A 121,896-nucleotide genomic window follows, 5' to 3' on the forward strand; every position below is an offset into this window, starting at 1 on the left:
TTGGCATCAGTAATGTGACAGTCGCACACAAAAGTGCATTGTGTGCAAGGAAAGAAGTGCTGGAGAAAAGAAAAGAGCAAAAAGGAAACAAAGGTCACACTATTGTCACATGCTGTTCTTCAACTGCACACAAGCCAGTCTGGACGTAGGATGGTTCGAGGGTCAAATTAGCTGACGGGGTAATTTTGTCAGGACGACATGCAGAGCTGCTGATTATCCCTGAGCTGGCATCATTTTTGTTTATCAAAAAATGTTAATTCCCTGTTTTTACGAGTAGGAAAAGATTAAAAGTTAATAGGAGAGACTAAATAAACACAATGCAATTGCATGAGGCTGTAGAAGATGGTAATTAATTTGTGGCCACCCCTGAGCTAATTAGCTAATATAAAGCAGGAAAAAAGAAGTTAATGAGGCTTAATGTAACTGATACACTGAAAAAAGTTCAGACTAATGAATTTATGAATGCGTGAGGGAATCAACTTTATGCTCGCTCCGACTTTCACGTTGCGAGGCACCTCCTGGAGATCACTTAGTTGTTGCAACTTGATCACCTTTGATGTGCCATGAAAGAGTTTAGCGCTATAAAAAATTTCATAGCTCTGTTTGAGTCTGTGTGTGAAAGCAGAATCAGAAGTACCTCCTCCATGCCGAGCGAGAGATGGTGGACCATAGGAGGGCCCATACCGGCCCAGCGCTTAGTTTGTTTTGTGAATCCTCAGGGTGTAGCTGGTCTGAGGATACAGGGAGGTCTGGGGAGGTCAGTTTGGCTGTGGAAAAAGAGAATCAGGAAATAATAATCTTCAGCTAGCTTCCTGTGGGGCTCATGGTGAAGATGGTCTAGAGCAGGGGTCTTCAACGTTTTTTAAGCCAATGCCCCTTAACTGAGAGAGATGGATCACGGACCCCCTATTAAATTGATTGTATAAAATGAAGTTGCATATTAAACTGGGCCTACAATAACGTGTGGGCTGCCTTAAGCCTTTACACATACCTTTTTATTGTATTAAATACTAACCTCTTAAAATAATAATTGTTAGCATGTTTTTATAAATCGGGGTAATCTTAAACATTGAATTGAAAGCTGTGTCTGTGGATTGCTATCTTAGTGGCTACCTTACCCATAGGCCAGCAAGCCAGTAAGTCAGCCTTTTTCACAGATAGGCTGATATATATTTGGTAACAATATGTTGAATTCATTGTAAGTTGTAAACTTTATAATATGGTGGCCCTCCTGCAATAACTCTGAGGACACCATAAGGGTCCCGGACCCCCTGTTGGAGATATCTGGTCTAGAGGGCTATGTCACAATGTCAGCTGCTACATGCCAATCTCAGCATACACCAGCATCCAAACTACACCTTTCATATCCTCCAGCGGGTCCTGATTGATTGGGATGTCACTTCTTAGCATGTTCATACCTCTAATATCTGTCTCGCTCTATTCACCTCTGATGTTCATTTTAAGAAACCGCTTATTATTTCACTTATTACTGTGCCGACCGCGGATGACATTACTTACACTCAATAGGGTCACAATGGCATTTAGTGTTGACACTATGGACTAAGGTTCATGGGTAATTTGAATGAAATTATAGGGCCGTGATGAATCCTGCTGGTGAGTGGGAGCCAGAGCGGTGAGGTAATCAGGTAATTGCTACTTTCATAAATGTAATTTATCACGAAGGCAAAGGCCAACAGTGGTGGCTGACTAGCTATCGCACGCTTACCGTCTCTTCAGACTGACCTGCAAAGCCTTCACGTGGTGACATATCTTCATGAGCTGTGGGGAAACATAATGGGTGATAAGGCAGAAATACCCCCCCCCCCATCAAAGCAATGCTGTCATATTACATAAATCAGCACTCTAAATGGACATCTTCCCACACAGTTTGCTTTCTCGTTCATGCTTTACAGTGGGTAATTTGTCAAATCACACTTTGATAGAGTGGCACAGATGCTATTAACATTCATATACAGGATTTACAAGTGTCAAAGACTATATTGCAGTGTCACAAATGGGAATCGGATGGATGAGCTGGCGTATCATGTAATCTGTATAAGACATAGTCAGCACTGGCAGGGGGAATATTGTACTTTTTAGTTGATGTTACTCAAACAGACTTGTGGCATCAGTGAAAATGTAGCAAAAGTGTCAGACATGTTGACATTTCATAGTAGGAAAAGCACAGGTGTATTCAAAACCACTAGTGATGGCTGCATTCCACTTAGGAGAGACCCTGGTATTGTGCATGCTGACTCACTGAGATAGCTTACTGGGACACTTCCATTGTTAAGGTTATCAATTTCAGCTGTGCTTTTCCTACTATGACAAGTCAAAAATGTCTGCTGTGAAAGAGGTCCATAGTCCATAGTTTGTCTTTTCTGTGTCACAGATCTCCCCACACTGTTTGTAACCTGGATCTCAACATCAGCTCACTAGCTCACCTGCCTACTGCTCCTTTTTTTTCTGCATGCCCCTCCTGTTCTACAGTTCTGGACTAAACTTCACCTTTGTAAATAAAACACTCACCTTTAATCATATGTCGGTTGTTATCTGACAAAAAGATCACATCATTTTGTGAAGTGAGCATGAACAGAGATTATGGACCTTTTTCACAGCAGACATTTTTTGACTTGTCATAGTAGGAAAAGCACAGCTGAAATTGATAACCTTAACCATGGCTCAATTCCATCAAGTGTCCCAGTAAGTTATTTCAGTGAGTCAGCATGCACAATACCAGGGCCTCTCCTAAATGGAATGCAGCCATAATTAATGGTTTTGAATACACCTGTGCTTTTCCTACTATGACATGTCAACATGTCTGCGGTGAAAAAGGTCTATACTGCCTGTTATTTATATCACAGTACTATAAATCTAGTGTTGTTATTAGTGGATTTCCTGAGCCGCACAAATTGTGGTTTTATAGCAACTGGGCACAGTCTTACAGTAACTGGACACAGTAACTTCCTGGAGTCTCAGCAGTAATTACGGTCAGAAGCCAAGCTAGCTGTTTACCCATTACCAATCTTTTTGCTAAGCTAAGGATTTCTGATTGGCTGCTAGCTGTAGATTCACGTGTAGCACACAGACATGAGAGTAGCATCAATCTTCTCATATAACTGTCGGCAGGAAAGTGAATACATGTGTTATCGTAAATGTCAAACTAATGCTTTACCAGTTTGGCAAGGGTTAAGGTTTTGGTTTTAAAGTTTTCATTACATGATGTGTATGTAATAAAAGCATTCTTTGAATGAATTTGAAGTAAAAAAACGTATACATGTGACTGGACATGACGTACATGTATACCCTACCATCCAGCATGCTAGTTCAATGTCACACTAATACATGTTTCTAGTCTGTCCTATTTCAGTTAATACATCATAGTGATAAATCATGTATTATTATATTGTATATTGTATTTAATCAGGTTCTTTTTATTTTTTATTTTTTTGCTAACGCAAAACCAGTACAGTGCATCCATTTCAAATGATGACATTTGGGATTCAGCTGGTATCCTCATATTATTTATTCTATTGGAGAACTGCAATGGTAATCTCAAGCAGAGTGCTCTTGGATGAACAAACATCGCCGTCGACTTAGTTCGGCTCAGATCTATATGAAACGCTGATATCCAACCTGTTGAGAGGCATGTCGAAAGCTCACTCCCAACAATTTGTCCCTTAATACGAAACTCTACAGACACATTCAAGGCTGATTCACACATAGCCAGACTGACAAGCAGGTACGCGTCATCAAGACAAAAAAGGAGGAAAAAAACCAAAGCGAATTGAAGCTGTGTGTGTTGGTGTAATGACCCTTGCTTTATCCTCTGTAATAGCCTTTGGTGGACGGTCATGGTGAACACAGGAGGGAGATGACAAAGGCTTTGTTTATGGGTCAAATACTCATTTCATAAAAGCCTCCCACACAAAACTGAAACATGATAGGTCAAACACAGGTCTAAATGCCTTTTCCAGTTTTCCTATTTTCCCATTTCAACATATCCATCTGGTGTCCGTGCTCTCTCGCCTCTGTAATGGAAAACTATTGCAGAAGCATTTCTCCGTCAGCCGGGGGTCAAGAGGTCATCGCTGATGTCACTCTCAAAGTAACCAGTGGCAAATAGGTCCTGACATGTGCTCTCCAATGAGAGAATGAGACTGGACAGCTCCTCTGGCTTTCCGACTGATAAGCCATAGAACAGAGTATGTGAGGCTTGGAGGACACTGCTCGTGCCTTTTTGAGAGACTAATACCAGCTGCTGCATTAAGGCACAAATAACAACCGCGTGATCTGAGGGAGAGGTGTGTTTTTTTTTCTTTTTCTTCCCCCTCCCACAATGCAGTTTGACAAATTCAGAATGTGGCTGTTAGCAGTGGTGGAATGTAACTAAGTACATTTACTCAAATACTGTACTTGTACTTGTCTTTTCTGTTCATGCCATTTTCTACTTCTACTCCATTACATCTCAAAGAGAAATATTTATATTTACTTCACTACATTAATCTGACAGCTTTAGTTACTTTATAAATTAAGATTTTTGCATTTTTGTGGTTTATAAAATACAATATTTTTATTATATATTTATATATATATATATATATATATATATTTTTTTTTTTTCATGTAGCTCTTAGTCTCGGCCCTCCTTCGCTACCAGATGGGTCTGACCCATGAGTTAGCTGGGGGGGGTCAGAGGGAGCACTGCCCCCCTGGTGGCTGAAACGGGTAATTGCATTGTTTAAAAAAAACAAGTGGAATAATTACATCTGGCATTACCAGATATTTTATAAATATCTTAAATAACACAAAACAACTAAATGGTGGTAGGTAATACATCTGATTTCATACAATGCTTTAGTAAAAAAAATATTTCCTGGCTGACGATGGGAGCAGCAGGACACAAAAAACGATCGTTCACCTGTTTGGAGCTGGCTGGTGAATGTGACGTGCGTTAGCCTTGCTGGATACACCGTATCATTTACCTTTTTGTGGATCTACTGATCGCTGTGGATTACATGTTTTTTAGTGTCATTGGATTACGGCAAAATACGGATTTTTTTTCTCAACGTGTCTTAACGTTTTATGGTGAGTTTGGAGAGGCATCTCAACAGACTGTAGGTCCAACACTGATTGTTCCCTGTTACATTTTAGTTGAAGTTAAGTATCGGGGCATTCCGCCACCGTCTGTCTATTGAGTTCCAAGACAGCTGTGCCGCGATTGGATTTCATAAGGGCGAATTTGTTAAATTGTTACAACGTAATTTAAAATCTGCTTTAAAAATAAACATATATGTTTTGGATAATGTTTTGGATAATGTTCAGCTTCGGCAGCTTTACCTATATAGCTAAAATATACAATGACTGAGGAAGCCTAGTGACGAGTCCATAGCAACCAGTTTGTGTGTTGAATTAATTACCCAGTGTGCTTTGCTGAATGGTCTCAATGTTTTATTGTTTCATTTCAGGTGAATACTAGTTAATTAGAGGAGTAACTTAATATTTGAAGTAAAGCAGGAAGTGTGCATTTAGTTTCCATGCTTATTGTGTTTCCACAAAATTAGTCAGTAAATCTACTGAAATGGCCACCACACCATAACAGAGGAGTGGGATGTGTAAGATGAGAAGACAGAGGTTAAATCATGTAAGTCATGGCTGTAAAAAATAAAGCCCATCTGCACATCTTTGCCAAGTGCTAACCAGTACAAAAGGCATCCATAAATTCATGGGGATAGTCGTTCCTCTTTTCATAATAATGATGGAGGGTCATAGAAATATTTTTACTGGCGAAGGGAGTGTCAAGTCTAATTTTACTAAAGATCCTAAAACTCCTCCGGTGGCACTTTATGTAAATAACGAACAGTCCCTTAGAGAAAGGATCTGAATACTCCTTACATCACAGGCTGTAAGACCTTTGTCTGTATTTTGTTGTACTCATTTTATCAGTCAACTTTGGCGTACATTTAAACGCCTGTTATCATCACGAAAGATGTCATTTCACCTCTCAGATTTGACTACATGCAAGTGACGCTCTTTCACTTCCCTCCTTCCATCCCCTTCCCATCTTTGAGCACAGCAAATTCCTCTTGTTCACTGTCAGATGCATGTCGTGTAGCGTGTGATTTGCAATGTACATCCCGGCCTAGTACAGATTTCTACGCCTGTTTGTTCTATACAGGCGTGCGGTGCGTCGCCATGCAGCGTGATCGCTCACTCTCTGCCCTGGCTCCCCATCTTCAATCTCATCTTTTGTCCTGTCAGTGCAGGATATACTCTGGCGAATGACATAAATTACAGAAAGGAAACAATGGCAAGGGTCAAAATATAAACCCTAATATATACCTGATATTTTAATGAGGGTTTTGGTTTCTTTATTGCATCACTGGTCTCCTTTCCTATCTCTATCTCATCGCTCCTCTGTCAGATTCTCCACTCCACCAGTCAGAGAAAGGATGACTGAATGAGCAGGAGACTGGCATTTTCTGATAGAGTTACACCTCACAAATGGAGTCAATCAAGGGCCGGCTGAAGAAAAAAAAAGAAATCATTTTCTGACAGATGTGTCAGCAAGATTGTCAGGCTTCCATGACAACAAATCCATAGCACTAAAAAGAAGAAGAAAAAAAAAGAGTTGGGGGTAGGGAGGAGGAAAAGAAGAAAAAGAGCGGGGAGTTAAGGAGTAACCGAGAACCCTGACAAAGTGTAAAACAGGAATCCTCGGAGTGGGATTCCCAGTCAATCAGAGCACTTACCTTTCAGCTGTCCATAACGCTATTTCATAGCAATTATTACCCCCACTGAGCAGGTGACAGGCTTGTGTGCCGATGGCAGCACCACGCAAACTCCCGGTAATCCTGAAATGACGGATTGGGAGGGAAGCCTTGCAGTGATTTGTGACAAAGTAACTGAACATAGACTTCTGTACTTAGAAACGTGAGAGCAGTTTGTCTTCATGCTTATGGTAACACTCTCCACTTTGATTTGATGCATGGGTTTTAGTCCGCCTCACCAATATACTCTCTCGGCTTACGGGGTGGGGTTGGGGGGGTGGGGGTGGTCCGCGGGTGTCCGCATCACCATTCAAGTTCTAAATTGAAAAATTGATGTAGGGTGTCCGTTTGGTGTTTACCGTGTATTAATCAATAAAAGGGATTTTTTTGTTTGTTTATGGGAAATGTCTTTTTTTTATGTCATCATAATTGTGTTACTTTGTGGCTTGTTTTAATTCTTTCTTTTTGTTTTGTTGCACTTTTATTCGAATGCAACACCGTTCCCCTGCATTTTTTCTGCAGAGCTGAAGCAGGCATAGTCACAGACAGACCATAAAGATGGTCGCTTTGTTTGACTGTTACCCATAAAACCCCCCCAAATCCCTCTTGCTTGTAATTTTTTTTCTTCTTTTTCTGACAAGCCCTTAAGTCTTAAAGCTTCCCGCCTGTTATATTTCCTCCACATCAATATGTCACCTAGTTCCGCTACAGCAGGATGTCAACTTAATGCAACTCTGGGGTTAAGAAAACACCATCTTTGCCTGCTGACTGATAGCCTGTCACCGCTCACACAAAAAAGTTTAGAAATTTGATCCACCTGTCATCTCGCCTGTGATTATGAATCTCTTCCTCCAGCACCTCCAAGGCCCATTCAGACGCAGTCTAGCTTGGCCCCGCTCAGCGTTGGTTACATGGATGAGAGAGCAAACTTCAAATCACTCCGAGTGAGTTAAAGAGAAAGAATCCAGCTCATCTTAGCGTAAACAATTGGGCCCAGTGGCGAGCCCACCAAAATAGACACCACTGTGGGGAGAGTTTTTTTTTAAGAAAATCTCGTAATCTGATTTTACTTATAGGAGTCATACAGCTCAAATTGAAGCGTCTGGATGATTCTTAAAACAATCTCTACATGTCCTTACAATAAAACCATGAGGACACTTTTAACAAATCTTGACATCTTTCTTGCCTCCTCCTACCTTTGTGTTATTTTATTTTTTCATCATCCCCAGAAGACGAGAGCAAACACAAAAAGAGAATATGTGTTTCTTTATCTCTAACCTCACGGTGAACTGCAGATGACCTTCTGAGTCAACTGCATTAGCTTTGAGGTGGTCAGACTAAAGAGTGTGTGCGTGTGTGTGTGTGTGTGTGTGCGAGAAGAGAGAGGCAAAGAAAAGGGGATTTTTCATGTTCTCCATTACAGTTGTTTAGTTTAGAGGGGTTAACTCAATGAGGCTAAGTAAGTTTGAACTGTGAATCACGTCAGCAGACTTGTGCATTCACTTATGCACAATTGCAAATGCACAATCCAGAGGTAATCCCATTACCTCAGCTCGGCCTTTAAATAAATTGTAAGTCTGAGGCATGGTAAATGACAGTTATTAAGAGGTCCTCAATTTATAATGCTGTTTCTTAAAAAAACATTTTTTTTTAATTATAAACGGTTATTGTATATATTGAAAGGAACCATTACAGTAGATTTTCCCTCATTCATTCCACCCACCTACATTTGTCTAACCCACTTTCTTCAAACTGCTAAAGAAAATTCATTGTTTTCAAACAGCAATTTCCTTGACTGAGCCCCCCTTTTTTTTCTTTTCCCAGATAGAGCCTGAGACTGATTTATTATAGATGTTCTGTGTTTTGATTGTTTTGCTGAGAAACAGGACGGGAAGATGGGACTTCCAGCTGCTCTGGATGCTTGGGAGTCCTGGGAGTCCTGGCCCGGCTGCCCTCCCAACTGGCCCAGCCAAGTGGGCATGCGCTGTTGTGGGCCGCGGCGGGGGGTTGATGGGGCTGCAGAGGCTGGGCCAGAGAGGCCACAGATGCCTTAAATGACTTGGCATGATGGGATAGTGAAGGGTTAGGTGCACGACTCGCAAGTAAATCAAAACAGTTTTTCAGTGATATGTGAGCAGGTGTTGTAAGAGTCTAAATAAAAAATACTTCTCACACTTCTAAGTTCCTGTCCCTTCACACCTGCATTCGCATATGCTTTAGAAACTGTGCACCTTAACATTTTAACGCCGTCATTTTAATTGATAGGCAAATGGATTTTGTATTGTATCCGATACTGTCTAAGATGTCAATTTATAGTTTGTCCAATTAAACTGGTGTTGAAAGGACATATTTAGTCTTCTTTTTTTTCCCCTACACACCTCTGAACCTAGATGATCCCAGTTAGTCTTGGCTGACTGTCTCAAACAAAGACGCCCCAGGAAGATCTTGAATCAAGCACCCATGGTACCAGACCACCAGAAGGGCCCCCATTAGATAGTAATTCACGTGGAAGCTGTGGGAACACAATATCATTATCAAAGCAACAGACTTGCCAGCTTTTCATCGTGCCACAGTCTGGTGTGATGCACATTGTTGGCTTTGAGGGAAACAAATGTGTATTTTTCATGTTGGGAACGGACTTACTCGGCCTTTTTTCAAAGGAAGTTTTGCATTTACGTAAGATCCAACCAGCAAATCATATTCAAGTAATTGTTTTAAGAGTAGTAATTGATCTCCCTGATCCTTTACATCCTGGCTTTTTTTTTTTTTTTTTTTTGATCTGCAACACTGGTCCATCAAGTTTTGTGGTAATCATTTTAAACCACAATCAATCCCACTTGCTCCCATTGACGTAGCCCATACAGCAGCTTACACATGTGGTATTAATACATGGATGTTTTATAAACAGTGGCTTTGTATCAGTCCGCACAAGTGAATTGACTCGACAAAGACCTGCTACATCAGTTTTATGCAGTCACATACACTTTAATAGATCGTAGTAACACCTGTGAATGATTCACATTCGCATACATTCACGAAAAAAAGTAGGAAAATAAAACAGTTCATCAGTGTACACCAGCAGAGAATAACACACATACATACACTATGTTTTTGTGTTTCTGCATGCTCCTCCAATTACAAACACTCTCCTGTGACAGCGCTCAAGCACAGCAGCTCACACTGTGAAATGCAGGAAAAATGTAGGTGATCAGGTGGGAAAGAGAGAGAGAGAGAGAGAGAGAGAGAGAGAGAGAGAGAGAGAGAGAGAAAAGAAGCCAAACTAGTCCCTTTTAACTTTTTAAAGACTTTTCAGCATTTGTTCTGCACACTTACCTACGCAAACTCCAAGGGGCCACAGTGACTAGGGTCCCATTTCAGGCCCAGCGTGGAGCCGGAGAGCTCCTCAGCTGTAAAATGAGAGCGCCGGAGCGCAGTGTGAAAATGGATTAGCCTCGCTGAGATAAGGGGAGCCCTCAGCGAGCCATGCACGCCTTCAATGGGGAAAAAGAACTGCTGTACAAATTGTTTTTGGTACATTAAGTACCTGTTACTTTATTTCACAGATGGAAAACAATAACACAGGCTCCAGGGTTGGAACCACCGCTGCATTGAGGAATGTGAGAGGTTTGGCCCACCTCGCGCCTTCAGAGTCTGCCCCATTTTTTTCTTAATATGCAGAGTGATTTTCATAAGGACTTCTGACTGAAAGAATTCAACAGATTGACAAACATATGATGATAAATGAGAAAGTGCCAGCTTGGCAGCCAGGTTACTGAGGGAAATCATACAGAATATCCATGTTAATAAAAAATAAACTAAAAAAAAAAAGGCTGAATGTTCCTACTCAGCAAACAGGGCAGGGATTTTTCATTAATAGGCCCGCTGCTGCACCCGGGCCCCCCAAATTAAATGAGTGTGTCAGATCCTGGATGATTTATACATTTGGACTGATCTAACAGCTCTGTCGAACAGCTATGACACCCTGACAAGCCAACAATGGATATGAAAAATGAGCCAATACCACAGCACTAAATCGGAGACTTTCAAAGCTTAAAACGCACGCATACAATCCAAACCTCTAACATACTCGTACGTATAATGAAAATAAAGGTGGGGGGGGGGGGGGAATCCCCATAAGATTCTCTGCACAATTTTTGCTAAATCATTCAGTGTTTATATATGACTATATATGACTGGAGTGATGGAGACAAATTGGGCCGAGTGGAGAGTGGCAGTACTTTGGCTTTCTGATGTCTTTTTGTGGCTGCGTGGAGAGCACATCACTTTACAGCTAAATGACATATCAGGCCTATTGCTGGGCTTTGACTCGATAGGAAAATGTCAAATCAAGTTAACGCTAAGGTGCTTTTCAAAACACCTCAATTCTCTTTCTGCTTCTATCAAATTTAAGCATGCAATCAATTCACTGTGTATTTCTTTCCCTTTTCTTTCATCAAGCTTTATTTAAAGAAAATGTTGCATGCCGCTCAGCAGCAGCAGCAGAAAGCAACCTCAACCTTTCTCCAGTGAACTAACAGTGGCAAAAGCTGTGTTTATAATTATGTTGTGTGGAAGGCTAGTGGCCTTACTCACTTGTTAGATGAAGTGATAAAAACCAACATGATGGACTAAAGCATTTTTGCTTTTCTTAGTATTGTCCTTTTACCCTCTCATTCTCTGTCTGATGAAAAACTGCACTTGGTGTTCCTCAGAGCTCAGCAGATTTAGAGGAAACAATTACCAGTCCGTTGATCTCTGCTGCTCCAGTCCCGCCGATAAACACCCTAGTGCCCTGAGGTATGGTCCGAAAATGATACAGTTTTAAAACGGGTTAAATTTCATTGTTTCCTCCACCCCACCCCTCTCATTTCCCCCTCCCCCGTTCTCTCCCTCTGAGGTTTTATTTCACAAAAGTGTGAACACATTTTTTTGTCGATGGGGGCAAAAAAAAAAGAGGAGAGAAACAATAAAGAATATGAAAGGCCCATCTTCACAGAACATTAGACATCGCAAAACAACCCAAAGCGATGATCGGATATATCAAAACTGACAAGTAAAAGTTGATTGCTGAGTGTCTATTGATTGAGCTATATTTCACTGGGAGAGCACAGCCTCATAGTTGTTTTCACAGTGCACCAAACCCTGCTGCAGAACCACATTTAATGGAGACGCCCCGCGTTAATACACAGACATAATCAGTAGGCTACAGCTGGTAACTTTTATCATTATATACACATATAACAAGTAATGTCAGGTAGATGATTACCGCTCAAAATGATCATACAATCACACTTATACATTTTTTGGCATAGGTGAACCTATGCTGGCAGTGCTATGTGGAACTAAACGTTGCAAATGTGTTTATGGATTTCCACATGTGTATCTATTGCAGTATACAAAAATATTTGACCAAAGCATTTTCTAAACCAAAAAGGAGAGGCTCTAAAAGAGCTTTTTGTGTGTGATAAGTGTCTGAAATAGCAAGGTGTAGGATGTATGTACACCTATGTCTGGCAATAAATCCTTCATGAAGGTTATGATGTTCAGTTTTTTTTGTTGTTCTAGAAGTTCTTTTAGATGTTGATTTGACTGTACGATCATTTTAGAGGCTGCAGTTTGTGCTGCTGTTGAATTGTATTGCATTAATACTGACCATTTTTTCTATCGTCTCGTCCATAACATTTATATCAACGTTGCTAGCTGCAGATTGTTTAGTTTCAGAGTCTCAACCTGTGTTTTTGTAACAAACCTGGTAGCTGCAGCTGCATGCTGATATTTCATTTCGCCAAGCAAATAAAAACAAATCGGCCTATGCCAGCACCCGTAAAGCTGACTCATTAACGCGCTATATCTTGTTTGCTTAATCTAGAGAAAAACGGGAATGTAAAAAGACAAATTGTGTCTGTGCTGTTAGTTTCATATCCAGCATACAGACATTGTCATGCAGCAAATAAGCGAACTATTGCTTTAATGTTCGGCAAGGGTTAGGGTGGAGGTTGTAAGGTGTTGGTCACAGTTTGGGTATAGAAATACAAACTTGGGGCGCCTGGGCAGCTCACCTGGTTGAGCGGGCGCCCATATATAGAGGTTTACTCCTCGGCGCAGCGGACGCGGGGTCGACTCTGACCTGCGGCCCTTTGCTGCATGTCATTTCTCCCCTCTCTCTCCCCCTTTCATGGCTGTCCTATACAAATAAAGGCCTAAAATGCCCCAAAAATGATCTTAAAAAAATAAGGTATTGAAAAATACAATTAGAAGATATTTCGCTTACACTTTACTTGAAGCTATCTACATAAGAGTGACATGACACTGTCATGAACGTGTCATAAACATAAGTCATAAACGTTCATGACGTAACGCTTCTTTTAGTAAGTGTCATTCGGTTTTTTGTCATGACAAGTTATGGTAATGGTTAGGGTTAGAGTTCATGTGTCGTGACTGTGTCACGTCACTCTTATGTAGATACCTTCAAGTTAAAGTGTTACTGATATTTCTAATAGTTTTGATATTCAGATCCAAAGGGAGGACATGGATAATGAAGCGCAGATTGATGGTGGTGAAGGGTTAAAAGGTGAAGTCGTGATTTATGGGTGGTAAAAGTAAAGTTAGGTCATGAGAAAGGTGAGAGACTTGGGTGGTGAGAGCAGGCAGAGATGCACCTCTCCATATGTTTTCCAGATTCTTTTCGACCATGTTAGTTATGACGAGCACGCAGTTCTGTGATCATCTGTAATGCGTGTCTTTATCCCCCCCCACAAGTAAAAGAGAGAGGCAGGGGAAAGAAGGGGATGAAAAATAGGAGAGATGCTGACAGGGAGTGAAGCACTTGAGCTGTAGAGAAGGCCGAGTGTACCGAGCACAGCACAGCCCGGGAGTGATTGAATGATCCCATTCTGGGCTCTTTGTTAGACACTAGGCAGCGATGTATGAAGATTGATACACAAGTGCTCGACTCGGTTTGCTGGATCATCAAACGGATTGATATTATACTCCAGCCAAGGATGAAGACAAAGTAAGTGTTATCATACTCAATACTGGGGCTTGTCAGAGGCGGGAAATCATCCGGTGTCACCGGTTATGGGAGCATTTCGCAGACTGTCATGAGAATTTATCTGGCAGATGTGGCGCTCTATGGCAGTCTGCAGCTGACGGTGGAGGCCCCGGCTGTACCGTAAAGATCTTAGCTAAAGATTGAATTACAGCGTCGTGCTTTGGACTACATTTATTTCACTACTATCATGTCTCTCCCCCCCCCCCCATGGACGCTGTAAATCTCCGGTCTTCTTATCAAGCGGCCATTTATTGTCGTTCAAATAACATTATTCATGGCAATATCATTATTTAGATAACATACGCATTACAGCAAATGATTTGTTTATCTGTTGTACAACATGGGCTTCTTACATTGCCCCTGAGATTCCCCCAGGCTCCTCATTATGTGGTATCGGTCAGTACAAAGAGAACGAAGATATATTTGTCAGGTGGTTCTATTGAGGGTGGTACACATAGCTTTTTAACAACATTAAATGATTGCTTCGTTAAATGTGAAATAACGCATTCGCTGTAGTTGCCGTTTGTACAACACAATGGCCTCTGCCCTGGATTTTATACACGACCATTTGGATATGGTTTGGAGTCGACTGAATTTCTTTACACAGAGCATTTTTACCTCACGAGCAACACTGCTAGCTTTTCTGAGATTCTGACTATGTTGGAGGTAAAAACATAACTTAAAACATGTTCCTTTTTCTAATAAACCAAAGAGAAAGCAGCTTTGAGCAGAATAAATAAAGGAAGCAAATGCAGTTTCAGTTTTGTAGCCATAGGTACTTTAATCATCTGTCACTCCATCCCTTTGCTAATCAGATAAATGTGTAGCCTCCTCATGTTTCTTGTAAGTGGAGATTCTTTAGAAACTCGCCACATAAGCTGGACATTAGGTCCTGCATTTAAAAAAAAAAGTTAACTACATTACATTTTATTTAGCTGACGCTTTTATCCAAAACAACTTTAATAAGTGCATTCAACCATGAAGGTACAAATTAGGAACAGCAAGAATCACATACAAGAAGTACATTAGCTTCAACTAAGCCAAACTACAAAGTACATGTAAGTGCAACATGTAAGTGCAATTTGTTTGTTTTTATAACATCATCTTGTTCCCTCAGGTCCTAATTTTGATTTGGGGGGAGGGGGATTTAACAGTAATAAGGGAACATATGGGCTGAGGGAACATAGGGATGACCCCTCATCTTCTTAGCCAAGGTGCAGTCAGAAGAGATGTGAACTGAAGATAAAGAAGTATAATCAACATAATGTACTTTAAAGGGGCTGCACTCGACAGTCAGAAAATAAAAGTGGTCTGGGATTGCCTCCACACGACTCAAACAATGCTTTGTCATGGCCCTTGGCGTCAGATACCGACACGCAAGGCACTCACGTCCACTAACATGGCCGGACCGGCTATCAAAACAAAGAACAGAGAAGCTCAGACTACAACAACAACCCGTTCTCACTCCCAACTCGTCAAATAAGGACGCTTGGTCAGTGGCTCTCAGCGTCTGATACCGACGCGAAAAATCACCCTTTAGCGTCTGTATGGAACGCACCGGGCAGAGCAGCAGCTTGACCACGACGCTGTAAGATGACATAGTATTAAGAGCGACAACGGTAGCGAGTAGTATGAAAGGATGGGCGGGGTGGTGGATGGGTCAAACAACACAGGACTTTCACCCAAGAGACTGGGATTCGTGTCCTGTTCTTGTCCCACGCGTCACTGAAACGTACATTTTATAAATCCCCCCCCCCCCCCCCCCTATTATCTTTTGCTAAACCCAACTGTCCCGTTCTTGTGCCGCATGTCAGTTAAATGTACGTCTTGACCCAGAGCGTCAAAAAGTGAGGCCAAGAGTCCCGACCAAGCGTGTTTAGATATGACGCTGAAGGAGACTTTTTGCATCAATAACAAACGCCAAAAGCACATGACCAAGCGATGAGAGTGAGAATGTATTGACAACACACACAGAAGGGAGTGTGTGACTTCTGCTCAGGACGCCATTACTCCGCTATATCTTTACATATTACATGCATGCTTTATTAATGTTCTGAATATTTAGTGCAGCCCCTTTAAGTATCAAAAGTAGAATTACTCATTATGTAGCGAAAAAGCATGTTATCATACAGTAATGGATTATTATTATTACCGCTAAATTAAATAGCATTTTAATGGTGCACCTGGCTGTGATGTAACATTTTACATAGTGTTGGGTGGGTTAATCTGTAACAATGTATCATATTTTATAAGATGATGATATGGGTTGTATATAAAATGTGAATTTGTAAAGCAACTGCAAACTGCTAACTTTGAATTATTTTATCATTTGATTATATATGCCTATGCTAATACCACCAGAAGCTTTCTGATGCTGTTTTCTTAAGAGTAACACACGGGGTAATATAAATTCTCTCTATGGAGTGGTTTTATGCACATTGTAAAGCTGTCAGTTACAGGTATGTCTGTGCATACAGTGCCCTCGCCATGTCGCCAGGCTCTGTAAGTATGGGAAACACTGCAGGCCATGGCACTTATGGATATTTCACTTTACATTCATCCTTTTTTTTACATGTGCTCACTGGAAGCCGAGGGGCTGTCAAAAAGACTTACTGCTTTTCATCTTCATATTGAAATACCACAGGAGGTAGTCATCCTGCTGCTTGTATTATATTATTTATTTTGTTATGGTGTGAAGGTATCCCATCCATGCACAAAGGGGGACATACACACATACACAGACTCACACACACCAAGTGGGATGCTTGAGCCAAGAGGTGCTTGCTATGATTTGGCCTTGTTAAGCTGTTGACCCTGAAGAGAGAGAAATTACCACTGTTGGGAAGCAGGTGGTGCATGTGTGTGTGTGTGTGTGTGTGTGTGTGTGTGTGTGTGTGTGTGTGTGTGTGTGCGTACGCGTGTGCGTGTGCGTCTGTACCATATACGAATGTCTGGTGGTGACGGGAGCCGGAGAGGGGGGGTTCACTAGCTTTGAGTTAAGGGCTCTATCAAGGGACAAACTTCTCCGGCACCACAAAGCCACATGATCCATCTCCCTTTTTAGCTGGTGTCAGGACCATTTTATGTGATGATGATTTGATGCCTGGGCACTGGGCCTCCTCCACCCCCCCCCCTCCCCCACCTCTCAGATTGAGCTATGATAGCCAGAGCTGGGATCGCTGGGATCACTGAGCTGCTGGGCTCCAGCCATCACAAAACAGTAATGTGTCCGTCAGCTGTGGGAGCATACTGACAAATCCCCCTACTATTGAATTTGCATAGCCTACTTGGCTTCACAACTTCACACCCAACGATTCTTATCTTTAAAAGTGACATAACTACAATTTATTAATCAGCAGCTGAAGTAAACACCCTTTAACCCTTAGTCCGTCGGCGGCTGTGGGAGGTGCTTGTTTCAATGATCCTGCTTAAATCCATCTAAAATAAAAAATAAAAAACATAAGAATAGGCATCCATTCTTTTTACAGTAGAAAGCCAAGGCTTCTGTCTCTCACGCCATAATGTTGTATGCTCATGATGACGTTATCACGTGTCGTGAAATTGCGTGACACCATTCTATTGCAGATGAAACTATCGAAACGCCTGTACACTCTGCTCATAAAAATGAGCATACAGTATTTCAAAAATAACAAATGTACATAGTTCACAAAACTAAGAACTGCTAAGAACTATTTTGTTCATGTTTCTTCATTTATAAATGTTTTAGATCAATATGTTTTGTGTTTATTTAGTCAAATTTGATCTAATTGTTTCATTTATCACACAATTTCAATAATTGTATTCATTATTATGGTTCACTGACTAACACAACCTTTTAGCTTAGGTTGTACAGATTCTAGGAATATTAAGCATTTGAAGATACGCCAGGAAATGACATCCCAATTAGCAAAAATACCAATGTAGGCACTGGCCGACCATTTCTATTGCAGAGTTCAAGGGTCAAAGGCCCAGAACAGGCCGATTAGCCCTCTAGTCAGGTGTAAGTTGGGTGGAGCTATGCTGTGATTTACATGACGTCACTAAACTGTATGGCTGTGTCCAAAATCCCTCCCAATTTACTACCTTGCACACTTTATTTACCCTGCGGCATTTTATTTTAAGTCTCCGTTTTTGGAATGGGAAAAGTCCCCATGATGGAACAAAAAAAGTAGAGTCCATGGAATGTACAGTGGCCTACTTTCTGCTAACAGTCCCAAAATTCATCACACTTTTCACATGTGAAAATTGCAATTTTATAATGTATAAATCAGTATAATGTGTGAAAATTGCAATTTTGACATCAGTTTTAAGGTATAATTTAGTATAATGCATTTTTGTATTTGGGTGAACTGACAATTTGAGTACTGTACCCCCCCCAAAAAAAAAAAAAAAAAAAATCCACATCCCTAGCTGTGCCACCTAAGCTTTAGGTGCTGGTAAACAAAACAAAATCCTTTAACACATTGCTATTATCATCATAAATGTTGTAAATCGACAGTACTGTCCAATTACATGCAGCTTTTAAACAGTGTCGGTGTGTTGTGTTTGTGATAGGCTGCGTAATAGTGTAATAACTCTGTCCCCTGTAAGACGGCCAGGGAGGCTGTGTTTAAATGAGACGGTTCTGCTACATTAGCTTCATAACACCATAATCCTTTCTCCATAAACCATTACATGCGCCGCAACATTTCTGATTTATGGGGGGTAGAGAATCAATGGGAAAAAATTAATGCTCGCAAAACGTCCCAGGGACAATATTGAGCAGATTTTAATTGTGATTTCGTTCAAGTGGCTGTTAGCCAGATGATGAATGGGAGCTAACCTTCCACTGGAGAGCACTGGAGAGAGTCTTTAATATGACAATTAAGTGTCTGTCCTTCAGATTTTATTGTATCTTCCTCTCTCTATCTTGTGGGCTACTCTGTCCTCCCTCCTCCTTTTCTCGCTCTTCACATCACTTCATCTGTACAGTGCAGCTTTTGCGCAGATTAAATTGGGACTCCAGTTTTCTCCATCTCAGAGCACTTACTTATGTTTTATGACACGCACTAAGTCAATTTTATGTCGTTATTGATTTTTCCCCCCCCCCCTCCTCGTATTACCCTCTTGCCTAAATCGACACAGACCATTTTGCCTTTTGCTCCCTGATCTTCCCACTCTTGTCTTGTGTTTGTGTGCTTTCCTCAGAGAAAAATCACTGTAGAGACTAATGTCAAATGAAAAGGTATTGCAGGTTAAACTCGGAAGGGCCACAGAAAATCTGTAACATTAGAAGAGATTGAGTTACCTTATCCTAATTCTAATAAAGTTTTTCCAACAAATCCTCCAAACTATACGACGATACAGGTTGTTTCTTCCTACCCTCTAATACAGGGTAAGCCAAAGACTCCTTAACTTAAAGAGAGGCTGACCAAGGACCCCCTACTACATATTGTATAAAATAAAGTTGCATATTAAACTGGGCCTACAATAATGTGTAGGGCGGCCTAAAGCCTTAATAAATATCTTTTTTTTTGCATAGAATACTAAGCTAATTAAATAGTAGCCTAATAATTGTTGGCACGATTTTATAAATCATGTTTTAATGTTAAACATACATGTGGCACAGTGAATCCTTAGGATGAACTGTATTTCTGGATGGTCTTAGTGACTACCTTACCTATAGGCCAGTTAGCCTATCATCAGTGGTGATTTATATTTGTTAATAATATTCTGGATTCATGTAAGGACTATATCATTTTTGAAAAAATGAACAGGACCCTATCAGGTTTAAGGAAAGGGCGGACCCAAACGGTGGGACAACACAAGGCAGGAAGTAAAACAAGACATGACAATGGAGAAAACAGAGACTACGAAATAAAACAGAAAACAGAAGCATAAACATACACAAGGATGAAAACAAGGTAACGCAACAGAGAAACCCAAGAGACAGCAAACAACAAGGAACCAGGGGACAAATTAACACAACAAACAGGACAAACCACAACAGAAACCCACAATCGTGACAGGACCCCCTGTTTAAGATCCCTGCTCGAATACGACCCACAGGAGCGTTTCATAAGTTAGCGTCCCTAGCGGTGGCAGGAAATATGACCCTCATATCTAAACCAGAGAACGTAACGGTCACAGTTTTACATTAACACGTTGTTAATGTTGTAGTTTATTTAGGTTTAGCCACAAAAACTGCTTGGTTAAGTTAGAAAAAGAGTGTGGTTTGGGTAAAAATCTGACATTACTTAACTTTCGGTTACGCACAGATCATAAAACGTGGCGTCGTTACGTAAAGTAAAAAAAATTATAAAAAATGGCCGTTTACTGTTATTTTCAAAAGGGGTACCAAACTCCTGGTGGAAGTCCTGTGTTTGTTTAACCCATCCACCACTGCATACTTTGTCCCCTTACTTTCTGCTTTATCTCCCGACATAATTACTACTGACGCTAGAGGGCGCCTCCATTATAATCGTAAACATGAGTCATAATTGCTGCTTGAACAAACAATTTACAGTATGTGGGCGTTTTTCACGGGAGGACAGTCTAAGGTTTTCAGATATTTTAGTGAAGGTGAATCACCTACCAGCCCAATGTGTGGCCCCTCAGAGGGAACATAAACATTTCCCTTCACTCGGAAAGCTCACACAGGGTTGGCTCCATGTACTTTCAATGAAAATAATTGATTTCACGAGTTGTTTTCATTAAGTTGTTTGAGTGAAAGAAAACATGGTTTGGAGGGATTTTGTTTTAATTTCAACTTCATCATTAAGAGTGACAATGCCTCTGGCACAATGCAGGCAGTCTTGTGTATTTATACACAAGTGTCTCTGCAAACTGAGCCAGCAAGACTGAAGGCCAAAATTTCCAATGATTGTGTGAAGCATTACAGAATGTAGCGCAATAGAAATTGACAAAATGGAGCAAACTTAGTCAGTAAACAATTATAAAACTCAATTAAAAAGTGACAAAAAAGTATGAAAAGTAAATAATTTTATTATAACAGTACACCTCTATTTAAACACTGCTTGAAGCAGAACGGGGGGGGGGTTAATGCAATAAGAGCTGGCTTGATCTCAATCAATTTGTCCCTGTCTGTTGGCAGGTACCCAGGCTTTGCTGTGTCCCAGTCCCCAGTGTTGGCTCCATCAGGACTCCCAGCAAAGAGCTAAGCAGCAGCATCAATGTGCCCATTTAGAGTGGGATCTGTGCAGATGCAGTAGGAAGGTCAGGCCATTGTGCGGTCCTCCTCCCTCTCGCCTTTCACTTCACCCTCTAGGACGCCGTCCACATCAAAGTTGTTATTGAGGCCCCCTCAATCGGAAATCCCGGTTTGGCAGGGAAGCGAGGTCTTTAAGAAAAGAATGAGGGCCTTGACCCAACATGGGCGACTAAATCAGCCCGCCGACAGCCCAGAGAAGGATTAATACTCATAGGGCCTCTTTACACCTGGCGTTAACCAGGATCACTTATCTGGACACTAGAATGTGATGATGTCAGAATGCTTGCATTTAAAAAAAAGTTAAAAAATTAAAAAAATGTATTACAAATCACAGACTGCCACAAATTTCACATTCTCTTGTAAGATTTGTCTTTTTTTCTCATACATTAATTCAATTTGTACCAACAGCCTGTTATCAATTTCCCTGAAACCTCATTGAGGTGTGTTACATGATCAGTATATGACTTTTTTTACAACAATCATTTTTGTTCACAACATTGATAGTGGGCCCCCTTGAACAGCTCAAACAAACCTACTTAACATTGTTTATTTATCCTTGATACTTCATGACTTTTCCCAATTTTATGAGAATTTTCTTAGAAACTGAATTATGAACTAATTTGAGATTTTTTATCTGTTTGCACTATTAAAGGAAGCTGCACGCTGCCAGAAGATGCGTGGACAACCCCGTTCAAATAAAAACATGTCATATTTTCTTCTTTTTTTTTTAACGTAGTTACGATGCTTTATGGTCATTTCTGTTTTGTTCATCGAATGTGGGGGCACAGTTTGTGTTTTAGTGTTTTACCTATGGTATTCTAAAAAGCTCAGAAGAAGGAAAAAAAACAAAAAAACAAATGGTGAATTTTGCAATTATCGTTATCATTTTGACACATACAGCAGTGGGGCCTGTGGGACTCTAAACAATGAGGAAGTTAGACCTATGTCAGCTAAACATAAGGGTTCAAACTTATGTTTGGAGTGTTGTTTTTTATTTAACTTAGCACGAATGAAAAAGCAGAAAAACACCAGAATGGTATGACACCCTGCTAGTGAAAAACAAAACACTCAAAGCTGCAGACCTAAGTAAGGGTGATGACATGTTCCTAAATATGCCTAAATATACAAATATGTCTGAACACATCCAGGTGGTTTCGCTGATTACATTTTTAAAGTGTCTTGTGTTTTTGTTTTTTTCAGCACTTTATCTTCATCTGATTATAGTCCCATCAGCAAAGACAAGTTCAAGGATGCCACGGTTTCCTAGTTCACCATCTGAAAGGGAAGAGGAAACCACATCATCTCTAACCACAACAGCGAGGAAGAAAGCAGGAGGATGGAAAGAATGTGAGAAGGAGGGAAGGGAAGGAGAAGGAGGCAGATTGAGGAGAAGGTGGCAGATAGCGGGACGTGTATGTGTTCTTCCCTCTTTCTTTCCCCCTCTGCTCTCGGATCATGTGGAAAAAGCTTTTCAAATTATGATGTGGATTGACGTGCAGCAGCTGTCCCCTCTCCTGGGTCCTGTCCGTCACCTCGCCGGTCACCGCTGACAGCGCTATGATGGATTAGGAATTGTCATCCAGGACGCTTGTCACTTGTTTACAAGTCGGCCATCCCTCATCTCTCACCACAGGCCTTATAATCTGGCCGACACTCCTCCAACCCCCCCCCCCCCCCCCACCCCCCCCCCCCCGCTGCCAGACACGCTATACAAGACAACACCATACATTACAACTGCTTTTTTCTCTTTTTTTTTCTTTCTTTCTTCCTTTCCCCTACCTCTCTCTCTCTCTCTCTCTCTCTCTCTCTCTCTCTCTCCTACACCCCTGGGCTGAACACAGTCAACACATTTAATGCATTAATATATGTGTTGTGTTCGCCAATCTCCCAGGGACTGGGGCGATGTCTTCTCCTGTCAACCTCTACCCCTGAGAACTGACTGGGTTTTATACAAACATCCCAGTGGGAGAGGGTGGGGGGGGGCTCAGAGCTAACCTGCATTCTGTTATTTGAAGAATGGCGCTTTAAGATCTGTTGCCCAAAACTACTGATGGTTTATATTCTCTATCACTAGAAGCTCTACTTTAGTGCTGCGATGGTAAATGCAAATCTGTGTGATCCATAAACTCTGGTTTGTAAAAATCAGGTAATAACATATGCAGAATCGCAATTCAATCTTGATTTCCCCACTTACAATACGATTCTGGTGTTCTAAGGTCGGTTTACCTGTTTCTCCTGCTACCAAAATACTGCTAAAACCATTAGTAGTTACTTGATTTATTGATTATTAGTGAATAAATTGAAAGAAAAAAAGAAGCTATTTCCACCTTCTCATATGTAAAGTTCAGCTTGGGCTCTGGCAACTTGTGATGGGCACTTTTAATTTATTTATGACATTTTGCAGACCAAATTGTTGATTCAAAAATAAACCAAAAATGAGAAATTAGTTTTAAAAAAAAAGTTGTAGGACTTTCAAAATGAATGTATTTTGTGGACAAATTCAGACCTTTCTTTACTCATTTAACGGTTTGTTGTGTACATTGATTTGAACAGGTTTTCACAGCGTGAAGTGAAAACAGTCCAAGACTATTTTACAAAAGCTTTTAGACCCAATGATGTTGAGCCTGCTCCTCAGAAATATGGAGGAAAGAAGCCCCGCAGAGCGGCCTCTGATCTCTCTCTACAGCATCTCCCAGTCTGTGGCCTGCTGTGGAGTTTATGCTCCCTCTGCAGGCATAGTCCAAACTGGAAGACGAGCTAACCAGCCTGCCTGTCTAGCTGGGACTCAGCCCTGCCAGCTGTGATCCTGCAGAGAGGATGAGTGGATGCCATGTACACTGCACTGCTGAGGCCCTCCCTGTGCTCCCAGTGTGGCCCTTGAGAGAGGCCATAATCTTCTCCTATCTGCCTTAATGGTTCCCTCTGTGGATGCTGAGATGGCAGGCCCGGGAGTGGGGGCTGTACGCTGAAACATACCACGAGCATATTGTCGTTAAATTAAAAATTTCGGAACACTCCCTTGCTCGTGGCATAACCACCGCCGTGAGAGCAATCATAATTGGCTCTGAAAACATGCATAATTGCCTTCAGCTGGCGTTCTTTTACAGTTGACATTGTTGAGGCAACTGCGGGGCGATTGGCGAATTGGATATGCCGCTTGCTTCACAATGGCAGTCGTAATTGAAATATGGTACGTGTGAGTGGAAGATTACATTAAAGCTCCTAGATAATCACCTGACAGGGGAGTCATTGAATCGACAATCTGCCGTGGAGTTTCGGAGCGAACAGGCCGAGAGAGGAAAGGGAGGGGGGAGGGGGAGGGTAAAGGAAGGCATCAGGCAGAATAAGAAGAAAGAAAAAAAAAAAGCTCTTGGCTGGCTCACTTATTCAGAGCAGTCCTGGATTGCCAGCCTGGCATTCCAGGGCTCTTTCTATCACCACATGTATACCCCGCTCCCTCCCACCCACCGTATTCTGTCTTAGATGCTCACCCCTCCACTGCTTTGAGTAGACCACTTCCCCTTTAAGAGCTAACACATGGCTATCCATTGCTGTTACATTTTATCCTCATTTTCATTCATATTTTCATTGCTTTTTTTTTTTTTATTGTGGCAAAAGGGCGCCTTTCCTTTTCAGCCCACACTGGCACACAAGGCTGCCTATAATCGGCTGAAATAGAGCTCAGATTAATTTAGAATGTCCAATGTTGGTGATTTTTACTTCACCTCTGAGGCATCCTTTTATAAAAAAAAAAAAGGAAGTATGTGATGGTAACATCGCAAGATTCAACTGGCATATTAATGTTTTGATTTCTCTGAAACTTCCTCACAGCATTCTTTGTGAAATTCCTTTCACTTCCTCACCCTAATAGACAGCAGGAAGGGAAGTGTTATTTCACAACACACACACACACACACACACACACACACACAGCACATTACTGGAAAACTGATAGAGAATGCACTAAAGATGCTCCCATTCATCCTCTCCTCCATGCACGCTGCAGACTATCAGTGCTGTTGCTGTGGCAGAGGTAAAGAACCTTGCAGGTGCCTCCACTCTTTTATCTACCTTTCCTCTCACCATTATCTTATATTTGGGTATAAACACACAGACTGTGCAACCCGATAATATGCAATTAAAAACAAAGATCATTAAAAAGTTATTGGTGTCTGCCTAATTACTATAACTTTACCCCCCTTATAATGTATAATGAGCGTGCATGGGTATTGATTCGAAGCAAATCTCCCTTTCCTCCTGGAAAAAAGCAGGTAGTTACTTTGTGTTAAATCATTAATATAGTAATGATTTTTCCAGAACACTCTCAATTAAGACCAGAGCAGAAAATGACCCAGGGGAGTTGAAGCTCACGCTCTCAAAAGTGTGATGTTCCAAATTTACCCAGGCTTCTCTCACCAGAGAATATGGATAGGGCTGAGCCGTGTCTCTGAATCATTTAAAGTCGAGCTTGTTGATTAGAATGTACGTATATGTGTTTCTGTGTTAAAGGTCTGCACCTTTAATGTAATACAGTATGTACTAATACACTGCACTGCATACGCAAGTGATGCAGTGGTGCGGTTTCACCTCCAGTAGGTGATAAAGAAAAGTCGACCAGGATGAAAAATTCATGAAAAACATTCATTTTAAAAAGAAAGAAAGGCAAATAATTAACTAAAGTGAATAAAAAGAGTGTATCCTACAGACCCATCTGAAGGTTTAACAATCATTAATGTACCCATAATCTAAAGAAAAAGCATAGCATTTAAAATGTTCTCACTAAACCCTGTAGTAGGTAGTGGCCAGTTTTGTAGTACTCCAGATCGGTCTTTTTGAAGGTTTCTGTTCTGTCTGAATCGACTGTATTTTTACTCGGCCTTGTCTCTGCCTCAGATAAAGAGGGTAATCAGGGTTTTATTTCAAGACCACACCTGCTTTTTCATTATTTCATCAAGGCATTTCTTATGATACACTTATGGCAATAAAGAGGTGAATGAAGAGAATCTTAATTTGTTTTCTGTGTGTTTTTTTATGGGAATGTTGATCTTTCAGATCAATTGGAGGAGTGCCTATGGTTAGCATTTTCCACATTTTATCGTGTCATGCAGTGTCGGACTCGCAATGTTCTGGGCTTGGCCTTGACTTGGTCTCGCCCGCCTTGGTTTTGATCTGGACTTGGTCTCAATCCTTCAAAATCTCGGTCTTGCCTTGGTCTCGATACACTCTGGTCTTGGTGATGACTTGGTTTAGGTGGTTTTGACTACACTGGTAGTGGGTCTGGGTCTTGGCAGAGTTGGGTTATGCAGTGACCTCGGTAGCACATTCACAATACAATGGAAGAGTAACTGTCCATTTTTGTAAACATGTAAAAAAGTCCTGCTAGTAAGCCTGTTATCATACTATTTTGGCTATGTCTGCTATTGCAAGAAATGTCACCTCATTTGTGACGCATCACAAAGGAGAAAACGGTGCAAAATCTGTCGTTACAAGACAAAACCTCAGTTTTCCCTTTTTTACACGACTACATACAAACAGCGTTTCTAAATTGTACTTTAGTACAATACTTGAGTAAATGTACTTAGTTACATTCCACCACTGCTGTAAGCTAGGTAGCATCAATTTGCACCAGCCTGGGTTCATACTACCACTTTTTTACCACAAAATTTGCTTTGTCTGAACCAAGGTTATAATCGTTAACGAAAACGAATGAAATAACGAAAACTAGGTGAGAAAAAACATTGTTGTTAACTGAAATAAAAATAAAAACGAGGCATTACAAAAAACAATAACTAAACTAAAACTGTAATGTCTGTTTTCAAAACTAACTAAAATAAAATGATCGAGTAAATGTCCTTAGTTTTCGTCTTTGTCGATCTTTCATAGAGCAAATAACGTTATATCTCTCCGACCATGACATTTCCTGTAGACATGTATAGTTTCCGATTTGGAATCCAGAAATTCCGACATTCCACGTCAAATTGAACACAACATGTCCGTGGCTACGTGCCTCTCATCGGGCATCATAGCGGTACCGAAAGTCGGAAGAAAGCGGAAGTCCTATTTGATTATGACTGTGTCAGATGAAAGTGCCTTTCAGTGGAAGGTGGTAAAATATGTGATCAATTTATTACAGGGAAACATCCCACGAATTTTAAAGTACATTCAAAGCCCCCTTTCCCCGAAACAGAAGCTAACCCCGGTAACGTTACAGGCATGGATGTATGGATACAGGGCTAGGCAGCATGACGGAGACAACAGCAGGACAGAGAACACTACAGGAGGGCTTTCACCGGCGACCTGACAGCTGCTGGTTAGTACATACGCAGGAACACCAGAAGCGGGAGGAAGACTGTTTACATATTTATGACCATATGTAGGCTTCATTTTATGTATTGGTGTTATTGTTGAATACATTGTGAATACATATTTCTAAAATGTTATGATGTTTTTGATGAGTTATTATTACACAATACTTTTTCTGATCTTGTTGAATCCCCCGACAAATAACCCATATTACAAAAAAGACTAAAACTAATAAGAACTAAACTAAAACTGAGCATTTTCAAAAAATCTAAACTAAACTAGCAAACCCGCTTTAAAAACTAATTAAAACTAAACTGAATTTGAAAACAAAAAGTCAAAACCAAATAAAAATAAAAAGTAATGAAAAATGCAAAACTATAATAACCTTGGTCTGAACACAGTCTACAGCCATGCTAGCAGCTCTGTGAGGCTGTATACTTGTATTTATAGCTGCGGTTTTGGGAATTGCTAATGTCAGCATGCTCACAATGGCAATACTAACTACTAAATATGAAATACTAAGTACTAAATACTGTTAATCTGGTAACGTTAACCATGTTAATCATCTTATTTTACTGTGTTAGCATGCTAACATTTGCTAACTAGCACTAAACACAAAGTACAGATGAGGCTGATGGGAATGTCATAAATCTAGCAGGTATTTGGTCTTAAACCAAGGTATTGGACAAACTGAAATGTTGAATTGATGAAAGGAATCATCACCAAAGGCTGTCCAATTCATCGGAAGGGAAACACGAATGTGTGCATCAAATTTCATGGCAATCCATGTTGAGACATTTCAATTATGCTAACCTCATTGGCATTCAAAGAAATGTCAGGTGATCTCCAAAGTCATCAGGATAAATAGACTTGGAACCATAAATGTCTGTACAAAATGGGCCACTTCAGTGAGTAGACGTTGAAATATTGTTATATAAATAAATAAAATATGTTAGCTGAGCTTATTTCTAGGTCTCAGTGTAAATCTCCCTCTTGATATAGCGGATGGTAAGGTAAATTAAATTAAATTAAAGTAAATTGAAAAAAAATGAAAGACTTGCATCTGTCATGGTTTGCAGGTTTGCATAAATCAACTTGCTTGCCTTTGTAATTCAAATCCTGCTACACTGTGATCTCTGACCCATCTGAGCCCCTCCCCCACTCGACTCTCCCAAAATCCTCCAACAATTAGATAATTTGTCCGTCTATTATCTCAACACCTGCAAGAAAATCTGTCTCAATTTTCCCCTCTGCTTCTGATCTGGTCTCCCTCCCGTCTTCTCCTGTGGCCCCACTGAGACGATAGTTTGGCCCCAAGCAGCTTCTGTGTCTGTCAGGAGGCTCCTGTGCGTTGCCATCCCACCATGCATCGTGCCCATGCCAAGAGTCTGTGCCAGTTCACACCCCTTTAGCACAGAATTCTTGTCGTGACCATGCCTTTTCTTTTCTTTGCACTCTTTTGAGGCCCATGTGCCAAACACACACAGGGCTTAAGTAGCGACACACAAACATCTCTCTCGCCCTCCTTTCACTCAGACCCATAATATTCACTAAGTGAGGACCCAGGAGGGGTTGGAACAAAGAGACCTTTGGGGTTGGGCAGTGATTCGTTATAGTCTCCATAACCACAGTTTACAGCAACTTTCTTTTGAGATGCGTGACATTTGACTTCCTGTTCCTTAGATTTGGTCGTCTGGTACAGTGTGTCATCTTTGTTTGATTTTATCACACGTCAAGAGCCATTTTCACTCGGTTTAATGTCATCGCCTAGGTAACCAGAAGGTTTTTGGCAACAACGCAGAAACGGCCAATTTGTCAATGGAATGTGTGAAGTGTCATTATAAATCTATCTAACCCCTCTGGGCGCCATTAGTGAGATCATTTTTCATATGCATATGAGAATGTTTGGTCTATTACTGTACTTTCTCACACTTTTCCGAGGAGAGGGTACAGAAAGCTAGTTTTGTGGGAGAAAGCAGTTGGGTTAAAGATGAATGCAGATGTTTGAACTCTGTTCTTACAGTAGGCATTTAAAGCCTCGTGGGGTGTGTTAGGATTTAGTGGTGGTAAGAACAAGTGTGGTTAAATACTACATGTCTGAGAATTATGACGTGTTTAAAATGCAATGGTTAATGTTGGCGACTCAATTTGTTTTAGGGATAGGTCATTTCTTTGGAGTAGTTTGTTCGGGAGTTCGGGAAACATTGTGGTTTGGGTTGAAATAGTCCCGCTTTGCCAGACCCTCCTCCACAGCGCTGCGGAGGAATGTCTGGCTAGTCCAAACTGAATTCCAGGATGGGAGAAATAACGTTGGTTTATTGGCATTTCTTTAAACCAATAACAATCGTCTTGGGTGGCGCTAAGCACCGGGTAGAGCCACGGTGCCGCAGCAAAATAGCCTCAGGAAGGAAATTGTTTTGGTGCACAATACGTTCAAAAGTTGTTTTAGTCGTGCAACAGAAAACTCAGATTGGACAGATAGTCTAGCTAGCTGTCTGGATTTAACCTGCAGAGATCTGAGGAGCAGTTAACCATAGTCCTCAGAAATCCACCGGAGTTTAAAATTACAACACAAAGAAAGCGGAAGGTAACGGACATCTGGCCGAAAAGAGTGAAATCCGGCAGAATTTCCGGCAGCATCGGAGCAATCCCGGAAGTGGAACGTCGTGGATATAGACTAGGGTTGAAACTACTACTTCTGGTTAAAACGAGGAACGTTAAACAAATAGATTGGGGTTTGGGTCCCATGCAAAACCAAAAGTCAACTGTCTGTTGACTGTTTTGGAATTAACCGAATTTTATGGACCTTACTCCATGACACAATGACGTCCATAACGTCACGTTACGTCCTCATTTGAGTAGTTTTAGGTCACTCATTTTAAGCCAGTTCCTGATTTATTACTAACCCTAACCCCAACCCTAAACCCTAACCCCATAACAATGTACTTTTGTTGCGCTTAACAACATTTTCTCCATGGTCACATCTATACGGCAGTACATAGAAAAGTCGTATGTGTTGTTTTGGTAGTCTTTGAAATAGACCTGTAATGTTGTTTAGGTACGAGGATGTGTTGTTCCCGTCATATGGCAACTAGAGAGCTTTGTCACTAAAGCATTATTATCAACACTGACATTCTTGTGGGGCATTTGGTGAAACAACTGATGTTGTCATTCTTTTTGGGGGGACAGTCTCATATTAAAACTCATTGAATTGCTATTGCAGACAAAATGCAGACCATAAATAATATAAAAACCTGGTTTGAGTTCATTGAAATGTTTAGGATTTCAACTTTAAAGAGTGAAAACAAACTGACTTGAGGACAGAGCGCAGGCAGTAAAAATCCTAACTTATACCAACAACATGGGAGATAAAGTCAAATGGGGGTCTATGACCTATAATGATTTTTTACTTGAGGGTCTGTGACATGAAAATGTTTGAGCTCCGCTGTTGTACATACTTATGATAGCTGAACAACAGTGTGTCACAGCATGGCATTTATGTTCATGTGACATTATCAAAATGCTCATATGACAGCACACCAATTATGAATCCTGACGAGGCGACACCAGAAAACATTTTGCACTTTCACTCTCGCTGACATGACCTTTTACTATGATCTTGCGTTCCTCGCCACCTCCTGTGCTGTCGTGTCACCCATCTCTCTCTCTCTCTCTCTCTCTCTCTCTCTCTCTCTCCCTCCATCTTTTCTGCTTCCATCCCAAGGTAAATCCCATTGGATGGATGCTTTGTTTTCGCCGCTGTTATTTATTGGCCGTTGACAGGGCCATGAATTCTGGGCCAAAGTGAAACTCATATTGTTATCAAAAGCATAAAATTCCTATCACTTTAGGTGTCAGAGCAGAGACAAGAAAATGAAACAGGTACTCATAAAGGTAGCGGGTGTAATAAATCAGCTGGAGGGGCCTGAGGAGGGAGGACGCTTGATTAAATAAGGGGAATTAGGTATTTTTGCAAAAGCGGGAAATAACATTGATCTATGCCCCTGTCAGTGGCGAGGCTTCACACTATTGTGTATTGTTTTTTTTTTCGTGCATCTTTATAGTATATCAATCTCCCTCTGACTGAATGATATGAGTGAGAGAAAACACAGCCTCCTTTGGCATGCCATGGGCTCTGTAGCTGGAAAACTAGGGGACAGACTTATGCAGGATCTGAGTTTGCCATCTCCGTTTTCCTCAGCTTTGTTTACCAGGACATATGTGAAATGAGCCAATAGGATTACTGTTTTTCCTACAGCGCCATGGGCATCAAGAGGCAATTTAAGGTCAGTCAGGGGTGAGACACTGCACTAGTTTATACCAGGGTGCAATCAAATTTCATTGTGTTTTTACGGAAAATCACTTTCGGGAAATCATTTCTATTTTTCTACTTTCTAGTGTCAGTTATCTATTTTAAAAGAAGCCTTGTTGTTAGGAAAATGCAATAAATCTTCACACTTCACAGTTCACACTACTAGAAAATTCTAACACAACAAGCAATCCTTTACTTGTGCAGACTGATTCATTGCCACTTTGTATGATCTCTACAGGATCTGGACCAAGAGCACCATGTGACCAGGATAGCAAATAACACAAGATTTAGTATGTACTTCAGAAACCATAAGTAAATAATTTAAAGGGGAACTCCACCAATTTTACACGTCAAAATCTGTTTATTGGTCTTGGGGAGTACTGCATTTGTGAAATAAGTTGTATAAAGCCTTTTGTAGGTTTGATAAAGTGATGTCGAGTGACATCAAGTTTGAAAAAGAAAAAAACATCTGGGGATGTGGCGTTAGAAAGAGTTGAGCTTATCAGACCTCTGTAGCCCGCTCCGCAACCCTGCTTTAGGCTAGCGGCTCAATGCTACATTAGCAGCTACTAGCATAACACACACCTGAACCTCCGACCAAAGTATTGACAGCCGAGTTGCATTGTGGGTAATGTAGGCTGCCGGTTTTGGCAAGGAATAAGAATGAGTGGAATAAAAGACACAATGTCTCTGGTTCTGCTGCACCAATTTTGATCCTTATAAAAAAAAATTTAAAAAAGTGATTCTTCTGAAAATGTAGGAGTGCAATGCATAATGTGTGGAGTATGCTTTTAAACACATATATAAACAATCAAAAAAAGAGCTTACTCATGACTCCAAAACCTCCCTCCTGCATGGTTGGAATATAGCATCAGAAATGGTTGACAGCTGATGAAATTCAGAAGTATGACTTATGGTCGATGACACATCATTCTCAAAACTAATTCTGCAAAGCAACACATCTCTGTTCCAGGTTGCTCTTCCTAAATGTATAATTTCAATAACGTCCCCCACTATGATTTGGAGGTGTCTGCATGGCTGATAGGATCGGTGAACTCTGGAGAGTGGGGTGACGACCTTCCACCTCATCCATCACCCGCTGATGGACATGGGAAGCCGGTCCCTGACAGGTTGGGGGGGTAGGCGGGGGTGGAGGGTACATATGGGGTTAAGGATAGGCTGGAGAGGGATCTCGGTTACCGCAGCATGGTGGCTGAACGAACAGGGTGGGGGGGCAGGATTGAGGTCAGGGATGTGATTGAGGTATTAGATGGACCACAGCTAGCCTGGTTGAATGTTTGTGTGGGACGAAGATGGATTATCTGACTGTTTTTTGCATGTCTTACTTGTGACAAATAAACCAAAGTGCATTACGTCATTTGCCAGAATCTTGTTTTTTCTTCATCTTTTTTTTTTTTTTTTTAACAGTACAGGACATGACTCATTTTGGTACAGTTCTCCAGCTGATATTTGTGAAAGAGCCACCCAGACCTATACAAATGATGAATCTGGTAATCAGGAGCAATGTCACTCCGTTGTCTAAATTTTGCAGAGATGTAATGAGTCTCTGAGGGCCACTTGTTTCTTATACACCCACTGAAACCAGGACCAAGGTCATCAATCTTCAGAGTGGCTGAAGTGAAGTTGACTTCTGTCTGAAGGTTGCTCCCCTCTGTTGATTTCTTCTCAGGAGCTCAGTGGGAAGCCCACGTTCCCGTCACATGGCGAGAGAGTGTGCACACGAGAGAGAGAGAGAGAGAGAGAGAGAGAGAGAAAGCGCATGGTGTGGTTGCATGCTGTGCGGGCAATGACCACCAAACCTCCAACTGACACGGCCAGTATTGAGTGAAACCACAGTGTGAAGCAGGGATGCAGTACACACACATGTCAGTGTGGAATGGGTTCAATGACTTTTGACCCTGCGGTCCAAACGCCTGTCAACACCATATATACTACCATCGTTTTGTGCATGACTGTGTGATCATATGTTTTCCTCCGTCTGACCTAAATGCAGTCATGTCTAGACACTTCTTTCTTTCTGCTGCTGCATTGGTTATATTTTGCACTTTATGTCAAAAGTTAGCTTTTTTCAGGAAGTTAAACAAGACTCCTTCCTCTCTCCTGTCAGACAGCAGCTTCATGCTTGGCATAGTGAAACCAGGAACAGGCTGCCCAGTTCACTTTCACTCATAAACCTGAGGTTTCACTGTTTATTCTTTCTACGTTGGTTTTGATTTCATTTTCAAGTGCAGTATTTTGTTGTTTTTCTATATGTGTTGTTTTGCCGAAGCTGATGTCTTTGCATACTGTGACGCAAATAAGGAGGCTATAATGTCTTAATGCCTAGCTCTGACTAAATCTTATTCTGTAAATAAGGATAAGCTTTTGTTATAACCTGAAAAACAACAGGGATTGACACAGATACTGTATATTATAATCGTCTGGAAGATTTTCTCTGATTGATCCTGTTGTTTCTGACTTATTCTTCTCTACATCAAAATATTTACTGCATATGGCATTATAATGTATGGGTGTGTGTGATCTGTTGCTACCATTTGACGTTATGGTGTGGATCGGGTGGAACAACAAGCTGCCCTTGCTTGTCTTCTGCTGGCCAGAGCCTCAGTGGGATGGGCAGTTTGTGAAATGACAGGACATGCCAACAAATTGCATCACTTCTGCCTCTGTGGCCGAGGACAATGGGCCACCATATGCTGAAGTGGGGAAATGAATGGAGCTCATTTGTGCTGGCACCCTGAGCCCCCGCTCCCCCCGACCCTGCTGGGGCCTCCGTGGCACCGGGGCCGACACAGACAGACGAGCCCACCCTCTGCCACGCAGCCGTGCTGCTGTCCGCCACACCATCCCATAAGCCAACTCTAACAAACACATTGTTGGAGTTGTTATGTGGTTTATAGAAAAATAATAATAAAAAAAGGAGAAATCACTTGAGTTATTTTGGTAACACTTGTTTTTTTTATTAAATACACTTACTGCAGAATTATTGCTATTGTACTTTTTAGAAGTTTGTCTGATTATTTTGAAGAAAATTATATTAATATGGAGCATCACTTCCGCTTCATGTAAAATAGAAAAAAGTTATTATATACATTATTTCTTTCATGGATGAATATACAGGAAGTTTCTGTTTGTAAAAGTAGCCTGCGTGCAAGTGTTTATCAGTGTGTGTGTGTGTGTGTGTGTGTGTGTGTGTGTGTGTGTGTGTGTGTGTGTGTGTGTAGGCCTGGGATGATAGCAGATGATTAAGGAGTGGCTGCTCTGTTGACATGAGATACTAATGAGGATGAAATGAGAAGGTCAGGGCTCGTCTCCAGGAGGGGTACACCCCCCCATCCCTTCCTCCTCCCATCACCCCCCCCCCTTCTATCCCCGTACCCCCCTGGTTGCCTCCCTCCTCAGGATGGCTGGACGGCTAATCCTCCTCTTAATCGGCACAGACCAGTATACACACGTGTATACACGGACGCACACACACACACACACACACACACACACACACACACACACACACATATACATACACTGAGGCGCCTCTGATCAGGCACTGAGCATCTTCATAATGGAGGTAATTAGCAGCTCAACAAGCCTACCTCAGCATTATGATTAGCTCCTCTTTTTTTGAGCACACTCCAAACCTGACCAGCCTGGCCTCTGCTGTCAATCCATTCTGCTCTAGACTGCCAATAAAGCAGACATCAAAACACTTATTATACAGTCCCTCCAGACATTTTTTCAAATACGCTGCACTTTCGCCGCATAAATTGCCAATTTCCGCGCATGATTTCATAATCCCCGCATTTTGGTTGCAAAAAAGTCACATATATCTTAGCAGAAAGTTGAAAAATGTTGCGTTTACTTCACACAAGAGCAGCCATTTCCCCCTGTTGCCATGGGAACGTTATGAAGTGATGTAATTACGCGTCGTGAACATCATCGAAAAGCTGCAAACCCCGCGATGAAGCTATGATGAAACCGCAGTTTTTTCAAGTTCCCGCAATTTCATCGCAAAAAATTGCATTTTTTAAGAAAACGTGCCGCATAATCAAGGATTTTTGCCCGCAACAATCACAAAAAAACTCCGCATTTTTCTGGAAGGACTGATTATAGAGTAGGATTTATTCAATAGTCTCATAATATTCTTCTTTATGAAAAAAAATGTTTTATTTTAGTCATTTCTTTATAAAGATTAAAGATCTTAAAGTCCCATTAGTGGCCACTGGAGGCTGTGTTGCTTTTTGATCCCAAACTGACTTAAGTGGTTTGACCCAAGTGAGCAACTGATTGTTGACAGCCTGAAAAAAATTAAAATATCCCCTTTTAAAAGCCCAACACAAAGCCACATGCAATAATGAGTAATGTGGTACTTTTATTCAAAACTCATGAGCATGTTCAAAATATAGTTTTTTGGGGGGGATATTGTTCTATTTAAAACTTAAAAGTTTGATTTGTAAGATTCTTTGACATAGGGCTGTTTTCATAGGGGTTGGGGGGGGTTAACCATATTGACAAAGGTCAGGGATTCAATGTTCAACGTCAGCCGGCTGGCTAAAATACCAAAAGAAAAACAGCAGCTGTCAGTCATCGGCATAATAATCACTGGCTCATGCAGCGACGGAGGAATGTAATGATAGGAAATCCAGACAAAGGTAGGAGTGATGGGCGTCCAGCGATGCAGCAAAGCGACCTGTGTGAGTGCAGGGGGACTCTTATTAATGAAGGTGTGAGGGTCTCCATCAGCATAGTGAACTGCTGACCCCGACAAGGGGAAGGAAGTACTCGGCCAGCTGCATGCCATTTTTCATCTCTCTGATAGAAGTCAAAAGAGAGGCAGCGGGGGGGGCGGGGGGACAGAAGGGGGACAGAGGAGAGCGAAAGGGGCGGGTCCGATATTAAAAAGAAGTTGGCCCTGTGAAGTGTGGCGACGTGTTGGATGGAGGCCTCCTAAGCCGTGACCCCATGTGATTTGAAAGAGTGTCTAGCTCACCTCGTTAATCAAAGGCTGATGCGTATCACAGCGACCCCCCCCCCCACACACACACACACACACACCACCCAAAAGCCCACCTCAGACAGGTCCTTGTTGCACTTTGTCATTTTCCACAGGAGGTGCATGGGAAGATAAGAATCGTCAGGTTGCCACACAGTTCAAGACAGGAAATAGTGGGGAAGGCTGATTGGTGTGTGTGTGTGCTTGTGTGTTTGTGTGCATGTTCACGTTGATGAAAGGGGAAAACTGGGGTCAAGATTGTGGTCCATGTAAAGATGATGTTTCGCAACACTTTCATGTATTTGACACATTTGCTTAATGATGCATTATATGAACACTCATTAAAGAGGAACCTGATTTCACACATTAACGTCTGTACACACGTCACCACCGCACATGTGAAAGACGCTGTAAAAAGCCTATTGTGGCTCCAAAGGAAGCTGCAGGAAATCTGATTGATTGCCTTAAGCGATGTCATTTGAGTCAGTGTCGGCTGGGGCCGAAGACTAAAAGTTTGAAAATGAAGAAAAAACATCTGGGGGTGTGGAGTTAGAAAGAAAAAGAAAACTGTCTGTAATTATACTCTTGTGTCACTCTGCCATGTTTTTAATTTGTAATACAAAAAAATGGTGTGTAAATTACCCACCACACTTTGCTGAAACAGACGTTCTAATAATAGAACTCACGTGCAAATTGGAATTCAGGAGTAATGTGTTTTTTGGTACGCGATTTCCAGTCCTCCCGGGCATCTGATTATCCTCTTCCTCCTGCAACGAGACAGTGGTGGAATTTATAGAGGAAGGTTTCGAAAGCATTTTCAGTGCAATCAACAAGATTTGCTTGGTTTAATCAAGGATGTGACAAATTGTTGAATCTTCTGCAAAAAAAGGTTGTGTGTTGTTTTTGGTTTTTTTTACGTATATTCCACACGTAAAAAAAGGATTCTCAAGTTTGTATGCTCCTCTTTACTGCAAATGGTACAAAATATCTTCTAACTTCGTAAACATGCAGTGTATTAAGTCTTTCTCCAGTCCAGTGTGATTGCTCCAGCTTGCTCTGTTTGATCAGGAGTGAGGGAGAGAGAGAGAGAGAGAGAGAGAGAGAGAGAGAGAGAGAGAGAGAGAGAAAGAGAAAAAATGAGCCTGCCAGTGGTTAATTGAGCATACAGATTCCTAATGTGTCAGGCGGTGGCCTCGCAGATGAGGGATGGCACTTTTTTACGATGCATCTTCCTTTGTTTCCTCTTTAAGGCTAATGAAGTCGGCCCTTCCAGTCGCCACCTGGGCCAGACACTCAGACACCAGAGACACTCTCACATCCCATTCACAAAGTCCAACAGCGAGTCATCATCCCCCCCCCACACACACACACACACACACACACACACACCCTCAGCCTGCCCAAAGACAAATACACACACATCCAATGACACGCACTCAAACGCAGGCATGCTCGTACACATACTGTACACGAGTATGCACACGCGTACACACAAGCGGGGCTATTAGCTGGACGTTTGTGATAAACACACACTCCGGGACTGATGTTTACAGCATATTCATTATCAAAGCCGCAGACCTGTTTATTTTTACGGTCTCAAAACAGCAAGCATCCATTATCCAAAGATGTTTGTTATTTTTTTGTTTTTTTTGTCTTTCTCACTTGTCTTTTTTTTCCCCCTACATGCCTTTGGGTCACCCACTAATGAGCTTAACACTGAGAAAACGTGGAAGCGATTAGACGAGACTTGGCTGTTTGAACAACGGGGCGATCATATTGTACCTTATGATTACACACATTTATATCAACAGAAACAAGGGAGGAGGCAGCCTAGGAGGTTCATAGCTATATCTAGTTGGGTGACTTCACATGGGCTTTCCTGTGTGCGTGCAACCAGTGAATGATGTCCACTGTTGTTGGCATGCCTCGTACTCCCTTCCTTATCCTTGTTCTGCTTTAGCAAGGTGAGCCTAAACCTCCTTCGGCGCCTCTCGTCTCTTTCGCTGTGGCAACTCGGGCCAAGTCGTTCTGGTCACCCAAACATGTTCAAGGTGCTCCGTGACCATATGTTTGCTCATTGGGGAGCGGAGCAGGGAAGGGCTGGACTCTCTGACCTTCACCCAGGTTGAGCAATGAATACTCCAGGCTCCGCTCGCTTGGGTTCATGCCAGGTGAACACAGTAGTCGGGCGACACAGACATGCCAGCGGAGCCCAGCAAGCATTTGACGGCCCCAGACACACAGAAAGTGGCGAATTGTCAAGTTTTTAGGAGAAAACCTAAATAGATTTCTGCTTGAGTTTGTCCAAACTAGTGTTTACTGTGTGGTAGAATTCTCTAAACCTGTACTCAATTTCAATTCAATTTTATTCACAGTGTTAAACTCATAACAGAAGTTGTCTCGGGACACTTCACAGGTAGAGTAGGTCTAGACCACACTTTAGGATTTACAGAGACCCAACAATTCTCCCCAAGAGCAAGCATTTAGCGCAACAGTGGCCAGGAAAAACTTATTTTTAACAGGCAGAAACATCGGCCAGAACCTGACTCGACATTTGACACTGCAGATTGGGACGAAGACACACAAATATACAATAGGATTCATAGTAATTACATCTGTTGGCATTATGAACAGTGGCAGTAACAATACAAATATCTTTAGTCATCAGATAGTCATTTACTTGATGTTAGAAAAAGATGGAATGACAAGGTTTTTTTACACACAGCGGCACAACAGTAATATGCTCATAATATACTGTATGTGTTGGAGCGCTGTAAGTGGCTCAATTAGAGCAGACATTTTAGATTGATTCTATGCATAACAACAACAACAACAACAACAACAGAAAGGTAGATGTTTTGGTGCCATATATATACTCACATTTTCAACATGCCACTAACATTTATTGTACAGCTGAACTCTTTCTCACTAGTTGAAATTATATGCCGTGCATGGCACATGTTGTGCTGTCCATTTCCAACTTTCATTTTCAGTTTTATGATATCGATTCCTTATTTTGTGATATTCACCTATGGCAATTTCCATATGCCTCAAACAATAGCAACAGTTCCCTGTTTTAGTTCTCTTGGGTTGTAGGCAAAAGTGTTGCGGTTTAACAAGCACTCTGTGCCAGAATTTAAAAAAATTATCATTGACTTTTAGTTTCTGTTTCAGCACTTTCACAGGCAGATTCAGGGCCAAGAAAAGGGAATATATATATATATATATATATATATATATTAAAATTGCAATAATCTATCTTATTCAGAGTTATGTTTAATATTTTAGATAGAAATATATCAGACAATATTAGCGACTAAGAACTGAGGAAACATGCCACATTTTATAGATAGTGCATCCAATTTATTTCTCCAAACATAATTCAGTATTCATTTTTTTTAAATATGTTTATATACATTGTACATTAAATGTACATAGTTTTTATATACTTCTTTTTTATTTTAGTTTCCTGAGAAGCTTCGAAACCACTTTAGTTACATTCCATTGTTCCCCACTGGACTTCTCTTACGTTATTTCAATTAATTGTTTAGTTTGAACCTATTTCAACACACACTCCCTGGTTGAATTATACCATCTGCATGGGTGCAAAATAAGCAACAGATTAAACCTGTGCTGATAACTCAAAATGTCTGCTTAGTTGAGTCAACACGGGATCTTTATGGGGAGGGAAAGGGCTGAAGGAAAATGCCATTACTCTCCCGATAATTTAAACATGTGTTGGCATTTATCTTGGTGGTCCATGTCCGAACACTAATGACAGACTCTTGTTATTAGTGGACTGAATCAATCCCAAAGGCATGCCCACCCAAAAACTTTAATCCGTTAATGTTCCCCGCTCTTTAATTTGGTATTACGGAAAAATACACTAGATGCATAGGTGCAGTAGTTCTTCAAAGTAATATAAATACAGAATAACACAACACATATTGGACATGGTTAGTTTTTAGGTCTCTCTCTTTCTCACCCTCTCTCTCTCTCTCTCTCTCTCTCTCTCTCTCTCTCTCTCTCTCTCTGTTCCAGTCTTCTAACATCAAACTTTATTTTCGTGGGAAGATTAAATATTTCTGCTCGAGAACACCCTTTAAACTATGAAATGACTGGTGTCACACACACACACACACACACACACACACACACCACGCTCCCCTGATTTTGGATGGATAGATGGTTGGGAAGAGGAGGAAGGGAGGTGAGGGGGGGGGGCTGAAATATATAATCTCCTGAAAAGAATGAGGCCCTCTGGGATTTTCTCAAAGTGGCCCCTCTTTGCACTGGGGCTGGGGGAGAGTGGGTGAGTGCTGGTGGTGTGGGTGTGAGGGTGTGGGGGGGGGGGGGACAAAAAACATGGCCACTCCACACTGTAACCTGAGCCAGAAGGGGGCCAATCTGTCAAATAATTAGCTGTTGCCCAGCACAAAGGTTTTATTTGCAGGAATTTCATCGAGGCAGGATTGAATAATATGTCTGTGTATTGTGCGGGGTCATGGGAACATCATCTCTTACTGGTGGGCCATAAAAGACGGCTAAATGATAATGAGAAAAGGCTCTGGTAATTCAATTCCTCAAGCGTTGGTTTCCACCACCTCCCCCCCCCCGCACCCTCTTCTCCCTCTCAGTCTTTCTGTCCTTTCTCTCTGCTCAGCTAATTGCGGAACTTTGTGTTGATGTTGAAGTGGCTTTATTCAGAGTGCAGGGAAAACACACGCTGATGTACGATTTCAACTGCAAAAAAAGAAAATGTTTACACATTATCACATCTTTTGTCCTATTTATTGTTATTTGGTATAAAAATGCATGAATGAACAGCAAAAACAGTTGCCTTTCCAAGGTCTGATGTTTTACTGTACAATGTGGCAAAATTATTAAATAAATAAAAATAGCAGGTATAAATGGGTATATAGGCAGGCACATAAATAAAACCATACATTTTACCAGATCATTTTGACGTTTTTTTATTTTTATTTTTTTTATTTTACCTTTATTTTACCAGGGAAAATAATCACATTGAGATTACATTCTCTTTTACAAGTGAGCCCTGGCCAAGAAGGCAGCACATAAAGGATACACTTTAACAGACAACAAATATCAGACAATACCTTAATACTTTGCTGGTGTATTGATTGCTAAAACATAAATGAATGGATAATCAGTAGTTTTTGCTTCTTACTCCCAAAGCCATATGGCTCAGTTGTCTTTTTGTACATTGACCCCTGACCTCTGAGAGCAGCCAACCAGGAAGTGGATAGTGTTAAAAGGGATTGATTGGCTTGTGGTCTATAGATGATTGTTTATATCATTCCATACTGCAGGTTTGACCTGTGCTGACCCCTCTTCGGACCAATCCGCTGAGAGCCATGACCTGCGTCCATTTGCAACAGCGCTAATTAGCTTTGACGGGCCTGGGTTTGCGTTGGGGGGGTTGTAAAAATGAAGCCCTGCAGTGCCCTGATTGAAGAAAGACGCGGCGAAGCCACTCCACTTCATGCCTTCCACATCCTCCCGCCTGAATGTCAAACACATTAAACTTAATGTACCAGCAAATCTTACTCAATTATTTGTATGTTGTTGAGGTGTGTGCACGTGTGTGTTTATGTGCGTGTCTGGTGGCCCGCTAAATAGTGTTCATATGTCAGTGTATGTTCAGCTGTCTGAGCACACTCAAGCATGCTGGTGTTTACATGTAAGTGGGAGAGAGAAGTGGGAGAGACAGAGTTTGCCGTTGCACTGGTATGTCTGTCCATGTGGGATGAGGTTACGCATCCTGCAAGCCATTGCACTGGGATGAGGAAAACTTGCTTTTAAGTAAAATAATTGGATTATTGCATCCTGTGATCGCGCTAATTATAATGAAAGCAAGCTTACAATTTTCCAATTATTATTCTATGCCGATTCTGTTCCTCTCTAATAAAGAGGAGCACTGATGCAAAACAAAATGCCAAGATTTCCTGCCTGTGCCTTAGAGCTATTCGGAGATGAGGGACGTACACACCATCCAAGTATATCGCCCCCAACACGCCACATAAAACATCTGACTACAGAACATACACAGGTCCCAAAATTACATGTAATAGTATGCAAATTGTTGCCATGTACAGTACTCTTCCTCTCAATCAAATGCATACAGGCATTGAAAAAATAAGAAAATTATTGATCTGCTTTTAAAATACACAGAGCTCCAACTAAATTAAACTTAAGATTCATATGTTTGAAAATGTACAAACCGTAAATACAGTATAGTTGTATATTCTCCACTGTGTCCTTGGTTACCACCGACCTGAGTCACTCACTCTGAATCTGACAAATCATTGTATTAAATCTCCTCCCCTCACAGTATCTCCCACTCTCTCCCTGCTCCTCCTCCTCCTCCACATGTCCGAGGACACACGCACGCACGCACGCACGCACGCACGCACGCACGCACGCAGGCACGCACGCACGCACACACACACACACACACACACACACGCACGCACACACACACTCTCAGTATCAGTCACTCAAACGTCTCTGCCATGCCTGTCAGACTTCCACCAAATTCCCTGGATCACACTACATCTGACAGTATTTCATCTTGGATTTGAGGATAAGTGAGAGGATTTCAGTTCAAGCTCGGAGCTTAGCATGAAAACGCTGCTCAGTGTGAAAAGCTAAGGGTTTACACGATGTGGGATCCCCCCACCCCAACCCAAAACTTTTTTTTCCTCCCTCGCCCTCTCTCTCTCTCTCTCTCTCTCTCTCTCTCTCTCTGTATATATATATATATATATATATATTAGGGCTGGGCAACGATTAAAGGTTTTAATCGCGATTAATCGCACGATTTCCCTGATTAATGTTATTGTAATGTTATTGTTATTCTCAAAATCCAATAATGAATTCCAAAGTAGTGTATGGCGCAATTTTATTTTAAATGTTCTGCCATATGAACGAAAGTGCCATAACATTTGTTCTGCAAAAACTTTTTGTTTATACAGTAGCAGTTAAATAAATAAATATTTAGTGTAAATTATTGCCACTGCCAGGGCATGAATGTTATCCTGTTTGATATATATATATATATATATATATATATATATATATATATATTCATGTTCAATTCATGTTTCCGTGATGACTATCCAAAATGTTGATACCATGGAACCAGCACTGGAATTGTTTGTTTTTTTAAAAGTGGCAGCTATTTTACTCCCTGACAGTTACATTTGCTAAAATCTACCGTGCAAAGCTGTGAGGAAATAATTGACATTAAACATACTACAAACAACAATAAACTATATATTTTTAACCTCTTCTTCTCCCCCTTTACATCTTCAGTAGGAATGGGGCTGAGTGCCACCGGACATGCACTTTGTATGTTTTGGTCTTATTAAAGATTTCCCTGACGATAAGAAAAGATATAGAATAACTTATCCTTTCAGTGTGATACATTGGGACTATGACTGTAAACAAATAAACAGAAAAACGTATTGGAGGCGTTTTTTTTCCTACAACTCTTCCGTTACTTTCCACAATTATTTAAAGCTGGATGGACGTCTCCCTCTTTGTGATTTGTGCCTGAAAGCAGAATTAGTTTATGTCTGCTTGCTCAAATCAAGGAATATTCTAAATTTAAATATACATATATATATATATATATATATATATATATATATATATATATATATATATATTCAAATTGTAAAAGAACGTGGCTATCTGCCTCGCATGTTCTTCTTAACTCTATACCAGGGGTCTTCAATGGTTTTAAGCCAAGGACCCCTTAACTGAGAGAGAGAGACGGAGCAGGGACCCCCTACTACATATATTGTATAAAATTAAGTTGCATATTAAACTGGGCCTGCAATAACGTGTATGCGGCCTAAAGCCTTTATACATTTTTTAGTGCAAAAAATACTGAGCCGACAACAACGCGACGCGCTACAACAACGGGACAGTTGTGGTTAGGAGAAGAAGAACGCGGAAAGGAACTAGCACAAGCGGGACGCGATCCCCGGTCTCCGGGGTGAAAGTCCTGTGTTTTTTCCGGCTTTTCAATACTAATCGATACCATAATCGTGCTGTTATCATGTAATATGCTTCCCATTAAAGCATATTAAAATTTGTGTACGATACCAATACGATAAAACACAGAAAAACGTGTCCCTGTACACGAATCAATAGCTTAAATAATGTCACCATTTCACTAACTGCCATGAGACTGGGCTGAGCAAAAACAATCCAGCAGATTTCCTGTGAACCAGGCAACACACAGGGTGAGACACAAGGCAATGGCTGACATGAAGCGCCAGTCTTCTTGGTTATAATCTCGTTTCAGTACTACATATAATTACAGTAATTATACTAATACCTTCAAAGTGCTGTCATATGATTTACTTTGTGTGGGTGAACTGATAGTGAATTGACCCGAGTGTCTTTTTGTGGCTGTGGCGCATTCTGCTGCTGCATACATGTCTAACAGACTCTAATAACAGGTGAAGGGTTAGAGTGGACCCTCCACCCCAACACACACAAATATCTAGCAGCATAGGTTAACCCTGGAAATAAAGAAATAAAGGCATTTCATGGAGAACCTGAGAAGAATCTTGAATGCCAGTTGCTGGTAGGAAAGATGGATTGCCTGAATTGTCCACCAATCACCAAACAACACATTGGCTGCAGCATTGATTGATGAAGTATTTAAGTCGTCAATCTCACATCACCTGCTTTCCCAGAACCTCCCCCCAACATGACTGCAGAAAAGCTATGCTGTGTCTGCAGATCGGATGAACCCTGACCGATGGAGAGCTTTGCAGTACTTTCAGCTTTTGTGATCAACATTTGTTGGTTATGAGACTGACTGTGGTCATATAAATAAGACAAAAATAACATACAATTGTTCAACGCTTGTGAGCAGATTGCACTGTACATTTGGTCACCACATAGAGGTAAGGTGGCAGCCTTTCTTGGGACACGCCGCTTGGTTCAAACAGAGGTCTGGCATTAAGTCCCTGCTTGTGTTTCGGAGACAGAGCCTCTAGTGTTGCAGCCCCATCCCTCTGGAACACCCTCCCTGTAGATATCTGAAATGCTACATCCCTGGAAATATTTAAAAAACTCCTGAAACACCACCTGTTTACCACAGCCTACAACCTCCTTTAGCATTATTCCGCCACCGCCACCCTCGGCTCGCACTACTTTGCAATAGGCCCGAGTGTATATAACTCAGCCCAATATTATTGATTACAAATCATGATTAACAATAATTCTATTGCTAAAAATGGAACATTAGCCCTCACCTCTGACCTTATTTGCAGACCTCTTTGTACTCCATGATGTATTCAATATCATAATCATGCTTGAGTACACTTGGTTTGAAAAAGAGGGGTTGGAAAATCAATGGGACTGCGGCCATAAGCAGAGAGAAAACATCACACCTGCAGATATTGTGTTGACAGTGCATCGGAGAGCAAACACAGAGCCCCTGTCGTCTTGGAGTTATGCTGAAGAGGCCATTGATCCGCCCGTTAACCTATTCTCCTGCATCAGTCCATGCAGCAAACCCTCGGAGGAAAAGCAACCTCCCCCCACCATGACCATTGTTTCCCTCCACTAATATGATACCCCCCGAAGGTTCTCCACAGACCTCATTTCTAATCAATGCGTGTGGTTGGTGGGATCATCCTGTCTCTGCAAATTAATGACTTCACTTTTTTCTGTGGTTTCATTCCATCGATTTGTTTTATTAGCCCATTGATCTCCATGCACCCCCTTCCCTCAACCTACCCTCTACCTCACCCAGCCCCAACCCTCTGCTTCCTCTTTGCTTATCAATATCAGAGCTGATGGCATCAATTCTGCCCTTCGTCAAACGATCACTTCGGGGATAGCATATCCACGACGTTCTACTTCCGGCATTGCTCCGGTGCAGCCGAAAATTCTGCCAGATGTCACTTTTTTCAGCTGGATGTCCGTCACCTTCCGCTTTCTTTGTGTTGGAATTTTAAACTCCGGTGGATTTATGAGGACTATGGTTAGCTGCTCCTCAGATCTCTGCAGGGTAAATCTAGACAGCTAGCTAGACTATCTGTCCAATCTGAGTTTCCTGTTGCATGACTAAAAACAACCTTTGAACGTACACACGTTCCACCAAAACAAGTTCCTTCCCGAGGCTATTTTGCAGCATCACCGTGGCTCCGTCCGGCGCTTAGCACCGCCCAAGACGATTGTGATTGGTTTAAAGAAATGCCAATAAACCAGAGCACATTTTTCTGCCATCCCAGAATGCTGTGTGGACTAACCAGACCCTACTACACAGCGCTGTGGAGGAAGGTCTGGCAATGCAAGACTACTTTGGGGATAACAAAACAAAAACATACGTAGGAGTAGGGAGGGGTGCATCCTGATAGGAAGAGACTAACTCTTGTTATCAACTATGACAGAGATTTGAGCTATTTTGTTAACAGAAAAATGATTTAAACAAGCTGATTTTTTTTTTTTAAATGAACTCAGTTAAACCAAACATACAGACGCTTACAAAACAAAGGCTTATACTTGTATTGTTCTCTGTAGGTCCAAATATGAATATCTAGTTAGAAGTAATCTGTTGTATTAGTTTAATACAACTGTCATGGTCTAAATCACAGAGACGCTCATCTGGTCAGGGCTCGGTGGTCTTATTAACAGCCATATCTAACTCTCTCCCCTATAATTCCCTTTGAGATCCGAACAAAAGGATAGGAAGTCCTTTACTCCGACAAGTCAGACTTCACTTCACAGGAGGAATTACAGCTTTTCATTTTCTGTCACTGGAGCGTTTTAGTGAGGTGCCCCACTAGCATAACGATGTTCTTTCTCTCTTGTTTTATGACTTGAACCATGCACAAAGAGTTGATTCACAGTAATTACATGTAAAAACACAAATGCCGACGTGTATATGTGAACTCGCTGAGAGACAGCCGCAAAAGTACACACACCAGATATTCTGCTGCTGAAAGAAATATATAGTCAGGGCCAGACACACTTACAGACTAAAACCCTGCAGTGAAACTAAAACACACAGAAAATCCCTAGAGGAAACCAAATTCAAATGTGTGGTTGTTCAGGTTAGCCTCATGTCCATCAATGCTTCTGTCTGAATCCATTATGTTAAACACAGTTTGTATTCTCTGGACAGCCGCAGTTAAACATTGTTCTCTCATAGCCACTGCTGTATTATTTCTGTCCTTCCTGAACCATCAAATAGTGACACATGCTGCTTAAGAAAACAAGCTAAAGTAATACTGGAGCCTGTAAAATTACTGGCCCCACCCACCATTTCCTTCAGTGATTCCTCCATCCTCTACCATAGTTAATCTTGCTATCCAAGAGATATCGCTCATTAGCCTTTGAACACAAAGGATCAAAATAGTTAGATCAAAATAAATCTGAGGAATCATTAACATTTCAGTTTTTTTACTTACAATTTGACAGAAATCATGACAAATAAATCCCCAGAGACGTCCAAGTGGCAACCATTTTAATTTTGAAATTGAAATGACATGCAGCTTGAAAAGGCAATACCAGAGGTGAGGGACTCCAGTCGCACAGACTCGAGTCACAATTTTAGGACTTTAAACTTCCTTGACTTACAGTGATAAACAACTCGACTTTGACTTGGTATTCCGTCTTGAGACTTGACTTAGACTTGAGACGGATGCAATACAAAGTAATATTTACTTTTTTCAAGATATTGAGAAGGTACGTTTTATTTCTGAAACATGATTGTGTAATTTTTCGTGCAATGCCCGCCAACACAGATTAGAAAGCAAACGTTAATTTTAACCTACTTCAGATTGTATGACTTGACTTGTGACTTGCTTGATTTATAGCAGAGTGTTATGATATAAATATTGGTCTTTCAGGTAGTGGGCAGGATCAGAATGACGTGACATGAGGGGGGAGCGGTTGTGTGCTGATTTAACCTGGATAGTAACAGGTGTGTGGGATTATTTCTATTTTGGAGAGCTCAGTGGAAAAGGCCGGGGCCTCAAGCAAACGCAGTGGAGCACATGTCGCTAAACCAAGAACACTACGAAAGACAGAGGACCAAAATACTTTCTTGTTTTCCCTACAAACATTTGTATATACACCCTTTTAAAATCGGAACTGAGACAACAAAGGAGGAGCGGGGCTGGCCCGGCATGGACAACGACGGAACAGAGCCAATTAAGCACCGGAGTGGTCCCAGAGGCAGTCGTCGTCTCCTGAACGCTAAACTATGCAGAGTCTAAGGTGAGTCAGTGACACCACGCAAACCCCTCCAGAAGTAGGAAAGCATTGCACTCACCCAGGTTGGTTAGTCACACACCCACATTGAATGCAACACGTAGGGAAAATGAGGCAGATGGATTTGTCAGTTCGGCTAACCTGTAGCAGCGGTGGTCTTTGTGGTTTTAACGAGCCTGGTTAGTGTAGCATGTTCATAACACATGGACTCGACTTGACCACCACAGTGACTTGTAGGGTTGGGTACCCGAAACCCGGTGCTTACACGGCACCGGTGCCTTAACAACCGGTATCTACCGGACCAAATAGTAACGTGGATTTCGGTGCCTCATTTCGGTGCTACTGAATTACCAGCGGTGCCCTCTGATGCCCCGAAACGGACGTTAGAGGCAACAGAAGCATCGCTGCATGTGACGCTAGTTAACATAATACACTTGGCAGCAGGACACGTTAGCCTACCGTTAGCTAGGAGCTGAATTAAACACGGTTAAAATGCTGAGCTAACGTTAAACGGTGTGACTGTATTTCACTGTAGAGGATCCAACAGCGGGACGTTAAACACTCTGTAGCTGCCGTTGTCAGAAAAACAACACAGATGGTGCGTCACTTGAAACTCGCCTTGCCAGCCTCGTGGTGCATTCAAAGTTATTGTAAAATACCCTTTTTCCATCTAGTGGTTGTTTTTGTCATTAACCAGCAATTTACTGGTGAAATAAGTTATTGTTATAAGTTATTGTTATTACATTTTTAATAAATCATTTAATTTTGACCATATGGCCTTAGCAATAAACAAGCCATTCTTAAATGTCGCAGACTGTCGTTTTGTGCTCCTTTTTTTCTTTTGTAAATATATACATTTTAAAAAAAAATCTTTTTAAAAGTATCGGTTCAGGCACCATTTAGGCACCGGCACCGTTTTAAAAGTATCGTTTTAGCACCAGTATCAGAAAAAAATAAAATAATGATACCCAACCCTAGTGACTTGAGACTTGCTTGCGATTTGATGGTGGAGACTTGATACTCACTTGCCCACCTCTGGGCAACACTACAGCTACATCAAGCCTGCAACATCCAATCCTGTGGATGCGTGATGTGTGCACCTACTTAATCTGAAGGATTCCTGAGTAAGATAAGGACCAAGTCCTGACAATGTCCATGTTCAAAGATGAGAAGAGAGGCTATCAAGCGTCATATTCCCCCACCATACTGCATGTTTATCCAGCTTGTGGGAATTCCTGTTCCTCAGGATGGATCTGGAGTCGTTATGACTGATGACGTTCCCGTCCCACCCTACCGGGCTCTTCCATGGAAATCACACCCCACACAGAAAGACAATTCCTCACTTTCCCTCGACTTACACCTAACACTGACAGGTCAGCAGTGTCACCTTACTGTTACTTATAAATATAAACACTGACAGTGTGTTTATATTTATAAGCAACAGTAAGGTGAATCCTCATAAAATTATGCACAAGGAAACATGCAAATACGTAGGCGGAATTTATATTTTAGCTGCTCGGTTATCTGACAGAGCGGATTACAACGGTTGCCCACACACAATTTAAAGATTTCATTTTAAAGGGGCACTCCATTGATTTTACACCTACAGTTCAGTTTACTCTTCATGAGTAGTTATACTCAGCCTGTAGAAATATTTGAATAATGTCTTCTGTAGCCCTGGAAGGGGCTTTCCAAAGTTAGAAAAAATAACCAATGTCTTTATCTCAGCATGGGCTCAAGAATTTAAATTTTTAACAACAATATTTTGTTACAAACTGGAGATGTAGGGTTTGAAAGAAGTGGGCATTTAGTAGGGAGGGGGTGCCTAAAGAAAGACACAGTTGAGTTGCATTGTGGGAAATGTAGGATCAACTCTTTGTGTAGCTTGACCCATACTACAAACTAAAATTTGTTTTTCTCAGCCTCCAGAGAAGCTCCACACATGATTGAAACGCCAGGATACAACTTGTTCTCTCTCCATCTATATAAAGCAAAAAATAATATAACATAAAATATGAAATATATATGTATATCATATATAAAAAACAAAGAAAAAATATTTACATAGATCTAAATGGTAAGAGCAGACCTCTAACCTCCATCATCTTGATACTATTATGTGTGATTTAAACCTGGGATTCAGGTCATAAAGATTTATCTCTGGGATTAAATGTGGTAGAACATTCAGCACATAAACAGGTAAGGTATCTTAAGTTTAGGTGGGTTTAGCTACATCCCTACATCTCTGTCCTGTCTTTACATAAATCCTTTCAGTGCTTCTGGCAGCAGTTTCCTGCTCTTTCATCTGGCTCCCTTGTGGTAGGACTATTAGCCCAGCCTGTATACCTGCAAATGTTTGGGAGGCAGCTGGCTTTGGACGCTCAGTGCCTGCACTGGCCCAGGGGCTGCTGGGACCTGGGAACGCTGGCACCAAATACCGATGGGTAATTAGACCTTCATTCAAGAGCAAATGTGGCAAGCATTAGACACAAGGCTCTTTCCGGTTCAATTCATATCTCCATCCTGCCTTCCTTGCCCTTCTAACAATCACATCTTCACTTTTTCCACTTTTTCTCTTGTTTATGTTTTTTCCAGTCTTGGACAATTTCATCTCAGGCCAACAGCCTGACCCAACATTGTTTTGTTGTTTGTTTGTTTTAGATGTGGAAATTTGCGGTCTAACAGAGACACAAAAAGCTGCCTATCAGTAAGAAGAAAATGACTCCAATTTCAGTCATTAGCCCGCTAGTTTGAATATAAAATGACATTCGGGAAACCAGGATTATTCAAAGCAGCAATCCGAAGCCACTCACCTTTTTAGGTTTAATTTGTTACCCCAAAAATACTTAACACTGGCAAAGCAATGCAATATTATAGATATGACCATATTATCATCTCTGCTCTTTTTGTGTTTAAAATGTAAATAATAATTTAGCCATAAAAAGTAGAATCTTCTCTTTTACTCTAGACAAGCTTAAGTGCAGTATAGTAGCCTACTCTCTTTAAAACAGTCATGCAAAAATAATGCAGTTTTTTCATAATTTTTTAGTTCTCACAAGAGTCTCAGGTACCCGAGTGTCTAGACATGATGTAAACTGAATATTTTTGTACGGTTCTGTTGATGTCACGTTATGTGCCACTTTGTCTTTCTCAGCTGTGAGAAACATGACAGTGGCTGCTTCTCATGTAAGAGGAAAACTATGAGAGGCCCCTTCTAGTTTTGTGGTGAAAGGTGACATAACCCATAATTCCACTGAAACCACAATGTGCTTTTATCAGATGTTCTTCTCTGATACTGCAAGGGCTGTTCACATGACACGAAGCAGTCACTGTGACAAATGACTGAATTGCTGTAAATGCACAAAAGTGTGGAAGCCCAAAGTGTTAAGTATTAAACAAATAAATGAGACACTATGAAATAAATAATCATATGAATTAAAGTGTAATATTGAACTACTACTTTGTGAAATAATTAAAAAGAATATTAAAACTCAGCTTTGTTTTTCTCTCTCGAGCTCCTGTTGGCTATAGAAACGTCTAACTATGTTGGCAACCAACTAGCTAAACTGGTTTGTGAGCTCAAATTACTAAAAAAAAATTAGAAGTAAAGAGTTATTAATATCTGCAGCACTTTAATGGTTTATTTAGAGATTATTCAACAGTGTTGTGATTTTAAAGATGTTACTTAAAGACAGGCATTCTGTCTATTCTCTCTGTTTTTTCTTGCCAACAACAGCTAGCCAGTTTAGCTAGCCAGTTTAGCTAGCTGGCAGTCGGTGAGTCTGCTTGGCAACAGATGGCATGTGATTGGCTAAAAGCTTAGGGGGCGGAGATTGCTCCAAATTCATTAAAAAAGTAATATTGTGACAAAATGTCACATAAAATGAAAGTGGCATTGGAAAGAGTGGCATTTAAACAGACTCCTGATAAAGGGAATTTCAAAATGAAATTTCTGAAATGAAATCCTGTATGAAAATGGACTGAGCTTTTATAATATCTGAAATGATTTTACAATCGGTTCATTATTATTATTATTATTATTATTATTATTATTATTATTATTATTATTATTATTATATATTTGATTTCATTTATCCATGTAATTATTTATTTCATGCTGTCCTATTTATTTATTTAATGTTGCACATTTTGGGGCTCCGTACCGAAGGGCATAAACATGGATATAAAATAGCTAAATTCTACTGATCATAATGTGAAACAATTGCCTCCTTAAATCCTTATAGTTATGTGAGGCTTGAACAGGCTAGCGCTCTGCTCTTTGCTGTGCAGTGAATTGAATCAGAAGCTGCTTTTAGCAGTCAGGGAAAAAACACTGGGTCCAAATTAGCATAAACAGGAACACAAAAGAAAAAAGGGGAGAGGAACAAAACAGAAAATAGTGTTGTCAACAGGACCCCCCGGTGAGGAATTTCAATTTCATATATCTAATTATCCCTGTCAGATGGAAAGAAGTGACAAAAAGCTGTCTTTGTTCTCTCTCTTCATCTCCCGCATCTCTCTCAATTAATTTCAGCATACGAATATGACTAATTGTCTCTCTGCCGCTCTGCAGCCACATAAATAATAATTTCGGTCCATGTTTGAGGGGGGGTGTGATGTTCACGCACCAATTTATGATATTTGAACACAATGGATGTGCATAATTCAGGTGATCGTGTTAGCAGGCCGATGCAACCTCCCTATAGGCATCACCCTCTGCCCCACAGTCTTGTAGCCTGCATAATACCTCTATACTTTCCCTCTTTTGTGAACGAGAGCATTATGTCTCTCATTTCTGTCACTGGGATTGTTTCTTTGTTTAGAATGATGATATTAGCATCATAATCAGACAGAAAGAAAGAGGCAGCAGTGATGAGTGATTTATGCATGGTTTGTGTGGAGAGACCAACAAAACCAGTCACTGCGCATTTTAATCTGATATGCGCATGTTAACGTTTATTATTTCAGTAATTCATGTGCTAACTAACTTGAAGAATCAAGTTTCCCCAGTACACAGTGCTGAGCAATAAAACTTTCTCGATAGGTTAGTTTATTTTCTGAGTTAGAATCCACAATACAGGGCGTTTACATTTGACAACAGAGATGTCCTATTGGCTTGAGGTGAAGTACTGCTGTCAAATTGCCCACCTCATGCCAAGGCCAATGAGGTGGTGGCGGTTTTGAGGAAGCTGGACAGGAAGCTTGCGAAGTGCAAAAAGTGGTGTGTTTAATATAAAAAACATACTCAAACTGCAGGCACAAACTGAAGCCAGACAGATACAAAAAAAAATTAAACAGAGGTAAAATAACACCAAACAAATAAAACGGCAAGTTCTCAGCAAGCTGCCCAATCCTTCATCCCTCTCCCCTTCCCCTGAAGCTCTTCTAAAGGCCCTGAACACCCACACAGGTGTTTTGAGTTAATGGTTGATTAGACCTCTTCCCAGACTGTGTGGGTATGGTTATCTTCCTGAGTCTCTAATGGAACTTGTTGAAAAATGACAGCTTTATCATCCTTATTGGTAGATTTAGATTTGTGACCTAATATATTCCTGTCAATGGGCCGGCCCACTTGAGCAGAGGTCTAATCAGCCACAATAACTGAAATCAAGTTCAGAGGCTTTAACTCAGCCTCACCTAATTGGCAGTTACCACCTGTACTGGTAAGCATAGGTTGAGCCAAACTGAAAGAAAAAAAATAACACTTGGATCTGGAAAACACCATGACATGTAAATAAATTAGATATTGCTGACATTTCTCTCTCTCTCTCTCTCTCTCTCTCTCTCTATATATATATATATATATATATATATATATATGTATATATATATATATATATATATATTTAGAAATTTCCATTCCACTCCATTCCAGACAGAATACCAGCTGAGATCAGTTGCATTGTTTTTTTTTAACCAGGGCAGCAGTTTTCAGATGACATTATGTGCTTACATAATTGCAAAAGGGTTCTCCAATGTTTTCTCAGCTAGCCTTTTAAAATTTAAAAAGATTAGTAAACACAATGTGCCTTTGGATGTGGAACATTGGATGAATGGTTGCTGATGATGGGGAATGTAGATATTGCATTAAAGATCAGCCACTTCTTTCTACAACAGTCGAGAACCCTTTTGCAATTATGTAAGCACATAATGTAATCTGAAAACTGCTGCCCTGGTTAAAAAAAACAATGGAACTGATCTCAGCTGGTATTCTGTCGGTAATGGAGTGGAATGGAAATTTCTAAGTGACCCCAAACTTTTGACCGGTAGTGTATGTTATAGATAGATAGATAGATAGATAGATAGATAGAAATATGCCAGTGCATCCACTACAACAAGCACCCCACATATGCCGCAAAACTATTTTACTCATGGTAGTACACCTTAGGAGTGCCCAGCCCCTCCCTGCTGAAAGGACATAATCAGGCAAACCCGCAGGCACTCTTCTTAATTGCATTGGTGAGCAGCTGATCACCTCACAGACAGAACCATAGCAACATACTATGTCCCCATAAACCAAACATTCATTTTACACAGATCAAATGATAATTTATCAAATAAAATAAAACATACTGACATTAAGAATTAAGACACAAAACATTGTTAATTTTGGGAACAGGGCCTAATGAAAAGGGAGAAAGGCAGTCTTTTCACAAGTAAGTTAGCTGTCCAATAGAACACCAGAAAAAAAAAAAACGAGCTGTTATCTGCGGCAGCAATCAACTCTGCTAAAGCCCATATTCAAAATTAATCTTTACCTGGCCTACAGTGAGCTAACACAGGAATAGGGATTAACATTCTACATCCAAACTATTTCCACTAGATCACAGGCAATTCAATTTTTTAGGCATTTTATATTCCTCACAGCGAAGTTCAAAGTTTATGGTATGTTCTTTCTAATGTTAAATAACATAAATGGCATTTATTTTTTGCCACAAAATAATAGACCTACACTCAAGCGGTTGGGTTGGGAACTGATATTGTTGCATTTAGCATTGCTTAAAATATGAACGTGTTTTGACTGTAGCTGAAGTTATACCTTAAAAAACAGTTGATTTCCAGGGATTCCAGGAAAGTGTGCTTCTGCTCCCGGGACAAGAAATGTCTCATTTTCTGGAAAAATATAAAAATAAAACTACTCAGTATAATTAATTTCCTTTCTTTTCCTGTGTCTGAAAAATAAAAATAAGAAATTAAGTGAGGAGGAAGGCCAAACATGTGCACTCTTGCCGAAAAGATGTTTTATCAGTTATTGACATTGGCATAAAAAGCTCTTGAAGGATAGTGCTAAAGTGATGACTTCAAATTCTTAAAAAACAATCAGAAAAACCTAATCATAATGAGCCAAACATCCAAATCTCATCTAAACAAAGCTGAAGTCGAGCCGTAGTACTCCAACCATAAAACATACTCACACACTCAGAGAGAGAGGGGGGGGGGTTGGTATTTTTATATTTCATTAGACACATGGCTATGATGCCATTACTGTATTTGGATGTTGAATATATTTAATAAAGCAATGCACTCACTATCAACAACTGAACAGGCATACCAAGTCTCACTGGTTATGCTCATAAGTTGTTTTAATTTGTATAGGCACTTATTGGAGTTTTACTAATGTTTCTCTCACTGCACTGTAATTAGCATTTTTTCCACGTAGTTATTGAGGTGTGCACCACATTGACTTCTGATGTATGAGAGCGCAAAGCGCTGCATAGGGAGCTGTCTGTCTGTCTGTCTGTGTCTGTCTGTCTGTCTATCATCTATCCATCTTTTTTACGTTTGCTAAAATATGTTTTGGAGGATTAGCTAGCTAACATAGAGAGGCTAAAGGCCAACGCAATAGGCTAATGTAACTTGTTTAAATTTGTACAAACCTAACCTAAAGCGTATTAACTGCTAACCTAAAACACATCTCACGTTACATTGAGATTGGATTCAAAACTTACAGAAAAAGAACCACAATTGAATGCACCACACTTGCATGCAATTAACCACATTTCTCAATAAGTAGCATGATTGCTAAGTGACTATGACCATTCTGGTCCCTGGCTACTGTTGTTGAGCATGTTGTTCAACCCCCAAACTCAACAATAATATAATATTGGACGATCCTGTAAAACCCTGGATAGTATTCAGTGACATTTATTTTATTTTATTTTTAATACATTCAATATCGCTGTATTTCTAAATTCTTGTTTGTACAATATCTGCACGTGGGAATTTGTAGTATGGTTACCGAAAGATTGTGGCTATAGTTGATAAAAAGGTGGCCGTTAATTGAGGGTCTGTGACCGAACAGAAATTACTCACCCTTCACAAGCTTACATTCCACATCTCTGCATGAAGGCCATACAACTTCATGCATGAGCAAGGAACACGGCCATTGGATTTAAATCATAAGGTGTGGAATCATCCAATATGAGAGTAATTTGTTGGGATACTGGGCTTTGTTTTCAGTCTAAGTGCTCTTAGTGCGCTGACACAGCAAGCATTCCATCTTACTAGTTACTCTGCAGTATAAACTTTCATATATTTGTCCGTCCTCTATGTCGTGTGAACTATCTATGTCCTCGCAGGAACCATATCATGGGTTCTCGCACTACTACAGGTATGGTTGTGGCAGGGTAAGATTTATAAAATTGCATGTGATAGTGACCTCAATATCAGCCAAAACAACCTAAACCAATGTGTGTAAAATGCTCACATTTCCTTTATGTTTTACACAGTTAAAAGAGATTGGGGTTAAATTGCTCCAAAAGAACACCAATGCATACCAAGTGCATAATGTACATTGTTTTATTTGTACTTTGTGCCTGTGGGAGATATGTACATTATGTGTTTTATTTATTCTTCTGTACAGCACTTTGGTCACCTTTGTTTTTTTTAAAGTGCTCTATAAATAAAGTTTGATTGATTGATTAATTTAAACTATATTGTCATTTAAATGTTATGGTTACCTAGTTGTCCCTATTAAATTAGCAAGTCATTCATTATAAAGCAAAAAAGGATGACAAGCACTTATTTAGAGACCTAGAAAGTCCTGAATTTGTCCTCCCTACGCATACTTTCACAGACTTTGATATGATATGTGAAAGACAAATGTAATCCGGGAAAAAATGAGTTTCCTTTAAAGCGTAATTGAGGATGCAGTTTTGTTGTATGGGAACATGCTTTTTAGGAAACTGTGCTGGTGAATCTGTATAAACTGGCATTTTACAGGCTTGACATAAAACTTTAGGATATGTCCGACAAAAAGTTGCAACTAACACTTAAGTTTTGCTTCGCTTTAAATTGGCATTGTGTCATTGTCTTCTTGAAGGAGAGAAGGTGTCAAAGAAGAAATAGAAAATGAACTTAATGGATGAAATGACTGATGGGCAGAACAACCACTTAGCTCGCCTACAGTTAGCCCTCTCTCTTCATGACTGCGTATACCGGCGATTCAACATTCTGAGTTGCTAAATGGTCCCCCCTCCTACTGACGTTTAACTCAACTTATAACCCAGCGTATCTCTACCCGTGAGGAAACTGTGTGAAACGTATCCCCCAGCATGCAAAAAAAAAAAGCCAGGAAGAGGCCATTTTTGTAATTGACACCTGTTGTAGTTAGACCAGAAGATGGCTTTCAGTTGGCCGTGGTGAAACAGGCTCCATCGTATCAACAAACTGCAACCTGTCACTCAAATCGAGCTATGTCATTTTGTCACAAAACTTTCCATACACACATTCATTTGCATTTTTCCATCAACCGTCAAGTGTTTGCAAAAACGCTAATAACAAAAGGAGAAATACATTTATTTGAATGCGGTGTATAAATAGTTCCAGGACAAGGGCTGTTAAGTTTGAAATTAACATGTAAACAGTTGGAAAGTCTGCGCTGCAACCCCAACCCCCCCGTCCCCTTCTCCTTAACCCCCACCTCTGGTTCCCTTTTAGCGCCTTGATAATTATACATAAAGCCCCACACAAAGACCGCCTTGTTCCTTTTAAATGGGCTACTTTTTATTGGAGACATATATTTCCAGGATTATATCAGCATTCAGTTGCAAATTTTGAGTTTTAATACTCCAATTGGGCCAGTCTATGAATAAGAGTATCATTTGAATGCAAGGAACACCTGGTGCTGAGGGCTGGGCTGTGAGGGGGCTTGGAGCTGACCCGGTGTCAGTGCCAAGGCTTTACTTGTTCCCAGCCTTCCCATTCACACTCTCACTGCCGCAGCCTTCTCTCTGATACTGTAGACTGACATGTAACGTTATGCTCCTGTCTTACAATTGAAGGAAGTGACATGATAAAGACAGTTTATAACTTTCAAGTCACACTAGTGCAATATTTGTATGCTATGATATGTGATCATTTAAGGGTCTGGCATTGTATTTAAACAGCTTAAAACCTTTAAACTGATATCATAAAGACATGTACGTCTTGATATACAAAAGAAATTCCAGGTAGCAGCTAAGAATGAGTTTTGTTTTTACAGTATTCACACAGATGTTTAGAACTGGTGCAACATTAAAGTTGCACTGAGAAAGCACTTGTAAACACATTAATGAAGGGAAACTCCTGTCATGATTCTCTAAAATTCTTTTTGGTGCACTTGTTTCCGCTGCACTTGGATTACACTGTCAGGCTAAAATGAAGAGAAGAGCTCAGGATTCACTACTGTAACCATGAAAAACAACAAAACTACAGAGGCTTTTTTCACATTGCTTTCTTGGCGGCATGACAACAGAGAGGGGTCATGGGGGAGGTGGAGGGAATGCGCAGGACTATTTGGAGGAGGAGAGAGGAAGGGGTACAGGGTCTATTCGTATGCACCCCACATCCACTCAACACACAATCAGGCCTGTATTGCATTTTGCAAATTTATACCCAGGATGTTGGTTTAGAGTGTTTCCCTGAAAAAAAGAGAGAAGGATTTTCTTTTTTTCAAGTAAGTGTCTGCTTTCATGAGCAAGAGTGATTGAGGCACACAAACAAACCTTTGTTTCCTAGCACACAGATGCAAGGCCCGAGCTCTGATTTACACCCACCCTGAGACACATTTGCACTTTTTTTTAATACTTTGAGACCAACACTGTAAGAAATACGGTACTCCTTTAAAATATATATATATATATATATATATATATATATATATATATATAGTATACTATATATTTACTACATGCAGAATTGGGATTTAATAGAAAGGCAAATGTTAAGTGGAAAGTATCACCATACTGATTGATATGCATTCTACACTACAAATCCACCAGCCATTTAAACCAGCCTCTCTTTTTCCTCAAAATATTTGCACAGCCTTATGTTTGCAGTAGCTGGAGAGCTGCACTCATGACAAGAAAATCTATAGGCAGACACTAAGAGTCAAAGTCAATGGCAAGAAACACTGAAGCTAAGGGACGCCGACTTGCCTTTTCCGTGTTTGAGATGGTCGACATTGGCGTGAACATTTATGATTTAGCTTTGACCCTTAAACGCATTCCATGGGTCTTTAGATATCCAGAACCATATTCATCACTGTCTAATTACTTTGTACAATTTTTTAAGTCCTTTTTGGGTGTCAAAATAAAAAATAGACAACACATTGTTTTTCTAATATTCACCAGGTCTTTAGAGATCTGAAGTATGTACGACTGTCTGTTTTCATGGTACGCAGGTGGCAGGTTATGTTATGTTTTACTTCTCATTCTGTGTCACTAATCCTAGAAATGGATACAGACAAAAGTTCCTTTATGTTAGTTTACTTCCACAGTAACATGATGCCGCCACAGTGCCATCGTGTCAGGTTCACACCATGATGTTGGAGGGTTTTTATGACAGTAACTCTGAAAATGATAATGTGTCTAAAGTATCTGATGATGAGGATTATCATTTTTTGCCAAGTGGTCAATCAGATAATTTAGAATCAGAATAAGAGCATGGTTATGCCAATGATTAGCACAGTTTAGCCTGAGTGCTCCCTTTGTCTAGTGTCAGATCGTCGTCTCTCTCTGTATAGTCTCTTCCTTGTGGTTTTGCTTTTCTAGTGTCTAGTGTTCCCAGTGTGCTGGATGTTGTGTTTGATCTTTCTTTTACCTGTTGCCAGAAGACCTGCCAGCCTCAGTACACTTTTCGTTGTAAGCCTTACTTTTTCCTTAATACATCTTCAAGATCTTCCTGTTGCCTCCTTGTCTCACCAGTATGTATTTTGGGTCCAAACCTGTGATTTCCAAGTCGTGACAGCTACGTTGAAAGATATTTCGAAGAAGTTTTGAAAATGGCATTTTCTGTCAATAAAAAGAAAGCAAAAAAAAACAAATGAATGGAAAAAATGTGTTTTGGGGTTAATACTATATTCAGAAACATTTGCAAGAAATGTTATTTTAAAGTGTAGCTCAATCTGTTTTACCTAACGAACTGGTCTATCTAAAGACCCAAAGTACAGTGCATAGCAAAGTTTTGCAAAACATTGATACACTCAAATTGTCACTGTATGCCCTCTTATCATCGCTCATCAATATTTTTTTGGAAATAGTGCACCATAATTGCTGTTTATATTCTACTGATGCAAGTTTTTGCATAAACTGCTTTCCTGCGCTGGATTTGTATTGGACAACGTCTCGCATTTTGAGGTACAAATGATAGGTTTGTAATATGTGCACTACATCAGGTCAATGCGTTACATTGGCTGAACTGAGAACACAGTCAAGTTGGCAGGACGCTGACAAGTTGTTTACGCCAGTCCCAATTAATAATTAGTTTAATGATTTGAGCGCTTGACATGTGCCCTGGACAAATGCGGGCAGGAAAATGCACACACAGTGCTGTTTGCATAAATCTGCCATTTCAGCTCGGGTTGAGGGGGAACAGAGGGATAGAGGTGGGGGAATTATAGGACTCAGATGTGTGTGATTGGCGGTTCCCTTGGCTCCCAGGGTTAGAGAGTTCAGAGAAAAGCCGATTACTGCTCTCCCTCAGGTCAGGCCTTCATAAATAAACAAGGGGAGAGCCTGAGGCACAGTGTTTTAGTATGATTAGCATATCATAGAGCCTATCGACAAGGCACTTATCATATTACAGCACGGCCGTCCTCTGAGCACACAGAGGTTACATGTACAGGGCTGCTGAGCATACATCTTTGTTCATTAGAAGGGTCCTCGGGGGAGAGAATAAATCATATCAGCACGTGGTTATGGCAGCGTAGCCGTTTGATTCGATAATACAGTGGATGTTAACCGGGGCCTTTAATAAGCCGGAGGGGAGCTGACAGTTAGCTTTGCACCGAGCAGGAGGAAGGGAGATGAGTGGAAGTGATGGGGAGGTTTTACAGTGGTGGAGGAGTATACTTAGTGTTATGGAAAAAACTCCAGAGCAGCACAACTAAATTTCACATGCGTGAAGAAGTTTCGGGATAATGATACACAGAAGCATTTTAATGAACCCACAATTGAGGAGAGAATTTAGGCAGGCAATACAGTTTAACCACGATGTGTTATAGTGTTGTGTCGTCCCCAACTCTCTGAAGTCCCTGTCTTCCTGAATTAGTATTTAAACTCATACTGGAGGCGTTAAGGTTAGCTGAACCTTCAATGAAAACAAAGATATTGCGAGCGCTGTAAACACAGATGGCTTAACTAAAGCCTAGTTTTTACCAACCTCCAAAAGGACACAGTCCTGAAACAAAACATTCCCTTATCATGCAGCTGCCTAGACTCCCTGAATCTGTAGAGACACAAACATATTTAGGTTTGGTTATTTGGTTGGAGACTGGCTGAATGTTCTCGTCCCCTGAACTGTGACCTGTGAGTGACCTGATGTCGTCTAAGCTTTCCCTTTGTCTCATCATACCAACAACATGGTGTTTCTGGAAATTCCACCACACTAAGAGGCAGAGCTGTGGTCTCAGACACCTTTGAATCCTGACACAGCCAGCTAAATCTCTACCTGGCCCAATCCCCAGCATTACCAATGGTCCTATAATGACCTCAAAGTTTTATGATTTGGGGCGGCAGTACGTCAGTTCGTGGGGACTTGGCTTGGGAACCGGAGGCTTGGACCAAGTGCTGACAGGTAGCTGGAGAAAGATGCCAGTTCATCCCCTGAGCTACTACTGATGTGCCTTTGAGCAAGGCATTGAACACCCAACTGCTCAGGGCAGCCACCTCGCTCTGACATCTCTCCATACACGAATGCATGTGTATAAATCCTGAATGTGAATGTTGTATTTCGGGCCAGCGTGAAATTAATCTCTCCCCTAGAGTGATCAATAAAGTATGCTTTCTTCTTCTTCTTCTTCTTCTTCTTCTTCTTCTTCTTCTTCTTCTTCTTCTTCTTCTTCTTCTTCTTCGTGGTTAGGTTTGGGTTAAAATGATAAGCATAATCATGGACAATAGTAAGATAAATTGAAATTAAATCATCAGTCAAAGCAAGATAAAATAGTGGTCAAAGTGGGGGCTCTGTTGGGGTCAGGCACTTGTATCTTGTCATGCAAGGCTGGGTTAAGGTTAGGTTAGGGTTAGGGTCAGGGTTAGACACATAGGGTTATGGTTAAAGGTTAGGGGTTAGACTCATGCTAGATGCTGAAATACAGAGCAGATATAAGTACACTCTCAACTGCCCACTTTGAATGAACTTTGATTTTGGCCTTGACTTTCAGTTAGACTCTGATCGTGGTCCTGGCTACCTGCAAGGATGATCCAATGAACAGCGAAATGGAATAAAATATGAGGAAAGGATGATAGAGTTTGGTACAGCGAACAGCCAAAATAATGTTTCTTTGGATGATGAAATTAGCCCAGAAGGCATTATGACTGTGTCTTAAAACTGCATCCATGATGGAGTGGAAGTCACCCCAACTCTCAGACACGCTACTCAGATTTCAATTTGGGAAAGCCTTTTCTCCTCAGCTACACAAGCTGAACTCACAGATCAGGGGCCACAATTAGCAGCTAGCCACTCTCACCAGGGAGAAAGAGCAAATGACATCCGCACCTAAGCCCTCCTAAGCTGGGGAGCCGGGGCACGGAGCAGCCTCAGTGCTCTCCACCCTCCAGTCAAGCATGGCCTCTTTAGGTGGTCCACACACTGGAGAGGGATGGTATATTTTAACTGTTATTAGCACTGCTTAGCCTCCGTCCAGGAGGCGGGAGTGCCGGGGATGACCCGCTGGTTGGATATACAGTAGGCTATAAGAGGTTACAATGCAAAAACTGGAATATTGGAAGGGTGTTTTTCATGTCTTGGCTTCACGGTGGTGGCACAAAGCTGGGATCAGTCTGGGTGCCATGTCACCTGGATAATCATATCCACCACTGGCATGGATCTTATGCCAAAGAGAGAGGGACAGCAGACATCAGGAGCATTTAGTTTCAAACTTCATGAATAGTAAATAAATAGTCATAGCCTGAAGTGTTTTTTTGTAAAAACTAATACAATTCAATAAAAGTATTAGTTTTATCTTCCAGGGCTGTTGGGGAATTCCAATGTGTGTACCTGTATGTCTGTAAATAGCACAGCACAATAATAGCATATTTTCTCAACTCATCCCACTTCCTCCATGTGCATGTGTGTGGAATGTGTGTGTGTGTGTTTTCGCGTTCCTAACTGATGCCATCCCCCTCGCGCCCACCCACCAAATCCCCCCCCCACCACCCATGCAAATTAGAACTTCACACACGTTGCGGAAAGCTGCCGAGTGCTCTGTGATTTCACACGACCAATTAAGGCCCTCTTGGCAGTTGTGTGAACAGTTTCATTAGAGGAGATAATATTGCAAAGTGAAATGATAAGCAATCATTATGATTAATGCCCAGACATTACATTGCTCGTTAATGAGGTGTAAATGATCTCATTATTTTTTGAAAGAGTACAGATTAGATTAAAGTGGAGTGGACAGCGCTCCTCGGTGTTCAGACAAGTTAGTGTTAATTAGGCCCAATCTCCAGGAGCAAATGAGCCGCAACCCTTTGGTAAACAATTAGGCTTCCATAGCCCTGGGCTGGATGGACAAGGATAGGCAACTGAATGGATAGATCGCTGGAAAGATGGATGTTAAGGGAGTGTTAAAAGTCTGATTCCAATTCATTGTTCTACAGCCACACAAAATTAGGTAAGTCATCTTTGTTGTGCTGAACAGTAGAGTTAGGCAAATATTTGAGGTTGATATTGGGCTTTTATTAAATATCAGATATCAGCCAGTGCCAGTTAGTATTGATATGCTATGATGCAGTTTCATTCTTGACTACAACTACATAACCTACTGTATATTTAAAAATAATATTGAGAATATGACATTAAAATGTTCCTTCTACTTCTCTTTTAATAAATATTACTTTGCAACAACAGAAAATGTATTACTGAACAGAAGTGGATCATTCTTAAAGAGATGCTTAGCATACAATTGTAAGTAAACAATAAGCAGTGAGGCAGATTTTATGACATAATATTAAAAACATTCGGAATACTGAACATTTTCTTGTGACTCCCCCGTGCATAGGTAGACAATTTGATTCCAGCGCAGGAATGGCGGACTCCACCGCTAACAATAAAAACTAAACGAGAGAGGTAATTAGAATGTAAATACATTGAATGGCTATTGCTGAACAAATGCCGACTGTACATTTAGTTAAAAACAGGGTTTGATTTTCTTGAAAATCTTAAGGCTTGTAGCTTTAGAGGAATTTATTCGGTCTGGCTTTGGATGGGGGAGTTTAAGTGTTGGTAAGAAACATAAATACAATATATCAGCAGCCTAGTTATAGAAATAGTCGTATAGGTAAAAGCCCTTTATTCGAATCTGTTCACACAACTATTGACACAATCCATTCAAAGGTAGTGGAAAATTGACAGGTACAAGAATCATGTCTGACTGCTACACAGGTTTAAAAGAAAGGATTCCGTGTCCCCAGCCCAGATTCTTAGACACAGAGGCCTTGCAGCTGCTCTCAACGTCGCAGAGCGCACACTCTTCAGGTGCTGTGAATGACTTTAAGGAAATGACAGTGAAAAGGAGGGATGAATTCAAAGTGTTTCTATCAGTATTTCATGAAAAGAGTTCATGCCATTAATGCATTCGTTGTGTGTCGTTATTGATTCAAACATACACCTTTTTATTTGAATGAATCAGCAATGAAAATCATTCATTCGACAAGACCCAAATTATTCTTGTGGGATTTATTGTTAAGTTTCAGTATTACAATAATGTTGGTGAACATGAGGGAAAATGTATTAAAGTTGTTGTAAAGTTGTGGTAAGTGTGACGTTTTAAGAGAATAACGGAAAAAAAATATGTATGTTTTTAACATTGTTAATTAAAATGATTATCCAGGAACAGGAGCACTTTCACAAAGACAGATCTTGATGTCTCAAAGGTTAGAACAGTGTCTCTGTATCTCATCTAAAGACTGACTGGAGCAGCCACAGTGGGAAATGTCTGCCTCTGACAACATTGATTTCGCCATCCTGTCCTTTTGTCTGAAAGATATGCTTAGATTATGACAAGAAAAGCGATGCTGTAATCCCTCTGCCATAGGAGTTATGTTTTAGAGACATCAGGTCCTTATCAGTGATTGATAACGCTTAACTCAAAAACATATAGAAGCATTAGGAACATCAATATTTTGCCAGTGACTGAAGGTGACCCCTGGTTCTTGTGTTTGCAGTGTGTGCGCGGAGGGCTTTGATGGTAAATTTGTAAGGGTGGTTATGTGGGGAGGCTATTATGGATTTGCTATCTTGGCCTGAAGTGTTTGCGGCTGATTATGTGATTAAATCAATAATAATTTCTGTTTGGACTCCTTTGCTCCTCTGCTTCATCTTCTTTTTCCTGTGTAGTTGAGCGGAACGGTGGGTGGGGACTAGTGTACACAAATACAAATGCAGGCACAATCACACACACACACATACATACACACACACACACATGCACACACACACACACACACACACACACATACACACATACACACACACACACACACACGGACACCTACAGACAACTACACACAGTGGAACAACTGTGCAGCAGATGGCATTAAGGGCAAATTCCAGGGCCCAAAAAGTTTACATGATGGAATTCATCAATCAGAATAGGTCATATCAAATGGCAAAATGCTAAAAATCATTGATAAAAACAGCTTGTGAACATTTTTGATTAATAAAGGTATGGCATGAAAGATTTGTTTAGCACAAGAGAAGTACAGTTAAAACACGCAGGACAAATTATTTTCAACAAAATAACACACCTAACTGATTTGGGACCCTCCTCGGTGATGCAACGCTCAAAATAACATTAAAGAACATGCCTGACACCTCAGCTGTATCTGTTTGAACGTTCCTTCCTCTACACCTCTGGGTCCTGGTTTGGTGCCGACTTGTGCCAGCCACTCCTTAGCAACCGCCGTCGCTCTCCTCTCTGGTTCTGCCAGGTTTGTTGTTATGTCTAGACTGCAGGAAATGCAACATTACATTTGTTTACAACCAACAGGAACTAGAACCAGAAGCTGTTATGTGATTAAAGAGTGCTACCCTGAGAGAGTGTGTGTGTGGCTCAACCCCCTGGGTTTGGCAACGATCGACTCGATATAGGCATACCAAAATGGAGAACGAGAGCAGAACTGCTGTCCGTATCACTTAGATGAACAGATTGCTTTCGACGCAGCATTCTCGCTAAGATTCCAGGGACTGAAAGTTAAGTTAGAAGGAGCCAAGTTTGTGTGCTTGTGTCTGTTTTGTACAGTATGTATTTCTGTTGGTGTGTGTTTGAGCATGTGACTAAGTATGTATAATATGCATTCAGGGTGTCTGTGGCGGCGTGCGTGCGTGCGTGTGTGCGCGCGCGTGTGTGTATGTGTGTGTGTGTGTGTGTGTGATTGTGTGTGTGATTGTGTGTGGCTGAGTTAACTCACAATCCCTCAGCACCCTCTTAAATCTATACCCAATAAAAATCAGCGCCGTCTCGAAAAACAAAACCCTAGGAAACATCTGTAAAACATCGATTTTGCAGATTGCAAACCAACTGCATGGCTAATGAGAAAAGAAATCATTTTTGATTAATTAACCTAAAAATTGGAGAATCTAAGCTGCCACCAGGGAGATGACAAGTGCTGCAGGCCTGATCACACAGGAGGAGGACATATTGTAGAGCTGCTTCTAGGGGAGAGGTATGGCTAACCCTTTATAATCACCATCACTAATACATGCTACATTAGAAGTTATTTTACTCTCAACAAACATGCTATAATTTATGTCATGTCAAAGTGTATTGTAGCACACATTGTAACATCTTATACATTCAATTAAGTATTTGTTATTGATAACCAACGGATTTGTAAACCTTTACGAAATCATTTGAAATCCATTAATAAACATTATTTTGATGATATTATAAAGTTGCCACTGCTGATTACAATAGATTTTTAATGGTTTATAAATTCTTTGGAAAGCATTGATGAACCCTATTGTCAGTGAACAAATAATCAAAGATGATCGATTTTATAGACCACCAAAAAAGGATTTATTGGGGCCAAATGAATGTTACTTGATGCTTTATAAACCACTTATTAATCACTAACTATTTGTTATAAGCATTAATTGCAACTTTATATTAGCCATCCAAATGCTGTTTATCGATGGTTTACCAAACAATTATGAACCACTGACAAAATACTATCCACATTTTTAAACTAATTGTTTCATATTAGACTAAACTAATGATAAAGTAACATAAATGATAGCATTACTAATACATTAGTAAACATTATAAATCATCATTTCATTGTTTGTTAACAGTAAAATAACTAACGCAAGTTTAATAACTATCAATTTATTTATTATTGATGGTTATTATTTGCTAAATTACTAAACTACTTTGTTCCTCCTAAATATTTTCAATGCTGTGAGCACAATAACTGAAAATTCCATTCAGCTTCATTGTATTGGAGCAAATTAAATCAACATGATCTCCGTGACTACAGTAGGTCCAACTAACACGCTTAACTCTTTTGACTGGTGACCCTTTAAAATGACACAATTTCTACTCACAAGCCATCTTTATTAATAATAATGTATACTTTATTAATCCCGCAAGGGGAAATTGCAATGTTTTCACTCTGTTTTTATTACACACAGTACCTATACATGCACTAATGGAGAGATGTCAGAGTGAGGGAGTTGCCCATGGAAAGGTGCCCCGAGCAGTTGGGGGTTCTGTGCCTTGCTCAAGAGCACCTTGGCAGTGCCCAGGAGGTGAACTGGCACCTCTCCAGCTACCAGTTCACCACCATGTTTTGGTCCGTATGGGGACTTGAACCAGCAACCCTGCAGTTCCCAACCCAACTCCCTACAGACTGAGCTACTAGTTGCATGTCTGTGGGTTATGAGCAAGTTGAGAAAAAAGTAAAAGAAATAATTTCTGTCAATTTTAGAGGCAATAATATTATCTGCTTTACATTTATTGTGTGACCTCTTGGGAACCACTGCGCTACAGGTGAGTGAGAAAATAAGTCATTTTTTAAAGTTTACGTAAACTGACCTTTGAATGTGGTTATTGCTTTTTTTTTAAATATCAGATTAATGTTAATTAGCATGAAAACAACCAGACGTAAGGACAGTTTCTTTCCACACTCATTATCACTGTCATGAATATTTAAATCACACAGGGCTAAAAGTAACTCTTAAACCTACTTTTAAATTACAGTGTTATATAAACACTGTAAACACTAATATTACTTTATTGTCACATGCAAGTTTTAGCAAACTCTCTATATTGTACATATTCTCTCTTTATACATGCACATCAACCCACTTCTGTAAGTTATTATCCATACAGTATCAATAACATTTTCACTTTAAAAATGTTCTTATGCCTCACTAAATATCTGATGTCACCAAAACGGTAGTTTCTTATTCTAGGACATTGTGACTATGTTTCTACATTTAGCCCAGGGAGAGTACAGCTATAACACATCTGCCCTCTCAACCTTGTATCCCAAGACTGCAAATGGCCAGCTGGGAATTATGGGAATTATGAATAGGTTTGAAGTTTGTTTTTAACCAATCAAATGACGTAGCTGCAGCCATTCATTGTACACAGACACAAAGGCATGCAGTTTGAACAAAAACACACACTTATGCTCAAGAGCTCTATTTTCTCTATTTCTATTCTCCCTCTCTCTCACACACACACACACACACACACACACACACACACACACACACACACACACACACACACCAGAATCGGGTAGGGGGGGGCAGCCAAGTTCTCTGCACTCACAACACAGCTGGTTCTCCAAGGTCAGTAAGAAACTTGGAGTGTTTATTTGTTCATGTGTTTTATTTGCTTTCTAATACAGCCGAGGCTCTGATTTGACAGATCTACTCTAAAAGAATCATATCGCTTTAACATCTAAAAAGCGTGGGAAATTTCCACTTACCAAAGACATTTTTCTCTCAGCCTCCTCTTTTTTTATTCTATTAGTTTTTCATAATTCATTACCATCCAGACTATTTCCCCTGGTGTCTTAATTTTCCCTTTAGAAAAGCACAATGGCTGTACCCTAGCAGCTCACTAGGGTGATGCAGTAACAACCTCCTACCCTCTGATGGCTACACAGTAGGCCATTGTAAAGCTGTTTCGCCATGGATTTATAGCAATAGTCCTGGGTTTCCCAGAATGCAATGTCACTCTGTCCCGCCGTCATCAATCTGCTGTGTCTGACCAAAGACGAAGGGGGGGATCACCGCTGAAAAGTAGCACAGAGTGATACTTCTTAATGCATGATCTCATTTTTATCAGCTCCCTGTCTGTCATAGGTAAAATGTGTTAACAAAAAGAGCTTCATTTACTCAAGACAGTCTGGCTGCGGCCACATCCGACATCATCTACTAGTTCCAGATTGGACAATTAACAAGGGGCTGGTTGAGTGCCAAATACGGCCATTGTAACAAATGAATACACCTTTTGATGCCAAAGCTTTTCCAAAACATTTAATCTCCATTAAGCTATCACATCTGCAGCCTTGTAGCTCCTTTCAAACATTAATATTCACTCATAACATACACTTTCAATGTAAAGCGATGTAGGCAGAATTGCCAATGTCTAATAATCAAAATGCTGTGAGATTTGACATTATTGAATGAAATCAGATGATGTTTCCCTGCTGTAGATCAACTCCACTTGCTAACTTGGTATTTTTTCCTAACACACACATTCAACAACAACAGGCCGCTGACTGAGACTACACACTCCTATCTCCCCTCGCGTATAAACTGTCACCTTTCAGCGTCACTTCCCATGATCTCAACACACAGATATTGAACATCATAAATCAGCTTCATAAAGGACGTCTGAGAGATTCTGTCTTTTTGAAGAAAAAAAGGGAGAGAAAGAAACCTAAATCCTCATGATTAATGTGCTCTCGAACCCTCTCATAGCCATGGTAACCGGGGCAGTTTGCCATGCCATTTAGAAGATCCAGGCGCTGACATAAGAGTAGCATTTTTTTCCAAGTCTCTCACTGATGCATCTCCTTTGTTCAAAACAGTTGGAGTCTTGAAGAGTTTTCAGTCTCCGCTCTTGTTTCAAGCAGGACACAAAACAAGATTCTGCTTAAGTTGTAACGTGATCATTTCATAAACAGCAAACATTTTTACATTGATTCAACTTATCATACCTACTCTGTTATACGCAGAACACACTCATCTCTCGGTCCTTGCATACTTTTTACTAATGTTTTCAGAGCACAATCACAATGAAGGTCTTGTGTCATACTGCAGCCACAAACAATGAATCCTAAGCTCTTGTAAGAGAAGGACATCAGTATTGGATTTGACACCGCTAATTCTTCTTGATGATCACATACAGAAACATAAAGACCAAAGATTAAGATGTCCTCACAAGGCAATCCTGAGCAGAGGTTTTAGGGGGAAAGACCAAGAAGCTTTTTCACTGCAGGGAAATGCTATTGTAAGACATAGGCAGGTCAAATGTTGACATGCAGAGGGGCAAAATGTTCCAATGTTTTTACCTAATTTTCCCATGGGGCTCAATAATATTTCATCTTTTCTTACAAAACTTTTAATCAGCTGTTTTTAGTTATGTAGCAGGGAACAACTTGGAGAAATATGGCAAAGACGTACAGTGCCTATAACAAAATCAATAGATAGTGTTAACTGGTAATAAACTTTCTTAAAAATACCAATGAATCAATGAAATTCTTTGTGGTGAATTCAAAAAAAGTAAGAGCAGTATAATTATTTTCTTTTATACACCCAATAAAATAGAATATTTATGCCTAACAAATGCATGCTTTCAGGTAAATAGGAGGACATATACACCCAATAAAGTAGGGCGTACGTATTTTAGACGTACATAAAATAGAATGGAAAATGGAATTACAGAGTGTAGAGGCAGAAGTAAATGACAAGTATGGACGTAAATAGGGGGAAAGGAACTCACTTACTGTGGCAGAGCTGCAATCATAAGTCTGCTGTTGATGTCTCGGTTCTGTCAGCTACCTGATGTGTGCCTCCTTTAATTTACTATGTCAATAACAGTACTGTGGAAACCCAACCAGCATGATAGATGGAGACATTTTACATGGACATCCTTCCAAAGTGTCAATTCTTGAAAGTAGAAAAGGGGAACAAAATAAAGTTAATAAAAAGTACCATTTCTAAATCACCTTGCATGTTTTTTCTGCTTCATAGCAAACTGTTTTTTTTTTCTCATTATTTTGGGAGCTGGTGTTCACTTTGAGCTCTTTTCTATCAACATTCTCCTCAAGTAATTAGTCACCACAATCAAGGGTGAATGTTAATGTTGTTTGTTTTGTGCTGTACCTGCATAATTCTGTGGTTTGGGCAAAACACAATCAAATCGAAGATCAATCTTAAAACTTGAGCTTTAAAGTGCTAAATCTACAAGTTTCTTTGCTAATGATAAGTTAGGCAGGAGCGGGACAAAGGAAAAGCCAGTCATTCATACCCAGTCACAGTTAAATAGACTGAAATTTGCCATGACAGAAAGAAGTTTGAAAAGTTTGATATACCTCCAATACAGGCAAGGGCTTGGCTGTTTTCTTAGACAGAGGGTCTTGACAGGAGGCCACAAAGTTCACTGAAAGGAAGAGTGGAGAGGTGAGCATTGATTTAAAAGACAGTATTTCAAACTGCACCCCAGAGTACAGGGCAGGGCCCTCACACTGATGACACTAATTCTTCAGGGAAATTCATGTTAGTTGGTGTCTAGACATTTTATTAGGCTACTTGGCCAAAGCACCAAGGAATGGCTATCTCCCCATTTCAAAGACTCAGCTGAGTACTTAGAGGCATGAAAGTTCTGGCACACTGACATCTTTCAATCACACCAGCCTTATTTCTGGATTAGGTCAATTTGTCGTAATTGATAATCAGAGGTATCCATCAATTTATATACTGATAAAATGAAGGCAAAGTCCCTAAAAAAAAATGTTTTTACCGGCATGATACCAACACCAGATCTGTTTTCGTCTGCCGCTATTTTCCATGTCTCATGTGGAAGCTTGCATAACAAATAAGTCATCACATGCTTCGTGTACGTCATTATTTAGTCTGTTTCCATTGTACTTTGTCCCATTTGGTTCTTACCAATACATTAACTTTTTCACCCATCATCTACTGCACTGGCTCCCAACTTTTTTTGTGTGTGCAAACTTTCATAATATAAAGCAATGTCTACTTGTGATCCTTTGTCACAGGGTGCATGTCTATGACTTGTGACCAGTTCAATCAAAGTGTGAAAGTTCACAGGCTTCAAAGGTTACAGATACACAGTATGTCAAAAGAAAATGGAAAGATGAAAGAAAAAAAAAAAAGGCATGTATGTATGTAATGTAATCACCGCAACATTTTACGAACCAGTGACCTATGTCAACATAAGTCTTTTTACAAACAGTTTTCTAAGGCTTTCACTAGGAACATGTATGTATTTTATTTAATTATTTAAAAGATTTGCAAAAGGTGTAATTACTATATTTGAGATTAGTGCAACTCCTGGACCAACAAACAGCAGTAAAGAAGTCATTAAAGGTCCCATATTGTGAAAAGTGAAATTTCCTTTTTTTGATTATGTAGCAGGTCGTGGTGCTATATGAATACTGTAAAGGTATCAAAACGCCCTATCCACAGAGAAACGCACACAGGCCGTATTCAGAAACAATGCCTTAAAACGAGCCGTCAGGACTTCTGTATGGTTGTGATGTCACAACTATACTATATATATGTAGAAAGTGCCACTACAGTGCCGTAACATCGTAACACCTTCATTCCCTGGCTGCAATGACGGTGCAGAGACTCTGAGAGTGCAGATGCCAGACACACTGGCCAGTCAGAGCAGACTCGACTGTTTAGTTAGGGGGGTTAAAGAGACAGCCGCTTAAACATGGCATTTCACACAGAGGGTAACTACAGGTCTATTCAGACACACAGTATGAGAAACAAATTAGTTTTTGTGGACATTAAAGCATCTAAACATGTTCTAGTAGAAACCCAAAATACAAGTATGAACCTGAAAATGAGCCTGATATGGGACCTTTAAGTCCAGAATAAGAACTATACACATTTATGTATTATATACAATTTGCTGTTGTTGCTTCAGAAAACAGTGTTATTAACAGAAAACAAAACACTTCTTAGGGAGTTATCAATAATTAGATACAGCAAAAGTATTCAAACTATAAGTCGTATATCAGTGTTATGTTACACCTAAGGGCTTGAAAAAAGACATTAATTCAAGAAAAAAGTCAAAATGTTTGCTTTAAACAGAGAAACTGCCTCACTAAATGCATTTGCTATCATTTAATTTGTATATACAAAGACATAGACTTACAGACAGAAACACACACACACACGCACACGCACACGCACACACACACACGCACACACACACGCACACACACACACACACACACACACACACACACACACACATGCACACACACACTCAAGTTGATTAGCAGGGCTCCTGTGAGTGTGTGTCACGTTTTAGTGGAAAATTACAGCTCTTTCAACAATTCCTCAGTCGGAATCCCATTCTAAAGTGGATTTTATCTGCAAATCACAATTATTTTGTTCATGCTCTGTTTTAATGGGCACACCCGCTGGGCTGAAGAAGACACTTCTCTATTCATAAATGTATTACTGCCGGGAAATCATTAACTTATTGTTAGCGGCGTGACTGATGGCTTATTGACATGACAACATTCAACCAACACTTTTGTCTTTGAGCCGTACATCCATATCACTGAAAACAATGTCATCTACCCCATTTCCACCACTCCCCTTGAGAAAAAAAAAAAGTGCCCAGCAAGAGATAAGTGAAGGCTGGGTTTCTGGAAAGACTGGAGAGGTTTTCTTTATGATGAGGAATAAGAAAAACAAAAGCACCAGATGTCTCAGTGGGCGGGAGGGTGTGAGATGACGTTAGACAGAAATCTCCGTTGGCTGCAAATGACAGACTACTTCTGTTTGCGTCAACTTAGAAGAGAATAGCGATAAAAGCCTAAAGAGTGGCAAAACAGAACAGAGACGATGAGTCGCCATGTGTGTATTATCTGAGAAGTGAAGCGCCGTCTATTTATGGCTGGAGATGCAGGAGAGTCATGGAGTCAGACAGTTTGCACAGATGGTGGCCATCCTTGGTCAACATTCAAATAAAAAACGAAATGAGCGTCTCCCTCTGTGTCCAGCTATTTCTCTCTCAGTGAATGCAGACACAGATAAAAGGAGGGGGTGTAAAAGTGTTTAAGTAGGCACAAGTTGTAAAGGAGAAAAAAGCAGAATCGCTATTCACTGCTTGTGCAATCCTTTCTGCCTTGTTGAACTTTATTAAATTCTGTCGTTCTCTCCTTCCCGTCTGGCTCCCTTTGTCAGCTTCTTCTCATGCGTAACTCTCTCTTTTACAGAGGTGTTGTGGAGGTCATTCAGGCTGAAAGAATGTGTCGGTGATAATCATACAACAATGTACCAATAAGAATCCCACTGAGATGAATCATTGTCAAAAATATAGAGTGGGGAGTTTAAAAGTCAACTGCTTATTTTTGACAAAATGTCTGAGTTAGTGAGGGTTTCTATGTCCTAAAAATGTTCCAAGGGCTGTGCTCACACTGCAGGTCAACATGCTGGAATCTGAATTTCCACTCATATTGAATATTAGGAGTGCTTGTTCGTACTGCACCTGATGCCAATATGAATTCACAACAGTGGCCACAATCATATTGAAAACAAATGTTCCTCTTCTACCTGTTTTCATCATATCTCAGCTATATGGAGTCGCATTTTGATCCAATTGGGACTTTATCAAAATAAAAACAAAGTCTCTCCGGTCTCTCTTTCTTCATTCTTGAATGTACGGAGAGCGAGCTGTACCTAGCATCCCGTTGGCGGTGTAACAGTTTATAGGGATCCCGTCTAAATACACTACGCAGTGTGTACAGAACAGACAACCAATAAATATGTTCCGCGGATCTCAAGAGCTCACACTCGACTCTGCACTTCCTCGGGTGCTCAGCCATACACTCGCCACGTGTGAAGCCGATCGGATGAACCGTTGTTGAGAAAAACGAATGACAGACACACACACAGACAGAGACTCCTTCCAATTTAGTTAGCTGACTAACACTAAAAAATATCAAATTGGTGTCCAACGCAACAACACACATATGATGTCATTATACTAATTTCAAAGTGGACTAAAATACTTAAAGATGTGTAGAAAAAAGTAGATGTTTCCCTGAATGCTACAGGTAAGAGTTGAAGAAATGTGACATGAATAAATGCACATCAAGACACTTCCACAACAAAATGTCAAAAAGGTCACATCCTGGCACTTGAAAAGAAAGTGGACTTGGATTGCCTCCACAAGGCAGAGTACAGTCCCTAGTACATTTTATTTATATACTTATTTGCAAGAACAATTACGTTTTGGGAGGAGTGCCCCCTGAATTATTTTTTTTATCAATATAAGTAAGAAACATGGGTTCAAGGACACTGAGGCACTCAGGAGGGTACAGTTTAAAAAGCATTTATTATATTTCTTGGCTAAATCATTAAAACAAGGCAAAGCCTTTCGGCCGTTTCGGCCTTCATCAAGGCAGGTATTACGTAACGTTTGCATTTGAACTGTGTCTTATAGCCTATTGGCCAGTAGTCACAGTAGGAGAAGAGTCACATGATTGTCGTGGACAGGTAGTCACATGACAGACCATATTCAGCAGTAAATCAATCAGCAATAGTCAAACAATGTAAAGACAAAAATAGCAATAAACAAGGAAAGAAAGAAAGTACATACCAAACATGTAAACCTCTTTCAACACTTCCTACACAGCCGAGCAGCACTCCAAGCAGACTGCATTGTGAATAAGTAGGAAACTTTTTAAATAAACGTGTTGAGTCACAAAAAAAGTCACTGTTACTGCAAGCAAGTAACAGTGACTTATGTTTAATCACTGAGGGCACTTAGTTGAAGTTATGAAAAAACCCTGGGTTATTAGATATTAAAAAAAGTGACTTGAAGTTTGAAACATGTATCTTCTTCATCTTACCAAAGTTCCTAAACCTACACGTGTAGGATTTAGTGATAAGTGAATCCCGCTACCTAGTGTCACAGCATCTACCCTCACCACAGTCTTTGTACAGAATGTATGTTAAGAGACAGTGGAATCATATGTAGTGAATTAAATGACAATATCACAGCTGCTCTGTCGTCTTTCTTTTCTTTCTTTGTTTTCTGTCTAAGAGACAAGTTTGGTCTGGAAGTATGTCTTCAGTCTGGCCATTCATTACAGCGGCTATGAAAGCCAGGCTAATGGATATGAAAGTCCAATCAAAGTGGCCAGGAAAGGGAGATTAGGGATGAGTCACCATATTCCTTCTTCTTGACAACCATGTCATGCCTCGCAGCCTCTCCAGAGACATCGCTGATTGATGCCTATCTTTCATCAGTCCAAGCTTTAATCTGACATTCCACATGCTTTATAATCATATCAGCAGAAAATCTATATCACATCAGCCTCTGTTTCCCTGTTCCCCCACCTGTGGAGCAGAATATACTTTGAAAGAAGAAAAAAAAAACGGACAAAGCTGACAGTAGTGAGAGGCACGTCTTTATCTATTGATCACATTCTGAAAAAAAAAATATATATATAAAAAAGATTGAGAGGAGATGAAGACGGAGGGTAAGGAAAAACAAACAGTGATTGTGAAGTGACATTGTGGGAAGAAGTGGCGGGCTGTCTCCTGGTGCCGGCCAAACAAACAAACATTGGAGCGAGACAAAGTGCAATCACTGACCTTTGTTCAAAGAAGCCATCTAATCTGTTTCCACTTTACTTAATTAGAAAAAAGCAGAGGGATTTTTAATGTGAACAGTGTTAATGGGAAGCAGCTCACAGGTGCTAATTAAAAAGGAAGGAAAAAAAAAAAACGGATCTCTTTGGTAACTTTGAGTCCATTAATCTATATATTCATCCATCACAAATTTAGCAAACTTATCTCTGATTACATGTCCGCTATTTTTTAAAGCCAAATAATAACCCAAATATTATAAAATCTCATGTTTGCCAATATTAGGGTACTCAATAGGAATACATGTTATATAAACATACGGTTATTGTGAGCTATGCATTACAGGGTCTGGCCTTTGTCAAACCTGGGAGCTCGGTAATATAAGCTCTTTCTCTCCATGGCTGATGGCGTTTCCCCACTGAAGGCTACAGCTTTGTGAAGACAGACAGTGATTAACCACTGCTTTACAGGTTTTCACAGAGGTACCATGTGTGCCCTTGAGGTGGCTAATACATTCATTTCCTCTTTCACTTTGACTGTTAAAAGAAGCCGGCACTGAGCTGCCAAAACAGTGTTTCATGTCATAATCCAGCAAGCATTTGATGGACAGCAGGAGGTGGCCAACTTTAATATCAACTAAAAATCATGAAAATGGCACAAAGTTATATAATGCTATGCTACAAATATCAGGTTAAATGTTAGAACATGTTCATACTAAAACTGCTTTCTAAACTGCTGTCAACTGAAAGTTTTAAAGAAAATGTTTGAAGGTGTATGTTCACACACACACACACACACACACACTTAAAGTGCGTCTATAATTTTCTGTTTTAGAGTTAAAAGCTGTAGTTTGTGCTCCACTTTACATTTATCTGACAGATGTAGAACTAGTTACTTTGCAGATAAAGATTTTTAGTAGACTACAATATTACTAATAATGTTATAAAACATAATGCCTTTAAATAGATTCATATTTCTATAACTATTCTATAAAATAGTTAGAAAAGCATGTAGGTCTGCCCTAACCCGAAACAACATTGAAATTCTGCTTACATATTAATGTGTCAGAAATAATAATAATAATACGATATAATAATGTGCATGGATACTTCTGTGTGTACTTATTGTAAAGGCCCTGAACACTTACTTTCTCAATTAGCTTCATACTATGAGTGATTGGAACACAATTTGTTGGCCATTGATTTTGGTTGTTTTACATCACAAATGTCTGTATTGTTGTCACCGGCCTTCACACTAGTCTGAATTTTGCTGTTCTCTGTTAGAATTTTTTTAGAATTTTTTAATGTTGTGTACTTCTGTGTACCAATCAGGATTGAGCATCTCTTGAATCAGAATCTGTGTTTGATAGTTTGGTCGGCTGTCAATCAAATGTGATCAAACCACGCCCACACAGTCCCTCCCGATAAAGCAGAGTACCTGCTTTTCAGGGTCTTACTGTAATAAATAATACTTGAAGATGTTTTTTTTAAAGATAAAACTAGACTTTGACAGTTTCTTATGTAGTCATGAATATTTAATATTAGAGTGAAATACTTAAGATTTTATATTTTGAATCCAGGACTTTTACTTGTAATGCAGTATTTTTTACATTGCAATATTGTTGCTTTTAATATGTGAAGCATCTGAATACGTCTTCTACCACTGTATATTTAAACATATTTTAAACATTGATGCAAGTTGTCCGAATTTTTTGATTTAATATCATATCGTTCACTATTTCTTAAAATATGTCAATTTAAAACAACAAACAAACAAAACTATTATGTGGTTCTACTTTTCTTAATAAAAAAAAAAGCTGTGATATAATAATGTTCTTTTTGCATAAATGTGTTACAATAGATTTGTTTCCTTAATATTCACAACAAGAAGACAGTCAGACACAAAAACGCACAGATTGTTTGCTTCCAACGGGACATAGGACCCAGTAGCTGATGAGCTCAACACCATGCTATGCAACCTTAACCACATTAAAGCCCCTCTTGCATGGGCAGTGTGTGGTCTGCCTCTTGGGGAACGGCAGGGGACGCAGGAAACAAATTAGCTTTCTTGACCTTGGCCCAAGTTTCCCTTCCAGCCCTCACCCCTCCTCCTCCTCCTCCTCCTCCTCCTCCCTGGCCTTCATCTGGCCACTTCAAGGGTCAGCTGGATGACAACATGCCTCTGTCGTCCTCCACAGTGGGGATATATTCAGATGAGAAGCTCATATAGGCCTGACATGCATTGTGGGAAACAAGGTTTAGGAGTTCAGTTTATATGTGAGGTCAACTGGATGTGGTCAAAATGATTACCGGTCGTACAATGGCGTGCTTATGATGCAGAGCAAACAAAAAAAATTTTTTTTTGGAAATACCGGAAAAAAAGGCTTTTAGGCAGTGGTGGAAGAAGTATTCAGATCCTTTACTTAAAGGTGTAGTAAGCAATGCTGGGCAAAGATTGTTGATATTTGAACTCAACTGCCATACAAATACAGGCCCCCACCCCCCCTTCAGAAGCTCCACCCGATTGGGTGAAATAGTGTTTTGTGGCTCGTGCGGTCCTTTCTGTTTGTTTTTCATTTACACAGCCAGGGCTGGGTATTTACACTGGATTTTTTTTCAGTGCACACAGAAAATAGAGAGCTAGGTGGCAGTGAGGAGATATTCGCCGAATTTGACAAAAAGTGTATTGGAGAAAAAGTACTAATGCCACACTATAAAAAATACTGTTACCAGTAAAGCAGGATTTATGCTTCTGCGGAGGCTACACACAGTAGCCTACTGTGGAGGTGGGTGTGGTCTGTAATCAGCCGCAGTGGAGACAGGTGTGGGGACAGCTCATGAGATTAGTGCAAGGTGAGTTAATTGTCTCAGCTTATTCTTGTTGGACTAATTACTCTCTCCCTTTATTTGCAGCAGCATGCTGGATCTTCTGATGATTCACACCACAAAGAAAGGACACAGGACTGTGAGATATTGTTTTGTTTGTTCTTTGTTAAAAAGGTTGAGAGCAATGGGCTGTGTGCCTGACGGTAGCCGGGCAGATAGAGGCACACGGTTTGTGGTTGTGAAGTCTTGTTAAAAGTGTGTGAGCGGTAAGAATGAATTTTGTTTCTTTTGAATTGTCTGTTTCTGTGGTGGATTTGTGCTGAGGGTAACCCACGGTGGCAGGGAGACCTGCTACACTTACGTAAGTGGCCTGAAGTTTCTACTTGTACGTGCGTTGGTGTGTGCGTCGATCTCTTTAAGAGAACAGCAGGGCAGGCATGTGTGTGTCCCCGTGGGGAGTGTGTGGTAGAGCGAGTGAGAGAGTGACGTCCATTAGCTGCGGAGCGAGTACCGACTCTAGCGGCATAGTGGGAGAAACAAAGTATCTCCCCTATGCTTTCTGACCACGGTGGGAAATCTGTAGCAGGGAAAGTTAACCCTCTCCTCGATTTCATGTTTATGGAGAAGGAGAACCAGGAAATGAGTTGGGGGCGGAGGGGAAAAGCGACGCTGCCAAGCCACGGCCAGGCGGATCAATCACAGTTGTTGACGTGTAGTTAAATTTTTTTTTTAAGAGGTGCTCGCTAGGCTACGGCGTAGGGTCCGTATCTCCACGAACGTACGTACGAACGTACGTACCCATGGCGTCGATTTAACGCAGAAGCATTAATTGACCTTAAAAGTTCTGTGAATTTAAAATGTTACTTAAAGTGATGGTTCAGAGTAATTTCACACTAGGCTGCTTTGCACATTGACCTCGAGCCAAACAACCCCCCATAAGCTTTTTTTCCCTTGTTATAACGTTAGTCGAGTTAGCGTTATCAGCTGGTTAGCTTAGTGCAGGCGCTAATGGATCACATTTGTATCTCATAAATTACCCCACTAATAATGCCCAGAATGATACCAAACTTCTACAGTAGTACAAATAGTTTCTGTACTAATAAAACGATTCATTAGAAAGTTTGTAACTACACCACAAGTATATTTAAATAACACTTGCCTGATGGATACTCCTCGGATGTGGCGCAATACTTACATACTACTACTACATACTTCTGGTGTAGTACAAACTTTCTAATGCCTCGTTTTATAAGTACAAAAACTATTTGTGCTACTGTAGAAGTTTGGTATCATTCTGGGCATTATTAGTAGGGTAATTTACAAGATACAAACATGGATCCATTAGCGCCTGCACTAAGCTAACCAGCTGATAACGCTAACTCGACCAACATTATAACAAGGGGAAAAAAGCTTATGGGGGGTTGTTTGGCTTGAGGTCAAGGTGCAAAGCAGCCTAGGGTAAAATTACTCCGAACCATCACTTTAAGTAAAAGTATGTAAGTATCATCACGAAAATGTACTTTAAATATTAAAAGTACTCAATGCAGAAAAATCCTCACATTTTAGAAACTGAAAACAATCTAAACAGTTCTCAGTCCACTAAGTGTTTAATCGTCTAATCATTTCAGCTGTACTTGTAGGCCTATACATTGTTGGGTAGTTTAATTCATAATAAAACATATTTTATAAAGTAGGCTACATGTGTTTTGTGTGCAAAAATCTTAATTTGTAAAGGAACAACAGATGTCAGATTAATTTAGTGGAGCTAAAAGGATAATATTGCTCACTTAAATGTAACGGATTAGAAGTAGAAAGTGGCATGAAAGGAAAAGACACAAGTAAAGTACAAGTACCTCAAATTTTTACTTAGTAAGTACAGTTAGTTGAGTAAACATGTATTAGTTACATTCCACCACTGCTTTTGGGTCTCTACAGTCTGAGCCAAATGAAACAAGCAAGACTTGATATAAGGCGCTAAATGAAGGCAACGTTTTCTGACAACATGAAGCAGTCTGCAAGGTCAAGATTGCTGTCACACCATCCCTGTGCATGAGGAGTAGATTTTTCTAACATGTTAATACGTTTAAAATCTCCAAAAATGAGAGACCTTTGGCTATAGGAGTGAAAAGAATCTTTTCAGCGATGGATATTGGATTGTAACACCAACAGGCAAATCTAATTCTCCCAGTTCACACGAAAGCACGTCTATGTCCATCAGTGTTCAGCCTGAGAGCGAAAATAACCTGGGGTGTCCAGGGGTAGGGAAGTAGCAGACACTATATTAATGCTCATGTTCTTCATTGATCTATGAGGACTCCTTAATCTTGTGGGCAGCATCCTCCTACATATATTTTATAATGTCATACGTTGTGCATCGATAACGCCGGTAAGCGCCTATGCTTTCACATGCTGGCTCACAGCATTTATTGATCCCAGAGTGAAATAAACATGTCTTTAACACATGGGCCTGTCACTCCTCGCAGATATAACAAAATTGTCAAGCCACGGTCCTCGGTATTACACACTCTGACGATGACGAGAATCGATGGTTAACATGACAAGATATCACCTGCAAACTTAATAACTGTCCGGATGTAAAATGCGGCAGTTAAAAAAGGCACTTGTGTGTAGTTAAAGGAAAGCAAACGCTTGCTTGGGACGCATGTTTATTGCTCACCTTCCTTAAACTCTCTGCGCTGGGGATTATATTTATTTGCTGTATGATTCAGTTGGTGTTCTGGGAATGGATGACAAAAAATACATACAGTAAAATGACTCAGGGCCATGGTTTTGGCAGTGGATCAAATTGACCATATCCTTATGACTAAACGGTAGCTTAAGCCAGAGCGTTTTCCTCTGTATTTTCTGCAGGCAGGCATGTAAAAATTATTATAGGTGTGAGCTTTGAGTAACGTTTAGGCAGTATGGGTTTTCAAAAGCCAAAGCTAGTAGATACTGGCTTTTATTTAATTTTATTTGCACTGATGCTGCCAACAGCTATTTTGTTTTTACAATTTTTGAGCTTATTTTTCATGACAAAATATGGGCTATGCCCTGGATTTATTGTTAGACTTGCCTCTTCTATCCCATTTGAACTTCTTGTTGATAAAACATGCACATTTTTCATTGTTTACTTTAATTTGTATTCTATGGATTTTGACTTTTTTTTATTCATTGCCAATGTGTTAATTGTCCTAGTTTTTTTAGGATCGGCTCTCCTTTTTCGATTGATTGTTGCAGCCTGTGACTGTAGTGTAAAGCTATTGCTGTTTTTACTTATTGAGAGTTTGATGCCTGATGAACGTCCATGACCAAAATCGTGTATTTGTAATAAACTCAGATACAACATTTTTCTTTCACATGATTTCATTTTCCTATATGAACCGGTCTATCAGATGTGAACTGGAAAACCCCTAGCGTGCCAAAGCATGAAAAATATAAAAAAAATCCCCCCTTAAGTAAAAGGAAAGGCCTCTTTTAAACCTTCACTGAAACTCTCAACTGGAACCAGGAACAGGAAATTAAACTGTTAAATGAAAAATGAGCAAAAATATCAAATTTAAGGCAGGCTTATGTGAGTGAAATGACTATCAGATTATCAGACCAGTATGTTTCAAACCTAATAGTGTTAACTGATCAACTGGCAGTTAAACCATAGGCGACCGTGTGTGCATGTGCGAGTGCGTGTGTGTGATCACATGGCCGGCAGTCTCAGTCCAGACAGTAGGAAGTGAAAGTGCATGGTATTCCGCTGTACAGTGCAATCACTGTTCTCGTTTTACTCGCAAAGCAGCAGGAGATATTTGAAGACCAAGGACAGAGGACGAGCCCCGATTTTAAACAAGACGACAAGGAATTAGAAACTGTGAGCATGCACTTTTAGTTCAAGATCCGGCATGTGGAACGACAAGAAGCAAGAGGAGTTTCCTAGAATAACCACCAGTTACAATAAGAGAAGATAGGATATAAATACATAAGCAAATATTCTATATATATAACAAAAAATTATTTAACTGTTTAAGCACTACTTTTTTTTATCAATTGGGCATAATTTTAGTGATGCAGACATGAAAATGTTTTTCTAAAACAAAATGTTTATAATCTTTATTTGAAAGAACACAACCTAAATATAGCTAATGTCAACAAATAAAGTTAAGTTGTTCCTAATTGTTAAATGTTTGTGTTGAGCTTGACACTGCTCTGTTAGAAAGCCTATTTTGTTTTTTATGCAGTTTAATGAGCTGAACCTTGGAAATGTTTTGGAGAGAAAAAAAAGGGACAAACTACCAGTGACTCAATTTTTTATTTTGTCATGGTATCTGACATCAAGCGAGGGAGAGAAGGGCAAACATGAGGTTTGACGAAGACAGTGGCAGATGTGAAAGTGTGCAAAATAAAACGAAAGGGGGATAGCTATTTGTGTGCAATGAAGAAAGACATAAAAAACCGCCTCGCACTGAGATAGTGGCTCTAAATGAAATACCTGGAGATTGCATGTTGCTTTGCATTTGCAGGGGTATTCAATTTTAATTAGGGTTTTGGAGACATCTTTTATCAGACTGTCACTAATCTCTCTGTCTCTCTCACCCCCCAACCCCCTCTCTCATACACACAAACACATACTCATCCTCTTATCCCAACATTCGGAAATGCAAATACATAGCCACAAGAAATAAAAAAAATAAAAATGAAGAAATAAAAAGATTTATGGAATAGTACAACAATTCGTCTGATGCACACATTATCAAAAAGCAATGAATTGGGGGACAAAACCGTCACACCATTTCATGTGGAAGAAAAAAACCATTACCTCTACTTTTTAATTGCATTTTCTTTGGGGCAAAGGTGATAATTAATTTTGCTCAGGGAGACGCACATGGACCAGTAACACCAATATACAAAAAATGGTAAATAGTATTCTTGCCTTCAGTCCCAGAATCTAAATTCCAACATGCTAACTATATAAAAGCATATTGTGGGACAGGATGAAAGGAAATGATACATCTCACTCCGCTGCATTGTTAAGGGACAAATAGGCTACCTGTTTGTTGTTGTTTTTTTGTCTCAGTAGACGTCATGATTTAAAATTGAACGCCATAAAAAAGGGAGAGGAAATGCCAAAGTTCTAGTGAATTTATTTGTAAATTAAAAGTTGGAAGATTATAGTTTTACCTCCAAATCTTCAGAAACACAAACTAAATATATTTTAAAAAAGCATCAGAACTCATAATTTCCCTCGGAGGATCCTTTTCTCATATTTAGTATTAGGATTAAATTTACATCAACTTTATTTGATAAATGAAAATGTTTAGTGGGATTTATGCCTTAATCCATTGATATAGTTAAAACTATTTACATGCAATGTTATACTTATTAAATACAAACGAGAACAAACAGCTCTTAACCCACACTAAAGTACATACTTTTTCAAAAAAAAGTGTCAACGTTGCCGTAAAACAAAGGCAACTTCTAGCAATAAAAGCCCCCCTTGTTTCTATCTGTGTGTGGTGTGGTGGTTAGCCTGTCTCCCTATCTTCATTCCTGGCCTTCTTCCATTGTTAGTCACCTTGTTTATTGGCTGGAGCAGCCGTGGCGTACTGGACATCATCTGAAACTACAAACGACAGGATGCAATAAGCTGGAGAATAGCGGCAATCTGAGGAAAGTTCTCCATTCACCAGAGCTCCCTAACTCTCTGTCTTCTTATCCTGGGCAGAAAATAAAAAAATCAATACGGGCTCACAGGGCTTGATAAAAGTGCTGGACAGGGAGAGAAGCAACGCTGGATATAGTAAATTAAAGTGATCAAAATTTTCCAGTCGACTCAGCCCACAGCCTACATAAACTAACAACCCTGTCTCCACAACTGTCCGTCATCCTCCTCCACCCACCATCTTTATTTTCTTCCTTTTAACTTATTTGAACCTTTCCGGTTCATTGTTTTTCCATGCCATGGATGTTTCTCGTTTTTATTTTTCAGTTGTATAATATTGATATAAACTAAAATGGTTCATTATTTTTCTAGTTTTCATAGTTGAAATGCATGGAGCAAATGAGAAAGTCTGGATGTTTTTTTTTTTTCTTTTCTGTAGATAACTGCAACAAGAATTTCTCACCATACTAAACCTCTGATTGGCTATACCATTCCAGGCGTCTGCCTGACGCTAATGTTAGTCTAGCTGCGATGCTAACCGGCACTATGAACTGGTACTGGAACTTGAACGACAGGTCCAGGAGGAGAGCCGCTCAGCCACGGCAGCTCACAATTTTGTTCCCTTAGGTCTGAAGATACCGTAGGTCCGAGCAGCAGAGTTGCTTCGGTGTGTAATTTCAGATAGCGGCAGTTTTACGAAAATAATTGGTGATTGTATAATATATATTAAGTAATTTGTGAATGTTAGAACACTTTGACATGCTGCCCAGACAACAGTTCCTCATACCTAAAGAACAGAATAGGTTGATTCACAAAGACTCCCAAAACGACACATACAACCATTCTATTTACTGCCACATGGTAGCGGTTTAATCATGTGATCGTAATCACGTGAGAATTCTATTTAACGTTAAAGGGCACATTTTTCTCAACGTAAGAGACGTTGTGAAACGGAAGTACGAAAGTTTAGGCAACAAAATACTTTAGGATTGGCTTAAAGTGAGTCACGCAAAACTAACAGCAGGACGCAACATGACGAACGTCATTGCGTCACAGACTTAGGTCCGTTACACTGGATGCCAGTTGACTTTTGGTTTCACATAGGCGTCAAACCCTCTTTTGAGTAAAAGTTGTGTGTTTTTCTGACCCATCCACCACCCTAACCTATTCCTTCATCCTGATATTAGTGATCTTATACATCCCCTGACTTCCTCGTTTGGCCTGGTAATAATTACTACAGCCGCAAGAGGTCGCCGCCTAACAAGAAAACGTCATGTCGGTCATTTAGAGCTGCTTGCATAATCAACCCATATGGTCGTTTTCTGGGTGAGGACTGGTTGGCCCACAAGACAAGTTGAAAGATTATCAGAGCTAATGCACTGCAATACATGTCTTCACCTGCACTATTAGAAGTGTGTCGGACCACACAAACACTAATTCAATTACAGTAATGCCGGTAGCAGCTGACTCCCTCTGCTAACACACACTCCATGCCAGCCCTGCACCGGACCCCTCCCCCCCCCCACTTGGCACCTTTTCCACATAACAGTAAGAAGGGATCAATAGGGATTGGTCAATCCAGTCCAGTCTCATGGTGTGTGAGCGTTACCACACAGCTAAGATGATATGCCAGCAACAATGCATTATTATTGCAATAACTGCAATTGGATGGCTGTGTGCTGTAGTGAGTGGGGACATGTTCCATCCATTGTCTTTTCACCATCTTTATGATGATTATGTTAGTTGAGGGATTTCAGAGGATGTACACTGCAATTTACTTCTTTAACATAACTACATCTGCACTGTATCGTTGGTGGCTGGAGCATCAACTGACTAATCACTAAAACTGTTTTTATTTGGATAATGTGATAACTAATTAGATATAGGTCACTGGGGCTAACGCCATGCAAATACCAACCCCAACTGACAACCAAGCTGCCTCAGCTGACCTCCAGTGTGTTTTCGTGTGTCTTCCTGTTCCGTGTCAATGCGACTGTGTGTGTGTGTGTCTGTGTGTGTGTGTAGAAACACCAACCACTCAGGCCAGCACTGGATGTGGCCTTATATCCTGTTGACCCAGTTTTGACAACCTTGGGACACTTAAATCCAGCCGTAACCCTGAGCAGCACACATGTCCTTTTAGCTCACATCACAGCTTAACTGTTTTAGTGACCAGGAACCCTCTGTGGCTTTCATCCAAAAGCCTGCACAGTCCACTCATTCTCCTCTTCAAATTGTGCATATGGTGCAACATAATACTAATGTAGAAAAGCAAAAGTACAGGTTGAGGTTTCCTAAGATGCAAAAATAATGGGAAAGTGACTCAATTTAGGGGGCTCTACTTCAGGTTGCGTATACTTACTTACACTATGGTTACTTACAGTTTAACATACCTTGTGGTCAAACTTTTGACTGGACAACGCTGTCTCCTAAAAGTTACATTCCCATACCATAAAACCGCATTCTCAATCATGTTTCAAGAAAACGTATTTTGTCCCAGATACGGTTAGTCTTTGTACTGTGCCTCTCTGTTTCTATATTTATCTATTTTAATCTCGTTATATATTAAAAGGATTCCAATTACAGATGCCACAAGAGTCAATCCAATTGAAAAGCAGTTGGCAGTCCTGTGTTGCACGTAAAACCCTAAGAAAAGATTACAGAGGGGGCCACCGTGTGCATATTCGAGATGCAATGACTTAAATGCATCACTCTGAAACTATTTGCCTAAGTGTTTGTCAGTTGCAAAGCAGCCAATTAATTGAAGGTCTTCACTGTATGCTGCGGGGTAGTTCAGAGAATCAGCCATAAAGCCCCCGAAGCCAAGCAACAGTGTAGAAACCTGTAACCATGCAGGAGTGTAAGGATTAGTATTATTACGTTCACGATGAAGAAAAACAGCCTGCACAGCATACTGTGTTACACTGTAAAGCAAACCTAACACATTTTTAAATGATTAACCTATTCCAAAATCAATACGAGCTTTGTTTGCTGTAATATTTCTTACTTGTAATCCAACACATGATGTAAGTCTGTGATCGTCCGTACGCACGGTTTGCAGCAGGTGCTTCTAAAAGCTAAGCTCATCCCCACAAAGCATGTTCAATGAGCACATTGCCATGTAAACACACACATCCATACCTCCCCTATGCAATACACACAGACACACACACACACACACACACACACACACAGACCAAGCTTGATTTTGAAGGGCCCTTAATCATGACTAAGCAATTGACTGATCAATGACAGATATAAGGAACAACTGTAGAATGCAAACAGGACTGCATTCGCTTTTATCCGTTTTTCTTTACTTCAGCCCCTTTTTATCACAGATTATATTTCTCTGTGTTAACAGGCTCCAAGCCCCACCGAGGTATTAATTAAAATCTAAATACTAAATATTGATTGATACGTTATCAGGGCATAGCAGTTGGTCTGCAGGCTATTGATCCAGTCTGTGATTTATTATCATATTTAAGAAAAATCATTTTGCGTGATTATACGAGGTAATGGATTTTTAGCGAGGGGTGTAATTCTTTTTTCTTTTTTTTTTGTATCGCGTTTGTTATGTAGAAGGTGGAGCAGATTTCTCAATTGCACTCGGAGATCACTGATATCCTTGGTATTGCACCCCCTCGAGCCCCCTTCGGGGCTAAAGCTTGTGTAAGAGAACGATCCCCGCTCTTGTCATTGGGAATAATGGGTATTGGGATTACCTCTTTAATCACAACAAAGATTAACAGATGGTATGAGAACAGTTATTAGCAAACATCTTGCACTCATCAAATCAATAAGATGATTTGTAATCAGGCTGTCGGTGCAAGTGAAAAGAGAGCCGGGGCCGTTCCCAGTGAAAGATCCTGGCAATCAGAGGCTACTGTGTAGCAATTACCTCTCCACAAAATAGGTGCTCTTCCTCTGCTGGCTGGCAGTCCTCCAAAACACACGCCAGACTGATAGCAACATAGGGCATTAACACGGCAAAACACAAAACACTGCATGGGTAACCTTGTATTTGATCAGGTGTTAGGTTGCTCCGTGATTTCATTTCACTTTGTGCCTTTTAATTTGGCGGATCTTGCCGTGTACTTGAGGGAAAAAAATCCAAATGTTTACACATGCTGTCTCTCACTACAAAAGACCGTATAGCTCATTAGCGGGTTACCATAAATAAGTCAGTGTAGGGACAAAGAAGGAAGAGCATAGAAACTATACAGAGAATGGTTCACTGTAGAAATATTTCACCGTGGAGAATGAAAGAGAGACTGGAGGACAGAAGACACACCGGTGCATCCAGGTCTGTAAATGGAGGAATGTAAAATCTGTGTAAAAGCCAAAGCTAACTAACAGCAATACAGACCTTTGTTACTCCATCTTTGAAAGCTTTGTTACTCATATAACCAAAATTCTTCTAACAATAAGTTGTTTCATACACAAGCACACTAAATGATCTTTTTGAGTCTTTTCTGTGTTTTTGAGTGCATGCAGGTACAGTATTTATGGCAATCTGAAAATTGTCCTGTGGTCCATGATTCTTTCATTTCAGATTCTTTTTAAATCTGTGCATTTTATTTTCTCAGCATTTACTATTATATGACTATATTTCATATGCTACACTCAAATTTTACAGCACTTTTTTTTTCATTTAGTTTTGATTATTAAGCCAAACAGTAATTCCAGGCCTACAAAACATGATCATGCACAACCTGGTCACACATGTTAGCATTGATTTCATAACAAATGTCTGTTTTTTTTGTTTCATTTAGGGGCAAAGCAATACAGTTTTTACTTACACCATCTGAGCTGCAGGAACCCGACTCAAGGTAGCAGTTTAACTCTTAATTGCTGCTCTTAAAGCTCACAGGCCTTTTGCAATCGACCGCACCTTGTTGGTTTTGTGCATCTTTGTAGTGGGAACAGCGGGATTAAACTGATGCAGGAGATAACGTTGACTGAAAGGAAGCAGTCACTTTAAATACAGAGACACACATTTTAGACCTTAGCGAGATGTTGCATTTGGTAAAAACAGGCTTTAAATATCTTATTATTTTTCTGGTGTTTTTTTTATTTCCTGTCTTCTCTCTCATGCTCATACATGCACACATATGCCCCTCTGCTTACACACACACACACACACACTTCTAACAGCAGTGCAAAGGACATGCAACCGTAGCTGCTTAAAGTACATTTATAAGCATGCTAACTTTCACTAGCTTTGAATCATGATGCAACATACGATATCTAACCATACCCCCTCTCTTTGACACACACACACGCACGCACGCACGCACGCACACACACACACACACACACACACACACACACACACACACACACACACATATATAAACATACACACACACACCTCTACACTGTCAGTGAGAGAGTGTAGATCTGCACTTAACAGGATTAAGCAAGGCCAATAGTGCCAAAACAATGACAGTATGAAGTAACTGATGCTGTTTAAAAATTCAAAGGCCTCTATTGAACAGACAATGTGGCACACATGTCACTGGGCCACAGATCCCTGCAGCCCACTGGTCTGGCTGCTCCCATGCATCCCCTTCAGAAACACATCAAGAGTGCAAGACCATCATGCAAATGCAGGGGAGGTTCTCTGACTCGCAGCTACACTGACAGAAGCGATCATCATGCATCCACCAACAGTACAGTTTTAAATCTAAAATTGCTCGAAAGCACATTTCACCTGTGCTTACTTCCTAAACACAAACGCACAGAAATACATACATCCACAACTTGCAATCACATAACTGCCGAAAGAGGCGAGTCTCCTCACACACACACACACACACACACACACACACACACACACACACACACAGAGTCACTTGTCGAGTGGTTAATTCTTTCCAAGGTGAAACCTGACAAGGAATTCCAATGAGATGAAGTGTCATCAGTGCGACTTTAGCCCGGTTCTGCTCATTGTTCTTGGAAATGGCATTACAGCCACAGATGAGCGAGGCCTTGGAGCAGTAAAAACCTCTTCCCTTCCTGCGAGGGGCCAAATTGATACGTGAGATATTTGATACAGGACCTCCAATTCAAACATGAAAATGTAACAATGTTATTACCTGTATCTAGGAGGGTTAGGCCAAGACATTTGGTCTGCAAGTATCAGAGGTTTTATTACATTTCTAGACAGTGTAATTCACTAAAATCTGTTAATTTTTTATTTAATACATTCTGTTTTTCTCTGCCATAAATTAAGAGGGTCATTCTTTATTTAGGAGCTGCTAACGTTATAACAATTTAGGAGTTTTAGGAAAAACAGTATTCTGGACTATAAGAGCAATAATTGGATGTTGATCCACGATGCAGTGAATCATCACTGTTGGTCAGAAACCTTGTATCTCCATATTTTATCATTTACTTTTTTTTTCATTAAAAATTGCAATTGGTCACCCTTCATGTCCGTTTGTGGGTTTCACAACTATTTAAGCAGTAACGAGGCAATTTTGTCTGACTTCGTCTAAGGTAAATAGCTAAATAAAATGTTTCAAATTAGCCTTTTTTTCATTTCCTAAAAAAAACAAACCGTTTTAGACATACAAAGTTTTCACTAAATATGCCTATTTCCACACTAACTCCATATCATGTTTGCTTTAATCACATGATGGCGGATCTCTGCATATTTGCCTCTATATTAGACAGTGTTCCAGTCAGGCAGATCATCACAGGGTTTTGTTTGTGGACTCTTCTCATGAAGCACCAGCCTTGTCAACGTGTCAGCCAACATTTGGTGCGCTGCCTTTCATTCTGAATTTGACACATAGTCCTTTGGTGGCAGCAATGAGCATTTTGTCATCTCCTCTCGAGTGCCAACTCGATGTCCAATTACTTACTGATTTAATTACAGTAGCAGAAGAAATGAGTTGATTCAATTCATTTCAATTAAGACTGATTGGACCAGTCAGATCAGATTTTACTCATCTCAGGTACGAGCTGCCTGTCACATTTGATCTCAGCTTGCCTCATTTGACACACGATAAGCAGCTCACGATATGATAACTGAAAATGTATGGTCTAGTTCACTGACGTCTGATGTAAAGACAGTTCACGGATCACACAGATTCAAATTCCTCCTAATCTCAGACTCTGTGATAAATGTGAGAGTAAAACACTCCACTTTCAGAGCAGGATCACAGCCAGTTGCCACTTAGTAGAGCCCCGGCTACAATAGTCATTACTTATGCATGATGTCCACAATTATGTATCAAATTGTGTGTGTGTGTGTGTGTGTGTGTGTGTTAAACATAGCCAACTAATAGATTTGTAGCGCAGAGCAAAGCTCGAAAACATGTCAGGAAAGAAAAACACACTCTTATATGATGTCATTCTGACATCCATCTGCTGTAGTTTCACTCAGTTTTTAATAATACACACACACACACACACACACACACACACACACACACACACTTAGAGTGGCTCCCTCCTGAATAGTTTTACCAATAATTGAATAATAAGATGCTTTACACTAAGAGGTAACCAACGCCACTTTAATCTGTATAAGATGCTTTTCTTATATTAGGCTAAACCCCCAAAGTCACTTTAAGAATATCATTGGAGTATTATAGTAATAAATTACTACAAGATAATAAAAACAAATGTATTTGAACTGACCAACACTTTACTGAAAACCCTAACAAGCAGGTGCCACCATAATCATAACAGAATGCTGTGTAATACAGGACAAAGCCTCAAATTCAATAAAACAATATTTTATAATTATAGGAATATTACAATGATGGATTAGCACAGAATAAAATATATGTGATGATTTTACACTCACTAGCAAGTCTCGTTGATACAATATCTGTAGGAATTTATTATATTACAAAGTCATGCTTGAGGCATAAAATGCATAATAAAGTCACTATAAATCAATTAATTTGGCCCATTAATCTAAAGGATTTCCACAGTGAAACCATTGAAAGTATCAACATCACTAAATGTAATATTGATTGCCACAGACACAATATAGTATGTGAGTATTATAAAGTCACAAGAGATACAACAATGCCAATATATTTAATAATGGAGTCACTATAAAGTCAATAATGAGTTACAACAGGAATATTTTAGGAATATATAGTGTCTTCAGAGATACAGTTATTACGATCATCCAATAGCAGAAAGGAGTTAGCAGTCACCTCTGATTGGTGCAGATGAAACATCAGCAGTATGCCATAGGCTGCCATAGGCTCCTACATTAGCCTGCGGTGTGTGTACTATTCGTGTTGGCACCAGTTGCAGCGGCGCAAAGGCGTCTGATTGGACACTGACGCAGACGCACGGTACGCAGTTTTTCACACTGCGTTACTTTAGCGGTCTAATCACATGCTTTACAATCTAAACAGCATATCTAAAATGTTCTTAGATCCGCATGTTATATTTAAAGATACGTGATGGATAACTTTAAACCTGAGACACTATGCTTAGATTACAAAAACGCACAGCGACAAAAAAATATAATAATATTAAATTCAAACCGCGAGCGTCATTTACCTCTTGGTGTCTTCCTCACGGCCCGGCCTCCCTTCACGGTATCCGCAGTGAAAGACAGATAAGCTCCCGGCAGACTGCAGAGAGAGAGAGAGACAGAGAGAGAGAGAGAGAGAAAAGGAGAGGAGTTCTCACAGAAGTCAGCCGGTGCAGTTTGCAATGCAGAGAGGCCCAGTATAGAAGCCAAGTAGCCCTTTTCTTACCTTGCGACACAGATCCAGAGGGGGTGAAATGGGTAAAAATGGTTGTTTGGGTGATTACACGTTTCTCCTCTCCCTCCCTCCCTCCCTCCCTCTCTCCTTCCTTCTTCCTCCATCCCTCCCCCCCCCAACTGCTCTTCCACCAGCAGCGCTCTCCCCTCTCTCTGTGAATAGAGAGAGTGGCCCCGTTGGAATAGCCTCTATCTGGCTTCAGCTATGCAGCAAAACAGCCTGCTCTTTAAGGTTAAAGGATACCTCTGGGGCGCATCCGGTGTCAGCTGCATCACTAAACAAACAATGCATTTTTTACCTTTTCCACTTCACAGTCATTTCAAGAGCTATTCTTTTTTGGTATTGTATGCTTTGTGGCTTTTCCAAATCAGTCATTTAATCAATCAATTGAATCCACTGTCATATCAGTTATAAACAAGTATGGGATCGGTATAGAGGCCAAATTGCAGGTTGTGTAGTTTAAAATCAGACAAAACCGTTCTGTCAATCAAAAATAAAAAAATAAATAAAAAATCACTGCAAATTGATTACTTTCCCAGAGGTCCAAGCTGTTTGGCAAACCTGATCCCAGTGGATCTCTCTCTCTCTCTCTCTCTCTCTCTCTCTCTCTCTCTCTCTCTCTGTGTGTGTATACCGGATTAAATGGCACCTCGTCTTAAATGGCACCTAGCCTCGTTTCCCCTCTCCTTTCATCATCAGCAAAATAAAGATTAGGCCTACAGAGGAGATTGTAAAGGCTCGCCTTCAGAGGCGCAGGGGATCTTCATTCCACCGCCTTTGTGATGATATTGATGATGATGATGGCCAAGTGGACAGTTTGATTTTTGTGTGGCGAGCTAGTTATAAAGAATCAATATTATATCAAGCGGGTAACTTTGGTGATAAAGGACTTCAGCCACTCTGGCTATTCATCATAAGTCTGTAGCAAGCAGATAGGTCAAAAGAAATTATATTGCTCTAAAGAGTGTGTCTCCTTATCTCTCAGTGCCAGGGGAGTGGAGGACACGCCGATCGATACAGTAGCTGCCGTATACTCCGTGCAATTATCAATAGCTGATTTTGTCTTCCTGGGGCTGCATCTATTAATACCAGATAATAACAGCCTTTTGGACATAACTTCTAAGGGGAGAGGAAGGAGAAGAAGGAGAGGGGGGAAAAAAAAGAAAGTTTGTTCACAGGACGACCTTGTTGTCAACAGATTCGTCTCTCATATGAGCTGCACACAGGGGAATGGACAAGTCAAACAGACGAGAGAGGGAGGGGGAGGGGGAGGCTCACTGAGCGCCCCCCCCCCCAAACTGAAAAAAGATCAGGATCCATCGTTACATTAAAATGGTTTCTAATTTATTTCGAAATGCATGCGTTGGAACAACGAAACAAACACGAGAACCATGGGATCATATGCCCAGCATCATCGTTAATAACTTACAATAATACTACTAATAATTATGTGATGTAAAGAGACCTGTTTTATGACAAATTATGACGTTTGTTATACAAACAAATAATTCCATAACTTTTTTTTGTCATACGTTGTTCATAAATCATGTTTATCAATAGCACTGATTCACGTGTTTTCCGTCTTTTTTTCCATGCCAGACGGCCTCTCACATCCTAATCCTTTCAATCCTTTTCCCCTATTAATGTGACCCCATGCTTCCGTAGATCTTAATGCAAATAGAAATTTGCAAAGTAAAGGGTTGCTGTGTGTATTCAGCACCACAATGAGCTGACATCAGTGTTCACAACATCCTGTCTCCCTTTCAAGTCTTTTTATTTTAAGCATGAAGAAAAGAGAGGAAAAAGCAATCCTACAAAGTATAACAAATGTGAATATGATATTATAGGCCATACAGTCTTACAGAACGCTATGAAATAATCGTGTGTATATATATATATATATATATATATATATATATATATATATATATATATATATATATATATATATATATATATATATATATATATATATAGTGTGATTACTGTCAAATTACTTCTACAAATAATTACTGGCAAATAAACTACATTCCCAGTGATTGCCACCGTGCGTAAAAATGGCCATAAACTAGAAATAAAGTCAACATAGAGGTAGGACACTCGATAAAAAAGCCTACCGTTGAGCCACAAAATCGCCGCTCTCATTAAAAAATCAAATACTCTGTGAGATGAATATGAGGGGCTATCGGTTACAGGCGGCGGCTGGTGAGAGCAGTGGGATATTATATGATGGGAGGTCAAATCTGGGTGTTCACACTGGAGCGTGAGGATGATCCATTGAACAGTAACGTGGTGGTACATCCTAGTGGTGGCTAAAAGCAATGGGCTGAACCTCTGCTTGGGGGTTAACTCTCACACACAGCGCAGTCCCCTACACACACGGAGCCATGCCCAGCACCGAGACACTGAGAGTGCGAGTGCTCTGGCAGAAGAGAACTTCAAAGTTGGCTTCGATATGAGCCCGCGAGCCGACAGAAGGGAAGACACTGAATGATGCTTTAATTTTGGAAAACAAGCGGTGTTTGGCCACCAGATATCCAGAAAAGCCACTTTTGGAGAGCGCACCGAGGCGAAGGCGCAGCCGGGAGCTAATACACAGCGAGAGGAAGAGGAGGACGAGGGCAACTTCATCGCGATCAGAAACGTTGAAGCGACTTCTCTTTTTTTGCGGGACAAATGACTTTCTGATCACATTGACAGTGTCTGAGAGGAGGACTGCTCTTAGACTAATCGTGGCACCGATTTCTCGGAAGACGCGCGTCAAAGTTTGGAGAGCGGAGCTGCGCCATTAGAAAAAAAAAGAACCCTGGTAACAATTTATGGCTATTGTCAAGAACTTTACACGTCCCGTCCTCTTTTCCGGTTTTCGATGTCCGTGTAGAAACCGCAGCTACCTTACCGGAAGCACCATCATCAAGAGAAAACTTTAAAGCCTTGAAACATCTCAGAGACTGTAAACATCGCTTCGTTTCAGTCCAATTCAGAAGGAGGTGCGTGTGCAGCCTCGGCACACACACACACACACACACACACACACACACACACACACACAAAAGTTACTGAGAGAGAGAAAGTGCGAGAACTGAGCCAAAGCTCTCGAGATAGACTTTATGAGAAGACGCTTTCTGAAGTTGGGAGGTAAAAGTGGGATCGTAAAGGTCAGAGTGATGAAGATGAGAGATACTTGGAGAAGAAACGCGGCGGTGAATCCTCGGCACTTGTGAGTCAGTGCGCCTCGTGAAAGGAAGGGGGGAAAAAGGAGACTGACGTTCCCTGTTGAAGACCCCCCCCCCTACCATGTAAACCGGGCATATCAAGAGCTTTGGTGTGTTGTGTTGTTGGGGGAGAGGCTGGATAGTAAAGAGAAAAGAGACGGATAAAGTCTGAGAGTGAAGCGGCTAATTGCTTAGTCCGTCCCTCATTACCATATCCAATGCGCGTCCGCTGGACTCCAGCCAACCCTCCCCACCTTCACACGGTGCCATTAATCGCGAGGCATTATTCACTATCGTAATTATTATACCGACATGCGCAATCCAACGCACAGCAACAGCAGCGGCGGCAGCAGCAGCAGCAACACCGGCTAATTTCAGATTTTTTCCCCCCCCCGACCCCCCCCCCTCTCTCCGCTATACCAGACTATTTGCGAACTTTTTGTGTGTGTGTTGATTCATTCGCTCTCCGCTGATGTATCTGCAAAACGCAGAGGCATCACGGAGCGCAAAAACAGCAGCAGCAGCAGCAGCAGCATCGCCAGCACCGACGCCAGCAGCATGTCCCGACGCAAGCAAGCCAAGCCGCAGCACCTCAAGTCGGACGACGAGCCCGCAATAGCCGGGGTGATTTCCGAGCACGGTGAGTGGATTTGATCCGCTGCGGTCTCTTCTTCCAAACAGACAACTTCCCACCTCCCCCCCCCCCCCCTCCCCTTCTCACAGCTCTGCTTTACACTCATGTTGTTTCTCCACTTCACTCTCTCTTTTTAGCAGCTTTTTAAACTCCTTTCTGTAAGTTCTACCTGACTTGAAAACTCGTTTGGGTTTATTTGGATTTTTTTTTTTTTTTCAAACACAGATGGAATAATTTGTAATAAATCCATCCCAGTTGAAGTCAGAAGTCTCTCCTAAATCGACAGGGAAGTGTGCGATTCTCGATTATGAAGTTGTGTGTTTGTTTTATGCCCAAACATCAGTGTAACCTGCACCTCGCCCAGGCTGCATCACACCATCGGCTGCTGACTTTTAACACGAATGTAACTAATGCATATATTCATTTGCAACACTTCACAGCATTTATACATGATGTGCTGGAGGCCTTTTTTCAGAGACCTGTTTCAAAATAGAGTTGGTTTAATACTCAGCTAGATGTCAAATAACGGGGCTGTTTTCTTTAAAATATGTCTTTGGAATCTTAAACAGTTGACTTTGGATGTGCATGCGCGCGCACTAATACACACGCACAAACGCACACACACAAATGTTTACATTCTCTCTTACAGCTCTACAATTCTTAACTCCGCGAATATAGAAGTAAATCATGCAACAAGGTATATTTTGCATTATAAAAAAAATGTAACCTGTTAAATTATTATTATTATTAATATTATTATTATTATTATTATTATTATTATTATTAATTTTTATTTTTTTGTATTAGTGCCTTTGGTCCCTCAGCGCAAGTCTGGCTCTCCGAGGAGCAAAATGCGGATTCAGTTGCAGGTCGAAGCCTTGTTTTGTTATGGAAATGTTTTTGTTTACCCCCCTCACATAAATTTCGCACACTTGATTTGTTCCCTTTTGCTCACAATGTCGACAAGATCGCTTGACAGGGCTCGTCCTCGCCATGTGGGGGGGGAAAAAAGCCTCATTCATCTTGTGTTCTGTACTCAGCCTTTTGCGCAATAAAACGACCATTATGAAGCTAAAGTCACATCTTCAGCAAGGCGCAATGCTGCAGGATTATAGGAACAACACGAGGAATAGAATTGTAACTGCATGGTGCAAAAAAAAAGATTGTTTTTCAATTTAAAATGATTTAAAATGACAGTATTTTTAATTGCTGTATTTTATAAAAGCAATACATGTAGAAGAAAAATCGGATTTATCTTACTCCTCCTAAGATCAATTAATTTCATCATTTCATATAACTTGAATCAAAACCAATAACAATGCAGTCTTTTTTATTTCACTATTAAGATCATAATTTTTCTGGGTGTTTACTGTGAAGTATATTATTTTTGGTATCCATAAAGCTGGGTGCTCCCAACAAATCTCTGCTATTATTTATACCTCGTAGGCTCATGTTGGCCAACACACACACACACACCCAGTCACACTCTCACACACACACACACACACACACACACACACACACACACACACGCACACACACACACACACACGCACACACACACACACACACACACACACACACACACACACACACACACACACACACACACACACACACACACACATACACACACACACACACACTTTGCAGGGCTTCCTTACAATAGAAATGCGTGATGTAATCTCTGGGGAGCAGTTCTCTTTGCATGGGGAAATGTTGGTGCGAGGGCCGGGGAATCACACTGATGACTCTTGGCTCTTTTGTTCCAAATTACTCTGTGGATTTCGGTCATTGCAGGGCGCTTTGTGTCCGTTTTAATGTTGAGATAACCTTTCATAGATTTTGGTACGATACGAAACGTCCATCAGGTTGCCTTCCTGTAGGATCATGGAATGAAAAGGGAGCTTCCTTTTTCCCTTTTCCTGTCGTGAAATTGGGATGATTTACATGCAGGTAGAATTTAACATAAAAATCATTATTACAATTTGTGACACAGAAAACCGTCTAAAGACGGATCAGGAATAAGAAACACATCCATACACTGTTCTCATTTTTAAAACACACCTTCCTACATGGATGTGTGGCTTTAAAATCAAAATGCACACGGTGTTGTGGGTAATCTATAGCATATACGCCATTGTGCTTAAGACTGGAAGCGGTCCGTGGAATGTTCTTGTCCTTATTGGAGCACTATACTGGCTCGCTTGTTTTCAGGACAGACATTGCAGTGAAACAATGCCAAGCCTTTGGCAGAGCACAGTGAAGCCCATACACACTTAAATAAACCTAATAGTACCATGTCTCATCCAAAGCTTCCTTATAGACAAGCTACAAATGTCAGTCTGCCGGTGTATCATTGCAGCGTGATCGGATTCTCCACTGCCTATCGCCGTGGTGCAGCTCCTGACGACACTATTGATCGCCGGCCTTGACAAATCATTGCATATAATGTCGAAGGAATTCCAAAGTTCCAACCGTCACTCGCTGCTTGATTTAGACTTAAAATCCATAGATGTTGGGCTGGTGGTAAAGAGAAAAGTCGAGCATCCGAGTGGTGTTCAAATTGGGCTCAAGGACACACACTCTCTCCGCGGCACATTTCATGAAAATGGCCATCGCACAAGAAATTAACTGCAAGATCAGGAAGCTCGGGTATGAACTTCTCTTTGTCTGTTATTCCTTTTTCCAAATCTTCAATTTGGTCTGACCTTTTTGTGTGAGTTTCTCTTACTCTGGTGTCCGCTGTAGCTCAGTGAGACTCTTTAATGTGCTGCATCCCTGAAAAGATAAAAAACTAAAATCAAGTGCCAACAAGCCCTTGTCTGGCATATCATCTCCCCCTCAGGACTTCCGGACACTTGCCCCCTGGGGGCGTGTGTGTGTGTGTTAGGGTGGTGAGAGCAGGCGGGGGTCTGCTTAGGAGTGCTTTTATAAAGCTTGCTGACTTAACCTTTGTCTAGCCCCGACCAGCCAGGTCCTGCCGCTTGATGTCAAGCTCCTTGTACAATTAGAGCATGTGTGCCGCTGGCCTTGGCAGCACAGCTTTCTCGTGTCCTAGGAAGTGTGAACAACGGCGGGCTTTTCATCTGGCCACCGCCTCCTCAGCATCCAGAGTCTTTGAAGGTGTGCACGTGGAATGTGTGGGAGGGCGGTGGCGTGCATATCGCATACGAGCACACTTGTGCTTACTACTACTTAGAGGAATTGCCAAAGGTAAATTTCTCCACCTATGGACGAAGACGTACACAATCAATTTCAACCAAGAAAGGTACATTTTCACAAATATTATTAGTTGTAAAAATGATGTTTTCTACATCTTAAGAGACTCCTCAGGAAAGACACGTTGGTCTTGCATTCACTGAACAGGTGGACTGCCACAAATGTGGTTTCAGTTTTCACTTTTGATGCTTTCTTCACAGAAATATTCACATTTACTGTCAAATTCTTTATTTAATTCTCAAACATAGTCACACTGTTTAAGTAGAAGGTTTTCCTTTTTTTCTACAACAAACAGTTTGAGGCAGGAATGTACGTAGTTATGAGGTGCAAAAAATATATATAATGCAGTGAGGAAATCCCCACTGACAGTGACAACATGGTTCCCCTGCATTGGGGCTTTGTTTGGCTTTTGTTTTAATCCCCTCTCACCATTGGGTGCCGGCCTCTGGACCACCCACATAGTTGTGCCAAAGATGTCTTCAAGAAGGCACTCAAATATGGCTGCGTCCTAATTACTTCTCAGCACTGAAAACACACACAAGCAAGCAATATCCTGATTGAGAGGAAGAACTTGACAGGACTCCTTAACGTTAGACTTAACAGCAGATTTGGGGCGGATTTAAGAGCAAGCTAACAATCCATCAAGTGAAGAGGTACATTTGGTCATTAGTGTTTTTACTTAAGATAAGTTTTTTTTCTGCTTGTTTCGGTTCATTTTCATCACTGATTTGTTCAGAAAGTAAAGTCATGGACGAACACTTTGATAGCTGAGACGTTGCAGTTATTTTTTACTTTAAAATTCAAATCTAAGCATCTAAATTTAGCTGAAGCAAAGATCACCATGTAGCAAATATGTCTTAGGCCTGCTGAGGATGAGCGTCCATTAGATCCTATAAAGCCTCTTCCTAAATCCACACGCGTACACAGAGAGCCATCTTGACGGGTGACACAGTCATCGGGACAGAGTGCCGTCATTGAATACTGTATTGCAAATGCTTACACAAACAAATCGTTAATGTTTTGGCTGCTCCACATCTGCAGGCGATGACAAAGGCCTCTCTGTTAGTGCAGATATGACTGTACCACTCTGCAGTAGGGCTGACCAGGCCGATGACACACACACACACACACGCACACACACACGCACACGCACAAGCACACACACAGAGCTGTGCTGAGGACGCTCGAGCCTCTGCAGGTCTGAGAATGCATGGGATCATTCGAGGAGATGTTTTATGTTTGTATGGCCACAGACACATTAGTGTCCAGGAATTTGTGCAGGAAAATATCTTTTTTTGACGGATCTGTTAGTTTAAAAAAGGCACACATGCATTGAAATTAGTGGAACTAATGCAATGCTTAAACAGTGTGACAAACAGAGTCAGTATTTTTTTTTAAAGGGAATTGAAACTTCACACAAGTGCACAATCAATGTAAATCAGCATGATTGATGGTCTGAATGATCCTGTGCTGAGAGATAAATTACCAGATTAAAATGCAGCAACGGGCACACAATACATCAGTCAAAATAGCTGTCTGTCAAATCAACTTCAATAATAAAAAACAAACATTACTTAAATAATTCATGTCTTAGAGAATAGAGTGGTCAAAGAATTCCAGCATCGTTGAACCCAGCAGGCCTCTTTATTATGCCCTCCCCTCCCCAACATGGGCAGGACCTACAGTGATGTATCTCTCTTTAAGGTTCCTAAGCTATCCCCAGATGCTTGAAAAGAATGCATTTTAAAGGGCCAGAAGGAGGGGCGGTTCTAGGAAGACTGTAAGTGCAGGAGATTACTCTTCTTACGGTCAGTAATAATGTAAATGAAATTAAAAATCTTACAGTTTGACGAAGAAGTTTTAGGATGAAAATGGTTAAAATGTAGGATACAATACACTTTAAATGACTTTTTTTTTTTTTAAATAAGACATCAATGACTTAACATAAAATAAGAGTGTGTGTGTGTGTGTGTGTGTGTGTGTGTGTGTGTGTGTGCATGCACACTCATTAAGTGAATCTGGAAATTGTTAAGAATGGGAATGAGAATTTGTAATTGCTCAATGCTTCGCTCAATGCTCGGCTCTGTGGCTTTCACAGAATCAGGGGAAAGCATGAATAGCTCATCTGATATAATATGTCTGATTAGCGGTTTCAGTTAGCATGCCAAAGATTGCTGAACAAGATAGCGAAGATAGAGATTCAATGTCTACAATCGCTCTATTGACTGGGTTCAGCTTAATATTTGCATCTGAGTAAATGAAGACTCTTAAAGGAATGAAAAACGGATTGGATTTTTTGTCATCCTTTCCTTTCTCATGCTATAGGAAAATCAATACCCCCCACAACACACACACACACACACATACACACACGCGCTTTTTTACTGTCTTGCAAACGTGTAAGAAAACACAAAATGTCGCCTTTACACAGCTGCGCAACACAATGGCACCCCACTGTTTCAGGAGTGAATGGTGATTGTGAATGCAAATGGTATTATTTTGAGCTCATTGGCATGTACAGTGTTATAATATTTCCAACAAAAGCATACAGAATTATCACTGCAGTGACCTGTATTGTAATATTGAGTAATTGTAGCTATGTTAAACCACAGCAAAATCCCACAACTGAATCACTGAATGGTTTCTTAAATCTTTTTAAAGTGGCAGTGTGCACATTTTTGATTGAGCTATAAAGGGCATAACATTTGTCACAATATTCCTTTGATTGTGCTTACAATGAGTGTTGCACACTGACAAAACTGGAAATGCCAAGAGGGAAGAAAAACAACAGGAATTTCAAAATGGAAAATATAATTCAAAGTCCTAAGTCTTTTATTTTCAAATTAGAAAAGTATAGCCCTTCACAGGGTACATTTGACAATGTAGGCCTGTGCAAGCATGCGTATACGCACTGCAGTTAGTCATTTTCCAGTAACAGCAAAAAGCATGTGTGTGTGTGTGTGTGTGTGTGTGTGTGTATATATGTGATGTTTTTTAGGTGTTTATCTCTATACATATATACAGGTAATTTGTCTAAGCTCTTTGTCTTTCTACATATGTCAGTGAAGAAACGTGTCATTGTGTGTGTGTGTGTGTGTGTGTGTGTGTGTGTGTGTGTGTGTGTGTGTGTGTGTCAGGTCAGAGGCATACAAAGGCCCCCACTTGTAATTGTATGAATGAATAAAAGAGATTGACAGTAATACCATTCTAATAACTAATCAGCCCAACACAATGACTACTCATTTGTGTTGACCTTTCAACCCTCAATTATGGAAATGAGTTCTGCTGTCCGCTGCTGGGCTAAGGAGATTTTTATCCTGCTGACATGTGTCCCTGACATTTTCAGTTTCCAGACTAGCTTCTTCTCACTTGTGGTAAATAATAATAGCAATTCTGAAAAATATTTTTTTCTATTTCAATAGAATTTCTATCCAAAATGTGCTGACTTGTGACTGGGAAATCAAGGAGGGAAGTGACATTGATATTGCAAAGTAGAAATAATGTACAACCCAAAATAAAAGTGTGGAGCATTTTAAATTTTATTTTCCTTCAGTTGCTTAATCAGTTTTTATTTTTTTATTTTTTTTATAAATTAACCTGGCACCCATGATTAAGTAAAATATTATCTTGTTTTGTCAGCTCTGGCTCCAGTGAGGATAAGAACACCGAGCCTGTCCAAAGCCTTTCTTTTGATAATTAATTACATTACAGACACCAGACCTTGAAAGCTCACGCCCCCTTTGGCCAGAAATTACAGGAGGAGTGATGAATTTCTTTACTAATGAGTCACTGTAATTGGCACAAATGCTTCATGTCTGCCTCACCATGGCTCGCTCTATTCTAACCTCTGAAATGAGCGTGAGCACTGAATGGATCTCATGATTACGCACTTGCAAAGACCTTTGGTGTTGAGTAAACGTGCAGTCTGTAATGTGCAGTATTTTCTGGCAGTTTTTTTAAGGTAAGGTCATTCTCGACATGTCTTTTTATCGCTTACATTTATAGCTCAGGCCTGTTGGCTTATTGGGGGAGTTGCACTCCTATGATTAGTGGAAGCAAATCTGTGTGTGTGTGTGTGTGTGTGTGTGTGCGTGCGTGCGTGCATGCATTAATTATTAAGTCACCTAAGAACTATCAACTCCACCTTGTTTTAAAGCAGTTTTTTTAGCGACCATCTTTTTGTGTAATACATCACTTTTATTTGCAATAATGTCTATGAAATTGTCCTAATATTTTTTTATAGTGTAAAGTGTATAAACAGTAGTTTAATTTGTAGAAAAACACTTACATTACCAGATCTATGCTGGGTCCTTGAGAATAAACCGAACAGGAGAGTGTGAGTTAAAGTATGTACAGAGTGCTGTGACAGTGATTGAGCACACTTCCCACTCCTTATGAAAGGGAAATGTGTATTCGGCCACGAAAAACACACACACACACACACACACACACACACACACACACACACACACACACACAAATATAGAATTTAACTATGTTTGAACACAAAAAAAATAAATATACAAGGGAGGCCATTTTTACATGGTTTTGATCAGGTGTGAATTGGGTCCTTTCTCGGAGCTTGCGTCGGCTTGTTTGACTCTTGATGGTTGCATGTGGAAGAGGAAGTGGCTTCCTACAACTGTGATTAAACATGTGTAACTAATCAGAGACTTTGCTGCCATGGTACTAGCATGTAATTTGTTGAGTCTTATTTCAGAGAGCATGGGAGAAGGAGGGAGGGAGAGAGAGAGAGAGAGAGAGAGAGAGAGAGAGAGAGAGAGAGAGAGATAGAGAGAGACAGAGAGAGGGAGATAAAGTAACATTGGGTATTTCTTAACTGAAAGTTAATGTTTTGTATTTCAAAACATTTCAAAAGTCATTTAAAAGTTTGCATAATTTTGAATTATAGTGAATTGTTCAGGAAATGTATAAGTGCTATAGATTCAGCAGATCTTTGCTTTTGATTCTGACAACACAATTTTCCTGACGTCACAACAAGAGAGTATTCCAGTATAGAGTCCCTTGCTGAGATGCAGGGCTAAAGTATTACCTTTGCAATGCTAAATGAAAAGGCCTAGCCATTTGTAATTCAGGTGGAAATGGCTGGGCTTGATAGCAGAGGGGAATCCTAATGGGGCCATCAAAGTCCTAGTTTGTACCCAACAGATGAGGCAGCTGTGAATTGTATGAAATATTGGAAATCAATAGGTTCTATGGAATTTCATTAAGCGGCAGTATCCACAATTGATAGGCCCTCATAATTTGATGGATTGCACAAAGAAAATTATTAGCTGGCTCTATGGAGAGGGTGTGAATGCACAAACCAGGGTCTTGAGAATTGGTGAACTAGGGCAATTTGTTCAGAGTAAAAAAATAAAAAGAATATTGATTTTGGTTATGTTAAAAGAGAGGGAAAAAAAATCTGAGGTTAAATCTTTGCAGCACGGCACTGCAAAATATGTGTGGATTCTTCTATTGATTATTTATTCATTAATTCTTCTTTTTTTTGCTCCCTATTTTCCTATCCCCCTCCACTCCCCTGACCCCCTCCTTACCCCTCCCTTCAGCCCGAGGTGAGGTGCTGGATGATGCCGACAGCGGGAATGAGAGCCGCAGCGGCAGTGAGGAGACGCATGTATGTGAGAAGTGTTGCGCTGAGTTCTTCAAGTGGTCAGACTTCTGTGAACATTCAAAGAGTTGCACCAAAAACCCCCTCGTGCTCATCGTGAATGACAATGAGGACACACCTAACCCCTCCCAAGAGTACCCTTCCGAGCTCTCCCCTGTACCCAGCTGCTCTAGCGAGCAGGCTGACAGCGAGGACCCCAGGGAGAGCAACCACAGTCCTGCTGGTGAGGTGGATGACATCCCAGAGACAGCAACCTTAAATGGGGTCAATCTCCTAGAAAAGGAGGACGAGCAGATGGAGCTAGAGCTTTCACCGGAAAAAAATATGGATCCTGAAGACACAGATGTGACATCCCCTGAGCCAGACGGCTCCCTACCTCAGCTCAATGATGTCGTCCCCTCAACTCTTACAAGCTACGCCATGCCAAGCACCAATGTTACCTTGGAGACCCTGCATGGCACCCGTGTTGCAGTTGCCCAGTTTTCACAAAGTGTAAGGGCAGCAGTGGGCAGTGGGGTTTCCACCATGGCTATTCCCATGATCCTGGACCAGCTGATGGCCCTCCAGCAGCAACAGATCCACCAGCTGCAGCTGATAGAACAAATACGCAGTCAGGTGGCTCTGATGAACAGACAGTCTGCCTCACAGCCTGCTCTAAACCACCATCAGAGCAATGCTGCTGTAAACCAGGGGCCTGTATCTTCCTGTGCTCCTCCTGTCGCAAGTCAGCTTCAACTACACAACTTTATCTCTCCCCCTGTCCATCAGCTGCCTGTTAGGTTGCCGGCCACTCTCAGTGGTCAAGGTCCTTCACCCCTGACCTCAGGGATAGAAGGACATCTCTCTCAAACACCACAAATTAGCAGTCAGCAGTCTAACTCTACGATACCCATCACATGCTCAAATAACTCGGTGTTTTCCTCACCCAGTGGTACTGGATTGTCATCTCTACTTCCCTCCTGCTCATCCTCAGTCACAAACAACATAAGCACTAGTAGTAGTGCAACAGGAGGTGGTGGCATCAGCAGCAGCTCAGCTCTTCCCAGGAACTCCAACACCCCTCCCTCACTCAGCCACAGCAGCCTCCTGAGCTCTGCCTCCAGTCTACCGCTGATACCTCACAGCTCATCCAGCAGCGTTATCTTCCCTAACCCGTTGGCCAGCATAGCAGCCACAGCCAATGCGCTCGACCCCCTCTCTGCTCTGATGAAGCACCGTAAGGGGAAGCCCCCAAATGTGTCTGTGTTTGACACTAAGTCTAGCTCTGAGGACCCCTTCTTCAAGCATAAGTGTCGGTTCTGTGCCAAGGTGTTTGGCAGTGACAGCGCCCTACAGATCCACCTGCGTTCACACACTGGAGAGAGGCCCTTCAAATGCAACATATGTGGCAACCGTTTCTCCACCAAGGGAAATCTGAAGGTCCACTTCCAGAGGCACAAAGAAAAATACCCACATATTCAGATGAACCCCTACCCTGTGCCAGAGTACCTGGACAATGTGCCCACAAGCTCAGGCATCCCATATGGAATGTCTTTGCCCCCAGAAAAACCTGTAACCACATGGCTAGACAGCAAACCTGTCCTCCCCACGGTTCCAACCTCAGTCGGGCTCCAGCTGCCTCCCACGTTGCCGAGTATGATGGGAGGTTTTGGCGAGTCTCCAAGCCTTACACCGCTCAACAGGTCCCCTCAGAGGCCATCGCCACCATTAAGCGAGTGTGCATCTTTGTCCCCAAATATCATTATTGACTCTGGCTTGACCACTACATCACCCTCCCCAAAACCCATTCTAGGGGTTGATGCACCTCCTCTTTTAAAACCTGAAGGTGTTCTCCTTCCCCCAAGCTGTTCTACTAGGCCAGGAGAGAACACCACCACCACAACTACACTAACTCAAGTTGTCCTTTCATCTGCCGTCACTTCCACCACATTGTCCAGCAGTGGCCAGGTCACTGAACCCCTCACTAGCCCAGACCTCGTTTCTAACCCTGTCTCCCATCCTGTCCTTCCCATGCTCTCAGAGCAGTTTAAGGCCAAGTTTCCTTTTGGAGGCCTCCTAGACTCTATGCAAACCTCAGAGACATCAAAGTTGCAGCAGCTTGTTGAAAACATTGACAAGAAGATGACTGACCCAAACCAGTGTGTCATCTGTCATCGCGTTCTGAGCTGCCAGAGTGCTCTCAAGATGCACTACCGTATCCACACTGGCGAGAGGCCTTTCAAATGCAAAGTATGTGGGCGGGCATTTACCACCAAGGGAAACCTGAAAACACACTTTGGTGTCCATAGATCCAAACCACCACTTCGGGTCCAGCACTCCTGCCCTATATGTCAGAAGAAGTTCACCAATGCCGTTGTGCTGCAGCAACACATTCGTATGCACATGGGAGGGCAGATCCCCAACACCCTCGTCCCTGAAAGCCTGCAGGAGATGGACACTGACCTCTCCTTTGACGAGAAGAGCTTAGATGCGATGAGTAATGAGTATGATGATGACCTTCTGGATGAAATGGAGCAAGCTATGGAAGATGAAGCTGACTTAAAAGAGGGAGAAGTAGACCCATGTAAACCTTATTCACCTGGGAGCTCCCCACCAACTTCCATCATCTCCAGCATCGCTGCGATGGAGAACCAGATGAAGATGATCGACTCCACTGCCAACATGAACCGTTCATTTGGTCTCAAGCCTACGCAGAACGGCATCAGCTTTGGAGGAGAGACTGATTGCTTTGCCACTGATTCCATGTCTGCAGTGGGGGATGCTGAACGTCAAAGCTTGGGGAGCCCTGCTTTGTCTGAGTCCTCTGGCTCTATGCAGCACTTGTCCCCAGCTCACAGCCATTCTGAGAGCCAGCAATCCAAGTCCCCAGCTACATTCAACATTAATAACAACAGCAGTGCCATGCTAGTAGACGAGATCCAGGAAAACAATACATCTGGCTTGGCAACTGTGAAGTCGGAAAAATCAGAGACCCCATCGCCGCTTTCTGCAACTGAAGGCACCGGGGCCCTTGACCTGACTGCCACTCAACCTGGCAGGCAGTATATCAAGGAGGAGAGCCACTTCAGCATGCTGTTTCTAAATAGAGACCGAGGTGTGTATGTGCACAATCAACACCATTCTTTGTAATAATATAAAGTAAATTAAATATCTATACAGATTTAATGTGCAATTTTTACTGAAAATAATGTACTCATAATGACATTATCTGCTCAACACAATGTGATATGATATATTGATAGCAAGAGAAGGAACAAAGAGTTGAAAATAGAATTTACACATTTTACAAATCAATAAATAAACAAAGTATTATTAGCCTAATTAATGTACTAGGGTTTCAGCAGGGACGTGTCATTTGAATGTTTTCAAAATTCAAGAAGCTACCTTGCAGCCATATGGGTCTCCTAATTTGCTTAGTTACCCTATGACGTTTTAATGATTCAGCATTCTAATATTCATTCAAACTCTTCTTTTTCAGGGCTGAGCACTCCTAATTTGGCCAGCACTGCATCAAACATGATCAAAATGGAAATGAATGGACACGGCAAGTCAGTGTCTTTGAGCGACAACTCTCACCTGCCGATGGGCATCCAGGTTCCTGCTGCAGCACCCCAGAGCACCATGAGCCCCAGCATCAACCCCATGTTGGCTCCCCCGCCTCCACGACGCACTCCTAAGCAGCACAACTGCCACTCGTGTGGGAAGAATTTTTCCTCTGCTAGTGCTCTGCAAATCCACGAGCGCACACACACTGGGGAAAAACCTTTTGCCTGCTCTATTTGTGGAAGGGCTTTCACCACAAAGGGCAATCTGAAGGTATGAGCCAGTTTAATACAGCATCAATTAGAATTTTACATAAATGGGGGCATTGTGGTTGCAGAGAAGCATGCCATGTAAAACTCTGGGATCCATTCTGGCTAAAGGCCTTTGGAGTACTGTATGTCCAACCCCTCATCTCTCCTGGTTCTGATCTCCAGGTTGACATGTATCTGCTGCCTAACTGGCTTTGTGATATATGTGCATTTTATATAAATTTACAATAATTTCCAAATGCGCTCCTATTTTAAAATTGTATGTACCACAAAATATAAAAAAAAACAGTATGGTTGTTATTTTTTACATTGAATTTTGGCCTTCTCCCTTCCTTTCCCATCCATAAAATGTTTGTTTGTATCACGTACTTGCCTTCAATGTTGGATTTGCGACTCGCGATGACTCATTATTATTATTATTATTATTATTATTATTATTATTATTATTATTATTATTATAATATACTCATTATTTTCTTGCTAATTTTAGGTTCACATGGGAACACACATGTGGAACAACGCTCCAGCCCGAAGGGGTCGGCGACTGTCTGTGGAGAATCCCATGGCCCTGCTGGGCGGGGACGCCATGAAGTTCAGCGAGATGTTCCAAAAAGATCTGGCTGCTCGGGCCATGAACGTCGACCCGGGCTTCTGGAACCAGTACGCGGCCGCCATCACCAACGGGCTTGCCATGAAGAACAATGAGATCTCTGTGATCCAAAACGGAGGCATCACCCAGCTGCCCGTCAGCCTCGGCGGTGCAGGAATCACTTCATTGAGAGCCATGCCAGGAGGAATGGAGCGTGTTCACACAGGCAGCAGCCCTCCCATGACGGGTATGGAGAAGGCTGGTCTGGATGTCGGGGCCAGCCGCCCCTTCTCCAGATTTATGGAGGAGAACAAAGAGATTGGGATCAATTAAAAATACTTTTCTGTATTATTCCAAGGTAGGCGTTTGGCAAAGACTAACAAAAAGGAAAGAAACTGCTGATCCAGTCTGAACTCATGCGTACTATATTATGTACAGATTAAATATTTTTTGTTTGGTTTTGGAAATATAGTATTTAGTATTGATTAGAGGTCTTTGCCTTTCACCCATTCCCTCCTCACTTGATATTTCGCCTATACGAAGAATACTTTGTCTCTTGTTTGAGAATATGTCGTCTTGCAAGATTTGCATGGTACTTATTGGTTTTTATCAGTATGTTTGACTGCTTTTATGAATTCCTTTGAAAACCAGGATCCTGCCTCATTCATGATGGGCAAGCATCTTATCTGGACAGGACTAAAACAGAAAAGTTTATGGACAGTCCGGCCTTTGTCTGGCGACCTTGTTCATGATTGCTCTTTTAAATATAAAAGGGCAGTGAATAAGACTGAAGAAAAGACTGAAGTATAGTGTTTCTGTGCTCGCCTGATTTCTCTTCTTTTTCTCATGAACTAGAAAACTTGAAAAAAATAATGTTTGAACTATTTCAATCTTTACATTTAGTCTCCCAGCATTGTCTTATAATATTGTCCTGTGTCTTTAGTATTTATGATATTGACAAAAAAGCGGGTATACAAAAATATATTTAATGGCCCAAGCATTTTATTGATCCATTTCTTTTCTAAACTGCAGGCTTCACTGGTGAATATCTCTTTCAATAAAGACATTATGTCGTTTGAGTTTAACAACAGAGAAAATGGTAGGTTTTATTTGGATATCTGTTGAGACTATGTGTATCTCGTTACATGGTAAAGAGGCTAGAGATATCCGAAGCTGCTACGACCACAACCCTGCTTTTAACCTTTGTAAAAAGACAAAAGAAGTGATCCTTTTGAAGAAATATCTATGTATATAAATACAGACAAATCTAAAACAGGTATGCATATTTTGTATCACATAAAAATAGACATCATGAGTTGAGAGTATTTGTCATGTTTGTGAATGCACTTTTTAAAAACAAGACGTTTTGTCTGTGAGTTACCGTTAACCTTTTGACATGAGCTATCTATCACGTGCTGTTTTCATTGTTTTCAGCGTACCACTCCTACAATTTGCAGAGTCGGTTCTCTGTTATTGCATCTGTGCTACTCTTCAGAGTGCAAACTCATCACTCAATCAAAACCTTCTTAAATAAAAAAAAAGAGAACAGGTGTGTGTCTGACTGGTTTCCTTATCTGCATCATGTCTTCCCTTTCTCTGTCACCCTTTTATTTCTATTAATTAAAACTGAAATACCAGATACATATGATCAAATCAATGACAATGTGTCGTAATTATCGTTCTTTTTATTTAAATGTCTTTAAATCCTTTTTTACATTAATGCATAATACTTTTTCAATATTGTGGAGCTGAAAAGATAACGGCAGAAGAAAAGGTCCATACAGGATGTATTTTATTGTAGTGTGGGCCTAATTGACAACCAGAGAGTCTTAACTGACTTCGGTACAAAAAAAAAAGAACATTATAAAAAAGTATTATGTACATTATTTTGAAATCAGTCCTATTTACATAAATGAATGCAGACAACAACTTTCGTAGTTGACATTTCACTAGTAATACAATGGATTAATCATTAGACATTTGCAGTTGACTTTAAAAATCAACTTGCTTTGCTTCCTAGATGCTCCAAAATAATGGCCTATTTATTTTCAGAAAATAATATGCCTTCTCTTTTGCAACACATTGCTTTTTCCCAGATATTCTATAATGGCTTGGGAAAAATTCCATTTAAAATACTCATCAAAAATCATTTCATTTTCTACCTTTGTTAAATCTATTTTATTGTTGTTTTCTTTTATTTGCAAAAAAAGATTTTTGTATTTACCTTGTATTATTTCTGTGTGTGTGTGTGTGTGTGTGTGTGTCTTCTGTACAGATCAGTCTATGCATCAGTAAAAAAACACACAATTGCAGCTGATCCTCATTCTTGTCTTACATCCTCTACATGTAATTAAACATATCAGAACCATACCAATATATTCATCAGTCACAAAAAAAGTACTGCAAGATTTCAAACAATACGTGATGAATGTACAAAATACTGCATTATGAAAACGAATTTCCTGAAATACAGTGATGAGCTTAATCCAGGTAAAAGCTAGCATCCTTAATGAACTGTGTTTAATAAATCTATAGCAATCATAAAAAACTACTTATATTTTGTTTATTTGATGTGAAGAGAATCATAATGTCGATCATAACTTATCATATCATAATACCACAAATACAAATTACTGACTATACAGCATGAATTAGTGTTCAACTGAGCTCATGTAATATCCCTGTTGAACCAACACCATAATAACCCGGCATGGCTGTTGTGTAATAGAATAGTAGATTAAGAACTCACATGTTAGTGTGTGAGACAATCTGTGTTTGTCCAGCAGTGTGCCAAGGCATTTCCCTTCATAACTAAGATGCCTTCCTGTAAAGCAGTGGCAACGTTGACGTGTGAGACAGTGCTGTGTCTGGCTAGTGGCGTATGCTGTGTGGGTGTCAGTGAAATCTTCGTGTGTGTGTGTGTGTGTGTGTGTGTGTGTGATGGTGGCCTCCTCCCTTCTTCAGCCCTCCCGGTGCAGTGTGCTTGACACATGGTCCACATGTGTGCGGAAACACACACATTCTCACACTCCCACACAAATACCCATGTTCTCACTTTCTTGAACGTAAAATAAAAGACAACACAGAATTGCACCAAATATTCGTAGAGATGGGGAAAATAAATACCCCTGCTGGGAACAGGCTGCAGCCACAGCAGGTGCATGATGAAAGTTAACGCTAACTTTAATCACTGGGAACAAAAGAGTTTTCCAGTGCTTATCTGTTGCAACTGGACTGGCAGATGTGAGTCACTTGACTATAGCCAATTCCTCACTATATAAAGTAAGATTACCATGACTTAAACTCATTTTCATGTCAGTCTGTAGAACACGGCAATAAATCATTCCTGAAGGCAAAAATGAAAATAGTTAAAGCCACTCCAAATGGACAAATCTAAAAATCTGATTTCAATGTTCCTCAGTAGAGCTGCAAAGATAAATGGATTAGTTTTGCCATTAAATTAATCACCAACTATTTTGACAATCGATGAATCGGTTTGAGTAATTTCTTATGGAAAAAAAGATCTGATTCCAGCTTAAATTTGAATAGTTTCTTCACTCCTCTGTGACAGTAAACGGAATATATTTGACTTGTGGGAAAAAACAGACATATGACATCATCTTAGGCTTTGGAACACACTGATCAACATTTTTAACTAATCGATTAATTGAGAAAATAATCGACATATCAGTCAACAATGAAAATAATCTTAAATTGCAGCCCTATTCCCAGTGTTCACCCATCCCGTCAACCTAAATTAACACCTGCATGGTTTCTACAATGTTTCTAAAGGCCGAGACACACTAAGCCGATAATCAGCCGTCGGTCAGTCTGGCGAGGTCAGTGACTCGAGTCTGTTCGGTGTGTTCCGTGCTGTCGTCCGTCCGAGGGTCCGTCGGCCTTCATTTTGGCCGATTTCACATATATAATCGGCGGGGCGGGCACTGCCGGCAGTCATACTCAAATGACCCATCTGATTGGTAGAGTGCTAACCTGGAAACGAGGAGCGGGATGAGCGTGACTAGAGTCTCTCAAAATCTGACGAAAATCTTTTAAACTGACCTTTGTTGATCTGAAATGAAGACAGATTCAGCAACTGCATGGCCTATTTCTCGCTTAAAATGTTTTCAGAAACACGTTTCGGTGAACTATTTTAGTACAATATGAGATCGTATTCTGAACAAGCCGCCATGACAGTCTGTCTTTGAATTTCCGGAGAAACCAGACCCACGGGACGCGTTCGTCCAATCAGCTGCCGGTTTTCATTTTTGACCGACAATACAGATTAGCGCCGCCTGTCGTTATGGAGACGTATTACGTCTTGTGTTACGAGGCACTTTTTTGGACCAATTCGGGGAGACTGATCAGTCCAACTGCCTTTTCTGCTGAGGGTCGGCCGTCTGGTCCGTGTGTCTGAACCTTAAGGCAGCTGATTTTTTCCGGCTACAGCTATTAGACATGATAATTAGCTGAGCCACTCTGGAAACCTTAAAGCAGCGAAAATTTAATCATATATATTACGACAAAGATGAATTATCAGGGCAACGTTGTACAGCATGACTCCTATTGCAAAGCCAGTAGGCCAACTGGCGCATTATCCACTGCAGCTGAAGCCATGATTGGTCCATCAAAGTCCAGCTTACATCAGCTTTCACCACTGAGCCATACGTCTTCACATACATATTACTTTTCATGTTGATGAAGTTAGGTCTGCCCTCGGGAGCTCTTCGGGCTGATTCGGTAATGCGTGCTGCCGTTTATAAGCCCATTGTTTGACACTGCGCTGTCAGCTGATAGCGCAGGCTTTGTCAGTGGAATTGTCAAGTAATGAAGAAATTTCATACTGACTGTTTTTCTCTATGAAGGCACTTATTTTGCTCATATTTGAGTGGGAACACAATACATTCCACTCATTCTTCGACTCATGTGCTCGCATTTAGCAAATTATTTTGCAGCCAGCCAGTATACATGCATGTAAAGACTGTTGTTTGACACCATAATGGCAATTCTACTCTCAAATGTATAATAGAATCAATTCAATAGGCTGTTCCTGCAGCTTCATAGACATACTCTGTGAAGGAGTTGCTGTTTTACCTCAAGTGATTTCAGTCATGATGCCCTTCCAGCTCAACATTGGGGTTAAATGAGGTTACTATTATGACGCTGCGGTTGATTATTATTTTCCCTCACAAAGCTTCAACATGTTATCCAGATTTACTGTCGTTATGTCATTTTTTTTCTTCCATTAAGCGATACATTACAATGGAACGTCTCACACGTGAAGTGCAATTTCATTTTATTGTTCAAAACTGAATGTTTATGAGCAACCAGGGGAACGCAGACAAGGAATTATTTGAGGTGTGTCCATTTAAGAGGATTTTAACGAGTATAATTTTAGAGTGGGTTACAAGGCTAATTATCTAAAAGTAAACATAACATTTCTTTCCATCTCTCTTGGATATATATATATATATATATTTTCTTTTCTTGAAATGTTGCAGCGTTCCTCTTTGTTCATCACACCGAGCAAATTGCTTTGCCTTTTTTTGTTTTATCTGCACTTCACTCGTGTTTGTGTGCGCTACCTGTTTGAAGTGAATATGTGTGACATTTGGGCATGGCACAGTGTGAACAGACAGGCCATCATTGGGACGGGGCTGTCGGCTGTTTGTTTAATGCCCTGCCTACTGTGAAAGTCTCCCTGAAACAGGCGCAGTAAATATCCCCATTGATCCAGAGGCAGGGGGCCCTACGATGATGCAGTGGCGAAGAGCCACAGGAGTAAATCTAACCGACAGTAATCCAATCCCATTCTCAAGGCTCTGTGATCTGAGATAGGTGCTTTAAATCCAAAAGTGTGCCTTTTTGCACAATTCCTCTGCCTTTGTTGGTGCTGCTCCTCTTCTTTGTTTTTATTTACTTACATGCCTCAGCTCTTGAGTCAATCCATAGCTTGCTGGGGTGCTTCGCTTGCTATCCTTATATTTGTTTAAAATCAAAGTCCCATAATGAGCCTCATGCTTATTCCACACTCAAATTCACTCCCACAGTTGCGTTTGCCTGTCTGAAGCATGTGCATCCACCTGAAGTACAAACTCCAAAGTTAAGAGAGTGTGAAAGGTATGTGTGTGGGTGCTTGTGTGTGTGTGTGTATGTGTGTGTGTGTGTGTGTGTGTGTGTGTGTGTGTGTGTGTGTGTGTGTGTGTGTGAGTGTGATAACACTCCTCAGGTAATCGTGTTGTCTGCAGATGGTAGAGGCATACACTGGAAACTCTGAAACCCCATTAGGCTGGAATTTCCCTTTGATGGCCAAAAGCTGCCTACCTAGCGGTTGACTGGTTGCTTGGCTGCACCGGCAAGTGTTAGTTTTCATGCAGGCTCTCAAGATGACAAAGTTACGCACTCCAGATCCCCTGGAATAGGATTGTGTGCTTTACACATTCAAATTCTTTCCTGTATGGATTGTTGGGAGTTGCTGAAGCGTGGTGCACTATTAGCCCGGTGAGCATTTTAAAACTTTAACAGTTTGGTACAGAGAGGGATCAACTGTTTGGTATTGTTCACCACAGAAGATGCCTGTGGTTACTAGTTCACATCAAGAAATCTTTTTAATGCACTCTACTGCATGCATTCAACAGTAGTCGGTGTTTGTAACCTACGTTTGATGCCACTCACCACAGAGCACTATGAAAGCGACAAAGATTAAGAGAGTAAGGGGAAAACATCACTATTAATTTAAGTCACAAAGCCACAGTTATAATGGGCATTAGTGCTGTGACAGTTTTGACATTCATGTACATTGTGCACATTTCTGTGTGTGTGTGTGTGTGTGTGTGTGTGTGTGTGTAAACGTGTATTTTAGTACAACTTTCAGCTAACTGCTTCATCTCTTCTTTGAGGAATGTGAGCAGAGACTTGACTTTTGCTCACTTCTCATAATACTTTTAAGTTGATACGCCTAGAAGGCCTCTTTACTAACAAAGAGGCACTGTATATCCATCTCTGGAAGTCTAACTGGCTGGTCAGAAGCAGGCTCAAGGACACACTTCTTGCCATGTCACCGAGGTCTAGTTGAGGTGGGGGTGGGTTTGTCTTTTGCAGTTAGGTGCTTGAAGAAAGCGGGAAAAAGAAGCTTGGAGAAAGCGGGGGGGGGTTTGGAAAATCAATGAATGCACGGAACATAGTGTTGGTCCACCTGAAAGGGAACACGTCATCAATTAAATAAACTTGGCGAACAGGGCCAATTCATCAGAGAGCAGCGTGGATCAGCTATTGGGTTCAGCTTTGACGTGACAAATGCCGGACCTCCTCTGTGTGCCCAAGGTTGCCGATCAATAGAGATCATCATTGTGATGTGGCCTTTTATCTCACAACCTGCTCCCTCAAGCTTTATATTATTCTATTCCCAACACAGGGATTGCAAAGGAGGAGAAAGAGGAGGGGTGAGAAGGGCACGAGCCTGATTGTATCTCTTATTCTCAGAACGTATGGGCATCATTTGTTCAGATTGTTTTCATGGTTTTTGATGACCATCCCTGTCCTAAAGCTGGAAAGTTTGACGGTTCTTATTAGGTTTCGTACCTGCCGTGCCGTTGCAGGTTGTTTTATCTTGGGATTATTCCTCGGCAGATGAATATCGCTCTGGATAACATGTTGTTGCTTGGTGAGGAATTGAGTCCTCTCAACATAAGCCTGCTCCCCCTCAGCGGCACTTATTCAAATGTGTCAAATCCGGCAGAGAGGAAAGCCTCCTGGGTTGATTGATCTGCGCCATTATGGAATTCCATGCCAATAAACCGTCATGACTTACTGTAACAGTCCAATGATTAGGCTCCACTTCAGTCACATGACTATGGAGCGCTTCCTCATTATCAGAGGCCATTATGAGAAAATGGAGTTATGCAATGGTAAATATTGACTTAATTCAGCTTTAATTGGCTGCTTTAACTGTGTTACTGGTGTATGGGCCTATAGAGTTGCCAGTAATTGCAGTGTTGTTATGTGCATCATGATCCACCCGTTTGACTTTGTTTCAACCCTTCTTTTTTTTAGACGCACACCAACTTTGACGTAATGTCTCATTTCTGAAATATAGAAAACAGAACATGTTGAAAAAGATTTGATTATGCAATGTGTCTTTGGGCAGACCTGATTGAAGCTGTGTTCACATATCCATGTAGCGATTTGTTCAGAATTTCCAGTAACTTTTCCATATAAGAGAAATGGAAAGTGACTGCAAGGTGCACAACTGAAGGTCCCTCTAACCCCCCCACATCTTAATGTTTTTTTGGCAGTGTGGATCAGGTTCACATTTTGGAAAAGCACCAACTGACGTGAAGTGTTATTTTACGAGCAATTATCTCAGTCCAACCAATCACACTGACAGGTAGACAGGAAGCGACCAAAAAACATGAAGAAAGTGATTATTGTAAGTCTAGTCTTACATTGCCAGACCTGTCTCATAAGCGCTGTGGAGTAAGGTCTGGCTACACCACACATACATTGCAGTATAGGAGGAAAAAAACGCTCTGGGTTGCTTGCATTTCTTTAAACCAATCACAATGGTCTTAGGCGGCGTTAAGCTCCGGACACAGGGACGGTGGCTCTGCAAAATAGTCTCAGGAAGGCTTGTTTTGGTGGAACATTTACACCCCGCAAAATAAAACACTACATAAAATATTAAAGCATAACTCTCGCCAAAATGCAACCAAGGGTCTTTTTGTGAATGTACCCAAGTCAAACGTCCGTTTAAGAGCATAATTAGGACGGAAGGGCCACTTTTTAAGGTTTACCGTGTTTTCATTTTCGGTCAAATGGCCTTTTGAATGGGAGAGCTAGGGGCACTGCTATGATCGCATCAAAATCGTTATTTTTAAAACACTAAGAAGGCTCGACATAACATGAAACTTTGCTCGAAGTATCACAAGGGCTCTACACATGAACTCCAGCATTGAGAACATTGTTTGTGTACACAGAGTTAACTAAAAAGAAAGGTTTTGAACAACTCACTTTCAAAAAGTGTCAATCTCCAAATGCGAATGAATGGACTCCATAGGAGGAAATGTCATTCTTATATGAGGCTCCTTTTTCAACTACAAGGTCAATATTGTTTTTTTCACTAACGACAAAACAACGAATTATTCGTGCATTTATATGGATCTAAGCCTTAGGAGCTTTCCATCTTTACTCTCCTCCCTGTTACGTTGCATTCGGAGATCGAAAGTGAGTTGTTCAAATAGCGATTTTGATGCGATCATACCCCTAGCACTCCCATTCAAAAGGCCATTTGACCGAAAACGAAAATACGGTAAATCTTAAAAAGTGGCGCTTCCGTCCAAATTATGC

The 121,896-nt window shown here is 40.7% G+C and overlaps 1 protein-coding gene and 1 long non-coding RNA gene across 2 annotated transcripts; one reads left to right on the forward strand and one right to left on the reverse strand.

The window, feature by feature from the left end:
• Positions 1-20,785: 20,785 nt before the first annotated feature.
• Positions 20,786-95,506, reverse strand: LOC144519989 (uncharacterized). The gene is made up of 4 exons (XR_013502161.1): positions 95,439-95,506; positions 95,239-95,312; positions 37,341-37,421; positions 20,786-22,306 (listed from the first exon to the last, which is right to left on the reverse strand). It is a non-coding gene; the product is annotated as an uncharacterized LOC144519989 (long non-coding RNA).
• A 3,546-nt stretch (positions 95,507-99,052) lies between these two features.
• On the forward strand, positions 99,053-114,099 carry sall3a (spalt-like transcription factor 3a). Its single transcript, XM_078253553.1, has 4 exons — positions 99,053-99,302; positions 108,089-111,244; positions 111,629-111,966; positions 112,453-114,099. Exons 1-4 carry the CDS (start codon positions 99,221-99,223, stop codon positions 112,882-112,884), a joined length of 4,008 nt encoding a protein of 1,335 aa, XP_078109679.1. The 5' UTR covers positions 99,053-99,220; the 3' UTR covers positions 112,885-114,099.
• The last annotated feature ends 7,797 nt before the right edge of the window (positions 114,100-121,896 follow it).

This window comes from Sander vitreus, chromosome 6, assembly GCF_031162955.1.
Source record: "Sander vitreus isolate 19-12246 chromosome 6, sanVit1, whole genome shotgun sequence".
Classification (NCBI taxonomy): domain Eukaryota; kingdom Metazoa; phylum Chordata; class Actinopteri; order Perciformes; family Percidae; genus Sander; species Sander vitreus.

Coding starts and splice junctions, on each gene's coding strand:
- sall3a (XM_078253553.1), top strand. CDS start 99,221: ATGTCCCGACGCAAGCAAGCCAAGCCGCAGCACCTCAAGTCGGACGAC. Junction 99,303..108,088: donor CGGGGTGATTTCCGAGCACG/GTGAGTGGATTT, acceptor CCCTCCCTTCAG/CCCGAGGTGAGGTGCTGGAT. Junction 111,967..112,452: donor CCACAAAGGGCAATCTGAAG/GTATGAGCCAGT, acceptor TGCTAATTTTAG/GTTCACATGGGAACACACAT.